Genomic DNA, 127,478 nt, shown 5'->3' on the forward strand with positions numbered 1-127,478 from the left:
GCTGTATGGAGCGGGATGGAGCCCATCTGCGTCTCACCTGGACTGCTGTGTGTTACTGGTGGGCTCCGGGAGGCTCGGCTGCGTCCCAGGCACTGTGCATGCTGTGGTTATTTGCCTACCGTAACACCAGGGCCACAGAGAGCGTCTGATGTTGTGGGCTGGCTGAGCCCCGTCAACCTGGCTTGTGGCACTGACCCAGCGCTCGCATTTGGACACTTCTCATCTTGGCCTAGAAACAGTATCTCAGAGAAAAATCAAAGCTTGTGTTTTTTTTCCCTGGGGCTGGAGCAGCCGCAGTGCTCACTGTGATGATGGGAGCGGGAGCCCTTGTGCGCTGCAGGCTGGGTGGGTGTGCTGTGGTGCATGCTGTGCCTCCAGCAGCTCGCAGAGCTGGCATCCGTCATGTAGGAGGGATAACATATAGGGTTAGCCTCCTCCTGTGGCCACAAGCGATGGGGAAGGACAGCAGCTGCATGTTTTAGCTCTCCCCTCTACCCAAGCAGCGCAAGGAGGAGAAGCAGCGCACTGTGGGGCATCTTGCATGGAGAAAGGGAATGGCTCAGCATGCTCTTCCAGGCACCCCAGGGACATGCAGAGTGTCTCTCTGCCAGATAATTGTGTTAGCTGAAGAGCAGGGTAAGGGGTTGGGGGACGGAGTGTGTCCTGTGCTACCATGTGCAGCAAAGGGCATCTTCTGCCAAGATTTTCCTCCTTTGCTCCTGCTGTCAACTGTGAAACCTGTGCCAAGGAGCCAAATCTGTAGCGGTGCGATGGTCAGCTTAGAGGTGCGATCCAATGGGGGAGATGCTGCTCTGCCAGGCCTCCTTGTTCCAGTGCTGCTCCGAAATCACCTGCAGAGGACCAGGGACCACTACTGCTGCCGGCGCTGCCTGCTCTTTCTGCCCTGGTCTGTGTGCTGGGCTGCCTGTGTGGCTGAGCTGGCTCCAGGTTCAGTGTGGCTGCTAAGGTGGGTTTTGTGGTGCATGGGAGGGTGGGAGCTCCCCTCTGCCGTGCTCTATAAAAGGGCTGTGCTGCCATGACTCTTATCTATAGCACAGTGAGGGAGCTGCCTGCACAAGGCAGAGCAGGGATGATCTCTGAATCTGATGGTTTTCTCCAGTCCTGCTTGGGAGTGTGGGACTGGCAGTGGTGGCTGAGGGATTCCCAGTGCACCCTGGGCTGGGCTCACCAGCAAGATCTCCCTGCCAGCGGATGTGTTCTGCCTTTGCCGGGATTTCCTGACTGTCTGCACCCTCCCCATGGGGGCTTGTCACCCTCATCACCCAAAGGCTGGGCTCTTCCCAAATTCACCTTCTTCCCTGCTCTTTGGGGATAGAATTTCACTGCAGCATGTGGAGGCTGACAGGGACGGTCCCAGTGGGACCCCAGGGTGTCTGGGTTTGGAGTGGGTGCTCCGCATCCGCCTGTGCCTGATTCTCTTGCAGCAGTCTCAGGGCAGTTGAGACCTTTCCTAGCGAAGCTGGTTGTGGCACCTGTGGCCCACGGTATTTGTACTGGAGAGTTCACCTGGCTGATGGGAGATTGCATTTTGCCCTATTTTGGTTGGTTGTTTGGTTTTTTGGGGGGGGGGGGGGCACAGGGGGTAGCTGTGTGTCCTGGGCTGCCAAACCCCATGTTTGTGGGTGCCGCAGCATCAGCCTGGGGTCTCACCAGCACCAGAGTTTGGCTGGACATCTCCATGCTGTGCATGCAGAACAGTCCACAGTGGTGGGCCCTGTTCTTGGCCAGTGCCTGTCACCCTTTGGGGGTGGTGGCTGTCCCCTGATACCCCCAGCACCACCCATGAGAACATCTCCCAGCCCTCCCCGGGGCGGCAGTACCAGGGAGTGTGTCTCTTTAATGAGGCTGGGCTTGGAACAGCTCTGCTGCTGGCACAGGGAGAGAGGGATGAAGCGAGGGCGGTGAAGGAGCCAGTGCCAGAGAGGGAGCCTGCAGCAGGGAGAGGCGGGGAAGGACCACTCATCCCCCCTGGGTACTGCAGCCATCTGAGCTGGAGGGGCAGGGAAACCCACCCCCAGGGCAGAGGGCTCTGTGGAGGGCAGGGGCCCAGTGGGTGCTGAGTTGAGCCTGCAGTCCCTTTGTCATCTTCCTTCACCTCCAGGTAAGAGCCGGGGCTGGAGGGAGTCTAGGACCACGGTGGCCCAGGACACTGTGAGTATCTTGCGATTCCTGGGTGCCCCAGGGTTGCACACCCACTTTTGGGGTAGCCCTGGATTGCAGGAAGGGCAAGAGGTGGGAGATGAGGCAGCAGGGCCACAAAAGTGCTGAAATCACCATCTGGCGTGGACCTGACAGGGTTGGCTTTAAAATGGGAACATGCCCCGTGGTATCAGCAACTGGTCGCTGGTGCATGGCACAAATGTCCCATGGCCAGAGGAGTAGCGGGACCCTTTTGCAGGGCTGCCCTGCCAGGATATGCCTATGTTGAGGGGGATCTGGGGGGCTGGGGCATTTTTTTAGGGTGTTCCCTGTGTTAGGGTACATTGAGGGCAAGTCAGTCCCGTTTCCTGGCCCGAGGCTGGGGTTTTGCAGGGGTTTTAGCAGCTCTGGGAAGGCAAGAGCAGCAGCACAGGTCCTGGATGTGGTGGTTCTGGATGCAGTGTGTGTGCCAGGGTGTGTGCATTCATGCATGCAGTCAGACCTTCACCCCATCCACTTTGCCTGTAGCCACTGGGGAAATCCCTTTCCCTTCCGCTCCTCTTCTTTGGGCTCTCTGTAAAGTGGCATGCCCTGTGGGCACTGGGCAGCAGCACCATAACCTTCTGCCTCTGTGGCCTCCTCCCTGCTCCAGGAGTAGGGATGGATCCTGCTCTCCTGCCCTTGTGCCCCATCCCAGCAGGGCAATGTGGGGGTGTCCTGCAAGGAGGGGAGGTGAGGGAAGCAGGAGGTAATGCAGGTGAGCAGGAGGGGCAGCAATGCCTTGCTCTGGGCACTGCCTCAGAGGCTTGGGCTCCTTTCCTTCCATCCTTCTCTTCTACTGGCTTCTGCCTCTGTCACCAGTGGAAATTTCTGCTGGCTCTGCCTGTGCTGGGGCTGGCCTCCCCCTTCCCTGGGACCATACCGCACCCCAGCACAGGTGGCTGTCGCTGCAGCAGCTGAAACTCTCACAACTTCGCAGGCAACTAAGGAGGGTCTGCTGGGCTCCAGTGCCTGGCTTGCGGCAGCTGCCTCATTGGACAAACTCAACCTGCCCATGGGCAAGAAGAAAAATGTTAACTTTTTCTGACCTAGAGGAGTTAGCTCCTCCTTGCCTTAGCCGAGGGCTTTCTGCTGCCAGCACAGCAAACCGCCTCCAGCCCCGCTCCTGCTGTGGCCCCTTCCATACCAGGGATGCTGCTGGTTAAACCTGCTCCTGTGGGCAGTAGGTGGGAAGGGAGAAAGAGAAGGGGGCTGTGAAGGCACTGGTGACCATGCTGGGAATGGGGAGGGGGCTGGGGACCTGTTGGTGACACCACAGTGGTACCTGGGGACAGTTTGCTGCCCCAGGGAAAGAGAAGAAAGAGGCCAGCGGCGAGGACCATCAGTCTGGTTTTATTCATTACCACGGGGCTTAGAGCAGCCAGCACAAAGCGTGGCAGGGCCAGATGGGCCCTGTTTATTCTGCGAGGGTAAATGTAAAGAGACGTGATAAAAAGCAGCCGGGACAGCTCCTCTGGTAAGTCCCTGGTAAACAAGCCAGTGGTGCTCTGGCCAATGGGCGGCATGGCAAATAGCAGGCGCGTTGCTGAGCATTAAGCTGGGTTCCCTGGGAACAAATGGAAGGGCTTTGGGGTGAAATCCATCTTTAATTGTTTGATGCGGGTGGGCTGGGGGAGTCCTGGTCCCCAGAGCTCGGCTGGGTGCTGTGGTCAGAGCAGGACCCAGCTGATGATATTCCCGGTGGTGGCACAGCTGGCATGGAGGAAAACTGGGCTGTGCATTGCCCCTGTACCACCTTGTGTGCTGGGGTAGCAATCTGGGGGGCTCAGCAGGGCATGCAGCATCCTGCACATAGGGTGAAGGACTGGAGATGGCAGGGGGTGGCTGGGTGGCCAAGACCTGCCAACATAACCCTGTGATGCCAAATGAGCAGATAAACAGCTCCGCTCCAGTGTAATGGACTTATTTTCCTGGGATGCAGCCACATTGCTGCACTTGAATCACTCCTGCGCTTCTCAGGGTCTCCCTACCTTGTGCCAGCCATGGGCTCAGTCTTGATGCTGCCTCTGAGGAAGTAGCACTGTGCCACTTTCAAGGATGCTCTGGGAGAGGCACTCTGTGACTGTGTGCTGAGGGCACCCCGAGCCTCCTGTTACTGACGCTTATATGATCTGTTCCTGGGACGAAGGCCACTGGAGTGGGGGGACCAGATGGTTCACCTGTACCTGGCCTTGTCCTTGCCCCAGGCACGTTGCATGCTGAAGCGCCAGCACATGGCCTGACATGGGGACCTTGCTGCCACTGGGTAGCAGGTGCTTGGTGCAGGCAGGGGGTACAGTGTGGAGGGGCAGGCCCATGCCTGGAGCAGGACCCATGCACACTATCCACAAAGAGGCAGGGTTAAGGCTGACCTGAATATTTTATGCAAACGTGCAATGGCATGGGGTAAGGCAATGTTAGAGAGATGCCTTGGCTCTGGGAAATTGTTTGGGATGCTGCTCCTGAGTGGTTTTCCCAAGAGGAAGAGAGGTGTGTAGTGGGTTGGTGCCCTGGCTGGAAGGCATCCCCAGCCACCTCTCTTCCCATGACCACTGCCGAAGGGTGGGATGCCGCACACATCCCTCTCTGGGCAGAGTGTCACACGCCCAGAGACAGAGAGCATTGTCCCCCAAGCCAGGCTCCTCTCTGCAGTGCCTTCCCCTCTGTGCTGCTCTTCAGTGCAGCACTGACCTTGTTGTTAATTATTAAACCCCCAGCAAACACTGCTCGCTGTTTTGTCCTAGTTACACTGTGGGCTTCTTGCCCTTCTTTCTTTCCTTTTTTTATTTTTTTCTGTAAACAAATTACCCTGGTAACCTCTGTGGGTGGATGGAGATGGGAGCAGCAGATGCTCCTCTCCCAGCCAGCGAGGGAGATGGTCTGGGGAGGCTCTGGAGCCACTGAGCTGCTGTGGAGTGGCCAAGAGATGGGCTGCGTGTGGCTGGATGTTATCCATTGTGTCTAGGAGTCACTGCTTATCTGCCAGGACTCAAGGCTTGCGGATAACTGCTGCTGCCCGCAAGAAGTCATCTTGCTGCCCAGCAGCCAGGTTTATTTACCCATGGGGTGGGCTTTTGTGACTTCAGACCTGGTTTTCAGGTGAGCTGGGGTCTGAGCAGAGACTTGGGTCCAGGTCCATGTGTTTTGTGGATGCTGCAGAGCAGCATCCCTGGGATGGGGAGGGCTGGGGGCCTAGCACACTCCTTGCGGGCTGGGCAGACAGAAGCAGCTTGTGTGCACGAAACTCTTCCCAGCAGACCCCATCCCTGAGCACCCAGCACCTGCCTCCCCTCTGCTCACAGCTGCTGCTGAGGGACCATGCCGGGCCTGTATGCCCTCTCCTCCTGGGAGGCTCTGCCCCTGAAGAGCTCCAGGGTGATGGCTTGTGCCAACGGGTACTCCTTGAGCATCACCGCTCACCTCATGTACACCAACCCCCACAAGGAGCCCGTGGAAGGTAAGGGGGAGCTATCAGGGCTGGCAGGGACCCTGGCTGCCTGCATGGTCCCCTAAAAACACCCATGCTGGAAAGCATCCTGTCTTCAGCCCACCTGTGTCCTGGCCCCCAAACCTTGCTCAGTTTGGTAAGCAAAGGCAGAGGTCAGCAGTGGTGGGGGCACCACCTGCGGGCAAGAGAACAGTGAGGCCAGGCAAAAACATTCCCAGTGCTGAGGAAGAGGGGGATTTCATCCTCCCTGCCCTCCTCTGAGCTAGCAATGCTCTGGGTCTTCCCTGCATGTTGTCCCGCTCTCGTGCATTTAAATCACCCTGCTCTTAGTGATGCTGCCATGGGCTGGCCAGCACTGCAGTAGTGTCCATGGTGGGATCTGCCTCGGGGCTCTCTCCTGCCCACAGGCATCTTCATCTACCCACTGGAGGAGTCAGAGGTGGTGGCTGGCTTTGAGGCAGTGGCGGGCAGCCGGCGGGTGACATTCCAGGTCCAGAACCGGCACCGGGCGCAGGACTGCTGCCTCCAGTGCGGCCCCAGCCCTGGCCAGCCGCGTCGCTGTGCCAGTGGTAAGTGCCATGGCATGGGTGATCCTGTTGGGTCCTCCTATCCGGGAGACTCAGAGCCCAGGGAGGGCTCCTCATCCTCACTGCTGCTTTTCCATGAGGACTGCTGCTGCTCCCTGTGCCAGGGCAGCCCCGTCCCCTTTCCCCTCCATCTACCTCTCCTGAGTCTTTACCCTTTGCATGGCCTCTGTTGTCCCCTTTGAGAGTAATTAGTGCAATTAACACCTCCTTTCCTCAACCTTTCTGACTCCCCTGCATCCCTCCCCTTCCCAGGCCATCTTGTCCTGGATGAAGATGCAGAGCACTCCACCTTCATCATCGTTACGGGCACACTGTGTCCAGCAGAGAGCTTGGCCATCAACCTGAGCACGGCACAGGAGCTGCCCACGGGGCCAGATGGGGCCCTGCGCCTCCTCCTCCCCCCCGTTCTCATGCCCCGCGTCCCTGCTGTCCCCGAGAGTGAGCCGGCAAGCTTGTGTGACGACAGGTTGGCCCTATGGTGATTTTCATGGCTTCCTCAGTCTCCACCATCCTGGGGGGGGATGCTGATGCTGGGTGACCAGGGAGGGGGGCAGGAGCCATCACTGCCTCTCCCCTTGCAGCCCCACCAGCTGTTTTGGGGGGCCAGGTGCCCGGAGCCAACCATCCCCGACAGTGCCTGCGGAGAGTATGGATGTCTTTCGGGGACAACCCTGCAACCCCTTCCCTTACGAGTTTGCCTTTGAGCTGCTGGTAAAGGGCCCCTGCTTGCTGGCAGGTAAGGGGCTAGCTTGGGTGGTGTTGGTTGGTTGGGTAAAACCTCCCAAAATATGGGTGACAACCCCCGGAATGGTGTACCCCTGGTCCCTCTGTGCTTTTAGGGGGGCACAAGCCCCCTTCCCAGGAAGCTTCTTGCACTCCCTACCCATGAAGAAGCCTTTCCCCATTCCACCCCTGGAGCTGGGGACTGGGACCCCCAAAGTCACCCCACATATGGCTTTGGGCAGCTCTGGGTCAGCAGCTTCCTTTTCTGGGGAGATGCGATGGATGGGGGAGAGGATGGGTGAGGAAGCGATGTGGGGTAGTGGGCACGCACTCCTGGCCACCGGCCCAGTTAATCCCATTAAAGCTGGCATGGAGCAGCCACCACTGTGGTGCTGATGCTGGCACAGGCACAGAGCCCAGCAGGTGGGGGGCACAAGGGGCTACCCCACCACCTCCTCCCCCCTGCAGGGCTGGAGAGCCCGTCCCATGCCCTGCGAGCCGATGCCGACCCCTGGGCCAGCTCTGCCACCACCACCTGCGTCACCCTGGCCGAGCCCCACCGCTACGACAGGGACCTGGAGATCATCCTCTACCCCTGCGGTGAGAGGGACAGTGTCCTTGGCGGGTTTGGGGAAGACCCAAAAAGCATCCAGAGCATTCCCAATTCCCCTGTGGCATGGGGCAGCTCTGAATACCACCTGTGTCCCCCAGAGCCCCACCACCCCCACCTGGTGATGGAGGATGGCACCATGACATACCCCGAGTACGAGGCCCACATCCGGAGCCGCCGGGATTACATGCGGATTGCCAGGAAGGATGGCAGTGGCGAGAGACAGGTGACAGGGCATGGCTGCCACCAGCCTGGCAGGGCAGAGGAAGTGGTGGGAGGGGAGCAAGGAAGACCCGGGGGGGGGTGCGAGAAAGCCCCCGTCCCACCTGGTTCGCAGGTGGTTTTTGTGCAGAAGCGTTTCCACAAAGACATCTTCCTGAACCCTGTGCTGATGCTGAACTTCTGCCCAGCGGCAGAGGGCAACCCTGGGGACCTGCAGAGTGTCACCCGTGAGATCCTCTTCCTCGTCGACTGCAGCAGCACCATGAGCAGCCCCGACCTTGACAAGGTCAAGGTGAGACATGGCCATGGGGCGCCACAGGGCCAGGGATGCTCCGCAGGTTACTGGTCCTTAGCAGTCATCTCCGGTCCCTGCTGTTGCCCCAGGAGGCTTTGGTGGTGGCCCTGAAGAGCCTCCCGTCAGGGACGCTGCTCAACATTGCCGGCTTTGGCACCGATGTCAAACCGCTCTTCCCGTCCAGCCGCCTCTGCAGCAACGTGAGTGTTGCCGGGCAAAGCACCCCACCAGCCCCTCTCCCTCCCCCCTACCAGCTCCCTGGTGTGGGGTCAGGGCTGGCGAGCTGGGGAACTACCACGAGGCCAGCTCTCTGTGCTGGCAGGAGACAGTGCGGCGTGCCTGCGAGCATCTCACTGGGCTGCAGGCAGATGCAGGCAGCATCAACCTGCTGGCAGCCCTGGGCTGGGCACTGGCGCAGCCCCTCCACCACGGCTACCCCCGCCAGCTCTTTCTCTTCACCAACGCGGTGGCAGGCAACGTGGGCAGGATCCTCCGGCTGGTGCGCAGGCAGGCCAGCACCGTCAGGTATGGCACCAGCACCACAGCAGGTTCATGGTGTTCTCCATGTCCCCCTGGGATGTTCCCACCAATTTCTCCTCCTTCTGCAGCCCCAAACCTTGCCCCCACCAGCCCCAAGGGTGTCCTTCACCCATCACATCCCCCAACACCACTGGCTTGGCTTCCCCCAGGGTGCCCCAACCTAGCGCGGAGCCAGGGCAGCATCTCTGGCTATCAAACACCCCTGCCCATCTCTGCTGCAGGGCTTGCCGTCAAGCTGCCCAGCCCCTGGCAACAGCCTGGCCATGGCTTTTCATTGCCTGCCTCTCTCCTGTAGGTGCTTCAGCTTTGGTATGGGCCCACGGGTGTGCCGGCGGCTGCTGAAGGGCATGGCCAAGGTCAGCCGGGGCTGTGCCGAGTTCCTAAGCCCAGCTGAGAGGCTGCAGCCCAAGGTAATGCCTGGGCAGGGATGGAGGGCATGGAGGCCACCATGGTGTCTGACACTGGCTCCTCTCCCCACTCCAGCTAATCAAGTCCCTGAAGAAGGCGATTGAGCCGGCCATCAGCGACATCACCATCGACTGGTACGTCCCTGACAGCATGGAGGCTTTGCTTTCACCCACCGAGCTCCCAGCCCTCTACCCCGGCGACCGCCTCGTCAGCTACTGCGTCCTCTACAGCATCGCCCGCTTCCGCGACAGGCACCCACCAGTATGACAAGCACCACCCTGGCATGGGGAGGCCAGCACATTCCCTGTGCTGCCAGCTTCTCCCTGTGCCAGGGGGCTGATGGCGGTGCTCTCTCTTCACCAGGGCAGGGAAGGGGCTCACCGGGGCTTCCGGGGCTCTGCCTTCCCCTCCCAGGAGGAGGTGCCCAGTCCCAGGGAGAGCTGCCAGCCGCCCCAGAGCACCCCAGGATCCGGGGACGCCTCCCTGGAGCTCTCCACCAGGGGCACGGAGGTGTCAGAGCAGAGTGAGTGGGGTTGGGGCCAGGGTGGGATTCAGGCATTGGAGCCATGGGCTGATGGGGTGTGCACTCATCGGGCAGGTGCAGATGCCATTTCGGGGGGAGACATCTGGAAGCGGATTTACCAGCCCTCCTACATCCAGGAGCAGTACATCCTGACACACTGCTCTGTCAGCACCGACCGCAGCCAGGGACTGCTCTCCCACAGCTCCACCAGCAGTGAGTCCACTGGCTCCCACGACGTGGCCCCTGAGGGCGGCTCTTCGGCCCCTGGCGCCGATGCAGTCTCCCAGCAGGGCCAGAAGAGCCTGTCCCTCTGTGAGTCTTCCACCAAATCTGCCCCGCTGCCCTCTGCCCCGGCTGGCACCAAGGTAAGTATGCCAACAGTGTGCAAGGGCTCACGCACATGGGGGCTGTTCCTAGCTTAGCTGAGGTCTGGCAGCCCCATTGTGCTTGGACATGTGGCTGCCAGACTGGAAACCAGAGCTTTGTAGCCTGGATTTTAAGGAAGGATCAGCTGTGGGTGCTGCAAAGAGGCTCCTCAGGTGGTTTTGTCCTACTGGAATGATCCAATTGGGGACCAAGAAGCTGGTCCCCCAGCTGCCTGGGCCAATAGTCAGCTGGGTGACTAACAAACCCACTAGCCATCTCAGATGCTTGTTGATGCTACAGAAAGTAAGTGAAGCTAGCTGGGCCAGCATCAAGGAACCAACCTGCCAAGCTGGAGAGGAGGGGCTGGGCTGGCTGACCTGCACAGCTCCTTCAGCCCTTTGCCAACCACGCCCAACGCTTCAAGCAATGGGCCACATCCCCATGGCTTCATACCTGGGTTAAAAACCCAGCCGGGTTACTGGGATGGGGAGAAGCAGCTCCCCTGGTGATGATGGCCCCAAGCTTGGGTGAGGCCAGCTGTCACCTACCTCTGGGACATGCTCCTTCCCCATGGCACTGGTTAGGCAATGGGCTCCTGCCGCACAACAGCACAGCTGGTGGCCTTTGCTGCTGAAATGTCAAGCGTAAGTGATTTCCCTGCAGTATAAACAATCCTCCTGGGGCTCCCTGCTGCATGGCCAAGAGGTGGCATGGGCACCACTACTCTGCCATAGCTTTTAGGTGAAGCATCTCAGTGTGGGGACATCACTCTGCCTGAGCGACTGAGCTAAACCCCTGTGCTGCACACACAAAAAATCCCTGCCAACTCCTCCTGCCACAGCATCAGCCTGAGTCAGCCTCCAGTGATGTTTGCAAACTCCTGTCTCGGAGCCATTGGTCCTTCCCACGTGTATGAGGAGCCTGGCGAGCATCACTTGCCACCCTGGGAGGCTGCTGGGTGCCAGCCTACAGAGCAGCAGGGCTGGGCGTCAGCCAGAAGCTCCAGCCAACAGCCGGCCGGGCCCGCATGTGCCCCATCACAGCTTGGCGCAGTCTGGGCTCTGGGCCAGTGCCTTTGCCAGGCCTGCCAACAGCCTCCCCCCTCCGCAGGTGACGGTGGCCCTGAGCACAGAGGAGCTGGTGCGGCAGAAGAAAGTGCTGGCACAAGCCGCCCTGGCTGGCCGCAGCTTTTCCTCGCCTCATGGGGAGCTGGACACCCACCGCCTGTGCCAGGCCCTGGAGAAGGTGTCACAGAAGAGGAATCGGTCCCTGGAGGGCCGGCTGGATGAGCTGGGATCCCGGGCACAGCAGCTGCAGCCCAGCATGGTGGAGTCAAGTGTGTACTGGCTCCAGGGGATGGGGGCGGTGGGGATGGAGCTGGGTGCCCCTGCCTTGCTGAGCCCACGTGTTGCTGTCATCCAGATAACCTCCTGTCGCCCACCCACCTGGACTGGGACATGTTGGTGGAGCCCTCCTACCTCTTCAGTGCCTCACCAACACCCGAGCTAGGGGAGCCCAGCACGGGTGATGCCAGCTTGCCCCTGCGCTGCCAGGTGGTGATCCATGCACTGCAAGCTGGCAAGCCAGTGTCCTGGGAAGTGACACTCTCACTGGAGTCACTGCTGCAGCCCCGGGAGGGGCCAGGCAGGGTGGAACCCCCGCGGCCAGTGGGCAAGGCTTGGGACAAGCCACTGCACTGTTTGGCAGCACATTCCGTCATCCGGGACAATGAGAATGCGGCACAGCGGGAAGCTGAGCTGGAGCAGGGTGGGTGACGGGGTGTGTGTCCCCGTCCATCCCCCCCCGCCCCATGCAGACCCAGCATCCCCCCATCTCTAACTGCCTTGCTCTGGGCAGGTTTCACCCGCCGGTTTCGCTTGAAAGCTGTGCAAACCAGCAAAGCCTGCAATGTGCCTTCTCTCTACACCTGCCCAGTGCCCATGGACAGTGCTATGCAGGCAGCCCTGCCCGCAGCCCCTGAGGTGTGGGGCACAGGTACAGCGGGAGGGGGGGCTGGTGTGCTGGGGAAGGGGCAGGAAGGGGGCAGAGGGCTGAGGTGGCACCGTCCCTTGCAGCTGGCTCGGCCAGCCAGCCACGAGCTGCTGCAGCAGGGAGCTGGCACCACAGGAGATCCTCAGCAGGTCTGGGCCAGCAGCGGGATGCTGAAGGGCAGGATGAGACCCCTATCACTGCAGGTACCGATCTGGGCCCTTATACTGGCTTATACTCCCCAGGCACCTGCCTGAGACCAGGGTCCGCTCAGCTCACAGCTGCAGGGGGCTGGTCCTGGCTGGAATGCTGCGGATGCTTGGGAAGAGGAATCGATCTCTGCCCCACACTGGGGGAGGATGCAGGGGCAGCATAGCAGCCCCTGGGAGCAGCTCTGGGCTGTGAGGGTCCTGGGAGCCCTGTGAGCCCTCAGGACTTTGCTCTTTTGCAGAACGAGATGAGACCCCCGGCTCTCCGGCCAGCATCTCCTCCCCTACCTATGGCTGGGAAAAGCAGAACTGCTTGAATGGTGCGTTCAGGGTGGAGGGGTCCAAGGGCAGGATGGTGGGGGACAGGGGGTGCCCCCAGCACCCTGTTGCTGGCAGCTGAGAGCTAGAGCATCTGCTGTGCCCACACCTGCCCTTGCTGCACAGGCAAGTGGGCTGAACTGCCCTCAGAGGTGCTGGGGCATGGGACCCCCCTCTGATTGCATCAAGGCCCCCCCACATGCAGCTCTCCCCACTCCTTGCAGGGCCTCCAACCAGCCCCTCCACCACTTCCATGGGCTCTCAGAAATCCACAGAGAACATCGCTGGCTCCAGGTGAGGAGCGCAGGCCTCAAAAATGACATGTTGCAGGGAGAAGAGGACAGTGTCACTTCTTTGGTGCTGCAGGTCTAAGGTCCCCTGCAAGCTCCTGCAGCATAACACGGACGGGGGGCTGGTGCTCTAGGCCTTTCCCTGCAGCAGGCTGGGGTCCAGCTGCCCTTCAGGAATTGCCCTCCTGTCCCCACCTCCCATTACTTTGTCTGTTTGCCCCACAGGTTTAGCCTGAGCAGGCGCCGGGGGCCCAGCCTGGCGCTGCGCCCACAGTGCCTCAGCCCAGAAGGCGAGCACTCCAGCAACCACGCCAGCCATGACTACCTCCCACTGGTAAGGACCATGTCCCCATCCCACCCAGGGCAGGGGGGCAAGGAGGCACCTCTGCTGCTGGGTGGCAGCTGAGCTGCCCAGGTGATGCCCTGCAGTGGCACCCAGCTGAGTATGCAAACCCAGTGGGTGCCTGCTTAGCCCTGCTGCATCCATGAATGGACCTGGGGGCCTTTCCTGGCTTTGAGGGAAAGTGGGGCATGGGACAGTCCCTATGCCCCAGACACTCCTGCAGCCCCCACATCTGAGTGCGGGGGGCCACAGTCGGTCTTCGCCCCTGCCTGGCTCCACCCAGTTGCCTGCCCGCTCATTGCAGGTGCAGCTGCAGCAAGCACGGGGCCCATTCCAGCTCACCGAGATCTTCTCCGAAGTGGTGCAGATCTCCCTGGACCGCCTGTGCCGGGCCTCCCCCTACGCCTCCCACCGAGCCAGCCTCAGCCTCACATCCCCGGGGGCCAGGAGCAGCCCTGAGGCCAGGCCCTGCCATGAGGAGGGCAAGGAGCCCCCCGCAGCCCCACAGCCCAGCTCACCCCTATCTCGCAGCACTTGCTCAGAGGTGCCCAGCACAGCCGTGTGGGCACAAGCAGACAGTGGGCACGGCTCAGAGTCCGACACTGGCCCCCACTCAGCCGCCCCCTCTGAGGCTGGTGTGAGCTGGCAGGATGCAGGGCCAGAGGACCTGGAGAGTGCCAGCTGGGCCACAGCGGTGGCCTTGGCCTGGCTGGAACATCGCTGCGCTGGCTTCTTCGAGGAGTGGGAGCTGGTGGCAGCCAAGGCGGACGCATGGCTGCAGGCACAGCAGCTGCCCGAGGGGGTAGATGTGGGCCGTCTCAAAGGGGCGGCCAGGCACTTGTTCCTGCTGCTGCGTCACTGGGATGAGAACATCAAGCTGAACATGCTGTGCTACAACCCCAACAATGTCTGACAGTCACCAGAGGGGCCAATAAAGATGCCTGGCTCTGCACTGCCTGTGGAGGTGTCTGTTATGGGCATGGAGTCATCAGCCCCGTTCAGGCCAGGGTGGGGCTTACCAGAACCCTGGGGGGGTCACCCCTTTCCCAGCCCTCTCCCGTGGGAGGGAGCAGACAGGGGAGAAGGAAGAGCCACGCTAGCAGGATCCCTGGGCTGTATCAAGGCAATTCAAACCTTGAGGCAAAGCAGTTTTGTAGATCCTCTGTCTTAACCTCACCCCAGAGGCTGCTCCCCTGCCCAAGGCAGCACTCTCCCAGGGCTGGGAAAGGAGCTCCCACAGCCCCAGTGGCTGCTTTGCCTCCCTGCAGGTGGGGCAGGCCGAGTCATGGCCATCCCACCACTGTCATGGCGTGAGGATGCTGCGGCCAGTAAAGGGCATACAAAGCCCCCTTTATTGGGGAAGTCCTGCCTATTGGGGGTCCTCATGCTGCCCCCTTTGTACAGTTCCAAGGCTTGCGGCCCTGCTGGGACGGCTGGGGGCAGCCTGTGAGCTGTGCGGGAAGAGAGCAGGCAGCAGGGGCAGTCCCAGAGGCCAATTTCCATCGTCCAGCCAGCCACACTCTCACTGGGCTTTCTTGGAGATGGCTGCAGGCCTCCTGCTTGATGTCAGGGGGTGCAGCGCTGACGGGGGGGCCGTGCCGTACCAGAGCTGGAGCAGGACGAGTCCATGGCAGATATGGAGAGAAAGGGAGCTGCAGACTGTGGAGGGGTAGGTGTTCCAGCAGAGCTCAATCACGCCCAGCAGTAGCACCCTGCAGGGGAGAAAGCTGGGGGTCAGCATGGGGACACACACACTGACCCACCTTGCTCTCAGACCCCCCCCAGCAGATGGGTTGTCCTGCTCCCTGGCAGCACGCACTTGGGCATGTGGGCAAGCTTGGCGGTAGGGGTGCACCAGAGTAAATAGGGCAGCGTGTGGAAATACCAGACGTAGAACTGGTAGTGCAGGGAGCGGCTGCAGCAGATGCCCAGGAAGTTGGAGGAGAAGAGGACAAAGATGATCTGTGCACTGGTGTTAAGGGGACAAACATGGGTGGCTGCAGGTGCGATCCTGCAGCAGCTCCCCAGCCATACAGCACAGCTCCTTCCCCTGAGACATGCTGGTCCTGACAGTGCAGCAGGTCTGGGAGCCTGCAAAAGCCAATCCCAAAGTCTGCCCTGCCCTGCCTTCTCACCCCGACCTTGCTGCCCACCCTGTCAAAGGATATTGTTGATGGTCAAGGGAGGGGAGGGGTGTTTCCTTTCAGCAGGATCCTTCAGCAGAGCCAGGATGCCCTCTTTGGACCTGAGGAGGAAGAACAAACATCGATCTCAGCTGCTGAAAGCCTCCCCCACCCTAACCTTCCCCTGTGAGCCACTATGCCTGGGCAGAGCACTCCCCAAAACAGTAGCTCCCCCCAACTCCTGCCTGTAAGCACACAACTGCAGCAATGTGGGGACAGGGAGGTTGCAGACCCATATCCTGCACCACAGGGGCTGATGGGGATCTGCTGACAGGGACCAGCACCCATGGGGAATCCCAGGTCTCACCTGTGCCACCGGTGCACTGCAAAGATCCCCAGGCCAGCCAGGTGAGCCAGGAGCAGCATGGCATGGAAAGCCCGATTCTGGAAAACTTCTTCTGGGAGGAAGCGCCAGTTCACCGTCCATTTGAACTGGAACTGACGGCCCAGGTCAAAGGAGCGGATCAAGTACCCCACGGGGTTCACCAACAGGAAGGGTAGCCCCAGAATCACCTGTCAGAGACACACCAGCACCCTCGCAGCAGCTCTAAGCCAGCGCTCCACCTCCCTTGCTGCCTCCCGAGATCTCTAGTGCCACATGGGGTGACAGGGACAGCCAGCCAATAATGGGAGCTCCGTGAATGAGGTTATTTATTGGCCTCCAGCTTGTGGGGCTGTGTGGGGCTAACTCAGATGCTGGTGCCATTGTATATGCACCCACAGGTCTCCATCCCCCAGGACAGCCAGGCAGGATGCTGCAATGCAGGCAGGGCAGCCCACTACACCCTGCCGATGGGGCTGACCAGCCTGCCCCTGTAGTGGATACGAGCAAGGACCCACCTGCAGCAGGGCACAGATGCAGAGCTTGGGGATACAGCCCATGAGACCGAACCGTTGGAGCAGGAGGAAGAGAAGTCCAGGAGCAAAGAGGAGGATGTTCATCTTCACAGACACAGCCAGGCTGAGCGCGAAGCCATGTTACCATTGCAGACCCCCACATGGGTGCCCAGGCAGCCGCTGGGCTGAGCACAGCCTCCTCCCTGGGGCCAGGCTCACTCACACACGCCCCACGCCATGGAGGGCAACCCCTGCCCTGCCCCCAGATCCTCACCTGAAGAGGAGGCAGCCCCAGGACCAGTGCTCCTCCAGGAACAGGTTGATGGCAAGGAAAAGGATGGCCATGGCGACGGGGTCATTAAAGAGCCGCAGGACAAAGATGGAGTGGATGCGGTAGGAGGCGCAACACATGAAGAAGAAAACATATGGGGGGACCTTGCAGGGGACAGAGAGACACAAGGGCAATCAGCAGCCCATCCTGGACCCCCACTGCTGCCAAGCCCCTACAAATCTCAGGCCCCAACCCTGGCCTCCTGCCCAGCCTGTTTCACCCTGGTGAAGACTCAGAAAAGCAGGAGAGGCCCCGAGGCGGCCAGCGAGGCTCCCTGGCTCCAGGCTACCTTATTGGTTCGGCAGTAGATGCGGAAGACGAGGAGGAGGTTGAGGAGGTAGAGGCCGGCGAAAAGGTACTGCGCCAGGCGGATGTCTGTGCCACGGCCTGTGGCGTAGTACAGGCCCAGGAAGATGTAGACAAAGCCGGCGGGGTAGCTGTGGAGAGACAGAGGTGAGAGGCCAGGCCCTGCTGCCCCTCTGGGACCCCCCAGGAGCCCCCCGGAGCTCGGCTATCCCTGTCACTCACACCAGCGGCCCGGTGTCGCCCTTCAGCTGGGTGTAGTCGAGGGTCCCGTTAGCAAACCCCTCCACCTCCTCCATGTAGGCCTTCCAGTCGATCTCGGTGTCTGCGGGGATGGCCGGGGGGGCGTCACTGCGGGGGGGTTCCCCCACCTCCAGAGCCGCCCCCCCTCCCCGCCGTCAGCCGAGGCTCCGGCTCCCCACGGCCCCACAGCCCACCCTGCCCCCCCGCCCTGCCGGGGGATGCTGTCACCCACACGGCCCGGGGACAGCCCTGTCACCCCGCCAGCTGGATCACACACCCCCACACACACCCCCCGCTGCTGCATGGAGAGCACCTACACCCCGGCGCTGCACACCCCGGCGGCGGGCTGTCACAGCCCGGTGGACACCCCCCCACCCCGGGCAGGGCCTTCCCACGCCGGGCCGGACCCCAGCACTCACAGGGGACCCTGCGGATAACCCAGAGGTTGACGCCGCCCTCGGCCAGGCAGAGGCAGGCGGCCACCAGCGGGGTGTAGCTCGGCTCCAGCAGCGCCGCCCGCCGCTCCCGCCAGGCCCGCCGCAGCGCCGCCGCCGCCGCCCCCCGCCCCGCCGCCATAGCCATCCCGCTCCGTTCCGCTCCCGTTCCGTGTTTCCGACCGGAACGTTTATAGAAGGTGCGACCGGCGAGACCGGAAGCCGCACGTGGGGGCGCGAGCAGCACGTGGCGCCCCGTGCTCCCCCCCGCCCCGCCCGGTATGGAGCGGCGGCGCGCCCCCGCGGCCAACCGCCGCTACCGGCAGCGCCGCTTCTGGGACGCGCTGTATCGGCAGGATGGCGCCGAGCCCCGGGAGTGGCTGGGGGGGCTCTCCCGCTTCCTCCCGCAGCTGGAGGCCGAGCTGCGCCCCGGTGACCGTATCCTTGTCCTCGGTACGTGCCCGGTGCTCCTGGTGGAGGGCGGGCGGGGCTTAGGGTCCCGCCGGTGGATGCGGTGGTGCCGACCGCGAGGGGGCGGTGCTTTACCGGGCCGGTACCGGGGGGACAGCACCCACCCGGCGGGTCGGCCCCACTGCCGGGGATGCGGGCGGCGGGGCCGGTACAACCGCCCGGTAATCCCACCTGCGGGCTGACCCACCGCCGGCCCGGCAGGTCCGCCCCCCCCTCCCCCGGCTGGGCGGGCGGGATTAGGCGGGTGTAATCACCGATCCTGTTAGCGGATCAGCCGCCGCCAGCTGCGCTTAATAGTTCTCAAATCAGCCCCCCCTCACGCCCCCGGGACCCCCCGGGAACGGCCGAGCCGCTACCCCGGGGAGCGGGGGGAGGGAAGGGCCTCCCCCGCGTTCTCCGCACCGGGGGGTCGTGTCCTGCTAGGGCTGGCCGGGCAGGGTGCTGCCCCCCCCGCCGACAGCTGTCCATTTGTCTGTCCGTCCCGGACGCTCCGTGCTGCCCTGATTTGCCACTGGCCCCGCCGCAGGCTCTTGGGGGGCACGGCCGGCTCCTGCCCCACAGCCCCGCCACGGGGGGGGGAGACGGGACACTGGGGTGCCCGTCCTGCTTCTTTGCCGCCACCAGCACCCTCAGGGCCGCTCCTGCACTCTGCCGCGGGGTGAGGGGATCCGATGTGCAGGGGCTGCTCGCCTCTGCCTGCTCCCGCGGTCCTGTAGGGCTCCCAGCACACCCACCTTACGGGAAGGGAGTAATTAAGAACTAGCCCAGCACTCCCTAATTAGTGGCAAGGCGATGACCTGCTTCCTCTCATCACACCCTTCCCTGGGCCCAAGGGAGCGGGGTTGGGGTGCAGACAGCCCCCCCGCGGGTACCCCGAGCCCCAGCTGAGCGGTGTCCCGCACAGGCTGCGGCAACAGTGCCCTGAGCCATGACCTGTATGAGCTGGGCTACACCGACGTCACCAGCATCGACTTCTCCCCCGCCTGCATCGCGGCCATGCGCACCCGCTACGCCCACTGCCCTGGCCTGCGCTGGGCCGTCATGGACATCCGCGCCCTTGCCTTCCCCGATGCCGCCTTTGACGTGGTGCTGGAGAAGGGCACCCTTGACGTCCTCATGGTGGAGGAGACTGACCCGTGGGATGTCTCGCCACAGGCGACTGCTGCAATGCACCGGGTGCTGGCGGAGGTACGGGGCACGGGGAGCTGGCTTTTGGGGGGGCAGAGGGTGGACCCCATCCCCATTTGGAGTGGGTGAGATGCAGAGTGTCCCCTTGTCACCCTGCTTCTCTGAGGATGCCCCAGCTGGTGCCTTTTCCCCCCAGGCCAGTGCCACCCTCCCTGCTACCCTGCGAAGGGGCACCCAGGGGGCTCCCAGCACCCTTGGGGGTGGGAGACCCTCCTTTTTCCACCCCATCGCCTCCCCAGGGAGGTGGATGGAGCAGGACACATCCCTAGGTCCTGCTGGGAGACTGGCTGAGCCCCCTCTTTATTTGCACTCTAAATCTGAAGGGGTGGCAGTAAAAATAGGCCCCATCCTGGCATGAGTGGCTGTAGGGGCACCTGAGGGTGCCCAGAGCGGACCTGGAGGGGACACAGTGAGGTGGCTCTGCCTGCCTAAGGCAAGGTGACGACCACAGGGCTGTGACAGGCCCTTGCCCCGCCACCCCTAGCTTCAATCCCATTAGCTGGGGTCCCCATCGCTGGTCTGGGGTTGCCATGGCAACCCCCATCAGCATTGGCAGGGCCCTGGCGTTGCCACAGGGACAGGGGATGCCTCTGGCCCAATTAATTGGCGGTGGAGGCAGGGACTGGATTGAACCTGCCCAGGCACTGAGGTGGTGCAGGTCCTGGCAGCCTCCCCTGCCCCCGGGGGAATAACTCCGAGGATAATTAATTGCTGTGCCCAGGGGAACCCTTGGGTGTGGGCACAGGGTGCTGGGAGGGTGCTTGTGGCTAATGCTCCCCCCCAATCCTTTCTTACCCCCCTGAGCCTGGGAGGGAGTGGGATGCCAGGCACTGTGGGCAGCAGGGCTCTCCTCACCACCCTGCCCTGCCAGCACTGCTGCCTGTCCTTGTCATTTGGCCAAATGGCAAGGATTTAGGTCTTTTTTTCCCCCCTTTTTTTTTTTCCCTTTTTAATCCCCCGCTCAATCCCTGCCCTCCCCCAGTATCGCTGAGCACAGGCCTCTGCCCATGGCCGGTCCCCAGGGAGATTTGTGGGGTGTTCCCACCCACTTGCTGCTTTGTCAGTCCCTCTGTGTGGGTCCGGCATTGGCTGGCACCCCCCTTCTCACCCCAAACCCCTTCTCACAGGGGAGGAAACAGGGTTTTCACAGCCTCTGTCCTGCTCTCCCCTTGGGGGGACGTAAGGACCCAAAAATCCACCCTGCCTGCCTGGGGATGAGCCGGGGGCGATGAGTCAGTGCCAGAGTGGGGAGCAGCCACCCTTGCCCCCCGCCCCTCCCCGTGCTGGCCGGCAAATGGGAAGGTTTCCTGTGCCCGTCTCTAAGCAACGGCCCTTAGTGCTCTATTAAGGAGGGATGGGATGTGGGTATGCAGGATGCCTCTCTCTCAGCGCCAGCAGGAGATCCCTGCCTGCCCCCAGCCCCAGGGACCTCCCCCATGCCCATCAACTGGGAAGCTGTGGGGTCTTTCCAGGACAGATGCATCCGGCACTTCACAGGAGGGATGATGAGCTGGGTGCTTGGGGCAGGGATGCAGGGACCTGCTTTCCTTTTTTCCTGGCCAAAACACTGAGGTTTGGTTCAAAAGCCCCCACCGCAGCAGGGTGGGACACACAGGCTGCCTGATCCCCCTCTCCACCCCTGGCCTTAACCAGCACTGAGCTGTGCAGCTTCCCAGAAGGATTAAACCAGAACCCAGGAAACTCCCCCTTGGACACCAGCCCTCTCCCCTGCCGCAGTGGCTCTCTGCCCTTGCTGGGGGTGGGGGATCTGGGGGTGTCCCTGCCTGGGGCAGGGTGCTAGTGGGGCGGGGGGGCCGGCTGGGGGCTGCCCATCTGCCCCAGGCGCTGCCTTTGCATGCTGAGCACGCCAGCGCTGGCCGTAAAAGCCTTTTGACATTGGATAAAGCCAGGCAAGAAAATTGATGTTCTTTTCCATCCTGTTAGCAGGGGCTTAGTTCCAGCAGGGAGAAAATGGTGATTAAAAGGGTCGAGTCCTTTCCCATCCAATGTCCCCCGCCCCCACCTGGGATGCTGGGTGTTGGCAGGGGGGTGGCACTTGGTACCCTGGGGAGGGGTCGGTGGGATGGGGGTCCCACACTGCTCTAGGGGGGCCCTGTGCCCAGGAGGGTGAAGCTTTTCCATGTTCTAGGCTTGGGTCTCTGTGCTGTCTGCTGTGGATGGGGTGTGGGGTTTTGGGGTGCAGGGAGAGGTGGTGCATGGGGACCCCCATTCCCCGTTGTACCCAGGCTGTGGGTGGTCTGGGGACATGTCAAAACTAGGGGGGAGCAAGGTAGGACAGGTGATTTGGGGGTCCAAGGGGAGAAGCTGGGGGGGATCTTTGGCAGATGGTGATGGGGGTCCCTGTGGATGGAGCCATCCCTGCTGGAAGGGTGAACCTCACTGTGTCCCCACCCTGTCCTGGGGCTTCTCCTGCTGCAGGTGAGCCGGGTGCTGCGCCCAGGGGGCTGCTTCATCTCCATCACCTTTGCTCAGCCCCACTTCCGCAAGCCCCACTACGCCCAGGAGGCCTTCGGCTGGTCCCTGCGCCATGCTGCCTGCGGGGACGCCGGTGCCTTCCACTATTTCCTCTACGTCATGCGCAAGGGGCAACCCCTGGACGCCCCTGACCTGGCCCTGGGGTGCCGGCTGCACCAGTCCCCCCCACCCCCCGATCCACCGCCACCCCCTGCCTCCCCGGACAACGAGGACTATCTCCTTGCCATCCAGCTGTGACTTGGGGGGGCTTCCCCAGCCTCCCCCCCCCAATAAAGCCTTAAGCTACTCCACCCTTGTGGGTGGGGGATGAGGAGCCAGTGCGTCCCCCCGCAAGCTGCCCAGTGATGTCAGTAATGGGAGAAAAGTGAGGGGGGCTTGGCTTCTTCCTGGTGGGGCAGTGGGGTGATCTGGGGAGCAGGAGATGCTGTGCACCCCACACCAGCCCTTCCCTTGCCCAGCTGGAGAGCAGCCAGGGCTCCAGGCTTTGCAGCTGGTGATGAAACCAAATCGGGTTTAATTCCACCCATCCATCTTGTGGGGAGTGGCTCCCTGTCCCCCTCCCCGCCTTCCCCGAGGCACAGGCAGCAGGCAGCTGGGCTGGGGGCAAGATGTGGGGTGCTAGCACTGGATGCAGGGGGTAGAGTGGGGGGGAGCCCACTGCCCCCATCCTGCCACAGGACCCCCAGACCAGCCTCCTTGTCCATGGGGGTGCACAAGGGCACCGTGTCCTTGTCACTCCCCCAGCCCCAGCCAGGCAGCGGGGGGTCCAGGCTGGGATGTTCCAGCACTGGGCACACATGCAGGCAGGGCAGCACGTCTACCCCGTCCCCCTCCAGCCCCACTCCTGGCTGTGGTGGCAAACCCAGTGTGACGCACACACCGGGCCTGTGGCTGCCCATGCCTGAGGCCAGCAGAATGGTGACACGCATGTGCCAGGGCTGGTGACAGGCATGCCACCATGTGCTGGCAGGGCTGGCTGCCTGTGGGTGCTGGTGTGTGGGTGCTAGCATGGCAGCTGCAGCAGGTACATGGATGCTACTGGGGGTGTCCCCAGGGGCAGTTCGGGCACCAAATCCTCCCGAGATGGGTGACACCAGGGTCACAGAGAGGACCCCTCCTCGGAGGGATGGCAGTAACATACTGAAGAGGCACAAGCTGCTGGGCTGCTATTTCTGGCAAAAGGCATAAGTGGGTCAGCTGGTGGCTCCCCCCCGCACCAGGAACCAGTGAAGGACTGTAGGGTCAGCCCCCCCCCACCCCGCCATGCCACCCCATCCCACAGGCACCCCGAAAACAAGCTGGCACCTGGAGGGACGGAAAGGAGCAGGCAGCTCCGGCCTCACCTCGGTACATGAATGTATTTTATTCATTGCATTTTGTTCACCAGTACAGTGAAAAATGGCATTTAAATTTACAATGGATCATTTGTAGAACATCATGACACAAGTATCTTTTTTTTTTCTTTTTTTTTTTGTGTTTTTTTTTCTTGGTTTTGTTTTTTGTTTGGTGTTTTTTCATTGTGTTTCTTTTTTTTTGCGTTGTTGTCTCCATAAATGCCACTCGTAGATTATTGAAAAAGATGATGAGTTTCTCATGCACATCAGACCCCCCCCGAGAAGCTTCTTAAAAAATAAAATTAAATTAAAGTACAAAATTAAAAACAACGACTCAGGCTGGCCTCTGCCCTCCCCGCTCCCCCCCCCGGCCCTGCGACCCTCGAGCGAGGGGCAGGGCTGGGACCTCCCGGCACACACAGCCACCCCAAAGGGCTCTGGCCCCAGTGCTGCTGGGAAGGGGACTGCGGTGGCCGACGGTGCTGCCAAACTCTCCGGCTGGTCCCGCTGCCAGCGGTGAGGGTCAGGCCAGGGGTCCCCCCTCCCCTTCCCTGCATCTTTGTCTTTCCTCACACTCCCTCCGTCTCTCTCGCCCCCCCCCCCCTTTATTTTTGCCCCTCGGTTTTTTCTTCTTTTTTTGTCTTTTTTTTTCTTATGGAAAAAAATATGAACCGTTTGTTTGTTTGTTTTCCTGATGCGGTTACTTCAACATCTCAACGTCAGCAGATCGTTTTTAACAAAGATTCGGATATAAAAATACAAATATGAGGAGTTTCTGTTTAAAAAGAAGCGTGCCGGAGTGGTGGGGCTGACCCTCGGCCCCAGGACCGGGCGCCCGGGCCACCAAGCTCATGCAAAAAACGATGGAGCAAAAAATGTCTCTGGACAGCAGCTCCCCCCCGCTCGAGGGGCCAGATCTGCCCCGGAATTCGGGGACCCCCCGCCAAGGAGGATGGGGGGGACACGCCGCAGAGCGGGGGACTGGACCCCCCCGGGGAGGGGGGTCTTTGCCCAGGGTGGGGGGGCTCGGCGGGCGTCCTCCTCCCCGGGGGAGGTGGAGGGGTAAAGTGCATGGCTCGGGGGGTGGGATGGTGGCCGCAGAGTCCCCCCCGGGCCGGGGGGAGGGCACGGGCATGGCCCCCCCTCCTCGTCGGCGGTCCAGCCAGCATGCAGGGCCGGGCGGGCTGGGAGCAGGGCACGGCCTGCGGGTCCTGGCGGCGGGTCCCGGCTTACACCCCCGGCGGCGACTTCTCCGTCATGCCCTTGAGCACCTCGTCTATCCGGTCATCCTCGATCACCACTGCGGGGACAGGCGGGGGGCGCGTGGGCGAGGGGACGCACGCCCAGCCTCTGCTCCCCACCCCCCGCCCCGGCTCTCACCCCGCTCACCGCCCCAGGGGGGCTCCAGCTGTGCCCCCCGGACGCTGGGTAGAAGGGGCGCAGGTGGGTGCGATGGAGACGGCGGGGGGGAATCGCCCCCCACCCCTTCCACCCGGCTTGGGTTGGGGCAGCATCCATCCCTCCCCCTCACCCCCGCAGCCAGCCGGCCGCGTCTGGATGGGTGGTTTGGGAAGGGGGGGGGCAGGAAAGACCAGGAAGGACCCCCCCTCCTCTCTGCGGCAGGCGCTGATGAGAGCAACAGGACTGGAATGGGTAATGACCCAGCGGGGGGGGGGGGCCGCCAGCTCGGCGGGGGTGGCAGCCAGACCCCCGTCAGCATCAACCGCTCTGCAGGACACACACACCCCCGCACCCCCGCCATCGGCATCAGTGTCGGGGGGAGCCGGAAAGCTCCCCCGTCAGCATCACCCGCCGGGCTGCACGGACCCCCCCCTCGTCAGCATCACCATGGGGGGCTGGACAGACCCCCGTCAGCATCACTCGCTGGACAGCCCCCCCATCACTATCGGGGTGCCACACAGACACCCCCCCCCCATCAACATCACCGGCTGGGCAGATCCCCACCACCACCATCACCCTCAGGGGTGGCGGACAGACACACACAGAGCCCCCCCCAACATCACTACTGGGGTGCTCAGCAGCCCTCCTATCACCACCCTGGGGGTAGATTGGCCAGACTTCCCCCCCACCCCGCATCATTAGCATCACTGGGGAGCAGTCAGACCCCCGCCCATCACCACTGAGGGGGAACCGGCCCCCCATCACCCCCGGGGTGGGTCTGCTAGACCCAGCCACCACCACCGCAAAGGGGGACAGGTGGAGGAGGCTTGTGCCACCTCGGGGTTGGGGTGTATTTGTGCTTGGGGGGGCTCTGTTCCCCCCGCCTTTTGCCCCTGCAGCTCAAAAAGGGGTGCTTGCCTATGGGGGTCCCCCAAGCAGGTGGGGTGGGGAGTGCAGGCGAGGAAGGGGCCATTCTCGGAGGTCCCCCAAGGCATCAGGGAGGATCAACGGTGACAGATCAGGGTGCAGGGGAGGGGGGACATTTATCTGGGTCCTGATGGAAGCCGGGGAGCAGCTGATAGGGGTCTCTGCGGCAAGCAGTAAAGCGGGGGGGGGGGGGGGGGGGCGGGCACACAGGTTCATGGAGTCCTGGGGGGACAGTAAATCTGGGAGAGGGGGTTTCGGGAAGGGGGGAGTTGTTGATCAGCACCGCCGGCGGCTGCTGATGGGGGTTTCTGCGGCAGGCAGAAACGTGGAGGGAGAAAGGTTTATGGGGATGGGGGGGCTGTTGCTGGGGGTTGTTTATATGGATGAGGAGGGGCAGCCCAAGGGGATGTGGGGACAATCCCAGGGGTGCTGAGGAGCAGTTCCGGGGGGGTCCCAGGGGCATTCGCGATGTGCCAGGGGGGCAGCCCCAGGGATGCTTGAGGATAGTCCCGGGGGCAGCCCCAGGGACGCTGCAGCGTTGTCCCGGGGGCAGCCCCGGGCTGGGGAAGGGGGGTACGGGGGGGGGGACACGGGACAGCGCTGCGGGGACAGCTGGGGACGGGGGGCCCTGCGGTTCCAGAGCGGCGCCGGGTGCCAGTCGCAGAGCTGGGGCTCCCAGGGATGCCGGGGGTCAGCGCCGGGGATGATGTGGGACAGAGCTGAAGGCTCTGGGGATGCCGAAGGCAGTGCTGGGGATACTGGGGGGCAAAGCCAGGAGTGCTGTGGGACAGTGCCAGGGGTGCCGGGGGACAGTGCTGGGGATGAAAGGCAGAGCCGGAGGTCCCAGGGATGCTGTGGGGCGATGCCGACGGTGGCGGGGGGCAGTGCCGGGGATGCAGGGGTGGAATCGAGGGTCCCGAGGGTGCTGTGGGGCGCCGCTGGGAATGCAGCAGGGCAGATCCCGGGGTCCCGGGGCAGAGCTGGGGATGGAAGGGCAGATCCGGGGGTCCCGGGGATGCCGTGGGGCAGAGCCGGGGGTACAAGAACAGATTCAGGGGTCCGGGGGATGCCGTGGGGCAGCGCCGGGGATGGAACAGCCAGTGCCGGCGATGCCGGGGATGCCGCAGGGCAGATGCGGGGGTCCCGGGGATGCCGTGGGGCAGCGCCGGGGATGCCGGGGGACTGAGACGGGGATGCCGGGGGACTGAGACGGGGTTCGGGGGGCAGAGGCGGGGGGTCGGGCGGTACCTCTCTTGGCGCGGCCGATCTGTCCCAGCTTGGGGGGCCGCTTGCCCTGGTTGCCCCCGAAGAAGGCGTTGGTGTCCTGCAGGCGGCAGCTGAAGGGCAGCTCCCCCGCCTCGGGCTCGGCGCCGTAGCGGCCCACCTTGTCCTCGCCGTAGGGCAGCACCTGCGACATGGCGGGGCCGAGCCGCGCCGCGCCGAGCCGGGAGCCGGTCTGCGGCGGCGGCGGCGGCGGCGGGGAGGAAACCCGGGCGGAAGGATGAAGTCATGCATCCGGGGGGAGCGGGGACCCCCCCGGCGGGGGGCGGCTCCGGAGCGCCGCGGCCTGGCACGGCCAGGACAGGGACGGGGGACCCCCGTGGCCAGTGCCCGGTGCCCGTCCAGTTGGGATGGGGGGACCCCCGCCCCAGCGCCTCTCTAGTACCCAGAGCAGGCTGGTTCCCCCGGCACAGCCTTGCCGGGGTTGTCGCCCCTAAACACGTGTTTAGGTTGTGCCCCTAAACACGGGGTGCCCCTGAGAAGTGGGGAGGCCTTGGCACTGGCAGGTATCCCCGTGTCAGGCAGCCGAGGACCACCGGGCACAGCCGGGCCCTCCCCCAGCATACCGAGGTGATGCCAAACAGACGCCCCCAACACCCCGCTCCACTCCCCCAGACAGCCCTGAGCATCGTCAGCCCAGTTCCCAGCCTCCTGCAGCTCAGCAGGCTCAAGACCCTCAGGCCAGCTCCCACCCCAGGTCTCCCCAGCCAGGCTGCTCCCAGCCCCCCACTTGTGCCCCTTGCTCAATGCCCGTCCAGGCACCCACTCCCACAGAGCCCCCAATGTTGGGGTCCTCCCTTGGAGTCACACCGGTCCTGCCCCAGCCCCTGCCAGTCTCCTCGGTCCCCCATATGTGGGTCCCTGCGCATGCATGTGCATGTGTATGTACATGTGTGCCCATTTGCATGTATTTGAGGGACTGCAGGGGGCATGCAAGTGTGATTCTGTAGGTGTCTGTGAGTGTGGCCACATAGGGGCCGTGCCCTAGTATGCCCCTTGCCCTGTGGTTTGGCCCTTCCCTGGGAGGGGTCTCTGCAACTAAGGGGAAGGGAAACCATCCCCTGTGGGGACCTGCCATGGGTCCATGAGGAGAGACCTATGAGAGGGGCCCCAGTGCCCCCCCCCGAACCCCATTTGTATCTCCTCTGCACATCCCTGACCCTGACCCACTCTGGCCCTTTTCTCCTGCATTTTCCACTGCCAGGGCAGTGATGACACTAATTGGCATCAGTGACCCTGAGGAGCCTCACCTGGGGCTCCCCATCCTGGCTGGGGGAGCTATTTAAGCTCAGGCTGGGGCTGCTGCTCCTTGTCTGAGCTGTGGGTACAGCCCTGGGCCCTGGACCAGGCTGGCCTCTGGACCTGTGGGGGGCTGGTGGTGATGATTATAACAGCAACAACTGGTTGCAGAGGACCACCCTGTCATGGGGCAGCCCTATTCCTGCTGCTCCCTCACATCCAGGCCCCGCTGCTTGTGTGGGCTTGCTGGGTTGCAGCAGAGCCAGAGCCCTCTAGCTCTACAGAGCAGTACTTGGCAGCCCTGTTCCAGCCCCATGAGAATCTCACTCAGTGTGTCTCAAGGGAGCAAGAGTAGAGTTTTACAGACAGCTCTGTGGTCCATCTCTCCATGCCAGCACCTCCATGGCCTGAGATCCTGTTGAAAGGTACTGCAGAAGAGCATCAGCTGGGCTGGTCTATGCAATAGGACAGGTACTTCTATTTTGGGAAGGCTTGGCCATGCCTTTCCTTTTGTGCTGGGCTCTGCAAAGCACCTGTCCCTGCTGCCCCCTCCCAGAGCAGAGAAGGGGAGGGATGGGGCAGCAGTGCCCACTCTCCACTGGCAAGGTGGTGTCATTTTTGCTGCCTTTGCTGGGGAACCAGCTTGAACTTTTTCATGTGACAGCTTCTGCTCCTGCAAAAAGCGCCTGGGAAAATAGGCAAGAGGCCCACGCTGAGATGTGGCCTGCTTTTCCCCTCACCGAGCCCACGTGCTGGTGCCCGTGGGCAGGGACAGGCAGGCCGTGGCACGCGCGGGTCTGGGGGTGAGTGAGAAGAGAAGCAGATGGGCTGTGTGGGATGTGAGCGGGGCTGGTGCTGCGTTCCAGGAGGGTTTCCAGTCCAGTGGGCTCCTGGGGAGAGGCTTGAGAGGGGTCACCCTGGGAATGGCCCTGCTTACCCCATACCTGCACCTGTATCTGTACAGTGCCTTGCACCCAGGGGTGGGGGGAGCTCTGTGGGGCTGGCTGTGGTTTGGGGGTGTGGAAAGGACCCTCCACCCAGGCAGGAGGAGGGCTGGGTTCATACTGGCACAGCTGGGCTGTAGGTGGTACAGGGGAGCACTGTGGCTTTGGGCACTGCATCTTCTTGGGATGTCTCTAGTCTCTGGCTCCCTGAGGGTGCTGCTTGTTGTGCACCCCTGGGAGGGGGGAGGGAGGTACCAGGGACCTGAATGTGGGTGGGTGGGCAGAGGGGTGCAGGAAGGACCGCACCCTCATCCCCTGCCAGTGCAGGTTGCATCCCCCTTGCTCCATGGTGAGCTGGACCGTGCACCCTCCTTCCCCTGTCTCTTCATCCCCCCTTCATTATCCACCTTTTAGCAGCCACATAATGTCCTTTCTCATGTCCTTTGTAGCCTTTTGTCCGTCACAAAGCTGGCTCCAGTGGGAAGAAGGGGTGGTGGGAGGTGGAAGCAGGCAGTTCTTCCTGCCCTGGCTCCTTAAACCTGGGATGCAGCCCCCAAGCTGCAACACTCTGCAGGTGATGCAATGGCTGGGGGCCAGCTGTGACCCCCCCTAGGTGGATATGGGGCAAGGCACACAGACAGGCTCCCAGATGCAGTGGTACTTGTGATGGAGGTCACGCTGCGCTGCCAGGCCTTGGGTGATGCTCTGGAAGCCCACCGGTGCCTGCTGTGACCCAGCCCCACAGCTGGGTGCTGTCCCTGAGTCCTGCACCCTTGGTGGGGATTCCAGTGCCAGCTCCAGGTCCTTTGATGGAGGTGAGGGGTTTCCTGGTGGTCACCGGTGCTTCAAGTGGTTTTACGGTGGAGAAAGGCCCTGTGTGTACACAAGCAGCTTGTGGTGGGCCATGTCCTGCCCAGGCTCTGCAAGGACCCCCGGGGAGCAGGAGTTGGACTGGATGGGAGCCTGATGGTCCCTGAGGCCTGGCAGGCGGCAGCTGGATAACAGGGTGTTTGGAGGAGGCAGGAGGCATCAGCCACCAGACCTAGGGCTTTTGCTGGTGCAGGTCTGGGAGCCTGTTGGTGCTGTCACACGGGGCTGGGAGCACCAGGGCTGGCCCCACAGGGCTGGGGGCTGCAGAGGCATGCCTGAAGGCTGCTCTGGTGCCTCCATCTGTGCTGCTTCCAGCCCTGCCAAGAAACATGAAATGGCACTTCTGCTCGGCAGCAGTGGCAGTCGTGGCCTGGGGGGCCTCACCAAGCACCAGCTCCCTGCTTCTGGCACCGCTGCTCTGAGCACCCGGCCCGGCATGGGGGACTGGCAAAAGTCACTGACAAGATGGGGATGTCCTCTCCCTTGGCTATTGTTGCCAGCTCTTTGTAGCCATGTGGATCCTGGGAGGCAGAGCCCAGGTGGGGATGCCACCATGTGTGCTGCCTGTGCCGTGGCTGGGCAGTTCCTCTGCATGGGCGTTTTGGGGGAGCAGAGACATACACCTGGGCTGGGGGCAGGGGGTGGGGATGACCTTGCGTGCCAATGGTTGTGGTAGCCCCTGTCACCATAGTGAGGGGATGTTGGGGAACAGGGGATGGGCATCCTGCTTGGCAGCTGTGCTGTGGTTGAGCCCATGGCAAGCATGGGACAGCGGTGTGTTGCTTGCCCTGTGCTGTCCCTGCAGCCAGCGATGTGGGAAGACAAGGCCAAAAAGCCCTCCCTGGAAGGAAAGCAACTTGTCTGTGGAGGAAGGGCTCAAGCCTTTGCAGGAGTGCCAGGGCCAGCCAGCAGGTAGTCACTAGCAAGATGAGTTTCCTTCTTCCAGCATGGCTTTAGGAAGAGGGTGCTTGTGAAGGGGCTCCAGTTGTACAACGGGGCAGGTGGAAGGGGGATGGCACTGTCCCCATCCCTCACACAAGCCACCCAGGGCACAGCTGTGGTCTCAGCGATGCCATGGCTGCATCTGAGCAGATAGAGCACCTCCAGCATGCTGCCTGGGGTGGGGGCTTCACAGACAGTTCCCTGCCCAGATGGGGGTGGGGAAGGAGCAGAAGGGTGGGGGAGCCAACCCTGTTGGGGGTATGAACAGCCCTGCTGGGGTGTGAGGCTCCATCCTTGTCAGTCACCACATCTCTGGTCACCGTGACAACAGACGGGGAGGCAGGTGGGAGCAGGCTGGCAGCCTTGGGGGGTGCAGGTGGGGACCATGTGTGTGGCTAGCACCCGTAAGGAACCTGTAGGGGTGGTGGGGGGGTGTCAGGGCAGCTGGCAGGACACCTGGGTCCCTCTTGGGCCTTGCATGGTGGGGAGGGAGGCTGGGCAGGGCCCAGCCTGGGCCCTGTGAGCTCCCCACTGTCCTACTCCAGACCAAAAATCCTGGGGTGGGACAGCAGGTTTGGGCAGGGGTGCAGGTGCTGCGGCACGGCTGGGCAGCCCCTGTGCAGGGCGGTTTGGCACAGCAAGGCTTTGGCCAGCGCTAAGCTGAGTGGTTGAGTCATGCTGCTGCCCAAGCGATGCCAGGCAGAGCTGCTCAGCAGGGTCTGAGTGTCCAGGCCACTGTGGGGCTGGTGGCCTCCTGCGGATGGCAGAGACCCAAGAGGGGGATATAGGGTAGGTCTGTGCCCCAGCATGGGGTGGCACCCTCTCCATGTTCCTCCAGTACAGGGGATGTGTTCCCTGCCCTGAGCTCCCTTAGCACCTGAGGGGACAGAGGGGAGTGGGTGGCTGCAGGCCCCTCCCTAGCTGTCCCCATTCCCAGCTGGCTGTGGGGCCCAGGGAACGAGGTGAGCAGTCTTAGGGAGCACGGGCACCCCCTGCCCTCCCCAGCCCACGCACCCACTCGTGCCAGCAGCTCTTGGCACATAGGGAGTGTGTTCCTGGCAGCCCGGCCCTCTCCCATCTGGTATTTATCTCCTTCCCGAAATCCCTCCTGCTGTGGGAGGGATGCCCAGCTCGGGGGGGGGGGGGGGACCCGGGCCCCACCGCTCACTCTGCATCGTGGCAGCCACTGTGCTGCTGTGGGGAAGAGGCCAGGCTGAAAGATGGGAGGGGACAGGAGTGGAAGCCCTCCCACCCCAAAAATGCATGTGGGTCCCAGGAAGCTTTGTTGGATGCTCTGGGCAATCATGGCTGGCTGTGGGCACTGGGGGAAGCACCACAGGGGAACTTTCACCCCAAGCAAGCAAGCTCCCAGCCCCACACTGGTAGCAATGGGGGTGCCACTGCCCTCTTCCCCCCCCCCCCCCCCCCCCAGTCCTGAGTGCCCCGAAGCTGCAGGAGCCAGGAGAGCCTGTGGGTTGCCTGGGCAACTGCAGCCAGGCAGTGATGGGGAGCAGTCCAGGGGAGCTATTGCCATGGAGACTGGAGAAGCACAATTGCCTTGGCAACAGTCCTGTCCGTCCCGTCCCCCGTCCCCCCCCCCCCCCCGCTTCAGGGCTGTATCCTGATGAGGTGCACACCGGCTAGGGGTCCCCTGCCCACCACCCACCAGTGAGTGTGCACTGGGCTGGCTCCCTGGGTGGGGAGGGAGGTGGCAGTGCCCACCTGAGCCCCCCAAGGGAGAGCCTCGGCTGCTGCTGCATAGCCCCGACTTTATGGCGCGAAGGAAGAGGCGAGGCCGACATCAGCTCCTTGGCTTTATCACTCCACACATCACCACTCCTGCATCCAGTCCTGGCCAGGAAGCAGGCAGGAAAGCTGGGTGCAGTGGGGGCCAGAGGCACGGGCAGGCTCTGGGGCACCCCAGGGCTGTCCTCCTGTTCAAGGAGGAGAGCAGAGACCCTGCAGAGAGGGACAGAGGGACACTGTTCCCCTCCCTGGGTGGCAGAGCAGCTAGCAAAGGGGCATACTTCATCACGGCCAGCCCCTGGGGTGCCTCTACCTGGTCTGGGCAGTGGCTGTAGTCACACTGATTGGGGGGGAGGACAATGGTAGCACCAAAGTGTGCCACTGTGGTGGCTCAGGGGTCTCTGTCACCCCACTGTGTCCTCTGTCCCACCAGCCCTGGTCTTGCCCCCACCATCTTCCCCATGGACAAAGCCATGTGCTGGAAAAGTCCCATGTGGCTTTGGAGGTGGGGTCAGGGCTGGGAAAGGAGCACAGGTCAAACAGCCAGCAGTCAGAGACGTGCCCTGGTGTGTGGCAGGGGGCTTGGCCCCTCAGCTCAGGCACTGAATACGTTTCCCCCAAGGCTTCATGTTGGGGCGGGGAGGGGGAGGTCCCTCTGGCAGACAAAGGGAGGATGAGGAGGCTATAATTTCCCCCCAAAACAGATGGGGAGGCACAGCAGGACCCTTCCCTCCCAACAGGAATCACTCAGCTGCACATGAGGGGGGTAGGCTCTGGGCTTGGCTTGGCTCATACTGCCCCTCCCTGGCACCCTGCCAGGTGCTTTCAGGCCTGGTAGAGGGGCACGACACGGTCAATGGGCCCCCGGCAGATGGGGCAGAGGCGGGCAGGCAAGGCCTGGAAGCAGCGGAAGCAGCAGCAGATGTGGCCACAGCCCAAGAGGACGCATTCACGGGGTTGTGTCAGGCAGATCACGCAGGAGTTCTCAGGCCCCCAGTCCCCAGCCTCCTCGCTGTCCAGCTCCTTGTCCTCACGCTGCTGCTTAAGGCGGGTGCGGCGGTAGGCACGGCACAGGGCGTGCAGGAGGACAGCCAGGCCTGCCGCAGCACACAGCATGGCTGCCCCCCTCCAGAGCCCGCTGGCTGACTCCAGCTCTGCCAGCACCGTCTGCCAGTCCCCCAGGCACAGGAAATAGTCTCCCCCCCTGGCTGGCGGTTGGAGGTGCAGGGAGCCATCGGGGTGCAGGGCCACCTCCCCAATGCCTGTCAGCCCGGCCCCCACCCGCAGCATCTCCTCTGTCTCCAGGATGCCCTTGGGCTTCTCCCCACTCAAGTACTGTCCCAGCAGGTCACGGAAGCTGTGGGCTGGCTGCTGGAACCGCTCGTACACTGTCTCCAGTGGCAGGCAGGCAGCTTGGAGTGGGCTCTCCACACTCACCTGCGTCACCACTTCGGTGTCGGGTGAGGCCAACAAGAAGGGAACTGTGTAAACCTGCTCTGAGAGCACCCGTTCGCTCTCGCTCCTGCAAGTGGAGAGTGCAGCGCTGGGATGTGGACAATGTGGAGGAGGAACTCTGAGCTCCTGGGGCTGAGCCAAGGGCATGGACTAGAAACTTTAACCGAGCCACTTTTGGCCTCTCAAGTGGCTGCAGAGGATGGGGGTCTGGACCCACCAGTGCAAGCCCACCCCTGCTTTTCCCTCCCATCACTCACCAGCTCCGGGCCAAGCTGTTCCAGATCAGCCGATGCTCCTTCAGAAGCAGTTTCTGGATAACACCCTGCAGCCCCTCATGGTAATGGCTGGTCAGCGCAGCCTTGGCTGGCAGCACTATGCCTAAGGACCAAGGGATGCATCACGGCTGAAGGAGGCAAGCTTGGCCCCTGTCCCCGGGGTAGGGCCACAAGGTCTCCTCACCTTCCAGGGCAACGTAAGGCAGGCACCTCCCATCAGCCGCAGACACCAGTGCTGGTAAATCATCGTCAACCTGGAGCTTTGGAGCCTCCTGAAAGGGCAAGGACTGAGCATGAACATGGCTAGCAGCAGATGGGCTGGCAGGCAGAGGGTGGGTCACACATGGCTTTGTGGGGATCTCTGGCAGGATGTGACCTGCTTGATCCTGGGCATCGTCACATCAGTAAAGGATGTGGCAGGCTGCAGTCATCAGCGAGGTGCACCCAAATCTGGCTTGGGCAGTGTAGGGCAGCAGGGAAGGGACAGTGGGCGGGACAGAGCACCTGAGAGACAGGGCTACCTGTATGCGTGCCATGGCTCTGGCTTTCTTCCTGTACAGGTAGTAGAAGAGGCCGGAAAAGGCGAGGCTGGAGCCCAGACACAGCAGCTCCCCAGGCGTGACGGGTGGTGCGTCCATGGTGCCAGGCTAGGGCAGCATGCCTGCAAGGTGAGCGCATGGGCTGGGGCCGGGTTGGCCCAGGAGCAGGGATATCCCCACGCCTGTGTCCCCACTGCTCCCGTCCCCAGGGTGCTGCTGCCCTAGGGCCGAGCCTACCCGTGGCCCCGGCTGGAGCTCCAGCACCCGCAGGTGCTCGGCAGCCCCGGCCCGACCCAGCACCCCCTGCCCAGCCCGGCTCCAGAGGCAGCCTGCGCCCGTCACCCACCCCGGGCCCTGCACCCAGGGTCCCCCCTAGGCTCGGCACCCCCAGTCCGGGCCCGGCACCCCCGATCTGGTCCGAACCCAGGCCCCCGGCTCGGACCCAGCCCCCGGGCCCGGCCCGGCCCCGCCGCCGCCGCTCACGCCGCCCCGGCCCCGCTGCCCCCCGTGCCCCCCGAGGCCGGAGGCGCCCAGGCCCGGACCCTGGCCCGGCCGCGTTGCCTGCTGGGAAGTGGAGTTCGGCCCCCGCGGCGCGGCGGCGGGGCGGCCGCAGCCCAGAACTACAACTCCCAGAGTCTCTAGCGTCCAACTACAGCTCCCGGCGGCCTTTGCGAGCCGGCCGCCGGCCCCGGCGGGGCCCCGGCGCAGAGGCGGGGGTCGGGGGGGACCCCAATGTGGGGCTGGCGGCGCGGTGCTGTGGGGCTGTCCCAGCGCGGCTCCTGCCCCTCCCGTCGGCCCAGCCTCATCCAGACCCGCCCTCCTGCACTTGGGTCACAACAACCCTATGCAACGCTACAGGCTTGGGGAGGAGTGGCTGGAAAGTGCCCGGCAGAGCAGGACGCGGGGTGCTGGCTGACAGCCGGCTGAACGTGAGCCAGCAGTGCGCCCGGGTGGGCAAGAGGGCCAACAGCATCCTGGCTTGTATCAGGAATAGTGTGGCCAGTGGATGCTGGTCTCAGTCCCTTCTCCCAAGTGACAAGCGATAGGCTGAGAGGAAATGGCCTCGAGTTGCACCAGGGGAGGTTTAGATTGGATATTAGGAAAAATTTCTTTACTGAAAGCATGGTCAGGCGTTGGAACAGGCTGCCCAGAAAGGTGGTGGAGGCACCATCCCTGGAGGTGTTCAGAAAACACGTAGAGGTGGCACTTCAGGACATGGTTTAGGAGGCATGGTGATGTTGGGTGGATGGTTGGACTTTTGATGATCCTGGAGGTCTTTTCCAACCTTAATGATTCTATGAGTCTATGATTCCGTGTCCCCCAGACACCCTGCTGGGTGCCAGTGGGCAGCACAGCCCCGCTATGCCTGTGGCTGAGGGGTGACCCCACCCCCCCGCCTCTGCCTGGATGCCAGGGCTGAGGCTCAGCCCTGCAGCTGCCATTCTCCTTCCCAGCACGTCTGCTCCCCTCCCTCCGTCCCCGCAAGACACCTCATGTCCTGCTCTCCTCCCTTAGTCCCTCAGGATGTCTCATCTCCTACATGTCCCCCAGTTTTTGAGTCACCCCCGCCACCGCTCCAGGTCCCACCTCTCCCCCTGCCCCGACACCGCAAAGGACCCAGAGCCGCTGGAGTAAGTGGAAACTGCTTTTAATCGTTGAATAAATTCAGTGACAGCCACCCATAGCTGAAGGCACCAGAGTCCCTGCTGCCGCCCACTGGTCCCAGCAGAGGTGGATGGGGAAGTCAAGCCGGATCGGGATCGGGAGAGGGAAGAGCGGAGCCGGGTGCCCCCCAGCCTCCATCTCTGGCAGGTCAGGGGGCAGGAGCAGGGGGGTGCTGAGCTCTAGTGGTCTCCCTGGGACCCCTTTGACCTGCATGCCTCGGGGGGGGCATGGCGCTGGGGGGGGCTGAGCTGTGCCCATCTCTAGCACATCAGGGTTAGGGGGCAGAGCTGCATTTTGGGGGTGCTACGGCTTCTCTGCCAGCCATGCCCGGTCCCAGGCTGTGGATGTGGTCTGGTGTGGGGCCGTGTGTGCTGGGGAAGGGTGTGCAGTGTGTGCACGGGGGGGACCGCGATGGAGGGTGACCTGGGGTGTGGCCCCACTCTCTGCCTGTGAGCCAGCTCTGGCAGCCAGCGAGGGCTGGGGGCAGGGGCACAGCAGAGCAAAGTCCCCTCTGTCCCCAGCACCCTCCCCATCCCTACCACACCTCACAGTGCTTGCCGGGGTTCATGGGTGAGCCCAGGGGGCAGCCAAAATGTTCAACAAAGTCCCGGGAGTTGCTGAGGGTGCCAATGACGCGGTACTTGTCAGGACTATGGGGGTCGGTCACCAGACCTTCGTGGGAGCTCTCGGGCGTCCGGACAGAACACCACACCTGCCGGAGTGGGAGCAGCCTCAGGGTTGGGAGGCAGAGCCCCCAGGGTGAGATAGGAGGCTGTGGAGTGGCTCTGAGGGGCCATGGAGGGATGGGGAACTCACCATCCCCATCCACCCTACCTGCGCAAAGCCCACAAAGAAGAGCTGGTGGTTGGTGAGCTCCAGGGCTGGCAGGCGCTTCTCCTCTCCATTCTTCTGCAGCCAGGACTTGTATGCCTGTGGGAGAGGCACCCTGAAGCCTTGGTGAGGGACAGACAGGCACGGGGGTCTGCATCCCCTCAGGACAGTGCACTCACATTGTAGGCTGCCTTGAGCCCACCATTGTCAGCAATGTTTTCGCCCAGTGTCTGCCGGCCGTTGACCTTCTCACGGTGGACAGTGTAGCGGCCATACTGCTCTGTCATGCATGCTGTCCGGTTCTTGAAGGCCTCCAGGGAGGAGTTTTGCCACCATGGCCGCAGGTTTCCCTCCTTGTCATACTCCCGTCCTGTGGGACCAAGCCGTGGGGCTGGTTGGGACCGGGGGATGCTGGACCCTTGTAAAGCCCCCATTGCAGGGGGTCCCGAAGCAGAGTGGGGTGTGGTGAGGACAGCCCCAGGGGACACCGGGGGACCTGGTGCCTTGGGCCCATGCCCAGGAAAAATAATGTCCCCCTGCCCCTGCTCTGGGCGTGCTCCAGCTGGGGCTCAGCCATGTGCTTGGGTCCCCAGCCATCCCCCAGTGCATCCCCAATTTCCCAAGCCAGATTTGTCACGCCAGATTCCCCCATTGACCCCATCTCAGCTCCAGGGCTGCGGTGAAGGCACAAAGCAGAGTGGATGCAAGAGGGACCCGTCCCGTGCCCCACAGGAAGGAGGATGGGGGGGGCTGGGGCTACAGACACTGTGTCCTCACCAAGCAGATGGAGCGAAAGCTGCACAGAGAAGCCGGGGGGAGGTATCAGCAGGTGCCACCTGGGGAGATAGGACCATAGAAGGGGGAGGTAGCCAGGGGGGCACAAGCACACATGATGCAATGGATGGCAAAGCGGGATCCCCGTTTGCCCACGGCACCCCCTCCCCACGCCGATGGCAGGGGGTGGGGGGGGTGGGGGGGCAGGAAGGTGACAGGGGTCAGGGCTGGCCCTGCCTGTGGGCTCTCACCTTGGTCATCGAACGCATGCGTCAACTCATGCCCCATCACCACACCGATGCCGCCAAAATTAAGGGCTCTGTGGGGCCGCAGGAGAGAGCCAGGTAAGTGCTGGGGGGTGATGCTGTCACAGCCTGCCCCCCCAGGCACCCCCTCTGCAGCCGGGGCACTCCATCTGTGTCCAGGGCACCCAGCTGGCAATGAGTCTTGCTGGGGACACTGGTGGCCCCATGGGGACTTTGCAGGCTGTCTTGGCTGCAGGATGTAAAGCCTTGAGGGACCCTCAAGTCCCCCACGGCTTTGCTTTGTGACTGTGGGGGCTCTGTGGACAGCTGGCCCTGATCCAGCCTGTGCCCCCACCCCCAGGAGATGCCCCCCATCCCCATGCCAGGCTCACTTGGGGTGGTTGTGAGCGTAGAAGGGAGCCTGCAGGATGCCAGCGGGGAAGACAATCCCGTTCTTGGTAGGCAGGTAGTAGGCATTGACGGTCTGCGGGGTCATGCTCCACCTGGGGCAGGAAGGTGGGACAGGGGACAGGCAGGGATGTGTCCCTTCTCCCCCGCCCCAGCCTGGCATCCTCCTGTGCCATCTCCCACCATAGGTCCCCTGTGCTGCCCTGCCCAGGGCTGGCACCGCCACCCCCCACCCCGGGACCAGGGGACCCTGTCCCACAGACAAGCCAGAGCCACCATGGGTGACCTACAATGCTGTCCCATCCCATGGGGTGAACCCCACAGTGAACCAGTGCCACATCCTCTGCCCCCCAGGGCCTTCCCCCTTACTGGTCACGGTTGGGGGGTTTCCGGAGCTGGTCAGCCATCACTTTGGCAGAGAAGTTGTAGAAGTTGAGCATATTCTGGAAGAAGGAGTCCTCTGAGACCTCGTACTGGTAAGGAAGAGGAGAGATGAGGAAGGGTCCACTGGGGGTTTTTCCTTCCCACCCTGTCTGGGATGCACTTGGTACTGGGGTGGCTCCACCTAATGCCCTGTCCCAAAAGGGTCCCCCAAATAGGGACATCGCCCTACCATGGGGCCCCCCAGGGCTTGGTGTGAGCAGGGACCAGACCCCCTCCCTGCAAACCAGGTGCCCCCATACCCCATCATAGACGTCATCCAGCTCCTTGTTGTCCAGGATGAAGTCAGGGAAGCCAATCATGTCATAGATGGCGTCCGCCTGCATGGGAGAGGCCCAGGCAGTGAGATGGGGTGAGAGTGCTTCCTGGAAGTGGGGGGACTACCACCCCCTGTCTTCCCTGGAGTCACCTTTTCCTTTGCAGCCTGCCTGGTCTTCTCATCCATCCAGTCCAGCTGGTCCAGGGACACCTCGAAGGCTGCCCGGATCTCACTGATCATCTCCTCAGCCTGGGGAGGTGAGGGGATGAAAAGCCCTGCCCCCCACAGTCCCTTGGGCAGGGACAGGGTGGGCAGGATGCAACCTCCCAGGGCTGGGGGTTGCATTTCTCTGCTCCCTGCATTCCAGCCCTGGGGCTTTGGGGGGAAGTGTGGGTGCTGTGGATGGTGACGGGGGGGATGGGGGCAGAAGTGTCCTCACGATGGCCTTGCTGTCCCGGTCAAAGGTGGCTTTGACGAAGAGGGAGCCCAGGGCAAAGCCCAATGTGTCATCCGTATTGGAGATGCAGGTTTGCCAGCGGGGCGTGCAGGACTGTGGGAGCAAGACAGGGGACTGTGAGACCCCCAGCCCCCTCCCCTGCTTCCCTCCCTGCCCCTGGCCTGGTTCTGTCCCCTCCCCGGGGGGAGGTGCTTAGCAGCCAAACACCCATCCCAAAAGATGGTCCCTGGGTGCTCTCTGCAGCATCCGGGGCTCAGCATTCCAAGGACATCCCAAGGGCAGAGCTGGTCCTGGCTGCTTCCAAGCTGGGGGCAGAGTGGGCTGGTCCTGGGGCCCCCCGTTACCTTCCTGGTGCCATAGAGTGTCTCCAGCAGCCTCTCCTGTGCTGTCTCAAAGCGCTGGTCCAGGCTGGAGGCTGTCTTCTGCACCAGGTTCCAGATCAGGTAGTTGTTCAGGACGCTGCAGTCAGAGAGATGCTGCAGCTCGGCATGGGCACGGTCCATGGCGGATGCCCCAGCCGCTGGCAAGCCCAAAATGTGCCCCCACCATGGGAGAAACCCCAAACGGGTCATGGTGGGGCTTCACGGGTGCCTCACCTCCTGTCGGTGCTGTTGATGAGGTCGGAGACCTGCTGGAGGTAGGTATCCCCATACACCACCACAGGCTCTGTGTCAGCCAGCTCCAGTGGGGCCAGGGCATAGGACAGGTAATCCAGCCAGTCGATGGCGGGGGCCAAGGCCTGAGGGACGCAGCACCTGGGTGCTTGGCACAGCTCTGCCCCATCCTGCCCGTCACGGGAGGATCCCCTAGGGCAGGGGCTGTGCTTCCTGGGAAGGTCCCAAGGTCCCTCAGCACCTCAAATCCCTTCTTTGCCTCAAACCCTTCCTGTGGCTCCCTGCTGCTCTCAATGCTGCAGGACAAGGAAGGGATCCCAGGACCCGCCCCCACAGGGTGGCAGCTCACCCCAAATCCTAATGACCGGGGGGATGAGCACCTCACTCCAGCACCCAGCACAAGTCCCACAACGGATGAGGCTGCCCAGGGTATCCTGGCTGGGGGGGTGGGCAGCAGCAGGCATGGACCCCTTGGTGTCCCACTAGACAACCCCACTTTGTGTTCGCAGAGGGTTTCCCCAAGTTGCTCTGGGCCATGCCCACCTGCAGCTCGGTGATGCTCATCTTATGGTAGATCTTCTCGTCATCCCGCCGCTCAGCCTGGGGCACGGTGATGTTGGCCAGCTGGGTTTCGAAGTCCAGCACCTGCTGCATCTGGAGGTGGGTGGGGTCCGGGGCACCCCCCAGCAGCGTGCCTAGCTCCACCATGTAGTCCAGATATGCTGCCAGGACCTGGTGGGACCCCAGATCCCAGCTCAGCCCTGGCTGCAGATCATTCCACCTCCCCAGGGTTCAGACCCGCCTGGGCACCATGCCTGGGCACTGAGCCACCTCGATGGGCAGGGTGCAGGTGGTGGGTACGTTGCTCTGGGTTTCCCAGGACTGCTGCCGGTAAGGTGCCCAGCGCCCAGCCTCACCCTCTCGTTGGCAGTCTTGTTCAGGTAGTAATCCCGGGATGGGAGGAAAAGCCCTGACTGGTCTACCTGGAAGGAGAGAGGGGTACCATGGGCAGCCCAGTGCCTGCTGGTGCCCCGCTGGTGCCTGACACCCCTCGGTGCCAAGGTGCCAACCTGGATGATGTTGCTGTTGGAGCTTTTGGAGTCCGCACCCACATACACTGTGAAGAAGGGGGTCGCCCGGTATGTGCCTGATACCATCTTGAGGACTTCCATGAAGCTGGTCTGATTCCAGGAACCAGTGATGTTCCACCCCCCGATCTGCTGGCAGACAGACCTGGCACCTCAAGGAGGGACAGGGTCCATCCTCAAGGGCTGCCCCCTCCCCAGTTACATGAAGAGCCAAATGGGAAGTGTGCTGGGTTGAGACCCGACAGCTCAGCTTACATATGGATGGCCACCCACCTTGTCGATAAGCTCCATGAGGGGCTGGGAGCCCAGCTCCTCTATTCTCTGCTCCTTGAGGCAGGACAGGTAATACCGCTGCGTCTTCCGCTCTGCCTCGCTGCTGGAGTTGAAGGTGGCATTCTCTGCAGGAGGCTGCAGGTCAGCCCCAGGGATGCCAGGGCTGTGCCTGCCTGCGACCAGAAGTCACCCCCTGCGTGGCTGTGACACCCCCCAGTGCCCACCTAGGAGGTGCTTCATGATGGCCTGGTTCTGGTCCCAGATGCTGTTGAAGGTGCTCCACTTGGAGCGCCCATTGGGCAGTGGGTTCCTCTTGATCCAGCCCCCACACGAGTACTGGTAGAAGTCCTGGCATGGGTCTGTCTCCATATCCAGGGCCTCCAGGATCTTGCTGGCCACCCGGACGCAGGCATCCGTCAAGCACATGCTGTGAGAGGGATCTGGCAGGGAAGGCATGCCTGGGGCTGTGCGTGTGTGCGGGGGGAAACCGAGGCACGGAGTGGGACCAAGCCCTGCCTGCACCTGGGGTGGGCAGAGCACCTGGAGCAGGAGCCTGCGGCTGACCTGTCCCTCCCCGGCCTGCCATGTCCCCCATGGGTTGGGGAATGCCACTGCCACCCCAGTGGGGCCGCAGGGCCCCTCCCTACCTCTGCGGTACTGGATGGCCAGGGTAACGACGGCGGCACCAAGCAGCAGGGCCAGGGAGACGGCGACAGCGCAGAGCACCAGCTCCAGCTGGCTGCACGAGGCCAGGCGGCTCAGCAGTGGCCCTGGCCCCTTCCGAAACCCCACCTGGGCAGGAGCAGGACCTCCCATCGCACCGTGGGGGGACTGAACCTCACCAGTCCCCCTTCCCTCCCCTACTGCACCCCGGTGCCTGGCTTGGTTGCATGACGAGGTGGGGATCAGGGCATCCCTCTGGGGGTACCCAGGGCATCATCCCCAGTGAACCGGCAGTGGGTGCTGGTGGCCCCCCCAAGCAGCAAGGAAGGGTAATGGCCCAGGCACACTCTGCTGCATTTTGGCTGCCTCTCAGCACATCCCTGGGGACAGCCAGGGCTGGCTTGACTGCTGGCCTTGCTCTTGCTGCCCACCCGGCTGCAGGCAATCTACAGCTGAGGGTGAGGAGGGGGGCGAGGGAGGATGGAGAGGGGAAGGATGGAGGGGCTAGGGCAGACCTCACCTCCACGCTGTCAGGAGAGGCGCTGCCATCCCCCACTGGCTCCGGAGCCTCGTCGTCCTGCAGCGTGGCACGCTTGTAGTCGGGCATCTGCCGAGGGAGGGAGTGGGCTGGGATGGGGGGCACGGGGATGGCTGCCCCTGCTCTTACGACGAGGGCTGGTTCCCTCTCAGTGGGTGCACAGTGGGGCCAGGGCAGCCCCTGACCCTCCCTGGTGTGCCTGGACCTCCCCCAGAGGCTGTCCACAGCCCTGGGTGGCCCTGGGGAACACGGGGAGAGCTGCTGGTGGGGGGCTTGGGGGCTCGTGCCGGAGCATCCCTCTGTGTCACCATGGCAGCCGTGGCATCAGCCCTGTCGACAGGTGCCACATCGCCACTGAGACGTGGTCCCCGTTGCCTGGCAACCATTGCCTAGTGCTGCTGCCTCGCCCCTCCTCCCCCGCCTGGAACTTTCCATGCAGATGTGCACTGGTCCAAAACATCTGGAAGCGCCTCCCGCCCCATCCTGGCCCTGGGGGTGCCCGGGGTGCAGGGCTGAGTCCGTGCAAGCAGAGCATGTGGGGGGAGAGGGGGCACTACAGGGGGTGTCAGCCAGCAGGGCAGGACCCCCTCACTCCCAGCCTTGTGGGGCAGCCCAGCAGGGGCTGCTTGCACTGACCCAGCCGTGAAGGCTGCCGAGGACTTGGCTAAGAGGGAGGTGGTGGAGCTGAGCCAGCAGCTTTGGAGGGGGGGATGAGCTGGAAGAAAAAGCTGAAGGCTTTGGTGGAAGAGAATCAGCAATGCTGCTGGTCGCGAGCCATCCTTAGGCTTCAGAGTTAATGCCCAGGTGGGTTGCGGCTCACCCTCCTATCTGTGCTGCAGCCCCGGGGCTGCCTGCAGGGCTGGTGTCAGGGCCAGGAAGGAGCTGGGAAGGGAAGGATAATGGGCAGGGGGTGAAGAAGAGCAAGTGTCCCGTGCTCAGCTCTGCCCACCGCCACATCACTGGGACAGGGAGGGGGCTTTGCCAAGGGCTGCCATGGCAGGAGGGCGCGAGGCTGGGATTGACAGTTGGCAGGAGCCCCCCGCCAGTGTGGATTCCCAGGAACTGCTGGTGTTAGGAGGGGTGGCTCAGCATCCTGCGGGAGCTTGGCCAGCCAGGCATCCCCACTGCCCCAGCTCCCCTGACATACTTCTCTCCCCTCCCAGGTGGTCCTCATCCTCCTGGGCACCAGACGGCAGCAGCACCCCCTCCCTGGCACCTCCTGGCACCCTTGAGGCTGGAGCAGGACCTGGTTCTGGGGCTCTTCCTGCCTGCTCCATGGGGCTGACACCCATGGGCACAGGGTCCCCTGCTCCCTCCAGGGGTGCTGCCTCAGGGGACACCCTACAAGCAGCATCACTACCCAGGTGGGCTTCACACGACAGTGGAGCAGGGTCTGTGGGGCTGTCTCCAAACTGCCCCAACTCCCTCTGCCCAATCCCAGGCAGGGGTTTGTGGGGTCCTTCCTCCCCCTTCTCCCCCCTTGGAGGGGGGACAGGGGCACTCCAGCCACACAGTGTCCCCAGCTCCGGACCCACGCAGCCCCCTGCATCCCCTAGACTATCGCCCCCCGGGCTCCCCCAGCCCCACATCCCTTCCTCCTGCAGAGTCCCGCAGCGCCCCAAGTCCTTCCAGCTCCTTGAGCCCTCTAGCTCCCGGGGTCTGCTCTGCCCCGGCTCCCTCCTGACCCCCGAGCCGGTGCCCCAAGTCCTCACTCCTCCTGCCCCACTTCCCGCCCGTTGCCCCCGCCCAGCCCCGCCACCAAGCCTGGCCCGGCCAGCGCCGCTGCCCCGGGCACTCACGGCGTGTCCGAGCTCCTGGAGGGCCACGTTCATCCTGGCCATCCCGGGCCGCCTGCCGCCTAGCTCCGCTCCCCGCCCGGGCCGCGCCGGGGCCCCGCCGCCGCCGCAGCGCCGCCTGCCTCCGCCGCCGCCATGGCCCGCACTGGGCGCCGCGCCGCCGCCGGGGCCGGTACCGGGACTGGGCAAGGGTGGAGCCGCGCCGGAGGGATGGAGCTGCGGGGGCCGGTACCGGCTGGGCGCGGCCCGCAGGCACAGGGTGGGGGCGGCTGGGGCCGGCGCCTCGGGGGGCGGCTGGAGCCGGGGCACCGGTGCCCAGCCCGGTCGCACCGCTCCGCTCCACCCGGCCCGGCCCCGCCGCCAAGGTGACCGCCGTGCGTGCAGGAGGAGCCCCGCACCGGCATCCCACCAGCACCCGGACGGCAGGCCGCACCCGCACCTGCACCCGCGCTGGTGACAGAGGCGCACCGACACCAGCACCCACACCGGCACGGGGAGCAGCTCCCGGGTTCACACCCGGGAGCTTGCAAAGGGCACCGGCACACTGGCACACGGACCAGCGCCGTGCTTCAGCACCTGGGGAGGCACACTGGCACTGCACGGCACAGGGTACCGGCACCGGCAGCGGGTACCGGCACCGGCAGCGGGGTGGTAACAGTGCGCGGCTGCAGTGTCACGCCCTGCTCAGGTACCTGGCATCCCAGTGCACCAGTGCACACCCAGGTGGATGCACACGACCACACTGACTGATACCCCGAGGTCACCTGCAGGCCCGAGCCACCACGCGGGGTGTGACACAGCCTCATGCACACAGGTGTGCGCAGCCACTGTCACTGCTGTGGCTGTGAGCGAGGGGAGGCCATGGTTGTACTCACGTCCTGCCTCGACACATCCCAGCCTTGTGTGATTGCCTGCCTGGGACAGGGTGTCACCGCAGGTCACCTGTTCGGTGCCCAGTGTGCTGCCAGGGGGGGCAAGCACCCAGGGAGGGTCCAACCTACCCTCTGGGGTGCAGGGCCTGCAGTGGCTGTGTGGGTGCCCGGGTGTGCACAGCAGCAGTGCCTCGAAAACCGTCGGCGGGGAGATGCCTGGCACTGTGCCTGCTGCCCGGGGGTTCCCCAGCGAGCACGGCCCAGGGTGCTGCCCAGGGCAGGGGGGACGGTACCCCCCGGGGTGGTGGAGCAAGGCAGTGCCACCCGCCTGAACGGCGGGGACGGGAGCACAGAGCAGCACATGCGTGCAGGAGGTACGTGGGTGAGCGCGGCTGAAGGTGCACGGGGGTACCCGCGGGTGTCCGTGGCGTGTCGGGGCCCCTCCGAGCTCGTCGGCCCCCGGCAACTGGTGGCGCCGGTGCCCCGTGGCAGGGCGGCGGAGCTCCGGGTCCCCGACTGCGTCCCCGGCAGCGCCGGAGCCCCGAGACGAGACGAGACGAGACGGGACGGGACGGGACGGGACGGGACAGACACCCCACCCCGCCCAGGTCCCGCCGCGACACGTGGGGCCGCCCCGCCCCTCGCCCCGCCCCCTCGCCCCGCTCCCGGCGCGCGGCGGTGCCGTCACGGCGGCGCCGAGTGGTGATTGGTGGCGGGCGCGTGCGGCGCGCCGGCGCAGAGCTGCGGGAGCACGGCGGAGCGGCCATGGAGGCGGGTGGCGGTGGCGGGCAGAGCCGGGTGCAGGGCGGCCCCGGGTCGGGCGGCGAGGAGAAGCCCCCAGCGCTCTGGGGCCGGGACCGCCGGGAGCCGCCCTCGGGGCCCGAGAAAGAGCAGGAGCTGGTGAGCGCTGCCGCGCCGCGGGCCGCAGCTGAGTCACGGCCCGGCCGGGCCCGCGTCACCGGCGGGGCGGGATGTCATCCTACGTCACGGGGCAGCCGGCATCCCTCTGGCGGCGGCTGTGGCGTCGCCGGGGCTCCACCCGGCGGGGGCGCGTGACGTTCCCGGCGCGAGGGTGCTCTCTCCGGAGCGGGGCTGTGACGTCACTGAGGCGAGGGGCTCCCTCCGGAGGGGGTGGTTGACGTCTTGGGGGTGTCCGCGTGACGCAGCCGAAGGCTCCCTGCCCTGGGGGGTATGTGCGCGTGGTTGGGTAGGGAGGGTTCTGGGGTCTGACGTCGCTGGAGAGGGGTGAGGCGAGCTCTGATGTAATCAAGGTGACCATGTGACAGTGGGGACTGTGGAGGGGTCCCATCCTGGCCCAGCATGGGGATGGCCTTGGCGCTGGTGGTCCCTACGGGCTGTGGGGGGCTGCCTTTGGGCAGAGGGGCTGCTGTTGCTGGGGGTGCCCCGCATGGGGCTGTGCTCGGCCGCGCCTCTCTTCGTGGAGGTGTTTCCGGGCAGCGCAGAGCAATGGGGGAGGTGCTTCTCACCCCTGGAGAAGGGGTGGTCTCTTCTGCGGTGTATCCCAGTAATGGGAGCAATGCCCCCCCCGGCAGCACTGGGGCAGGGCTGTATCTCTGTGTCTCAGTCCCCCTGTGGCTCAGGGTGACACCCCCACCCCAACACACCGGGTGTGTCTCTGCTGGGCACCCTTAACTCTGCTGTCTCCCGTGCGTTTTGGCAGTCTGAGGAGGACAAGCAGCTGCAGGAGGAGCTGGAGATGCTGGTGGAGCGCCTGGGGGTAAGCCTGTGCCTTGTGGAGCCAAGAGCCCTGGCCAGGGCTTGAGTCTGTGTGTCCCTTGCTTATCGTTGTTCCTTGTGCAGTGGAGATAGGGGGGTTTCACCTTGAGTGGGGCCCTTCCTTGTCCGCTGTGGTCTGTCCCCCAGCCTTGCTACCTGTCTGACATGTGCCCAAGGGACTTCTGCCTCCGTCTGCTCAGAGCCACGGCTTTGTTTAGGGAAGGCTGGCGGGATGGTGGCACAGGAACCAGCCCCCTGCTGCCTCACAGGCAGATTCCCTCTGCAGGAGAAAGATACATCCCTCTACCGCCCGGCCCTGGAGGAGCTGCGGAGGCAGATCCGCTCTTCCACCACCTCTATGACCTCCGTTCCCAAACCCCTCAAGTTTCTACGTCCGCATTACAGCAAACTGAAGGAGATCTATGAGAACATGGCTCCGGGAGAGAACAAGGTAAAGGCTCTTGGTCCCACCATCCTACATGGCTGGAGAGATTGTGCTGAGGCAGATGATCACAGAGCCCTCTGGACCCCGTGGTCTAATGTCAGCTTTTGTGACTTGTTCCAGCAGATTATAACATGCCAGGGCCATGCCTTTGCTGCCTCTGACAGCTCATGGGCGCAGGGAGGATGTTGTGTCCCTCCCTGCCCCTGCTTCCCTGTGCCTGGCCTGTGTCTGAGCCCCTGGCACTCTTTCCCCAGCGCTTTGCAGCAGACATAATTTCTGTCCTGGCCATGACCATGAGTGGGGAGCGTGAGTGCCTGAAGTACCGGCTGGTGGGCTCCCAGGAGGAGCTGGCGTCTTGGGGGCATGAGTATGTCAGGTAAGCTGGGGTGGGAGTAGGACTTGGAAAAGGACAAGAGCTCAGGGATTTCCCTGACTGCTTTGACTCTAGCCTGCATGGGAGGTGTCCCAGCTTGCTGGGCTTGTGCTCAGCTGCCCCTGTCATGTCTGCATGTGTGTCACCTCATCCTCTCTCCACAGTGATTCGGTAGCTGCAGAGATCTTGCTGCTGTGGCCTCTGTAATATCTGCTCTTAACCTAATTCCTCCTCTGGGCTTGTCCCCCATAAGCTCTTGCAGGAATGCAGAGCTCCCATAAACAATACACAGCCCTGGCTGGCTGGTAGCAGCTGCTCCCCATCCTTGGGGCTGGGTGAAGCTGTTTCCTGTGGTGGTGATGTCCCTTTGTCCCCACAGGCACCTAGCAGGGGAGGTGGCCAAGGAGTGGCAGGAGATTGATGAAGCTGACAAAGCTCAGAGGGACACGCTCCTCACCCTGGTCAAGGAGATCGTCCCCTACAACATGGCCCACAATGCAGAGCACGAGGCCTGTGACCTGCTCATGGAGATTGAGCAGATGGACATGCTGGAGAAGTACATTGATGACAACGCCTATTCCAAAGTGTGCCTCTACCTGACCAGGTGAGGGACCTCAGCAGCCTGAGGCACTGGAGGAGGCCTGGTCCCTGGTGGGCTGCAGTTGCCTGACCTGGTCATCGCCCTCATGCCTGTCTCCTTCTCAAAGCTGCGTAAGCTATGTCCCAGAGCCCGAGAACTCTGCTCTTCTGCGCTGTGCCCTGGGCATCTTCCGCAAGTTCAGCCGCTACCCTGAAGCCCTGCGCCTGGCTCTGATGCTCAATGACGTGGAGCTGGTGGAGGACATCTTCACGTCCTGCAAAGACGTGTAAGCGGAGGCTTGTTCCTCACCCTCTGGGGCCTTGTTGCATTGTGGTGGGGCGTGGTTCCCTGTCTGGGCCAGAGGTGTCTGGGGGTTTAGACTGAGACTCTTGTCCCTGAAATCAAGATGGGCAAGAGTGGGTCATCTCTGGGCTGTTCTTGTGTGCCCCTAGAGCAGGGCAGCCTGGCTCACTGTTTGGTGAGCACATGTTTGTGCTGGGCTGGCTGGGGTCTGTGCACTGTGAAACCTCTTCCCTCTGTGCAGGGTTGTCCAGAAGCAGATGGCCTTTATGCTGGGCCGCCATGGGGTCTTCCTGGAGCTGAACGAGGATGTGGAGGAGTACGAGGACCTGACCGAGATCATGTCCAATGTCCAGCTAAACAGCAACTTCCTGGCCTTGGCCAGAGAGGTGAGTGTCCTGGCTGGGAAAAGAGCCCTGGGCTGCCTCCAGTTGTGGCTGCCCTGGCTGCTGGGCTCTCTGGCAAGATGTGGGAAGAGATCCTTCATCCCTATGAGCCTGGCCAGGTACCTCCTGGAGAGCTTGGCCTCATAGCGCAGCTGCCCTCGGGTGTACTGGGAGGTAACCCCCTTCTCCCTTGTCTCTGCAGCTGGACATCATGGAGCCCAAAGTGCCGGATGATATTTACAAAACTCACCTGGAAAATAACCGTAAGGGCTCTTGTTGTGGCCTCTGTCATTCCTCCTGTGGGGAGCTCCTGGGGCTGCATGGCACTGCTGAGCCGGTGCAGTCAGCTGTGTATCCAGAGGCAGGCAGATGGCCTGCCTGTGGTCTCTACCTGGTGTGGAGCAGGCCCAGCTGCCTGCCATGGATTTGGGCTCCTCCTTCCTGCTGGTGGTGGGACAGGTCCTCATCCCCCTGTGGCGTGGGACAGCTGTGTGGTAGGGGGCTGGCAGAGCTTCTCTCACTGCCCGGCTCACCCTGATGTTGTTCCCCAGGGTTCGGGGGGAGTGGTTCCCAAGTGGACTCAGCCCGGATGAATTTGGCCTCCTCCTTTGTGAACGGCTTTGTGAATGCTGCATTTGGACAGGACAAGCTGCTGACAGATGATGGCAATAAATGGTTGTACAAGAACAAGGACCACGGTGAGGGAGCTGGCTGGGCAGGAGCTGAAGGTGCCCTTAGGCTTGGGGTTGCTACCCTGTCCCTTTTGGGGGCCCGCTGAAAAGGGGGGGCTGCAGGGCACAGCTGCTGCTGGGTGGCCCCATGCCTCTGGCCAGCACCTGCCTCAGGCAGGGCACATCAATTCAGGGCTGACGTGGGCTCTTCTCCCCTGGAACCGCAGGGATGCTGAGCGCTGCAGCCTCGCTGGGCACAATACTGCTGTGGGACGTGGACGGGGGGCTCACACAGATTGACAAGTACCTGTACTCCTCAGAGGATTACATCAAGGTCGGTGGCACTGATCCCAGCGCAGGCTCTGTGGCTGTGTGAGGCAGCCCTGCTGTGGGCTGGGTGTGCAGCTGGCATGGTGAATGGTTGACCTTGCCTTGGTCTGCTGTGGGGCTCAGCTCCTGCCCAGAGAGGAGTCAGATGCCCCATGTCCCAGGTTTCTGAGTGGCTCACAGCAAGGCAGGGAGCTCCTGGGTGTGCCTCAGGCACCTTTGGGGTCCCCTTGTCACAGAGCTACAAGCTTTGGACCGCTCAGCGGGGTCCAGAGTGGTGTTGCTCACTTGGTACTAACTTGCCCATCCTGGGGAGTGAGTGGGTGTAACGTGTGGGGTGACATTAGTCACTGGCTGGCAGGGAGCTTTGTGTGTCAGCGGCTGGTGTGTGACGGTGCTTCTGCCCTGCAGTCGGGAGCTCTCCTGGCCTGTGGCATCGTCAACTCAGGGGTGAGGAACGAGTGTGACCCTGCTCTGGCACTCCTGTCTGACTATGTCCTCCACAACAGCAACACCATGAGGATTGGAGCCATTTTTGGGTAAGGACATGGCCCCAGTCTCTCTGTGCTGTGCAGTGTGGTGCAGCTCCCCTCTGACACTCCCTTGGACTCTGTGCAGGCTGGGGCTGGCGTACGCAGGCTCCAACCGTGAGGATGTCCTGACTTTGCTGCTACCTGTGATGGGAGACTCCAAGTCCAGCATGGAGGTAGGGAGCAAGGCAGGGTTTGCCTGGGATTCCTGCTTCCCCACCCAGTCCCCAGCAGCTCCTGGGGGTACAGGCGTTGTCTTACAGCTGGTTTGGGTTCCAAGAGCAAGGCTACAAATCCCTGCTTGGTGCTGTGCTGTGACACAAAAAGACAGAAAATGCTATTTTCCCTGTTTGAGCAGCTCCTGTGATAGGATTGCAGCAGATGTGGGAGGGTAGGAAGCCATCAGGTCTCCCAGTAGCCCAAATTTTCACACCAAAGCAGGAACCAAGTGTACCCAGTGCTCTTTGAGGCTGGGCAGCTGTCAGACTGTGCAGGCCTGGCCGTGAGCTCTGGGCCAGGTTGCTCCGTGCTGTCCCTGTGTACAATGTGTCTCCTTTGCTCCTTCACCAGGTGGCTGGTGTGACGGCCCTGGCCTGTGGGATGATATCAGTAGGCTCCTGCAATGGTGATGTCACCTCAACCATCCTCCAGACCATCATGGAGAAATCTGAGACTGAGCTGAAGGACACGTATGCCCGGTGGTTGCCGCTTGGCCTGGGCTTGAACCACTTGGGTACGACTGGGCAGTGCCAGTGGTTCGTGGGTTGGGAGGTGGGGTGGGAGCATCCCTCCACTGCTGTCCTCTAACCACTGTGCCTCCTTGGTAGGGAAGGGAGAGGCGATTGAGGCCATCTTGGCAGCGCTGGAGGTGGTGTCAGAACCATTCCGCAGCTTCGCTAACACGCTGGTGGACATCTGCGCCTATGCAGGTGAGTTGGGCTGCGGGAGGTGGGGGAGGCAGGAGCGGGTACCAGGCCCTCCACCTGCTGATCCTGGCCCTTCACTCTCCTCCCCAGGCTCAGGGAATGTCCTGAAGGTGCAACAGCTCTTGCACATCTGCAGTGAGCACTTTGACTCCAAGGAGAAAGAGGAGGACAAGGACAAAAAGGAGAAGAAAGAGAAGGAGAAGAAAGAGAGCTCAGCTGACATGGGGGCTCACCAGGTGGGGAAATGTAGGCTGGAACCTATGTGTCTGGGGCAGGAAGCGGCTTTGGGGGCGTCCCTATGGCCCTTGTGGCATCAGAGCTGGAGCAAACGGGCCCCCAGCAGCATCCCCTGCTCTCCTCTCCCTGGGCTCAGCGTGGACACAAGGGGCTGTGAGAACTTGGGATTTGGGCTGGGTGCTGCCTGCGTCGTGCTCAGTGCCCATGTCCCTGCAGGGCGTGGCAGTGTTGGGAATCGCACTCATTGCTATGGGCGAGGAGATTGGTGCCGAGATGGCCCTGCGCACGTTTGGCCACCTGGTGAGTGAATGACCCTGGGGGGACAGCACAGAGCTGGGAAGGGACCTGGGAATAGACACTGGGTCTCGCCTCACATCTCTGAGACCTTGCTGTCCTTGGTAAGCTGGGTCTAACAGCCCCCACCCACCCCCAACTCCATGCAGCTGCGGTACGGGGAGCCCACCCTCCGCCGTGCTGTGCCCCTGGCCCTGGCACTTATCTCGGTCTCCAACCCCCGGCTCAACATCCTTGACACCCTCAGCAAGTTCTCCCATGATGCTGACCCTGAGGTCTCCTACAACTCCATCTTTGCCATGGGCATGGTGGGCAGTGGTAAGCCTGGGGGACAGCCCCGTTTGGGGCTCGCACCAGGGGAAGGTGGGAGACCCGAGCCACGTACCCTACTCTGCCTGCATCCTCTCTTCCCCAGGTACCAACAACGCCCGGCTGGCAGCGATGCTGCGGCAGCTTGCCCAGTACCACGCCAAGGACCCCAACAACCTCTTCATGGTGCGGTTAGCCCAGGTGCTGACCCTGCACTCGCTGCTTATGGCAGGGAAGGGGCAGGTTGGGGTCCCTGCCCTGGCTGTGGGAGGGGAGTGGTGACCTGGGGCTGCCACCCTCCGGCTGGGCAGGGCTGGGGGTCCCAGGTGTTACCCCACCACCCTCTCAAACGTGCTTTCTCTGCCACACCAGGGCCTAACCCACCTGGGGAAGGGGACACTCACCCTGTGCCCGTACCACAGCGATCGCCAGCTCATGAGCCAGGTGGCTGTGGCCGGGCTACTGACTGTCCTCGTGTCCTTCCTGGATGTGCGCAACAGTAAGTGCTGTGGGCTTGGCCACCACCTTGGCGCCCCTCTGCCCCCACGGGGTGGGCATCGTTCACCCTTGCTCCTATCTCCCCTCAGTTATCCTGGGTAAGTCCCACTACGTTCTCTACGGGCTCGTTGCCGCCATGCAGCCCCGCATGCTGGTCACCTTCGATGAGGAGCTGCGACCTTTGCCCGTGTCGGTTCGGGTGGGACAGGTATGGGGCAGCTGGAGCCGGGGATGGGGCACCAGCGTTCCTGCACGTCACCGAGATTCACCGTGCTCTTCTTTCGCAGGCTGTGGATGTGGTGGGCCAGGCGGGCAAGCCCAAAACCATCACTGGCTTCCAGACTCACACGACACCGGTGCTGCTGGCGCATGGCGAGCGGGCGGAGCTGGCCACAGAGGAGCATGTGCCCGTGACACCCATCCTCGAGGGATTCGTTATCCTACGCAAGAACCCCAACTACGACGTTTGAGCTGGCGGGAGGCTGGGGGTGGGTTGGGGGAGGGGGGAGCGGGGAGGAAACTAGTTTGTTTGTTTTTGTTACTGGGAGTCAAGGAAATAAACTGTGGAGAGTAGTGCTCTGTGCCCTCCTTGTGCTGGGGTGCGGGCTGGGCTCTGACCCCCTCAAGGGCACCTGCTTGCGGCCCCCAAGAAGCAGGGGCTGAATGCAGAGTTGTGGGGTGCTGTGCATGCCCCTGCCCCTCCCCATGCCGCACCCGTCCCTGTCCCTGCGGCATGCTAACTGCGGTGTGCCGGCAGCATGGAATGCCCCTCGCTGCTGTGCTGGCACCTGTTCCGGCCCAGTGGGGGCTCCCAGGCTTTGTGCCGCTCCAGAGCCAGAACTGGGGTTAGAAGTGGTCCTGGGGTGGGGAGAGTATTTTTAGGGAAGAGAGGAAACGCCCTGGCGCAGGGTGGCTGTGAGAGGTTGTGCCATGGGCTGTGCCTACCCGTAGGCTGCCGGTGGAGGGGAGTGCTGGTGAGTTGGGGGTGGGTGCAGGGTGCTGGGTCCCGGAAGGGGTGGGACGGGTGCAGGGTAGGGGTGAGGGGCCGTGTCCTGCCGGGTGCTGGGTGGGTCCTGGGCAGGTGCGGCTCTGGGGTGGGGCCGGGTGCTGGAGGGGAGTGGGTCCTGGGTGACTGCAGATGCCAGGTGGGGGGGGCTGTGTGAGTGGTGACGCAGGATGGATCCTGGGTGGGTGCCGATCCTGGATAGTTGCAGGTCCCGGGTGGGTGCAGGTTTCCGGTGGCTGGAGGTCCCGGTGGGTGCCGGGGCAGTGTCGCGCCGAGTGCTCCCGCACGGGGTGGAGGGGTGGGGGTCGGAGAGATGGGCGTGGCATGCCGGGGGCGTGGGCCAGCGCGAGAGGGGGCGTTTCCCGCCCCACCCCCTCACTCTGGGGCGAAGGGGAGGGCCCCGCCCCGCCACGTGACAGCGGCGGCAGGGGCGCAGCGCCGCGGCGTCACGTGCGATAGGCGGTGCCCCAGAGCGGCTTCAGGCGCGGCGTAGCAGGCGCCCCGCCCCTCCCCCGCGCGCCCCTCCCCCGCGGTGGCGCCCGGCCCCGCCCCTGCGCGCGGCGCGGCTCCGGAAATGGTCGTGCTGCGCTGCGCTGCGGCTGCGTCGGGCCGCGCGCGCTGAAGGAGACTGAAGGTAACGGGCGGGGGCGGGGCGGGCGCGCGCCGCGGGGGGGCGGGCGGGGGATGGGGGGGGGGAGAAGGAGGAGGGGGGCACCGGTACCGGGCCTCGCGTCGCCGCTCCGGGCCTCGCGCCGCCGGGCCCCGCCGCACCGCCGCCGCCACCGCCACCACGTGGGCGCCGCCCCGCCGCCGCCGGTCCCCTCTTCTCCCTGCCCCGTCCTACTCCGCTCCTGGCCCCGTCCGGCCCAGCTTCGGTGATCTAGCGCGGCGCCGTTCCGCGCCCACGTGCTGGCCGGTGCGCCCCGTCGCCGCCGCGCACGTGCTCCCGTCTCCGCTGCGCCCGCCTAGGCCCGCCGCCACACGTGGTGCGTGTTGCCCCGCCGCGCCCGCCCCTGCTGCCGGTGCCGGTGGGGCCGCGGGCCATGGCGGCCGCCGGCAGTGACACGTGTCCTTGGCAGAGGCCGCCGCCGCCGCGGGGGGGAGCGGGGCCGCCGGATGCGTGCCGGGCCCCGCGCCGCGCCCCGCCGGCCCGGCAGCCCCCCTTCCCGCCGCCGCCTCCCAAGATGGTGCCGGCGCCTCGGGCCTGCCCGCCGCCCCAGGACGGGGCTGGGAGCGCCAGCCGCCTGGGCCGCCGCCTACGGCCTGGGGACGAGGCTGGGCCAGGGCCTGGCGGGGACCGCTGCTCCGGGGCTGGCGCCGCGGCCTGGCCCGGCCCCGCCGCTGGGACACCCCCTCTCTCTCCCCCCCTGTCTCGGGATCCCACACCCGGGCGCCCGGCGAGCCACCCCCTGCCGCCCCGGAGCCCTTCTTTCTGAGCGGGGCTCGGCCGCCCCCCGCGCCCAGGGCCCGGCCTCTCCGGGTGTGGGGGAGGCCGCGGCGGTTCCCCTTCCTCGGGCCCCGGTCCGGGGCCTGCCTCGCCCCGGGCGGCGGGGGGCCCGGGCTGACCCTCTCTCTCTCCCCCTTCCTCCTCTCTCCCAGTCAGTCGGATGAACGGTCTCTGCAGGCCCGCTCAGCCGGCCCAGGTTTTTCCCGCGGGGGGGTGAGTATCCCGCTCGCTCCCGGTTGTACCGGTGGTGGGGGGCCGGGGCTGTCCCTGGGCGACCCCTCCCCGCTGTGACACCCCACCTTCCTCTTTTTTGGGGTGACTGGTACCGAGCCTGAGCTACAATGGCCTAGGCTGCTGCGTCCCAGGGCTGGGCAGGGCCGGTGTGCCTGTACCAGGCTCCCTGTTCCCCGGCAATTTCGGGGCCGGCGGCCCAGCCTCCGTCACCTCCTGAAATCCCGGCAGGACCCATGTCCGTTGGGGCTGTGTCTGGGGGGACCCTGCGATGGACTGCCCCCTTCCACAGTGTCGGGGTTACAGCCTTGGTGGGGGGTGTGTGTCAGGGCACCCGGTGGCCCGGGGGTGCCGGTGCGGCCTGGTGTTGGCGGGACGTGCCTGGCAGCGCCCGGCAGCGGGGCTGGGTGCCGGCAGGGCTGGCAGTGCTGACGCGGCCGGGCGTCAGGTTACAGGAGGCACCGCAGCTGCTCCCGTGTGCCTCAGCCGGCAGTGCGCTCGCCAGGTGCCGTGGGGTGCAGGGGGACCCCCGGCAGGGTGCGGGGTGGGGGGCACTGCCTCTCCTTCCTGCCCCAGTGGCCTTTGCACTGGGGCGGGGAGAGTGGCACCGGCTGTGCCAAGTCCCTCCCTGGACACCCGGGAGGGTGCCCTGGTGGTGGCAGGGGTCTGCGGGGTCCCCTGGGCAGGGCAGCAGGTGGGAGCGTTGGTACAGGGGGATGCGGGAGCTGCTCCCTGCCCTCCCCGGTAGGCGTTTGTGGCGTACACCGGGGACCTAGCACCACTGGCAGGAACAGGTTTGGCCGGCCAGGGGAAGCGCTTAGTAGGTCAGCCAGGGTGGAGCCCGGCATGGCTGACGCTGGGGTGCCGCTGGCCCACCCAGCCCCCCGGAGTTGGTGGTGGCCTGGGTACTGGCGGCTGGTAATGAGCACTGGTGCCTGCTTGTGTGGGCTGCCTGGCCGGGCTTGGCAGGGTCACCTCGGGGTGGGGTGGGGGTCAGTCCTGCTGGTGGGCGTAGCTGAGTTTGGGGCATGATGGGGGGCTTTGCTGTCCAGGGCACAGGGATCTGCCTGGGCTGGGCAGTCTGGTGGTGCTCACTCTCTCCCCCCACTCCAGTGGGGTGGGAGTGGGTGGCTGGGGGTCTACACCCTGGCACGATGCTGTCTGTGGGGCATGGCCCCTGTCAGGTTTTATTCTGAGGGGCTGGAGATGCCCCATTTTCAGGCTTGACATGGATGGGAGACAGATGCCTGGGGTGCTGCCCGCCTCTGGTTTACGCCTGCTGTCCCTGTCCCCGCAGATAGCGAGGGGATCCTTATGCACAACCCCATGAAATGAACAAAGCTCCACAGCCCACAGGAGGAGCCCCGACAGCCCCGCACCCTGCCCCTTCTCCTGGACTGCCGCAGGTAACTGGCCCCTTCGGGATGGGGGTGACCCAGCTTTGCCTCCCCAGTTTTGCCTCCCCAGTTTGTGCGGGGGGCGGCAGTGCCATCTCCTTCCCTCCCTGCCTCCCTCCAGCCAACGTTCCCACCTGGTCAGACGGCACCTGTGGTTTTTAACCCGGCACCGACCTCACAAATGAATACGCCTTCTCAGCCGCGCCAGGTAAGGGCTTTGCCCAGGGTTGGAGGGGGCGATGGAGGGGATCCGGTAGCTTTCTGCCTCCTGGCTGAGTAGCCCCCCAACGGCGGTGCCCCTCGGGGCTGGTGTGCACCTGCGAGGGGGAGTGTGCCCGCAATCCAGACCACAGCTGCTGCCTGGTGACCTTCTGGCTCTGGGGTTGGGGGACAGAAGCCTCCAGCTGGGGATGCCACCAAGTGACTCCTCTTCTTTCCTTCCTCCCCTGCCCCAAACCTCCCTCTCCTCCTCTCTCAGTTTCCAGCAGGGCCTCGGGCTATTCACCAGCAGGTACTAACCCGCTTCCCCTACCCTGCATGCTGAGCACCTTCCCCCGACACTGCACAGAAACACCCACCAGGGAGCATGTGGGAACCCCAAAGCTGAGGGATGGCCTGGGGAAAGTAGGGGACACATGCTCGACTCAAGGTGGGGTTTCCCTGCAGTGTCTCCTCAGTTTCCTCCTTGCATGAAGCCTGCAGTATGTGGCTGTGCCTGTGCTAACCCTGGCCCAGGCTGCTTATTTCTGCCGGTGCCCTTCCTCATCCTCCTCTTCCTCTTCCTCACCACTTTGCAAGGGTCTCCCAAGGCCCTGCGGTGCTGTGCAGGGCTCTGGACCTCCATCAGCCCTCTTGTGTGGAGGAGCTGCTGGGGACAGGTCTGGTGATGTCCTTGGCTGTGCCAGCTGGGAGCCCCTCAAAACCTTCCCTGCCCCTTTGGGGGTCCCTACATGGGACCCTAGTGGATTTGGCATGTGGGCACCAGGCAAAGGGCTCCCCAGCCTCCTGTCTCCTCCTCTGCCAGCCACCCCACATCTGAGCCCTGTCCCAATTCGGGTAACTCCTGTCTCTCTTTCCCCTTTTCCCTCTGTATGCGTGCGCTTGCTAACAGGGAGGATTCAGGTCTCTTCAGGTAATGCTTTCTCCTTGTCCTGGGGTGTGTGTGGACCCTTCCTTGCCCACTTGCTGCTGGGCTTGAGCTGCTGCTCCCGGGGGTGCTCCTGCCTGGCATACAAGCCAGGTTGGGATGAATAATGTGAGCCGGAGGGGGGAGGTGGGGAATAGCCAGCTCTGTGCTCCCTGGCTGTCTGGCTCTTGCACAGCTCAGCACAGCAGGACTACAGGTCCCAGCATTCAACGCGAGCGCCGGGAACCGGTGCGAAGCACGCTGGGACCTGCCACTGCTGAGCTGCGTGCGGCTGTGGCCGGCTCCGGGTGCTGGCGCTGCCGGCCCCTGTCGGGCTGGGAGGGGGCCGTGCTGGGCATGAGCTGGGTTGGGTGGACCCAGGCGGTCCCGCAGGTGCGTGGGGACAGGAGGGTGCTGGGGTGGGGGGCAGCTTGGGGGGGGAGGGGTCGGCTGCATCCCAGAGGGGAGGTGTCTCCCCCCTGCATGCGTTGGTGCCGGGTGGGCATGCTGGTGCTCCACCTGATGCCGTACCCCCTCTCTCCCCAAGCATTTCTACCAGAACAGGGCACAGCCTCCTGCCAGCGCGTCCCGTGTGCAGAGTAACACGACGGCCCGGCCTGGCCCTCCTGCTCATGTGTATCCGGCTGCTTCCCAGGTGATGATGATACCCTCCCAGATATCCTACACACCTTCCCAAGGAGCCTATTACATTCCCGGACAGGTGAGGGCTGTGTCCTGGGCTCTGTGGGAGGGGGCTGGGGTGGGCACTGGTGGGGGAGGTTGCCTGGGGTTGGAGCCCAGGTCTATTTTGGGAGGGTGGAAGGGGTCCCCTGGGCTCTCTGAGCACCCACTGATTTGAGCAGGGTGTTGACTGGCTCTGTAGAGAGTGCTTCCTGGGCAGCCCCCCGAGGCATCTGATGCCTACTTTGCCTGCCTCCTACCTGCCCTGGCACCTAGCTGGTTCAAAGGCAGGTTTGGGGGTACTTCAGTGCTTTGGAGATATGTCAGTGCTTTGGGGGAGTATGTCCGTGCCCCACAGGGGAGGTCACTGACATGTCGTCTTCTCCCCCATTGCAGGGTCGCTCCACGTACGTCGTCCCAACCCAACAGTACCCGGTCCAGCCTGGTGCCCCTAGTTTTTACCCTGGAGCCAGCCCCACAGAATTCGGGACTTACGGTACAGATGGGGGGGTTGCTCTGCTCCGTGGTGCTCTTCCAACCCCAGCACCACCCCCTGGTTTTGCTTGTTGGCCCCTGGCCTCCCTGCAGCCCCCTGTGCTCAGGAGTCAAGGACAGACCCCTCTGCCTTTGCCAGCTCGCTGGGGCTGTTTCTTTGGCTCCATTATAGGCTGTTTTGGGGGGCAAGTGGTGTTCCCCATCTCCCAGCAGCACTGAGGGCTGTGTATCGTGTCCCACTGGTCCATCCACCCCCGCCCTTTTCCAAATCAGGGCTGTTTAATGTTTAACTCTCTCAGCGGAGGGCTGGGACAGACTTTATCCCCTGCTCCCCCTTGCTCACTGTCAAGGTGGTGAGCAATTTTGCTCTTGTTGACGCCGCCTCAGTTCCCTGCTCCCCAAGGAGCTGAGCCTGGGGTGCCAGGGCTGTTCCATGCCTGCCCCCTCCCGGCACTGGAGAGCAGTGGTGTGAGCAGCCCCCCCCTTCTTCCCCCCTGCTCGCATGTGGCCACCCGGGCTGTGACTATATTTAGGCTTGGTCGGTCCTGGGAGGCCTGGCAGACACAGAAATGTGAGCTGAGGCCTCCAGCCCGGCCCCGGCACGGCAGCAAAGCATAACCGGGGCAGAGATGGGCTTCTCCTGAGCCAGGTACGTGCCTGTCCTCCCTCCCTCTTGTCCTGGGTCCCAGCCGGCTCTTCAGAGGAGGGAGGAGGCCCTCAGCAGTGGCTGGCTTCCATGCTTGGGCCAGGGCATGGCAGCTTCTTCGTGCCCAGTAGTGGGACATCCCTGGGTGTCTCTGTGGGGTCCTGGGACAGGTTTGCCCCCCGCCTCTGCTTTGGGGCTGTGGCTGTTCCCAGGGGAGCTGGCAGCGGCATGCCCCTTGCCCACAAGACTGGGTGGGTGGCCTGGCATGACGTGCTCCTCAACTGGGGAAATGGACCGGCCCTCCTGGTCCCCCGGGCTGGGCAGCTTGGGGTCTGTCTCCCTCCTTCTCTCCCTCCCTTCCCCTGTGCCTGGCCCATCCCCCTGTCCAATGCCCATGAGTTCCTCCTAGGCAGAGGAAGGGGTCCCTGGCTCAGGGACAGGGCAGGCACCAGAGCAGTTTGGGCAAGTTCCAGGCTCAGCATAGCTGGGAAGGTGCTGGAGCTGGAGGGGGCCAGGGCCCAGCTGTCTATGTCCCCCCACATGCCCACATCCCTGTGGCACCACTCTGGGAGTGATGCTTATGGATGCCCTGGGAGGAGCGGAGTGCCTCTTGGGGTCTGTGCCAGCCCTGGATGGGGTCCAGCTCTGCGTCTGGCCCCCGGCACAGCTCCCTCCTCTGGGCTGGCCTTGCTGGGGGCGCAGGCTGTGTGGGGAGCCTGAGCCCCTTGTCCTGGGTGTGAATGGAGGGTGCGGATGGGGCTGCCAGGTGCCGCCCTTGGGCTGGTGCTGGCTCCAGGGAGATAAGGGTGCCGGCAGGAAGGCGACCGTCCACAGAGCCAGGACGCCTGTAACCGGCATGGCTGAGCGTCCTGGCAGGGCTGTTGGTGGCGTGGAGCCGGTGGGCAAGGTGGGCGCCCGCGGGGCCTGGCTGGGCGTAGGGGTGGCGCCGGGACGCTCTGCTTCACGGGGAAGGAATTTGGTCAGGCCTGTCAGGCGGGTTGGGATGAACCAGGCCGGATGCAATGGGGGTTCGCTGCAGAGTGGCACAGGCTCCCCAGGCTCCTGACAGACCCCTGTGTTTCAGAGATCGGGGGTTCCCCAGGACGGGCTTGGAGGATCTGGGCTGGGCAGTCTGACACTCTCTCCTCTCCTCCAGCGGGTGCTTACTACCCGGCACAGGGGGTGCAGCAGTTCCCGGCAGGGGTCCCCACCGCCCAGGTCATTGTGAGCCAGCAGCCACCGATCCCCCCAAAACGAGAGCGCAAGACGGTAAGGAGCCATCAGCCTCTAGGCATGGGGGGGGCATGCATGCAGGAGGTGCCAAGCCCAGCTGTCTGTGGTCTGCAGGATGGGATGTGGTGCAGCATGCTGGGGAAGGGGGGCAGTGCGGGGCCGTGGCCCCCACCCCCGCAGGCTGGGGGGCTCAGTGAGGGGACCAGGGTCTGTGGCCGGTGCGGCGACCTTGGCTGTCCCAGCGGGCAGTGTTGTGCTGAGTCATGGCTCCTGGGGGGGGGGTGGGGGTGGGGGTGCCGCGGCTGCCAACTGCTGTCTGCTCCGGGAGATGCCGGTGCTCAGAGGCCTCACATGGGGCCTATTTATAGTGGGGAGCCGGGCGGCTGCCGGCATGGCCCTGTGCTGGGGGTCAGGGGGTGCTGCCAGCCCAGAGAGGGGGGATGTTGGCATTGGCAGAGGGGCCTCCATACTTCTCGGGCTCTGTTCTTGCTGCCCTGGGAGCAGGTCATGTTTGGGGGTGGGGAGAACAAGGCTCCTGGCTGCACTGTGCCCCCCATTGGAGTCCCAGACCCATGTGTGCCCGCAACTCTCTGCCCACCAGGGTGTCCTGCAGCTCCTGCTGCACCCATGGCTGGCACAGAGCCAGTGAGGCTGCAGGCATATGGGCTGTGCCTGGGGTGGCACGGAGCTTGCTGCGACTTTTGCGTGCCAAGGCCAGTCCCCTGTGCTGTCCCCGAGGCAGGGTGGGTCCTCATAGCCCCTGTGTCGGCTTAGTGATGCCTTGGGATCCCCTGACCCCTGGAGATGGGCACTGGACTGGGGACATGGCACTGGTTCCGTCTGCCTGGCACAATGGCTTGCAAGGCTTGCCCTGCCACACGCTGTCCCTGCCTGATGGGCATTGGGACAGGTGGGTGTCTGTGGGGTGCTGTGCCCTATGGGGAGGTGAGGTGGCACTTGCCAGTCCCCAAGCTGCATGTGGCCAGGTCAGGCACAGCGCTGAATGAGCCTCCTGCTTCTCTGCTCAGAGAAGGGGGTGTCAGGCCTAAGGAAAGGGGGTGGCCTGTGTGGGTGTCTTCCACCCTGCTGACAGCTTTCCCCTCTCTGCCCTGACTTGTGGACAGATCCGGATACGAGACCCCAACCAAGGTGGGAAAGATATCACTGAAGAAATAATGTCCGGAGCAAGGACCTCATCCACCCCCACCCCTCCGCAGGTAAGGGGACTCCCCAGCTGGGGCAGTGGGATGTGCATGGGTCCCTGCTGAACTCCCTCTTTGCCCTCCCAGGCTGGAAGCGGTTTGGAGCCCCAGGCCAATGGAGAGACCCCTCATGTAGCAGTTATTGTCCGGCCAGGTAAGTGACAGTGCTGAGGGTGGGTGTGCAAGCCAGCATGGCTGCTACCAGGCTCCCTGTTGTTGGCACTGCAGGGTGCGAGATGCCAGCCCTGCCGTTCCTTGGTTCAGCTGCAGCTTGTGGGGTCAAACACAGTCTCTACATATCTGGGGACTGGTATTCCCTTGTTGGGTTTGGGAAAGTTTATGGGGGCTGTCTGCTCACCCCAGCTGTCCCCTGGGCACTGGAAGACCACCCCTCCTTGTCCCTGTCACCCGTATATGATGTGGGTTGGCACATCTGTCCCTACTGCTCTTGCAGATAGAGGGATCTGGGGGGGGGTGTGGGGTCAGCCAGGGATCAGAGAGCCCCACATTAATGCCACCTATCTTGCAGATGACCGCCCAAAGCCTGCGCTGGTGGTGAGCAAGCCCGTCTCCCTGGAGCCCAGCAAATCAGCGTCCCCATCGCCTCCCCCTCCCCTCATCCCCGAGGTGGAGCCTGTGGTGCTCTCGGCGGTGACACTGGTGCCAATGGAGCCCCCTGTGGACGTGGACACTAAAGTGGAGCTGGGCGAGGCGCCGCCCGACCTGCACAAGACGTTTAGCGCCATCACTACAGTGCCAGGGGCTGTAGATCTGCCCCTTGTGCCCGCGCCCAACATGGACACGGTGGCCACGGAGGAGGAGGAGGAGGAGGTTGCTGTTCCCCTCCCAGAACCCGCCCCACAGGCACCTGTGCCCCCTGAGGTGCTGCCGGTGCCCGTTGTACCCTCGATACCAGCCATGCCCCCAGTGCCGGCTGCAGCATCACCCCTGCCCGTCGTACCACAGGCCCCTGAAGCACCCGCCAAACCCGCCTCCCCCAGCCCCCCGCCTCCCCAGGAAGAGCCCTGCCCTGAGCCTGCTGCTGAGCCTGCCGCTGAGGCCAATGGGGTCTTAGAGGAGGTGCCTGAGCCGGTCCCCGAGGCGCCTGTGTGCCAGCTGGTGCCAGTGCCGGTGCCTGTGCCCGTGCCCACCCTGGATTCCCCCATTGCCCAGCCTGAAGAGCTGCCCCTGCCTAATGGGGTGGAGGGCACTGGTAAAGTGGAGCTGAGTGAGGAACAGCCCGAGTCAGATGTCAGCCCCATCTCAGAGCCCGAGGAGCCGGCTCAGCCTGGCACCCCTGCCTCCCCCCCGGCAGAAGAGGAAGAGGAGGAGAGCGAAGGCCCCAGTGAGGCCCAGGAACGGAGCTTGAGCCCGGCCCCTGCCCCTTCGCAGACCTCGGAGGCGACCGCGCAAGGTTGGGGATGCTGGGCTGGGGCGAGCGGAATCGCAGGGTGGGTGTTGGGTGACGTGGCAGGGGGGTCACCTGGGTGCAGTGCTAGGCATGGGGTACGGGAAGGGTATCAGGGAGGGGGACAGGGCTAGGTGACCCAGGATGCGTGGGTATGGGGTGCTGGGGGGGGGCCTAAGATGCCTGTGAATGGTGAGGTGGGAGGAGATGTCTGCAGAGTACATTAGTATGCAGGAGTATGGGGTGGGTATAGAGGGATGAATGTGTGGTTGCCCTGGGTTATGGGGTGCCATGAGAGGAGTGTGTTTTATGTGATGCTTCATGTGGGGATGTAGGGAGGGTCTATTGGGGTTGTATCTGAGGGCTGTTTGGGGCAGCAGGGGAGATGCGGGGCTGTAGCTATGTGCGCACCCTGTGTAGGGGTAGGCAAGTACATAGGGGTGCCTGGGGAAAGTGGGGTGTCCTGGGGATGTGCTGGGGTGAAGACATGTCTGTCTTTCTTTTTTAAGAACCCTGCACAGGAGCGTGGGGGTTCCATAGGGGTACTGGGGAAGGGTGGGGGAGATGGGTACGCAGGATGTGTCATATGGAGCACCCTGTGCAGGGATACAGCAGGGCTACTGGGGGGTGGCCTGGGGGCAGATGTGCTTCAGGGGAGCACCTCTATATGGGGTGCCAGGAAGGTGAGCATATATGGGGCAGAGGTGTGTGTGGGGGTGTCCCTGTAAGGGATGCCCTGCAGAGGGGTGTCTGCAGGGATCCCCTGAGGAAGATGGGGAGCGCTCTGCTAGGGAAGAGCTACGGATGGGGTGCTCTGGAGAGGCACAGGGTAAATCAGGGTACAGCAGCTGGATGGGGAGAGGTGTGAGGTGTGTCTATACAAGGTGTATTCTGGCCTTCACGCTTAGGGAGTGGGGTGCCTTGGCTGGCTGTGTGTAGTATCTGCAGGGCTGCAGATGCCCAGGTGAGTGCATGGTGTGTTTGGGGATAGGGACTGTGCTGGGGTGGCTGGACCAGGTTGCTGTGGCTCCCTGCAGCCCCACCTCAAGTTCACCTGGTGTTACTGGGGCCTTGCTGTTGACCCCAGAGCTGGTGTCAGGGTATGCAGGGGACTGGGAGGGTTCCTGTACCTCAGTTCCCTGCCTCTCCTCCCAGTCGCCATGTCGGTGCCAAAGAAAAAGCGAAGGATGAAGGAGCTGAACAAGAAGGAGGCAGTAGGAGATTTGCTGGATGCCTTTAAAGAGGTGAGTGTCCTGGGGTTGTCTGGGGGTCACGCTGTGTCCTATCTCCTCCTGTGATGAGCTCTGCTTTGTGCCATCGTGTCTGGGCCACTGATGCGCTGTGATGGTAATGAGGATCTGAGAGGGGGCAGATGCCTGGGTGCGGGGGTGGAGGGGGCAGGACCAGGCTCCGGAGGTGACTGCTGTCCCTGTCCCTCCCGATGCAGTCTCAGATCAGTGACAGTGCCTCGGAGGCAGAGAACAAGCCCCCTGCATCTGCCCCTCCCCGTGAAGCGGAGGATGCAGCCCCTGCCCATCCACAGGAAGAGTCGGAGGAGACATGGGAGGAAAAAGAGGACAAGCTGGCCCCAGAGAAGGGCAAGGCTGCCGACCAGAAGTACCGCTACAAAGAAGGTGAGCTGTGCCTTGGCCCAGGCTTCTGCTGGGAGCCACCATCTCTGGACCCAGTGGTGGGGAGGGTCGGGGTGGCATGGTCCAGCTGTTCTAAACCTCATACTCGCCTCCAATCTTGTCCCCAAGTCTGGCATGGGGTGGGGGACAGAGGCCCTAGCACAAGGGTCCTGGTAGGAGGCCGGGAGATGGTGGCATCAAGCTTTCTGTCTAAGCAAGCAGCATCGTGCTCATGGCATACCAGGCTGGGGCAGCTCTGTAGTTGTCTACATCCCACCTTGCTGGTCCCAGCGTGGGCCCGGACCTGCTGCAGCTCGGAGTGGAGGATACAGGACAGGTCACATCAGGATCTCCCTCTTGCCCCCCACTGCAGAGCAATGGAAGCCACTGAACCCTGAGGAGAAGAAGCGATATGACCGGGAGTTCCTGCTGGGCTTCCAGTTCATCTTTGCCAGCATGCAGAAACCTGAGGGGCTTCCCCAGATCACAGATGTGGTGCTGGACAAGGTTGGTGCGGCCCTGGAAGTTGGGGGAGTGTGGGTGGTGGCCACGTGGGGGTCTGGCTTCTCTTTGTGCCTTGTCAAGGCAGGGCAGGGATTTACCGTTTGTGCTCTGGGTTCTGTTGCAGCATCTGCAGCAAGCCTTGAGCCTGGGGTTGGCGTGGGTGGGCACCTGTGGGGCCACCTTTCCAGTTCCTTGTCCCGGCGCTGAGGCTGGGGGATGGATCCATCCCACTCCTCTGCCCCCGGGCATCCTCAGCCCTGTGTACCTTCGCAGGCCAACAAGACCCCGCTGCGGGCACTTGACCCCATCCGCCTCAGCGGCATGAACTGCAGCCCTGACTTCACCCCCTCTTTCGCCAACCTCGGCCGGCCTGTCATGGGCAACCGGGGCCTGGTGAGTATCTCCTTGCTTCACCCGTGCTGTCCCTCTCTGCCTCTCCATGATGATCAAGCCTTCGAGCCGCTGTGTCTGGGCCACTGATGTCTGTGATGGAGCTGAGGATCTGAGTAGGCCATGGGGACAGCCCAGGAGCTGGCCTGGCTGGTACCAGAGCAAAGAGCTGAGTTTCTTTTCCCCATGCCAGCCCTCAGGGTTGGGTCCCCGCCGCTCCCAGCAGAGCCAGAGGAAGGAGCCCCGTAAAATCATTGCCACTGTGTCCCTCAATGAGGATGTCAAGCTGAACAAGGCTGAGAAGGCCTGGAAACCCAGCAGCAAGCGTGCTTCTGAGGAGGAGGATCCTGAGAACATCAAGACGCAGGTAGGAGCTGGGGCAGGTGGGCAGTGGGAGGGAAGTGTGTTGCGCCCAGCTCTCGCTGACCCTGGTGTCCTTGCAGGAACTGCTCCGCCGTGTCCGCAGCATCCTCAACAAACTGACACCCCAGATGTTCCAGCAGCTGATGAAGCAGGTGATGGAGTTGTCCATCGACACGGAGGAGCGGCTCAAGGGTGTCATTGACCTCGTCTTCGAGAAGGCCATCTCGGAGCCAAACTTCTCTGTTGCCTATGCTAATATGTGCCGTTGCCTTATGGGGGTGAGCAGGAGCTGGGGGTCTCCCGCTAAGCTGGCAGGGGTTTGTTTGTGAGCCTCAGCTGAGCTCGGCAGGATGCAGGCCCTTCCATGTGGGGTGGGGAAACTGGGGAATGTGGATGGAGGACCAAGTCCAGAGTCTTAGCAGGGCATCACGAGGGTGTGGGGTGGCTTTTCCCTGGTTTGAGCAGTGCCTGGGCCTTAGCTGGGCAGCTTTTGGGGGAGACACGACTCATGTTCCTTGCTTGGGTTGCACCTCCCCCTGCAGCTCAAAGTGCCCACAACAGACAAGCCCACGGTGACTGTGAACTTCCGCAAGCTGCTGCTCAACCGCTGCCAGAAGGAGTTTGAGAAGGACAAGGATGATGATGAGATCTTCGAGAAGCGGCAGAAGGAGATGGATGATGCCAGTGCTGTGAGTTGGGGTGGGAGGCTATGGCTGAGGGCTGGTGTGGGCATCCTTGGGGCAGCTCTGGGCTCTGAGCTGTACTGCTGTGCCCTCCCTGCAGCCTGAGGAGAAGGCACGCATGAAGGATGAGCTGGAGGAGGCGCGGGACAAGGCCCGCCGACGATCCCTGGGGAACATCAAGTTTATTGGAGAGCTCTTCAAACTGAAGATGTTGACAGAGGCCATCATGCATGACTGCGTGGTGAAGCTGCTCAAAAACCATGATGAGGAGTCTCTTGAGTGTCTTTGCCGCCTGCTTACCACCATTGGCAAGGACTTGGACTTCGAGAAGGCCAAGGTACCCCTTTCCCTGCCCTGCCTTGTCTTGCCCTGCCCTTGCCTTTGTGAGAGATGGGACCGTGACTCTGTCCCTCTATAGCCCAGGATGGACCAGTACTTCAATCAGATGGAGAAGATCATCAAAGAGAAGAAGACATCATCCCGAATCCGTTTCATGCTGCAGGATGTGATTGACCTCAGACGGGTAAGGCGCGTGGCCTGCTATTGCCCAGGGACTGTCCTCTCTCCTCTGCTTGGTTCCATGGAGCTGCTGGCCTGTGTCCTCTGAGTGCAGCAGTCCATGTGTCCCTGGGAGGGGAGAGGTGGGTGTGTAAGCTGTGGCCAGCCCCAGAGACACCATGCTATCCCCCAACCCTTGGTTAGCATGGTAGTGGTAGTGGGCACACATCAACCGGCAGCTGTTTAATGCAGGGGGCTCCAGAATCTGAGCCCTTTTGTGCCGAAAGCTGCCACAGCACACAGGGAGCTGTGATGGCTGAGGCTGGAGACCAGCCTGAGGCTTTGAGGGTGGAATGGCTAGGAAGGCCAAATGTCTCTGCCTCTGTCCTCTAGCCAGCTCAGTGCCATCTTCCCTCCTTCCCTGCCCTCTGCAGAATAGCTGGGTGCCGCGGCGAGGAGACCAGGGCCCCAAAACCATTGACCAGATCCACAAGGAAGCAGAGATGGAGGAGCATCGGGAACACATCAAAGTGCAGCAGCTTATGTCGAAGGACAAGAGGAGAGGACCCCCTGGGCCACCTTCCAGCAGTGAGTGTCTGGCCTTGGGAGCACCTGAGGCTGCCAGGGGTGGGTTGCTTCTGCTGGGCACCGCTTGAGACTGGGCTATGCCTTATGTCCATCCCCCTTGTGCTCAGGTGGGCGTGGGAGCCTGGTTGCAGATGATGGCTGGAACACAGTGCCCATCAGCAAGGGCAACCGGCCCATTGACACTAGCCGGCTAACGAAGATCACCAAGGTAAGGCTGGGGATGCAGTGTGTGCAGTTGAGCCAGCTGCCCTGGCTCGGATCCTGCCTTGGTGTGCGGTTCTGAGGTGACTCCGTCTCTCCACCTGCAGCCTGGATCCATCGACTCCAACAACCAGCTGTTTGCACCAGGCGGGCGGCTGAGCTGGGGCAAAGGCAGCAGTGGAGGGTCTGGCACAAAGCCTGCAGATTCAGGTAGGCAGTGTGGGGCTGGCTGGGTGTTGCTGGAGTGTGTGTGGATCCTTCCCCCGGCAACTCCTGTACTGGGGAGGTGACAAACTCTGAGGCTCCCCTCTTTTCACGCCCAGCATCTGATTCAGGGCGACCAGCCACGAGCACCTTGAACCGCTTCTCAGCGCTCCAGCAGTCAACCCCTGCTGAGAGCCTGGAGTCCCGCCGAGTGGTGCAGAGGTAAGGGGCCAGCCCTGCCTTGGCCTGTGGGTGTGTTGGTCTGCAGCCCAGGGAGGAACCCCCGAACTGGGCAGTGGTCAGTCAATATGTAGGTAAACGTGTGGCTTCTGTGTTGGAATAAATCTCTGTGGCAGGATGGAGCCTTGGAGGGCCTTGGAGTTGGTGGTTAGTCCTTCCAACAAAGTTGGCGGACTCTACCCTGGGCTTCCTCCCTGCTGTTCTGTGTTTGGGGACCACATGTGGTTGCTGGGTCTGGTCTATGGGTCCTGGGACCCGATGGACATTGGGCTGGACGGAGTCCTGTGGAGGAGGCTGAAGCATGAGCTCTCCAAGGAGAGTTGGAGTTGGGTTTGTTCAGAAGAGGAGAACAAAAGGGGGATCTCACCACAGTCTGCAGTAGGGGGAAGGTGTGGGCAGGATGGGGCCAGGCTCTGCTCAGCCATGCCAAGGGACAGAGTGAAAGCTAAAGGGCATGAATTGGAACAGGGGAGAAATGGAAAAATGTTTCCTCTGAGGATGGTCAAATGCTAGAAGAGGCCCTGGATAGTGCTGGTATTGGAGTGGGACAGCCTTGCCTCGCAGAGCTCTGCAGTCTGGGGTCAGGGAGGGTGGTGATGGGCTCTTCACACTGTGTCTGTCCTCCTCCTACCCAGGAGCAGCTCCAGCCGTGACAGGTCAGAGAAGGCTGCGGACAGAGACCGGGAATCACGTTCGGAGAAGGGCAGCGACCGCCTGGAGCGTCCTGACCGGGGGGAGAGGACAGACAGGAACAGGTCTGCCCTCACCAAGAGGAGCTTCAGCAAAGAGACAGAAGACAGGAGCCGAGAACGGGAGAAGCAGAGTGGCCCCGAGGCCGTGCGCAAGGCTGCTAGCATGACGGAAGAACGGGATAGGAGCCGAGAGACCAGTGAGCTGGGGAGGAGAAGTGTCCTGGAGGTCTGGCTGCAGCCTGGGGCTCTGCCTGTCCCAGGCAGTGCCTGATCCTTGCTCTCTCTTTGCAGTTAAGCAAGAGCCAGCACCTCCTGGAGCATCGCCCAAGCCTGCGCTGTCAGAAGAGGAGCTGGAGAAGAAATCCAAGGCGATCATAGAAGAATACCTGCACATCAATGACATGAAGGTGGGAGGCGGGGTCAGCCAGGCACAGCACCATATGGCCCCTGTAACACGCCATCGCTTCCCTGGGTGGTAGTGCTGTTGGGTAGGGTGCAGCTGATGCCTGGATGAGGAAGGGGGAAGCCGGGGCTGGCCTTGGGGCAGTACTGACCCACCTTTTCCCTGCAGGAGGCTCTGCAGTGCGTGCAGGAGCTGGGCAGCCCCTCCTCGCTCTACATCTTTGTGCAGAATGGCATCGAGTCCACGCTGGAGAGGAGCACCATCTCCCGCGAGCACATGGGGGTCTTGCTGTGCCAGCTGGTGAAGGCGGGCACGCTCTCCAAGGAGCAGTACTACAAGGGGTGAGGGGCCAGGGCAGCTTGGCCCTGAGCTGGTATTTGCCCAGCTTTGAATTCGGCCCTGCCTTGAGCAGGGCTCATCACTAAGACCTCCTGAGGTCCCTCCCAGCCAAGGACATGGGGACTGCTGGATCCCAATGGCCACCCTCTACCCTGCAGGCTGCGGGAGATCCTGGAGATTGCAGAAGACATGGAGATCGACATCCCACACATCTGGCTGTACCTGGCTGAGCTCATCACCCCCATCCTGCAAGAGGAAGGCATCTCCATGGAGGAACTATTCAGGTGAGGGCCATGCCCCTCCATGGGGGTACCACGGGGTCCTAGGGGAGCTCCTGGGGTCAGGGAGCTCAACCAGGTCTCTTGTGCCCTGCAGGGAGATAACAAAGCCCCTGGTGCCCATTGGGAAGGCCACCACGCTGTTGGTCGAGGTGTTGGGCTTGTTGTGTAAGGGCATGGTAAGTGCATAAGGCTTGCGTAGCTGCCAACTGCTGCCTTGGGGACTGGCAGCCTGCTCGGGGGATCAGGTTGGCATGCGGGGATTGAACCCCTCTGGCACTAGAGAGAGTGGCAGGGGGCATCCCCTGTCATGTCTGGATCATGCGGGTGGCATGGCCCAGCTACAGTATCCCCCTCCCTGGAGACAGAGGCCATGGGGTGCTGATGCTGGCTGTCTGTCCTGCAGAGCCAGAAGACTGTAGGCAAGCTGTGGCGGGATGGGGGCCTGAGCTGGAAGGAATTCCTGCCTGAGGACCAGGATGTCAACAAATTTGTGACAGAGCAGGTGCGAGCTTAGCAGTGGTGAGGGGCAGAGATGGGCCATGGGGGCCCTTGGGGGTTCCTCTGCTGGGAGTGTGGTGTTCCCTTGTGCTGCCTTTAACAGCTTGTCTCTGCCCGCTCCCCCAGAAATTGGAGTATACGATGGGGGACAGCTCGGACACACTGAGCCACAAGGAGCTGACCTCAGAGGAGCTGTGCAAGCAAATGGACAAACTGCTGAAGGAGAACCCGAACAACCAAAGAATACATGACTGGATTGAGGTGAGGGTGTGGGTACAGTGCCTGTGGGACCAGGGGCTCCCTCCCGGCTCCCTCCCCACCTCACAGCCCCTCTACCCTCCCTCCTCCAGGCCAACCTGAGCGAGCAGCAGGTCTCGTCCAACACGTTTATCAGGGCCCTGATGACATCTGTGTGCCACTCGGCCATCATCTGTGAGTACCACGTGTGTGTGTGGGGGGGTCCTCCTATCCACACCACGCCCTTCTCATGTTCCGTCTCCCGCAGTTGAGACTCCCTACCGTGTGGATGCTCTGGTCATCCACAACCAAGCCAAGCTGCTTCAGAAGTACCTGCGGGACGAGCAGAAGGAGCTCCAGGCACTCTATGCTCTGCAAGCCTTGGTGGTGAAGTTGGAGCAGCCTCCCAGTGAGTCTTGCAGGACGGGTGGGCTGAGGAGGTGGGGGGGTGGGCATGTCCCCACCCCAGCAGGGTGGCTGGTGGCTGGGGAATGGCAAGGGCCCCCCTTTCTCCCCCCCAGACCTGCTGCGGATGTTCTTTGATGCCCTCTACGATGAGGATGTCATCAAGGAGGAGGCTTTCTACAAGTGGGAGTCCAGCAAGGACCTGGCCGAGCAGCAGGGCAAAGGGGTGGCTCTCAAATCAGTGACGGCCTTTTTCACCTGGCTTCGGGAAGCTGAGGATGAGTCGGACAACAACTGAGCTACCGTGAGGAGGAGGAGGGGGAAGGAGGGAGAGGGAGCGGGGCATCTCGGGGAGCAACTCCATCCCCTTCCACCCCTGGCCCCCCCTGGACTTGCTGATGCTGGGGCCAAGGGACGTGCTGTGCCCCCCACAGCCCCCCTTTCTCTTTTTAGTTCTCCTCTCCCTCCTCCCCCTGTCCTGGTTCTGTTTGCAAGGCCTGTACTAGTTTGTCACAACGATAATAAATGGATGCTGATGGAGGTGGCTGTCATGGTGGGTCCCCTTGGGGCCCCTCCTGTTCCCCCTCCCAATGCAGGCACACCAGGTCTCTGGGAGTGGGGCAGCACACCCCCGGACTCATGTCATGGGGAGGGGGGATGGGATGGGGGATATATCTCTCCCCTCCTCTCCCCTCTCCTCTTTCTCCTCCCCACTTCTTGCTGAAATATAGAGAGATTATATATATATAAACTTATTAATTTGGTTTGGGGACAGGAGCGTGATTATCCCCCCCCCCCCCCCCTTCCTACATCACTGCCTGGACAACACCCCCCTGCCCCCATGGTTTTTTATTTTAAGTATACATCATTCCCCCCACCTCCTCCTCTGACACCTGGGGAGGGTGCCGGGGAGGAGGGGGGGTAACCCCTTTTCTCTGGGCCAGGCCTAGTCCCCTCCTCCCCCTGCAGATTCCCTATCCTTCTCTCAAACGTTTAAGGCCACAATTGGGCAAGCGACGGGGCGGCCCCCCCATCCGCGTCCCCTGTATTTATAGAGCGCCGGATGTGATGAGCCGCACGTGTAATTATTAAAACAAGGATTCAATTACTGGTCACGTGAATTTGTAAATAATTTTTTTCTTTTTTTTTCTTTATGGAGTATTTAATTGAAGATTTAAAGGCATCTTTTCACCTTAAAACTGGAAATAAAAGAACATTGCTAAATAATGCCCCGTGTGCCGCTGTTGCCGCCCCCTGTTCCATGTCCCTTGTGCCTGGGCTGGCATGGGGGTGCCATCCTAGAGTCCAGGCAGGGGCTAGCCTCCCCTGGTACCCCTCGGGCCTGGGTGGCAAAGGGGTCAGATGTGCCTGGAGCCAGGCCTTCTGGGACTCCCCTCACCTGCTCTGCCTGGCACAGGGCCTCCTATGGAGAAGTTTACCCCTGCCAGCACCTTGGCTGCAGAGCAGCACCTCAGTCTTCCCAAGTGTTCTTTTTCCTGTGGGCACAGAAGTGGCAAGGATCTGTGTGCTTGGGCTCGGGCTCTGCCTTGGGGCAGGAGACCAGAGAGATGAGCTACTTCAGGGCCAGCCTTGTGTCTTGCAGGTGGGGTGGAGATGGGGCAAGCCTAGGCTGTCCCCAGCCCTGCCGGGGATGTCCCTGCTGGGGAGGGAAGTGAGGGTGGGCTGGTCTCCCTTGGGGCCAGGCTTGTCTCTCATGTTTTAGGCTGTCTCTTGCTGAGTCACTGTGGCCAGGGCCCAGAGGGTACAGAATAATGAACCGGAGGCTGTTCCCCAGATTAGAGGCTGATCTGTCTGAGCTGCACTCCTGGCAGCACTAATGCTGGGAAGTGGTTGGCAGGGATAGGCCAGCTGGGCCTGCTGTGGGGCACTGCCCAGGAGCTGCCCCTGCCTGGGTGTGTGAGTGATGAGGGAGGCCCTTGGGCTGCTTCAGTACCTTGCTTGCCAAGGGGGAGGGTGGCACCCTTGGAGCATCCTGTGCCCATCTGTGCTGGGGAAAAGGTACTGCAGCATTAATTGACATCAGTAGGTTTCAGAATTAACAGGGGTCTTTGGCTGCAGGTTAACACCTGAGCCTGGCATCGATGATGGCCTGGATCTCCTGCAGGGGTTGCCCCTGTGGTGCCATCAGAAGTGATCTTCTAAAGCCTGCGCCCACCTGCCCCAAACCCATCTGCAGTGAGGTGGGACCCCCAGCCCCCTGTCATGGGCTGTGTGCTCCCTTGGGACAGGGTGGGGGCCAGCAGGGCCAGAGTCCCCCTTCTGTGGGCAGGCCTGGGTCTGTGGGGGGCCGTGTTGCTGAAGGGTCCTGGTCCCTGACCTTTGATGCCCCCCAGCTCCTGCCGGCTCGGGGCTCCCCCGAGGGCCGGGGGAGGCTCTGGGGGTGGCAGCGCCCCGGGGCCGGGTGGGGCGGCGCTGTCCGCGGTGCTGGCACGGCGCTCTCCGCGGTGCCCGGCCTTCCTCTCCTCCTCAGCCCCCTCCTCTTCCTTCGTCCATCCTCCTCCTCCACCCGCCCCCCCCTCCTCTTCCTCCATCCCCCTCTTCCTCTTCCTTCAGCCCCCCTCTTCCTTCATCCTCCCCGGCTGCCTTCACCCCCCTTCTCCTCTCTGTCCGCATCTCCTCTTCCTCCTAGCCTCCCTCTCCCCCATCCTCCCCTTCTCCCTCATCCTTCATCCCCCTCTGCCTCCTCTTCCCCAGCCTTCCTCCCGCCCTTCCTCCTCCTCCTCTCCCTCCTCCCTCCGTGTCCCCATCCTCCTCCTCTTCCTCCCCATCTCCCTCCCACCTACCGCCTCCCCCTCTCCCTCCTCTTCCTCCCCCAGCAGTGACGTCTCTGGACGTGCTGCTCCCCGGCCCGGCGCAGGCACCGCTCGGGGCTCCCGCACCGCGGCCCGGCGCGGCCGCAGCCTCCGGCAAGGCGCGGGCGCTGCCTGGGGCCGCCCATGCGGCCGGGGAGCGATGCGGGCGGCGCGGAGCCGGCGGTAGTGCCCGCACCGGGGCCCCCCCGGGAGCATGGGCTGCATCGGCTCCAAAACCACCATCGGTGGGTGAGCGGCACCGGGCTGGGAGCGGGGTATGGGGAGCCGTGGGGGGTATAGAGGGGCTTGGGGATGTGGGGCGCGGGGGAGCGGCTGGGGGACAGGGGTGATGAGATGAGGGTGTTGGAGGCTGGGAGGTACGGGAAGGTGGGGATCTAGGGGACAGGGTGGGGGTGTATAGGGCGGTTTATGGGGACTGGGAGGCTATGGGGGCTGGGAGATATAGGGAGGTATGGCAGTGTGGAGGGGGGCACAGGGAAATGGGGTGCTTAAGGGTGAGGAGGGGCATACAGGAAGCTTGAGGGCTCTGGAGTACTTGGGTACATATGGGGGGATGGGGGCCATGGAGGGACAGGAGGTTTGGGGCCTGGGGATGCTGATCTGGGGCAGCTGGGTGGCCCAGGGGGTGCAAGGACATATTGGGGGTGAGGGTCTGTAGGGATTGGGGGGATTGGAGGGACTGGAGTGCAGGTCTGGGGGAGGTGGTGGAGGGTGTGGGGGGTGGCAGGCACTGGGAAGCGGGTGTGGGATTGGGGTGCTGGTCAGAGGCCTGGGAGGGTGTGGGAGTGCTTTGGGAGGATAGAGGTGTTTGGCAGGGTATGGGGGCTGGCAGGGGTGCGTTGCAGTGTGTTGGGTGCCACAGGGTGCTGTGAGGGTGCCACAGATATCCTGGGGGTGCTGCAGAAGGGTTGGGGGTGATAGGGGCTGTAGCTGTGATCCGAGGGTTTTCTGGGGGCTGGGGCTGGTGGGACCTATGATGGTGCTGGGGATGCTGCAGACATGCTGGGGGAGCTCTCACCGGAGCTCACCTCGGTGCAGAGGGAGTGAGGCTCCTCGGGACATCCTGCCCTGGTCCCCTGGGGGTTGGCTGGGCCACAGTGACAGGGGACCCTCCCTGGCCCCGGTGCTTGTGAGTCAGTGCCTGAGGGGGCAGGGACCCATCTGTTTGGGGTGCTGGTGCTAGGAGGTCAGGCTGTTGGAGTGCAGGACAGGTGCAGGTGCTTTTATCTCCCCCACCCTGTTTTGTTCCTTTCACTCCTGCCCCAGAGATGGGGAACAGGTGAGGGGGGGTTGAAGATGGTGGAGGAGCACCAGTCCCCCGCAGCATGGCCCAGCGCCGCCTCCATCCATGCCCCTAGTCCACCACAGCCTGGCCCAGCTGCCCCCACCCCTTCTGAAACAGCTGCCAAGCCAGGACGGGTGCCTGGTCCCCAGTGCCAGGCAGGGGCTATGCGTTACCGCTGACACAGGCAGAAGAGTTGCCCGGGCGTGAGTCACCCATGCTGCAGCACCCAGCTGCTCCGGAGCATCCCTGCAATGAGTTGTGTCTGGTCTCAGACCAGGCAAGAAGCTGCTACCCTGGCATGGGGGGTTGAGGGGACTGCCAGGGGGACAGAGGTGCTGATGTCTCCCCGGCTCTTCCCCCCAGTGGCTGTGGACACGACGCTGTGCGTTGAGTGGAAGGAGGTGAAAGCGCTGTCGCCGCTGAGTGCCACCCGCCCACTGCCCCGCCTGGCACGCCAGGCCTCCTTTGACAGCCAGGACTTCCTCCAGGTACCACCAAGCCCTGGCCAGGGTGCCCATGTGCTGGTACCCCACAGTGGGTCACCCGGCCTGGCCGTGGCCTGCGACACGATGGGCTCTGCTGCCTGCCACCCCGCTGCCCACCTGGCCTTGCCAGCTCGCAGCCGGCTCCGGGGCTGCTCTGACGTCAGCTGCAAGCCAGGCTGTATCCTGGGAGAAATCAGTCCACGGTGCCTCGTTGCCATGGCAATGCAATTTGTTGCGCGCCTCCAAATCCCACATCGCTTCCCCCTTGGCAATGGGCTCCGGGCCTGGCGTGGCCGGGGCGGACAACAGGGACATGTGGCTGTGTGCCCCAGCATGATGGGTGCTGCCAGGGAGCAGGGACTGGGGAGCCCAGCCACAGTGGCCTTGCACACGTGTGTGTGTGCGTGTGCATGAGCTGGAGAGGACACTCAGTGGCACCAACTAGTACAAGGCATGCACACGCATGTGTGTGTACCCATGTGCAGATGCGTGTGTGTGTGCAGTGAGTGCACGTATGTGTGCAGTACATGCACACATGGAGTGTGCACAGTGAGCATGTCTGTGCGTGCAGTAAGTGCATGTGTGCACATGGTGAGGATGGCCCTGGCTGCAGTGAGTGGATATGTGAATGTGCATGTGCATGCAGTAAGTGTGCATGTGTTTATGGTCAGTGCATGTGCATGAGTGCGTGTGCATGTGTGTCCATGTGGTTATGTGAGCATGCATGTGCCGGCCTGTGTGCACTGAGCATGTCTGTGTGTGCACGTACGTGTGCACCTATATAAGAGTGCAGGTGTGAGCGTGCATGCAGTAGCAGTGTAAGGGTGTACTACAACCCGGGGGTGTGCACAGAGGCACAGGTGTGCCTGTATCCACTGATCTGTGTGTAGTGGCTGTGATCATCCCTCTGCACACATGTGCGTGTGTTCCTGTAACACATGCATGTGCACACATACCTCACGCCTGCCATATGGCACCTCCTGGCGTGGGCACTGAGTGGGCTGAGCCCCCTCTGAGGGCACAGGGGTCCCAGAGGGAGAGCAGTGGCAGGCAGCAGGCTGGGTGGCCATGACCCCCCTGCCCACTCTGGCAGGTCAATGTGGAGGACACTGTCGAGATGCTGCCCAAATCACGGCGTGCGCTGACCATCCAGGAGATCGCTGCCCTGGCCCGCTCCTCGCTGCACGGTAACAGCTTGTCTGACCTGGGGCATCTGGGGAAGTGGGGGTCTCCTGCGGGTGAGGGGGCTGGGCATCTTGGGAAGCACATTGGGGTCAGCCCTCTAGGGTCTGGGGGGCTCGAGGTATCCCTGGGCTCCCTGGTGACATGCAAAAGAAGGGCATGGGGGTGCCAAGTCCTAAGGGCTGGAGGTGGGGGTGCTGGGTCCCAGGGTCATGGGCTCTGTGGAGGGGACTTGGGGTGCCCGGGGGGGTGCTGATGCAGGGGCACATCTTGCAGGCATCTCACAGGTGGTGAAGGAGCATGTGACAAAGCCGACGGCCATGGCGCAGGGCCGTGTCGCCCACCTCATCGAGTGGAAGGGCTGGTGCAAACCAGTGGAGCCGCGCACCGCCCTGGAGAGCGCCTTCAGCTCCTACTGCCACTTGAGCGAGGGCGAGCAGGAGGCACGCTTCGCTGCTGGTAGGCACCACATGGGGCACGGCCGGCAGGCACACTCTCCCAACCACGGCCGAGGGCAGGGGTGGTGGGGCGGGTTGTCCCCATCCATCCATTCCTCCCTCCCTCCTTTGGTGCCATGGCACCATGGGCAGAGGCACCGGGACAGGGGGATTTTGGGGGTGCTTCTCGGTGCATGCATGACCCATGCCTGTCCCATGCCAGGCGTGGCAGAGCAGTTTGCCATCGCTGAGGCCAAGCTGCGAGCCTGGTCCTCGGTGGACGGGGATGACTCCAACGATGAGTCCTACGACGAGGACTTCATGCCCTCCACAGAGAGCTCCCAGCCCACCGGTAAGCGCCATGGGGAGCAGGCATCTGCCAGATGAGCAAGGTGTCCCACTGCCGGTGTCGGTGTCCCACTGGTGGTGCCAAGGGTTGAAGGAGCAGGGTGCCTGATGCTTGGGTGCCCCAGCCTGGCCAACCCCGTATGGGGCAGTGCCCCTGAGGGGATGGGGAAGCCCTGCAACCCAGTGCCAGAGCGTATTTTGCATTTCCTTTGGTGGTCACCAGTGCCAGGCATGCAGCAGTTTGTGGGCAAAGTGGGCACAGTACCTGGCACAGGGCTGCTCCCATCCCACTGCTCCTGTCCTGCAGGGCAAAGGACGGTGGGTGGCTGGCAGGTCCTGGTGCCATCCGCCCCAGACTGACCCCAGGCATCCTGGTTCCCTGCAGAGATGTCCGGCACGGTGCCTGCCAGTGTGCTGCTGCGAGACCTGCTGCAAGGTCACCTGTGCCAGCTGGGCGTGCGGCATGGCTCCTGCGAGCCCGAGAGCGACTCCTCGCACACCCTATCCCCTGAGACCCTCTGCTCCAGCCTCTGCAGCCTGGAGATGGTGTCCCCCTCTGAACTCACTGCCAAACTGCTGGGCTCCCTGGGGGGTGAGGACCTGCTGCTGCCCAAGCTGCCCCCCCCGGCCAGCCAAAGTGCCTTGAGGGGCCTGGCACGGCTCCGGTGCCAGGACTCCCTCTACTCTGTGTCCTACGCCGAAGCCTGCCTCTCACCCACGGAGGACGAGGTGGTGCTGAGCAAGGACTTCCCGCTCCGCCGGAAAGTCTCTGATGTCGCCTCCTCTGGGGTGGCATCGCTGGAGGAGGAGGAGGCTGAAGAGCCCTGATGCCCCCCTGGGGTGCCCTGCCTCTCCTGGCGGGGGTCCAGCCCCCCAGCTGCTGCCCCCCAGCCGGACCCTGTGCTGGGCGAGGGACAGGCCCTGTTGCCACTCCCCCTCGCTAGCCGGGCGCAGGGGAGGTTTGGGGGGCTGTCACAGCGCCCCCCCGGCCAGTGTGCCCCCACTGTGCCCCGGCCCCGCTTGGCCACATTGTTGCCCCCCCTGGATTTTTGCATGAGAACGGGGAAAGGCTTGGGGAGGTCCAACCCCTGCCCTGATGCCCACATGTGCCCCCCAAAACTGATGAGACTGAATCAGTGGGGCTGGTTGTTCGCATGTTCCCCCCCAAACCACCCTGGGGTCCCCTTTCAGGCGTGGCCCACCCCTGGCATGGCTAAACCTCTCTGAGTATCCTATGGTGCCCCTGCCCTGTGCCTGGCACCCTCGGCTCAGGGCCATAGTGGGGATTTGGGGAGCAGGGGGCTTTTCTCCTCTCTCCCTGGCTGGCTTTTATCAGACTGAGTTTTATACTGTGAACTGCTGCCTCGGGGTATGGGGCCAGCGGTGGGGTGCCGGGGGGTGCTGCGGATGTGCCGTGGTGCTGGGGCTTTCTATACTTTTGTATGTGTGTGGGGCCGGCATGGGGAGACTGTGGGGCCAGGTGGGCATGGGCACCAGGCTGGGGACTTTGGGCCACCAGCAACAGCACAGCCCTGCAGTAGGGGGTTCAGCCCAGCTAGGGCACCCCAAATCTGCTGTGGGGCAATATGGGGTGGAGAGAGCAGGGAGGAGGCAGGTCCCGGGACCGACATCCCCGTCCCCAAGTCATTCACCCCTAGCAGGGAACCAAGTGCCTACACAAAGGGCGACCAGCTCCCCCGTCCTGGCCGGGGGTGGCATCCCAGCTTGGGGGCCCCCCAGGGCTGTGCCGGGAGTCCAGGCACGCCGTTTGGGGGAGGAATGCCAGTTTTTGCCAATGCTTGTGCCCCCCCCTCCCCCTTCCTGCATGACAAGTGTTCTCGTGGGCCTGCCCGTCTGCTGCATGCTACTCCTTGCCCAGCCCGGCCACGGCCCCCCCCAGTCCCGCACCCCGTGGTGCCCTGAGCACCCACTACACCCCTGCTCCCGTGCACCCCCTCAGCACCCCCCCATCAACCTCTGCCGGGCACAGCACCTGTTGCCCCTCCTTGCCGTGGGGCGTCCAGCGTGGGGCTGGCTCCCCTCTCCCAGCATGGCCAACTTGGAGGGGGTAGTGCAGGATCCAGCAGGCCTGACATCACACTGATGGGTTCCCTGCCGTCCACCACCCACCCCCTTTCCAGCAGATGCTCCCCACAGCACTGGTAGGGGCTGGGCAGTATGGGGTGCCTGCAGGTGGGTGGAGGGCTTTGCTCTGCGTGTGTGTGTCTGTGTGTATGTGCGTGCACACACCTGGGAGTGTATGTGCATGTGCACGTGTGTGCATACCCGCAGGAGCTGCCTGAGTCCCCCACCCTGCTGCGGCAGTACCCGTGGGGTGCCCACATCCCAGCACCCCCTCCTTCATCCTGCCAGGTCTCGAATAAAGTCCATCGTGCGAGCGCTACGCCAGGCACCTCTTCTTGTGGATGGGGGGCACCTCCTCCCCGGGGCCGGGGGCGGCAGGCCAGTGGTGGCAGAGGCACGTGTGCCCCCCTTCCTCCCGCCGCATCCCTGCAGAGTGATGGTGAGGCCTCGGCCCTTATCTCGCATTCCTGGGGCCGGGGTGCCTAATTATGGGCATCTGGCAGTGTCGGTGGTGGTGGCAGGCAGGCGGCCGGCCCCCTCCCCGAGGCCGGGGACTTGAGGGGCACAGGCAGCAGGCGCCATGGCCTCGCTTGGCTCGGCCTCTGCGTACCGTGCTGAGCGCATGGGTCCCTACGGCCAGGGGCATGGCGAGCCCCGCTTCGAGGGCGACCGGCAGCATGGCCCTTTCGGGGTGCGGGCACATGAGGCCTTTGGGTACCCAGGTACTGGGGACGGGGGGGTCGGGGGCCCTGCTACCTGAGGGAGGGCCCCACAAGGGTTATCCAGCTTCCTGGTGCCTGGGCACAGTGTGGGACCCATCCAGCACAGACTGGGGGGGCTGGGGGGAGCCCTGACTGCCCCCCAGGTGCCCCATGGCTTTTTGGACTGTCCTCCAACCCTCTCTCCCCTTTCCCTTTCCGTCCCGCCCCCCCGCCCCAATTCCCTGGTATCCCCAGTGTCCCTGCTGTCCTCCAGCCCACCATGCCCCCAGGTCCCCCTTACCCAGAACCTTCTGAGCCTCCCACTGCCCTCAGACCCCTGTATGTGCCTTCCCACCCCTTCCTGGCTGTCCTTATGTCCTCAGCCCCCCTCTACACCCAACCCCTCGGTGTCTCCTGTTACCCCCCCCCCCCAACATTTCTGTGCACCCCCAGAGTCCCCCCAACCCACTCCCCCTAGAATTTCCCGGCTGTCCCCCATGTCCCCAGGCTCCTGTGCCATCCCCCTACTGTCCCCAGGTGCCCCCAGAGCCCCCAGTTCCTCCTGCTACTCCCAGACCCCCACCCCAGACCACCCAGTACTCCCCATAGCCCTGGGGCCCCCACTTCCCCCTGCAATCCCCCAGCAACCCCAATGTCCTCAGACTTCCAGTGTCACCTGCTACCCCCCAGTCCCCCTCCCAGGGTCCTCAGTCTCTTCTGCAGCTCCCCAGTGCCCCAGCCCCTGGACACTGTGTTCCCATGCCCAGCAGTACCCCAATGCCCGCAGGGTCCCCGGGCGCCATGTGCCCCTGCAGCCTGGGCACCTGGGTGCGTGCCCAGGGTGACATCTACCAGGTGGTGGCCGACGTCAGCCAGTTTGAGCCCCCTGACATTGTGGTGACCACCTCCAACTGCCACGTCACCATCCAGGCTGAGAAGGTAAGGCACCCCGGGGGGCACCACCCCCCTGCCATGGAGCAACAGGGATTCTGCCCCACGGCACCCTCTCCTGCAGGGGGGCAACTGTTGGCACTGGGGTGACTGGTAGCTGTCCCTTGGTGATAGGAACAACAAGTAGCTCCTATTCCACTGCATCTTTCCTGCACTGGGATAACTGGGAACAGCCCCTGCTGGCACTGGAGTAACTGGGAGTTGTCCTCACTGAGAATGGGGCAACTGGGAACTCCTGTCCCATTGCATTCTCTGATGGTGGGGGTCAATTGGGAACAGTCCCCGCTGGCACTGGGGTAGCTGGAAATTACCCCACCTCCAGGACTGAGACAACTAAGAGCTGCTGTCTGCTGGCAATGGGGTAACTGGGAATTGCCCCTGAGGTACTGGGTAAGTGGGAACTGCCTTGTTGAGCTCCCTGCTGGAGCTGGGGTGACTGGGAGCTGCCCCATCACTAGCACTGGGGTAACTTGGACTGTGCCATGTGCTGCTGTGCCATGCTGTGCCCCACCATGCCAGTGCTGCCTCCCCACAGGTGGCCGAAGATGGCACCATCTGTGACACCTTCACCCACAAGTGCCAGCTACCTGAGGACACGGACCCACTGTCGGTGAGCTGTGCCCTCACTGAGGCCGGCACGCTGGTCATCACCGCCCGCCGCCGTGCCGGCGTCTGCCCCAGCGAGGCCCCGCAGCCTCTGTACCGTAGTGAGGCCGTGCTGTGACCCAGCACCGGGTAAAGACAGGCTTCTTGCCCCAAGTGATGCCAATCCCGGTGCCGTGGCAAGGCTCAGCCGGTGCCCGCTGGCAGTACTCCCTCCCACCTCCAGTCCCTCGGCACTCTGGCTCTGTTTATAAAGTGCTTTTATTAAATTAATATAAAAATCTCTGTATTTACATGGAGTTGGGGTACACAGTGGAGAGGTGGCAGGACCCCCCCCCTTCCCAGCTATGAGGTGCTGGGGAGGGGGGCAGTGCCCACCTGTGTCCCCATGGGCACCCTGACCTGATGCCCCTCTGCCCGATGTGCCACCCTGAGCAGGGACATTGGGGTGCCTGGGGTGGGGGGTGAGGGCGGTGGCTGTGCCAGGGGCACCTAGGATGGGGGGCAGAGGTAGCGAAGTAGGAGCTGGCAGGGAGGTGGGGGGGCATGGGCAGGCTGGGGGCCACGTGGCCAGCCCCTGGCATGGTGGGAGGACAGTGGCACTGGATTGAGGGTTCCCACCCCTACGCCAAGCCCAGCACAGGCAGGCACGGGGTGGGCATCCCCCAGCACCCACTGGGAGCCCCTGCAACACCTGGGGACACGGGGTGGGACCCCATATCACTGGCCCTTGGGGGTGTCGTTGTCATTGTTGTCCCCGGGACTGGCCTCGCGGGGCATGGGGTGGTGCTGGTGGCGGTCCCAGAGCTGGCGCAGGGCGGTGGTGTCGGGCTCACCGGCACTGGTGGTGCTGTCGCGGAAGCTGGCGAGCGGCGGGCGCACCTTCACCCCCTTGGCTGTCAGTGAGCCCTCGATGGCCTTGCGCAGCTGCGGGCACCCCAAACCCATCAGCAGGCAGCTCTGGGTGCCCCCCACACTGCGTCTCCACCCCACCACATCCCCACTCACCTCCTTGAGGGACACCATGCCCACCAGGCGCCCAATGCTGGTGACGTACGCGTGGTCCAGCCCCAACAGCGAGAAGATGGTGTGGGTCTGCAGGAAGAGAGGGCTGAGTTGGGGGTCTGAGGCGGTAAGGGGGGTGTGTCTGAGGGGATGCGGCGTACCTTGTGCAGTGAGGTGTGCTCCACTAGCTGGAAGGGCGCAGGGTCGATCTTGGCGCTGCTGAAGTCCACCAGCTGGTCCAGCTGCTGCTCCTCCCAGTCCAGGATCTAGAGGGGGAAAAACTCATTGTGGGGCAGGGCGAAGGGGCCCTCTCTGCACCCAGCACTGTGGGAGCATTGCCCCCTCCCCCTGCCATGCCTTGGCACCCCATTGGGATCTCCGGGGTACCCGTGGGCAGGAGGGTCCTGCCTGCCCCTGCCCACCCCCTCACCTCTGCTGGGGTCATCTTGTCACCTAGATCCATCTCCTCCTGCAAAAGAGGCATGCATGAGCAGCCTGGCGGGGCAGAAGGCAGCAGGCTGCAGGCAGCATGCAGGCAAGGCACAGGCAGAGAGCGAGCAGGGTATAGGCAGGGCAGCATGGCAGCAGCGAGTGGGTAGGGTGCAGGCCCACTAACGTGCTTGGGTGAGAGGACACAGGTCACACCATGGTTGGCCAAGGTGGGACAAGCCAGGTTTGTGATTGGTGGAGAGAATGCAGGCGGTGCCATGATTGGCTGAGCAAAGTGGGGCAAACCCCATGGCTGTGAGACTCTGGGTCATGCTATGATTCGCCAGAAAGGTTTGGGATTGAGAGGACGCACACCGTGATTGGCTGAGCAGAATCGGGACAATCCAAGATTGGCTGCACAGACACAGGCCAAACTTGATTGGCCAAGCAGAATCTTGTCAGGCCCTGATTGGTTCAGAGAATCTATGCTGGGCTTCGACTGGCTGAGAAGAGCTGTGCCCAGCCTGTGATTGGCTGCAGCTTACCGTGATGGAAATGCGGACGTGTTTGGCCTTGCGATAGGCCATGCCCTGTGCCTGGCACCACGTGGGGAGAGACAGTGGCGTTAGGGCATGGCGTGGTGGTGCCATGGGCAGGGATGGGCAGGGACAGGCAGGGATGGGCAGGGACAGGCAGGGATGGGCGGGGACAGGCAGGGATGGGCAGGGACAGGCAGGGATGGGTGGGGAAGGAAAGGGATGAGCAAGGAAGGGAAGGGATGGGCAGGGATGCGAAGGGATGGGCAGGGATGCGAAGGGATGGGCAAGGTTGAGCTGGAATGGAAAGGGATGGGACAACAAGCAGGGGTGGGCATGACAGGGCAGGGACGAGAAGGGCGGGAAGGCAATGGGCAGGAAGGGATGGGCAGGAGCAGGAAGGGATGGAAAGTGATGGGCAGGGACAGGCAGGACTGGGAAGGAGTGTGAAAGGATGGAAAGGGATGGGAGTGATGGGAAGGGATGGCAGTGGGTAAAAAGGGCCAGGCAGGGATGGGCTGGGCCAGGTGCTCACCTCAGTGGGCTCTGCAGCAGTGTTGGCACAGAAGAGGTTCTTGAGGGCAATGCCGCTGTGGTCGGCGGTGCCGGCTGCAGGTGGGGAGGAGTGTCAGTGGGGGAGTGCAGGCAGGGGCCAGGGGGGCCGGGTACATACTCACCTGGGAGGGTCTCAGCCAAGCTGCTGGGCACCCGCTTCAGCGCTGGCTTCAGGGGCTTGCGGGAGGCAGTGCGGGTTGGGGGGCCCGAGGAGGCCTCCGTGCTGATCTGTGGGGGGGTGGGGTGGTTGGAGCATGGCTGTGGGGGGCACCCTGGCCGGGCATCCCCCAAGGTGGCTGCCCCCCTCACCTGGAAGCAGATGCTGGCTTCAGAGAGCCGGTGCCGCAGGGCCTGGAGCCGGCGCTGGGGGCTGAGCTGGTGGCAGAGCAGGGCCCCCACCTGTGCCCGCTCGATGGAGCCCAGCAGGATCATGGACTCTGCCGGTGGCAGTGAGTGGCTGTGTTGGCTCCCTTTGCCATCACCCCTCCCCATCCCAGCATGCCCCATTGCCAGGATGGGTGCCTGTGCAGACCCCTGCCTGCATCTCACCAGCTGACTCCACCAGTGGCAGGCTCTTCATCTTGGTACTCTGCAGGACGTCCTGCAGGTCCCGGTACTTGCAGTTGAGGGTGACGTAGCGGATGTCCCGCACCATGATGTCCTCCACCCGGACATTGTATTTCCTGCCCAGATGGGCAACAGTGGCCTCAGGGTGATGCCACTCCCTCCTCTTGTGCCCGGTGAGGGGCTTGGGGACAGGGCAGGGGACACACACTCACTCATGGTGGCCCCAGCCCAGCTCAGGGAGGTAGGGCAGCTTCTTGATGCGGATGATGCTGTCGTAGAGGGAGGGCTGGAGGCTCTGAGCCACAGCGTTGGCCAGGATGACGGCAATCATGACAGGCAGGATGTGCGAGATCTGTCCCGTCAGCTCAAAGACGATGACGGCCGTGGACACCGTGTGGGTGACAGCGCCTGACAGCGCAGCCGCTCCTACACCCATCCCCAGGAGACATGGGGGCTGCTGCCAGGTACTGCCTACTGGGCTGGGTCACCAACTCAGGGCATCTGTCATACCCTGAGCCTTTGGAACCTCCTGGGGACACCCCTGGTGATGGGATCACCCCCAGTCCTTTGGTACACCACCTCAGCCCTGGGGACCCACTGGCTCCTTTGGAGCATCTCCAAGTGATGCCCACCATAGTGTCCCCATGCCATCCCGGTGCTTACCCACCACGGCGTAGCCCCCTGGCACGATGCGGTAGGTGTTGCTGTTGGTGTGGATGCCGTCGGGGAACCAGGCTGCCATGCTCTCCCCCACCAGGCGCCCGAAGGCTGCCCCTGCCCGCAGAAAGGGGCTGGGAGTGGGTGCAGGGGCTCTCCTGGCACCTGACCCAGTCTTGCACCCTCTCCTCTGTCCCAGCACTGCTGGGGAAGGGGACATCTGGGTGTGCCAGCGTGGGCTGGCTGGTGGCTCCCTCCTCCCACCATGCCCACACAGGGTACAGGCTCTCACCGATGACGAATACAGGCATGAAGGCTCCGCAAGGCACTGGGATGGTGGTGGCCAGGGCTGACATCCAGAACTGCACAGGGGACACAGGCACCCATTAGTTGCCCCCCCCCAGCCCATCCCTGCCTCCTGCCCCTGCTGTGCCCTACAGCTGGCTGCCATGCAGCAGCACGTGGGCACCGCACTGTGTCAAGGGGCAGCCCCGATCCTCTGCGGGGCACCCTGTGAGCACCTCCTGCTGGCACCTTGGTTGCTCCCAGCCAAGATCTCTGTGACAGCACGTCAGCAGCACCCAGCCAACACCCTGGCGGCCTCTGAGAGCAGCCACCCAGTGCCACCTTGCTGGCAACCATCCAGCACCTCCCTGATAGCACCCAGGACTCCCTCCCTAGAGCCTCCTGGTGGGCCCTCAGCTGGCAGGGGCAGGAGGCACCCACCTTCATGAGGATGAAGATGATGAGGGTGATGAAGACATTGGAGCGGGGGTGGTACCAGGCCTCCAGGATGCCCAGGTACTCGAACTCATTGCTGAGCGTCTGCTTGGCCCATGTCTGGTTGTCAAACAGTGTCACCAGGGTGTCCTTCTGGGTGAGCTGGTGAGGGGCAAGGGTCAGCCGGGGCTGGCGGTAGCCCCAGGGTGGGGACTGCTGTGCCATCCCACGGCAGGTACCTGGCCGGCCATGAACTGTCCGAAGCCGGGTGGGAATGTCAGCGTGGAGATGAGCAGCGTCACCAGGGCAGGGAAGAGCAGGCGCCTGGCAGGGTGGCATGGGGTGGGAGTGATGCTGATGCAGCCCTGGCTCCACCGCCCTAGTGCCACAGACCACTGAGCACCTACTTCTTCATGAGGAAGCGGTTGATGGCCTTCTGGCGGCGCATGAACTGCACGATCTTGCGGTTGAGGTAGACAAAGAGCGCGCCCCCGAAGCCACTGGCGATCCTGCGGAGAAGTGTGGGGGGGTGAGCACCCATGTGTCCTGCTGCCACCACTGCCACTGCCACCCTGGGGCCTTGGCACAGGCGCCATGGCGGTCGTGCTCACCCAATGACAGCAAAGGCAGGCAGCTCCTGCAGGTCGAAGGGGAAGTCGAGGCGGAAGCGGGTCTTGAACAGCGCTGTGATCGTCTCTGCGGGGGGGCAGTGGGGGTCAGCAGGGACGGGTAGGGGGGGAGCCCCATGCCCCCCACCCTGCTGGAGGTACCTTCATCCTTGTTCCAGACAGCAAGGACACGGAAGATGAAGGCACTGAAGGCGGCAGCAAAGAAGCCACGCCAATAGTTGCGGACGGCGAAGAAGGTGGAGGTGACTTCGATGCTGAAGAGGACGCCTGGCGCCAGGGGAAAGCGCACAAGGGAGGTGGCGAAACCCAGGCAGGCTCCTGGTGCCTGACATGCTTCCTGCCCTGAGCCCATGCTCATGCACGGCCTGTGTGGGTATGGCCAGCCCCACAGACACACTACAGGGCAGTTTAAGGGCTTCCCTGGCAAAGCGTGCGGCTGGTGCCCTGCTAGCGGCACCGGGCACGGCAGAGCAGGAGTTGGTGTGAGCAAGAGCATAGTGCGGGGACATGAGCAGAGACATGGCAGGTGAGGGTGCACGCAGACAAACAGAAAAATGGATGGGGCAGTGCAGCAGGCAGAGGGCAAGGAAAGAGTTAGACACATCACCAACCTACGGGCAGGGCTCAGCGGGGCCGGAGTGGGGAGCTCCCTGGAGCACAGGGCGGCAGGGGAGAGGACGAAAGCAGATGTTACACCTCCAGGAGGATGGTGCCTGCTCCTCCCTTCCTCCTCCCTGCCGATCAGCACTGCCCTCTCCCATGCCAGCCATCCTGGGAGTCCTGCTTGCCTCGCTGGGCAGACCCCCGTGCCAGTGCAGGATGTGTGTGGGAGTTCGGGGGTCCCGGGGTGACCCTACCTCCGATGGGGGCGGCGAAGCAGCAGCCAACACCGACGGCACAGGCAGCCGCCAGCATTTCGATGTTCCTCGCCTCGTTCTGCGGGCGAGCCGGGGGTGAGTGGGCACTGCCTCCCCCTGCCCCAGGCATTGCCAACCCTGCTTGGGGGCACAGGCAGAGCCACCCCTGGGGCCACTCACCTCATAGATGCCCCCGAAGAGGGAGAGAAAGCGGCTGAGCAGGGCTGCACACATGCTGGCGATGTGGACGAAGGGACCCTGTGGGGACAGTGAGGTGGCTGATAAGAGTAGCCCCCCCCACCCGGCCCCCTGCCCACTCTGCCCTGGGCACTCTCCTCACCTCCTTGCCCAGGGGCATGCCACTACCCAGGGCGCACGTCAGCCCGATCACCTTGGCCACGAAGGTCTTGAGGGTGAGGTACTCCTTCAGCACGACACCCCGCAGGATGGTTTTCATCTCAGGGATCCCCGAGCCTGGCACCATAAGGACAGCCCTGACCCATGGTCGTAGGGGATGACGACACTGGGGACCCCTGCCACATAGTTCTGGGGGGATCCCTGACACTTTGTCATCCCCCATTGCCAAAGGGAGGTCCCAGAGACACCTCTCCCCACAGTACAGTCCGCAGGAACAGCCCCATGGCTATGTAGGGAGACCCCAGCCCATAGTCCTGTGGGGACCCCAGTGCTGTAGGCCCCAGGAGACCCTCTGAAGATCATCCCATAGATCTTGGAAGACCCTTGGGGCTGCCAACCCCATAGCCCAGGAGGACACCTATGCAGCTCCCAACCCACAGCCCAAGGGAGGGGACACCCCGTTACGGTGTAGGCAGTCCCCCCAGTGCCCTACCCACGGCCTGGGGGGCGAGGATCTGGGTGAAGCCAGCTGAGAAGGTGATGAGCACAGTGGGGTAGGTGACCCAGGCCAGGTACTGCAGCAGCACGTTGGTGTCCAGGCCCCCGTACATCCACTTCTGGGCTGCGGGCACAGTCGGTGAGGCAGTCATGGCTGGCAAGGGGCATGGCTCGGCCACCCCTTGCCCCTCTCAGGGAGCCCACAGGTGCCCGCTCACCTTGGAGGCAGGTGGCGATGGCAAAGTCCATGGCCCAGCTGACCAGCGCCATGACCAGCCCCAGGAGGATGAGGAAGACCCAGTCCTCGCCCACCTTGGAGATGAGGAACCGCTGGCACTGCAAGGCGCAGACTGCAGGGACAAGGCCAGGCTCAGGACAAAGTGCCCTGGGGATGAGCACCCTGGGGCAGCGCGGCCAGGCTGGCAGGGACTCAAATGTTCACAACCGGTGGTACCATCTGGTGCAGGAGCACCACCGTGCCCAGCCATCATAGCCCCGCTGCTCTGGTGTGGAACGGGAACAGGGGGCTCTGGCTGTGCACAGTCACACATGGTGCTGCCAGGCATGCACCTCCCACCAGCACAGCCCGCCTGGCATGGCCCCAGTCAGACGGGCTGGGGGCCCCCAGTCCCTGCCGTGTGCCCAGCTATTTTGGGCGATTGTGTCCCTGCTTCCTGGTGGGCAGGTGGCATTGTCCTCGGCGCCGGTGTCCCATGACAGCTGGAGAAACCCTAACTGCGGCCGGCGTGGTACGGTGGGCAGCCATGCCCAGACCGCGTACTGCCATGGGGCCATGCACACTGGTGCCCCCCCGTGTCCCCACCCCGGTGGCCCTTACTGCGGCAGCGGGCACAGCGGCCCTGGGTGTACTCCAGCAGCTCAGAGGGGCGGCGTGGCCTGGGGGTGGCCTCCCCTTGCTCCTGCTGCAGCCGTAGCCGGGCCGCCTCGTCCTTGGCAAAGGTGCCCAGGTCCTGCGTGTAGCGCCCATACATCTGGGGGAGAAGGAGTGGGCGAGGGCATCAGCGGCGGCTGGCACCCTACCTCCTGCACCTAAGTGGGGAAACTGAGGCAGGGGAGTGGTAGGCACGCTGGCATGGCCTCCCAGCACTGGGGGTTGCCAGGCAAGGGGCCAGGCAGCCGTGGCATCCGCAGGGGAAGGGGCAGCAGTGCCTCTGAGGGTGTCCGGCTGCCAGCCGGGGCGTGGGAAGGGGCTGGGCAGATAAGGCACTGGGTTCAATGGCGATTGTTTTGCTGATGTGCCCAGTGCAGGCAGCCCAGCAAGACTAGTACAAGTCCCCAGCCCTCCCTAGGTGTCCTGGGCATGGTGCTGTGGTTGTGGAGGGTGGGGAAGGGCCTCTGGTGATGGGAGCACAGTAAGCCTGGCCTGGAAACTCTCCGAGGGCTAGTATGGGGGTTGTGCGGGTGCTCTGTGGGCACCTCCCCTTGTCATCACTAAAAGTAGGGCTGGGTTTCCCCCCAGGAGGCAGGCTTGGCAGGCCACACGTGACAGGAGCTGGCTGGTCTCAGCTGGCAGCAGGGAGCCAGGTGGGCAAGGAGGGGGCAGGGCAGGGCAGTGCATACCCCATAGTCCCAGGGGAGAGGGGCTCGCAGCATCGGGCACAGGGCAGTCCCTGGGCTGTGAGGAGGAGATTTGGGGAGCAAGGGGGTGCAAGGGGCTCTGTGCCCTTGTAGGGGGCACCCCCTCCACCTTGGGTGCTTCCTGCCTGGCCATGGCATGTGGCCTGGCCCTGGCAGGGGGGTGGCCCTGGCAGTGCCCCCTGTGCCAGCCCAGAGCTTTTTGTGCCCATCCTCCCCACTGAGCCAGGGGCATTTGTCCCGCGCTGGTGGGCACTGCCAAGGACTCGGTTGCTTGGTTTCTGCCTTGCTCCCCCTGGCATGACCTGAATGCCAAGTGCCAGAGGTTGGCCCAACACAAAGGGAGGCTTCAGGGCCGTGGGGGCCCCTGCCAGGCTCCCACATTGGGGCGACGTGAGCCCCATGCCGATAGTGTGCCCACCCGCCGTGCTGTGTTGGCACAGCATGTGGCCGCCCAGCCGGGGTGCAGCCACCCTTCTCCCTGGCACAGTCTGTGCTGGCTCCTGGCAGAGGGGCAAAGCCACGGGTGGGCACCGCACTTGGCACGTGGGCAGCCCGGTCCCAGCTGCCGGCAGCGGTGCCTGCCCCGGACGCCTGGGTCCCATTCACACCCCCTGGCCTGCTGGCACGTGTCAGCTCCCCGTGGGGACGGAGTGAAGTTGCATTTCTCACAGGGCATCGCTCCTGCCCAGGTCTCTTTGGCAGGGTGGAGAAAGCAGTCAGAGTGGCGCCAGGTGTATTCTCTGCTGTCTAATACCCTGGTTGTGCTCAGCAGTGGGAGGGAGGGTGGGGAGGCAGGTGGGGAGCAGGGGCACATTCATTTCCATTGCTGACCCCTTTCTGGTACAGATTTCCCTCCACACTCCTGCTCAGCACAGGCTCAGAGGCCCTCCGCCCTACAGAAATGTGCCGTGGGGAAGGCATGAGCAGGGTGGAGGTGCTGGTGTGGCCACTTTGGGGGCCAGATTCAGCATTGGCTGCCAGAGGAAGACCCTGGCCCTGCACGGGGCCCAGTGTTCAAAGGCCCCCTTCGGGTGAAGCTTGTTTCCTCTGGAAGATGAAATGAGCTGGCTCCCCAAGGAGTGCTGTCTCCCTGCCAAGCGCCTGCCTCCTCTGAACCCATTGCTGCCCCACGGCCAGCCGTGGCTGGGACCAGGGCACCCCCAGGCTGAGTGCCCCCCAAATTGCCTCCATGTCCACCTCCTGGGGCTGTGCCTGAGGCTGGCATGCTGCCCCCAGGTCCTGGGGCACCTGGAGGGATGCCCAGCCCCAGGTGTCCAGCCTGGTGGGGTGGTGGGATTTTGCTCCCCCTGTTTGCAAACAACCCCCTTGGAAAAACAGGGATGCAAGTGAAGGGGCCGTGCCACCCCACTGTCCCTGTGCCACCCTGCTGCCCCATGACACAGCCCCATAGGCAGGGCATAGGACCCCAGGGGTGCCCTGTGCGGGGCAGCCCCAGCCACCATGCTTGCAGCCCTGGCACTGTGGTGCAGGGCTGTGGTGAAGGCCAGCGGTGGGCTCTGTCCTTCCTCCTCCTCCTTCTCCCGCTTGGGTTATTTTTCCACAAAGGCCTTTTGAAACACAAACAGCCCTGGGACTCCGGCCTCCGCCGTGAAGCAGCTGAACAATCACTGTGCCGGGCGGGCAGGGAGCAGGCACGGGGGGGCCTGATGGGGGGCACCCGGGGACACGGGCACAGGCCAAGGCCGCTATGTCAGTCCCAGGCTCCTGCGCTGCGGTCACCGGCCATGCTGCAGCCCACCACGCCATGCCAGCCCATGGTGCCCGCTGTACCCAGGCGATGCTGTGCCTGGGGTGGGTGCTGGCATCTGGTGCTGCCATGTCCCAGTGCCACCCTGTGCCATAGCACCGAGCTTGCCTGGCAGCTGTGCCCACCTCCACACAGCCGATGCCAGGCAACCTTACCCCCAAAACTGTGATCCTGGGGGGGGATATTTAGGGCGGGGGGGCCAGGGATCTCCCGGGTTGGCAGCAGGCAGGCGAAGTCCATGGGGGTGTGTGTCACGCTGCCTGTCTTAGCCAGGCTCTAATCGCCCTGAGCAGCTCCGCAATGAACAAGGGCAGTTTGTCAAGCTTAATCCCCCCGTCCTGGGGACCCTTTGCTCCCCACCACGGCAGCCTGGCATGCAGGGGGCACCGGGACTGGCATGCACCCCACCACTCCAGCATGGCCAGGGGTTCTCACGGGCAACCAACCAGCACAGGGTCCCCAGGGAGGGACACTGTTGCCTGGGGAGACCTTTAGGGCTGGGGCAGTGCCAGCCCCCCGTGGCACCATGGCCATGACACCCCAGGGCTGGTGAAATCTGTGGGAGTAAGGACATCAAGTGGGATGGGGCTTTTTGTGCACAGCCCTGCAGCCTGGCTGTGGTGCCCCTGCTGTATGCATGGACAGCAAGAGCTGTCCCCGGGGTTGTCCCCAGGGTGGTCTAGCTTGGACCAGCCTGTGCCAGATTCTGGTTGAATCATGACCCTCCTGGCAGGTGCCAGCAGGAGGTGGTGGTGGCTCAGATGCACTGGAGGCAGCTGGGCACCCCTTCAGCCCAGCATGGGCCCAGGTGGCTCCTGACAGTTAGGTGTGAGTCTGTTGGACAGAAGCCCACATGCAGCCTCACCCATGAGCCCCAGGCAGCTTCATGAGCCTCACTGCAGCCTGGAGGCCATGGGGATGGGCACCCTGGGGTGCCCAGGGCATGGGTGCTACCCCGCCCAGAGGAAAGGAGGGCAAAGTCTGCTGGCACTGTGCAAGGCTGCCCTGATGCTAGCCCAGCATGCCTCTCCCATCCTGTGCTGCCTGCAGGCTCCTCTGCCCCACAGTGCCCAGCTGGGCTGGCTTCTCTGCCCACCCACCACAGACACAGCACTGAGGGGACAGTCTGGTGCTGGGCGGGTGGGAAGAGGCACCCCCACGGCTCGTATTGGACAGTGCCATACACCCCTGCTAGTGCCCCCAGCTGCTCCCTGGCTCAGCCCTGCTAGGGAGGCACCATGGGGCCGATAAGATTGTGGAGATGCTGGCATGGCCTGCTGGTGCACCGCAGCCACCTGACAGCAACGGGAAAGGGGTGGTTTGGGATGGGCACTAAGGGGGACCCCCAGACAAGGGCTTTGGGTGCTTGGAAAGACTATATGGAGGGTGCCCAGTGCAGTAGTGCCCTGATGCTGCCCCGTGCCCATGTGCCAGGTGGGCAAGCCTCAGCAGGGCTGGCTCTGCTTGCAGCAACTGGCTCAGGCTCTCAGCAAATTCAGGCAGCCATGGACATGGGTACCCTCTAGCAGCTCAGCCACCCCTTCCCTGCCCACCTCCCTGGCCCTGCCTGCCTGAATGCCTTTGCCAGGACAAAGTACACATTTGCTGAGCCACCCCAGGCAGCCACCATCCCAAACAAAGGCCAGGGAGAAGCACCTTTGCCCAGGACGTCCAAGGGCTGTGGGCAATGGAGGGGCTGTGGGCACGGCAGGAGGGAGGATACCCCCAGGACAGCCAGGCATCTGTGTGCCAGCGGGGAGGCCTTGGAGGGGAAGGAGTCATAAACATGGGGCTAAGGTTGCAGGCAGGGGAGATACACTATCTTGGGGGCAGAGGGCTGGGGATGCATAGCATGGGGGGGAAGGGTGACTGGGAGGTGCCTCTGGGAGCCCACACAGGGTGGGCATCACCCCCGCAGTGATGCGGGAGTTTGGGGGAGGGAGGGATGATGTGTGTGCAAGTCCTGCCCTGGGGGTGGGGGCTCAGTTGGGTTCCTCCACCGCCAGGGGGGCTGCGGGGTGGCACCCCTGGTGCCCTGCCCAGCCACAGCCCGAAGACGGCCCCACCAAAGCGGGCACCACAGAGCTCATGGGCACTGCCACTATAAGCGGGGCAGCACCCACAAGCCGCCCATCTCCCCCTGGCATGCCGCCGCGCCCCGTGCCCCCCCAGTACCCCCCGGTGCCGGCCGCACTCACCAGCGTCTGCTCATACTGCAGCGCCCGCTGCGCCTCGCTCTCCGAGGCCATGGTGCCGCCGCTGCCGCCGCTCCTGGCCGCGCCGGTGCCCCTGGTGCCGGTGCCCGCGGCGGCGGCGGCTCCTCCCGGACCGTGCGGGGCGGGCCCGGGGCACTGCCCGGGGGAGGGACCGGCCGCGCTCCGCCTCCGCCGGCAGCGGCCGGCACCGGCAGCCAGCGCCGGGCAGGGGCTGCTCCGCGGCGGGGTCCCTTCCACCCGCGGTCTCTGCCCGCAGGCTTCCCAGCAGAGGACGGCAGCCGTGGGCAGCCGGTGGGTGCAGGTGGCGGGGGGGTGACCGCGGGTACAGCTCTCGGAGGAACACGTTGCTCCCTTTCTCTTCCCACGGGCACAAGGGGCTGGCACTGCCACTGATCCCTGCTTGCCCGTGGTTTCTCCCCAGTGGGATGTGGGCAGCTGCGCAGGGCTGTGCTGGGGACACCGCGGGCACTGGCCTTCAGGCTCATGGCCATGCCTGGCAGGGGGTCAGAATTGGGGGGGGCGGAATGCCTGAGGTATTGCCATTGAAGGCACAGGGGGACCTGTGGATGCCCAGAGGTGGCATGGCCCCATGGCACAGTGAGGGCTCACCAGAAGTACTCCAAAGCTGGCAGGGAGCTCGTCCTTACCGTGGTGCCGCTCAGTGTTCCAGGACTGCCAGACCCAGGGAAGGAAGATGGTCTCTACTCTTCTCTGCCAAACCCGCTGGGCAGCAGCTCAGCTCTCTCCAGAGGGGCACACGGGCAGAGCTTGGCACCAGCAATCCTTGGGCAAGACGCTCCAGCATGGCAGGCTCGCTGTCAGGACCTCCGTCTCACTGCTGCCGCCGCCGCCAAGGGCTCAGGGGCAGCTGGCAGGGCCAAGCTCGCCCTCCTCCCCAGGGCACTGCATGGCACCTTTGTGGCAAGAACTGGGTGCAGGGAAGGGCAGAGCCGTGGCACTGCTGGGCTGGTGCTGCAGGACCAGGAACGGGCTAGTTCTCACTGCCTGGGTCCACCCTCTGGTTTGACGTTGGCACTCCGAAGATGATGGCCGGGCTGGGGGTTGGGATATGGCCTACGCCAGCCTGGGAGGGTTCATTGCTGGATGCAAAATGGTTTGAGGCAGGGAGGTGATAAAAAGGGCTGCCTGCTCATTGTGGCCCCGGGCACGGAGCTCCCTCCTTGCTTGTCAGCTCCTGGCACTGCCCCACGGCAGCCAGGATGCTCATCCGGAGGGGGAGCCCTGTGCTAGGACACACGCTCTGCCTGCTGCCACCAGTGTGCCCAGCTGCGGGCCACCAGCACACCACAAGGCCACCACGGGTGCTGCCGCCCTGCTGGCACAGGCACTTGCATGGCCATGGGCATGGACAGAGCAGGACATCCAGCTCAGCACCTAGGGCTCTGTGCCAGTCCAATATGCCCCACTGCCATTGTCCTATTGCCCTATCACTACCCCAGTCTAGCCCAGTGTCACCCCTGGTGCTATCCCAGTGTAGGCCCACTATGGAGCTGGTGTTGTGCCAGTATGCCTCAGTGCTGCCCCAGTAGATCCCAGTATTATTTTCTTACAGCTCTAGCACTGTTCCAGCATAGCCCAGTATAGCTCTGGTGCTGCCCCAGTCATTGCAGTGTACCCCAGTGCAGCACAGTGATGTCCCCAGAGGTGCCCCAGTCCCTCACATTGGGGACTGAAGGGAGGTGGCAGCTCTGGGGCTCCCCATGGCTCCATGAGGCCTTAGTCCAGTGCAGCTGTACTGGGTTGACTGTGGGAGCACTGCCCCAGAGCATGTGCCATGGTCTGCCCTGGCACCGGTACAGGTGGCTGTGTGGCAGACCCAGCCCTCAGCACACACTGCTGTGGGTGTTGCGGGCAGGCGCCGTTGTGGGCGTCAGCTGGCTTGGGGCCCTGAGCTGGGCTCTTTGTGCCACCACAGAGGTGTGGCGGACAGAGCCTTGCTGTCCCTGTGCCAGTGGACACTGGCGCCAGGCGCTGAGTCTGCAGCCCCCACCATGGGCACAGGCAGGGCTGTCATCACAGCCCCTGCTGTGGGCAGGGGACCCTGCCCTGGTCCTGTCCAGTACCACCCTCCCAGCACCACCCCACAGCTCCCGGGTATGCCCCCAGCCGGGCACTGGCTCCCAGGCCCTGTGCCCCACAAATACCACCCCCAGCATACACACACCCAAACCCAGCAAGGCCAGGGCCTGCAAATTGCAGTAGAGCCCAGTGCGGGATGCAGGGGCATGGCCCTGCACCTGCTGCTGCTGCTAGGAAGCGGGAGGGGGGAGCTGGGTGGGCAATATCTCTGGTTTTAATAAATACATCAGGACCCCATCCACTGGCACCATAAATTACATGACGAGCCCAGCTGAGCTGGGGCAGGCGCAGTGAGACGGGGACTGGAGGGATTTTACACTATGTACAAGGCGGGCATGATGCTTGCTGTGCCTGCTGGCCAGGGGGGCTCGGAAGGGGTGGGTAGTGGGTGCCTCAGCTCTGCCGGCCTGGCCGCTGCCCACTGGCACGAGCGGGCAGGGTAGCCCCAGCATCATGGCCATGCCAAGACTGGGTGCCTGGCCACGTCCACCCCGTTGTGCTCTTCTGTGTCCCCCGCCCTGTGCAGGGGTGATGGGGACACCCCACGGCCACCCAGCCTTGCTGTGCGCTTGCCCTGCTCTGGGCAGTGGTCACTGCTCAGCGGCTCCACACCTCTGCCCTGGCATCATGGACCTTCTCCCGGGCATCTGGGGGAGCATCCGAGGCTGTGGGGAGGAGAAAGCAGGGCTGAGAGACAGGAATAGTGGGTGCCAGCAGGGCGCTTGGGTTGGTCCCAACACTGGCTTGGCACCCCAGGGGGCCAGGGAGGCGCATGGGCCACAGCGGGGTGTTTGGGGGAGCAGTGCAGACGTGCAAGCATATGCACTCACCACGGCACTTGGTGCAGCAGTGGTTGTCCTTCCTGCTGGGGCTGGTGCAGGCAGCCGGTGGGCACTCCTGGCGCTGGCAGTGTGTCTCCCCTGACTGTGAGGCAGAAAGAGGGGTTGAGCGTGAGGGCTGGGAGGCTGGTGGCTTCTCAGGGCATAGTGGGTCCCCAGGGTGCCACCCCGGGCTGCTCTCCCACCTGTCCCCAAAGCACTGGGAACTGGCACAGAGGTACCTCTCCTTTCGCTGGTGCTGCCCGAGGCCTGGCACACTCACCACACACCAGCACAGGATACACTTCATTTCTCCGAAGGGGGGCACAGAGGGGTGCCAACTCTCGTTGTTGAGGTACCAGCGGCGCCCAAAACGACATGCCCGTGGCCCATCTGCCTGCATGGTGTCGGCCAGCTCAGGGACGCTCTTCTCTGGGGCTGCAGGAAAGGACACTGGGAGGGGGCAGGTGTGCACGCAGCAGGGGCACCCTGTGGCATCGCCAGCAGAGGCATGGGGAGGTGCTGAGGCCGTGACAGGGTTGCAGAGAGAGCTGAGGGCAGAGGGTGCAGGTACCTGGGCACTGCTTGCAGCAGTCGGAGGGGCTAGCACGCACAGGGTTGGCACAGGTGAGCCGCGGGCACTGCACCTTCTCGCAGTGCACTTCACCAGTGGTGCCCTGCGGGGAGCACTGGGGGCTTATGGAGTGTGCGGGGCAATTGGTACAAAGCACGCACACCCTTCCCTGGTTTGAGCCCCTGCTACAGGGCCCGGCAGTTCAGGGCAGCCACCACGGGTGCCAGGGCAATGTTCCTGCTGAACCAGAGTGGGGGTCTGGGGTGGGACTAAGACCCACACTCACCTTGCAGGTGCAAATAGCACATTTGATGAGGCCAAAGGGGGGCACAACAGGGTGCCAGCGGGTGCCAGAGCCTCGCCATGTCTTGTCCCCATCAAAGTAGCAGCCTGGGAGAGGAGGAGGAGGTGGGCACAGCCCCCACGGGGGGACTGGGGCTGCCAGGGGCAGAGCTGCCCCCTCAGCCTGTGCCCACTGAGACTCACCCTCGCTACTGTCCCGTGCCCGCTCCAGCTTCAGCTCCTCCTGCCCCGTCTTGTTATCTGCAAGGAAGAGGGAAGCCATGATGGGGTACAGAGGCTCAGAGAGGGACCCTCCATCCCACCTTGTACCCATGGGGAGCCCCTCTGCTGGCCCAGTCCCCCACCCGGGACCCCTCCAGCCCCCAGGTACCTTCGCAGATGGGGCAGCACAGCTCCTCAGGGTGCACCTGGCGTGTACAGTTGAGGGGCTGGCACAAGATGGGGTCACAGATCACTGTGCGCTTCTGGGGGCAGCAGGTACAGGGTTTGTTAGAGGGAGGCACTGCTGACAGGTGCTGCCCCCCAGCTTCCACCTCCCTGCCCGTACCTGGCAGCTGCAGATGGAGCACTTCTTGTCATAGTCGGGTGCCCAGCGGGTGCCATGTGCCCGGTGCTGCCCCTCAAAGAAGCAGGAATTGGGGTCCTTCTTCAGCTGCTCCAGGTCCCTGGACTTGGCACCCTCGGAGAGCTCGGCCTCCCCTGGGGACAGGCGGGTCCCTCCTGCATGGCACCGGTTGGGGATGTGCACCTGGATGGGGTCACAAAGCAGGAGGGTTGGCACTGCCAGGGGACCCTCCTCCATATGCCAATGCCTGACTGCCTTCCATGTCATGGAAGAAGCACCCATGACTGTACTACACACCATGTCAGGCTGCTGGGACTGTGCTATGGTGTGCCCCCATCCTGTCCCCTTCCTCCCCCACTCTGGGCAGCGTCACCTGGCTGGAGACCCTGGGCAGTGGTGGGGAGGTGCAGGGGTGTCCTGACCAGGTGGGGACTTACCCGTCCCCGCATCTCCCCATGGGGGTGGGCTTTGGTGCTGACTTGCAGGAAAGCAGTGCCCTGGGCCAGGTGCTGCAGCAGGTCGGTGTCCAGGTCCTTCACCACACCCTGAGCCTATCGGGACGAGAGAGGCACCAGTAGGGGACAGATGGACATGAGGGCTGGCCCAGCCCCCACTGTGGGGTGCCCTGACGGGGTGCCCACCTCACCTCGGTGCTGTAGAAACCCTTGAGCAGGCGCTTGTGCTGGTGGGGACGGGCACCCATCTCGCCCAGCTCAGCCACCCCATGGAGGTGGGCACTTACAGTGCCATCAGCTGGACGGCCCAGCCCCGCCACCGAGATCTCGTAGTGCAGGTGGCAGTGCTCATCCAGTGAGAGCCAGGCGTGCCCCCCGGCACCGCTGCCCACCGGGGGAGACACCAGCTGCCCTGCCAGTGCCACAGGCATTTCTGCATACAGACAGGAGCCATGGGAGGTAGTGGGTGGGGGGCTGTCCCACTGCCCCTGCCACCACCCCTCGTGTCCCCCAGGTACCTGTGTAGCGGGCGAGCAGCCCGCTGTAGGGCAGGGAGATGACCTGGCCCCGCAGCTCGCCCTCCGCCCAGTCCTTGGTGGCCACATTGAGGAAGAGCTCATTCTGCAGCAGCATGTGGGCATCGCGGGCGCTGGGGCTCTGCCAGCTGCCCCGAGCCTGCCAACGCAGGAGACCATGCAGGTTGGGACAGGGACTCACCCAAAGTCTCTGTGCCATCCCTTCTCCAGTGCCACCCAGCACTCACCAGCCCATCCTTGTAGCTGGGTGTCATGTCAAACAGGATGTTCCTCTTGCTCTTCCGCCGGGGTTTGGTCTCCAGCGTGATGCCCACCACCTCGCTGGCAGTGCCCACCACCTGCACCTGCAGGAAGGTTGCCAAGGGGCAGTGCTGGGGGGGGAAGACACCCCTGGGGCCCTCAGGAGGGAGATGGGTACCCTCCACTTACCTGGTACTCCAGAGTGCCATTCTCATGAAGCGCCAGCTTGGCCGAGCCCACAGCCCCCGTCTTGGTCGGCAGCAAGGCATCTGCTCCACACAGCACGCTTTGGATGGCTTCAGCCCAGGGAGAGAGGCACGGAGCGGGCTGTGAGGTTGCCGTGGGGGGCACAGCCACACCCCCTGCACCCCGGGGCGCCTGCCCCGTGCTCACTGTCACAGCTGCGGCGGGTGGTGATGGTGCCCGCCAGCTGGCGTGCGTGCCGGCCCTCTGTTTCGGCCACGATGCGGAGCTGCCCCTGCACCAGCCACTGCAGCTCGTGGGCAGACAGGTCACTCAACACCTCTGCGAAGTCAGGGTCCTGCCGGGGGGGCGTCACGGTGCCACAGCTCAGCTCTGGCATGGCAGGCACCGCAGTTGCCGGGGCACGTGGGGGACAGACGGCTTTACCTCCACGGTGATGTTGGCACGGACCTCCCGCAGTGTCTGACCCTGGTGCAGGATGCGGACCCGCAGCGGAACCCAGAGGGATTCTGGCCATGTCAGAGGGGGTTGGACCCACTGGACTGGGTGCCTGCAACCACTGTCCCTGTGCCCCCCAAACTCACCCCTCTGTGTCCACTGCCCCCAAACCCCTGCACCCAATCCCCCACTTTCTTGCCAGCTGCCTGTCCTGCACACCTGGACCCCTGCACACATTATGATCCCCACTGTTCGCCCCATATTTCCTAAATCCTTGCACAAACCACATCCCAAACCCATCCTTCTGCACACCAATGCCCACACTCCAGCACACCCTGGCCCCATACTCCTCCATAAGTACACCCCTCCATGCATACCCCAAATCATGCAACTTCACCCCCACCCCACCATGCACAGCCCCTATACCCACCCTGAGCCCTACAGCCAGACCATGTGCCCACCCTGACCCCACAGATGCTGACCCATGCAGCTCAAGCCATGTACATGCCATGCACTGCCCCCAGCCCTACACAGCCCCATTGGGCAGTGCCAGGACCTGCGGGGTGCCTGTGCCTGCCCTCACCCCCAGCGCCTGGCTCCAGCAGCCCCCGGGCCATGAGGATGAAGTGCAGGTTGTTCTCAGTGTCGCTCAGTGTCAGCATGGCCATGCCCCCAGCACCCAGGTGCGTGGGGTCCAACGAGGTCAGGATGGCACCAAATGTCTCTGTGTGGAGAGAGGCATGAGGAGCATCCCAGTGGGCACCCACTGGCTGGGCATGCGGGAGCCAGACTAACCTGCAAAGAGTGCCCGGTGCTTGAGGATGTGGCCGTGGACCTCTCCAGAGGGCTGTGCACGGGTGATGAGGGACACACGAAGCTGCTCCCCACGCAACAGCTGGACGTTGGCCTTGGACACGGTCCTCCACATCCCGCAGAGCTGCAGGTGAGGGCAGCGCTGTGCAGGGGCCGGGGGGCACCACACACCCAGGCAGGGAGAGGAAGGGGCGCTGTGCGCCCCTGCCCTCCCATCCCCTCTCACCATGCCATCTTCAGGGGCAGCGCTCTTCTGCACGGGGTGTTCGAACAACACGTTGCCCTCAGGGTCACTGAAACGCACCCGGCTTGGCCGTCCCAGCCTGTGGGCACACGGGGTGAGCAAAAACCCCCTGCCCAGCCCTGGCACAACCCTCACTCAGTGCTGGGCACAGGGGTGCATCAGGGAGGGCACATGGGGGTCAGCCAGTTATTTGAGGTGGGCAAGAGAAGGATGATGTCCCCCTGGAGTGCCAAGCACCACGCTCTGCCCTCCCATGCCCAGGCTGGCCCAATGCTACCATCCCACCAGATGCCAGCTCAGCACAGGTCCCCTGGGCTTCCCTGCCCCTGGAGTGGTGCCAAACTGGCACTGAGCAGGGGGTCATCGCCACTGGGAAAGGTGGCAGGGCAGGACCTGCTGGGAGCCGAGCGCTCAGGCCCAGCTGTAATTTAGGAGCATTTTCAGCTCAGTTTGGCTCCCCCAGTCGGAGCTGGAAATTAGTCACCACTTTACTATGCAAAGGGGCCTGGAAGCAAGGAAGAGCAGAAGAAACTGGAGCAGGAAGGAGGGAGGGAGAGGAGAGACTCTGCTGCCGGCAGGCATCCAGGGAGCACACAGTGAGGATGGGGGACCCTGGTGGCATTGGCTCGGCGGTGCCCACTGGCAGAGCCTGCGGGGCAGCACGGCACCTCTGCCCGGCATCCTCAGCAGAGCCCTGGAGCCGATCCCTTTTGTTCCTGCTCCAGACCTGGAGGCAAAGGGGTGAGGCTGGGCTGGTGCCACGGGTGTGCCGAAATCCAGGCTGCTCGGCCGGGCTAGACCCCCAGCACATTGCCCCCCTCCCCAAATCCCTCGCCCTGCCAATGCAAGGCTGTGACACTGTGGGGGGACGTCAGAAGGGAAACCGAGGCACAAGCACCATTGCACCCCCTCCTTTTCCAGGGGGTGCCCACTCTGCCAGCCTGAGCAGAGGGCAGGACTCACTGCTCATAGCTGATGGAGAAAAGCAGATAGGAGCGCAGCAGGGTGAAGTGTGCCTTTGCCACTGCACTGGATGTGGGGTGCCATGGCTCCGGACTGCTTGTCAGCAATGCCACGAACTCTGAGGAGAAGATGCCTATGATGGTGGGGAGCACAGGGGGTGCCCCATACCACTGCTGCTTGCCCAGGCAGGCGGCTCACCTGTGCGGGCATCATCGCGGGCCAGCCCCTCAGAGCTGAGATAGGAGCGATCGTTGTAGGGCTTGTCCAGGTCATCCTCCTTGTCCTGGAAGTACTCAAAGGTGTCGAAGGGGGGCACGGGACTCTTCTCCAGGGGGCCTGGCAAGGCTGGTATGGGGTGGGCACAGTGGGAGACCGTTGCACCAGGCTGCTTGTGCCCAAGACCTCAGGGTGGGGGGCAATAATAAATCCCCTCTCCGGAGGTAGACTGAGATGTGCCCTGCAAATCACTGTTGCTTTGCGCTGGGGTGCAGGGGGCACGCTGGGTGCAGGGTGTTTAGCCCTGCACATCCTCTCTGCATCCCTCCCAGGGTGGTTCGGGGATGGCTGTGCCCACCATGGCTTCCCCCTGCCCAGCGCCTCTGAGACACTGGCAAGCCCCAGAACAAAGCAAGCATGCTTTTTTGGGGGTGTGTACGCAGTGCTTCCTTGCCCATGCCCACGGGCAATCCTGCGGGTGCAGGGGTCTCCCTGCAGGGAGGTACCCGCTGGCCTCACCTTTGGGGCAGGTGTGACAGCAGTGCCCGGGCAGCAGCGTGGCCTGGGGACAGGCGGGCACAGGACAGTCCTGCTTCATGTTCTTGCAGTTCACTTTCCCCACTGGCTTCCCCCGGCGGTTCCTCTGCTGCAGGGTGGGGGGAGAAGAGCCCGGGAGAGCAGTGCCAAGGTGTGCCAAGTCATGCCAAGGTGTGCTCCCCCCTGACACAGCCTGGATCCTCCCATCCCATACCCTCTGGAGCCCCCGCGGGCAGCCTTTTGCAGCCCCCAGCTGCCTGTAAAGCAGCCAAGCCTGGGCCCCCTCCCCACGGCCCCCAGCCCCCTGCCCAGCTGTGCGCGGCCCCACCAGCCCGGATCTCGGGGGGCTGCTTGGAAGGAAGGAGGGGGCCGGGAGCTATTCCCCGAGGAGGAGGAGGAGGAATGAAGCCTGATCCTTTAAACCCTCCTTCTACTCCCCACTGCCGCGGTGGGGACACACACACACATCCAGGTGTCCGGCTGGCTGGAGGGATCCCCTCTCCCCTTTTCTATAGCGGGGCGGGGGGGGGGAAGGATATGTATCGAATGAAGGGGTCGATCTACCCTCCTGCCAGCCCCCTCCCCAGCGGGGCCGGATCCTGGGGGACCTCCCGGGGGAAGGGGGGTGCCGGAGCGGGAGGGGCCCGAGGGCACTCACCGGCTCGCAATGGCAGATAACGCAGCGCATGACCCCGAAGGGCTCCCCCAGGTCCGGGTGCCACGTCTCGTCCAGGGCATAGAAGTGCCCCCCGAAGGCGCAGCCTGCGGAGACCACCCACGCGCCAACCGCCGGCCCCGGTCACCTCCGGGCCGCGGGCACCCCCCTGCCGTAGCCCCGGACAGCGGCCGTCGCCGCCCCGCCGCCCGCTGGGCACGGCGACCAGTCCGCTGCTGCTCCCGGTGCCGGTCCCAGCCAGCTGCGGGGCCCGGAGCGGCATACGGGGGTGCAAGAGAAGGAGGAAAGGGGGGGTGTGTGTGCAAGCATGCGGTGCACGGACGGGGAGCGGGTGGCAGGGAAGGGGGTGCCCGACGCGGGATGCACGAAGTTGGGGGTGGGGGGGGTGGGGTGTGCAGCAACGGCTTGCATAGGACGGAGGGGTGCCCGGAGCGGCGGGGTGCGGGGAAGGAAGGCGGGGGTGGGGGGTGTGCTCCTACCTGCCGCCCCCCCGGGGGGCAGCGGGTCCGTGTCGGGCCGGATGGGCAGGGCGAGCTTGGGGCGGGCGGCGCGGCCGGGCAGGAGCAGGAGCAGGGCGAGCAGCAGCAGCAGGGCGGCGCGCATGGTGCCGGCCGGCCGGGGCAGGCAGGCGGCCGGGGGCGGGGTGGGGGGGCCGGGCGCTGCCTGTCGCTGCCGCCGCCTCTGCCCGGCTGCCGGCTCCGGCTCCGCTTTATAGGCGGCGGCATGGGCAAGCGGGAGCTGCGAGCCCTGTGCAAACAAAGGCCCCGCTAATGAGGCGCAGGCAGCGGCCGGCCGGGGGGGGGGGACGCGCCCCCGCCGCGCTTCGACACCCCCCCTACCCCCCGGGTCCCGGCCCCGCCGCCCCCGCCGGGCATGGGCCGTCCTGTGGCACCCCGGGGCACGCAGCTACCCCTCCTGGCATGGGGTAACCCTGGACTCGGGGTGTTCTGGGGACCACCCCATCCATTGCCACCCCACCCCCCTCCGGGCATGGGGCACCCCCCCGGTGTAGAGTATTCCCACTCACATGCCAGCCGCAGGGCATTGGGTACTGGAGAGATGCCTTCATCTGCATACCCTCCCTTAGGGCACGGGGCACCTCCAGGGGCTGGGCATCTTGGGGAACACCCACCCCCCCCAATCCACACAACACCCACTGGGACACAGGACACTGTGGAGACACCGCCACCATCATCCACACCCCTTCCACAGAGCTTGGGGTGTTCCTGAGCACTGGACAACCTGGGTATGGCCCCATCCACATGCCCTCCCAGGACAGGAACCCCCCCTGTGAGACCCCATCCACATAAGCACCCTAGGGATTAAGGCATTTGAAGGGCACCCCCATTCAAATGCCCCCCTCCTCAATCCATATACTGTACCCTGGCATGGGGCATCTCCTGGGCATGGGGCATCCTGGGGGCGCCCCATCCACACAGCCCACCTTCAGGCATGAGCCCACCAAGGCTCATTGGGCCACCCCAAGCATGGGGCATCCTGAGGACTCCTCCATCCACTTAGCCCCCTCCCAGGCCGCTTGGCACCCCAAGACATAGGGCACTGCAGGGCACCATCCATCCACACAGTCCCCTGTGGCACATGGACCCCTGCGGGCCATGGACCCCCTGCAGACCTCCTCCCTGCAGCCAGCCCCTCCCCGGGACATACAGATCCTATATCCACTCAGCACCCCTGAGCATGGGCCCCCAAGGCATGCCCCCCCCAATCCACATTGCACTCTGCAAAGTCCCATACACCCCACAGCTTGTGCCCTCATCCTCAGACTCCTCTGGCAGCTGCCCACCCGGGGCAAAGGAAGGCTCCAGAGTGGGACCCCAGGCTCCTGCCCACCAGTGACAGTGGCTGCAGGGGGACAGGAGCCCAGATGTCTGGGTTCCCTTGCCCCGGGAGGGGAAGGAGCAGCTGTGGAGGAGTCTGAGAGAGCAGCACCCAGCACTGGTCCCACTCTTCACCCACATGTGCCCTGGCTGGTGAGGGTGGTGGTGGTGGGAAGTGAGCAGACACCATCGAAAAGCCTGGGGAGACCATCTTCCAGCTGCGGAAACTGAGGCACGCACTGCGGGGCAGGGTGGGGTGGTTGGGAGGAGGGCCAGCGTGTGCCACCTGTGTCCCAGCCTTGCCACCCCTGCTGAGCGTGGCAGGGAGGGGTGGCAGGTGGTGGGTGCGTGGCAGGCGGGCGCCCGGGGAGTGGAAGGCGGGTGGGGAGAGGAGGAGGGGGAAGTGCGGGGCTGCCAAAATCAACTCCGGGCGGTACAAACACCAGGCCAGCTGTGCGGTGTAGCTAGGGAAACACGGCACAGCTGGAGCACAACAGGCCCCTGCCTCCCCAGAAGGCTCCTCCTGGGCCTCCCCGTGGCCTGGCGAGTGGCTGGGGCGGCTGCAGCCCACCACCCCGTGCCCCTGGTGCCAGCCTGTGTAGGGTTGCCTATCCCCAGCTCGCCCGTGGCGGCACCATGCCATTCCCTGCCCCGGTTTGGCACATGTCCCCGTGCAGTGGGCACCTCTTCTGGGGAGACGAGTGGGGCGTGGGGGCTTGGCCATGCCGGGGACCTGCCCTGTGGCAGGAGCTGGTGCTGTCGCGAGGCAGCAAGGAGCAGCTGGGCTTCCCCCGGTGGGATGGCCCACTGGCTTCGCCAGGGCTGGGACACAGCCAGAGGCCTGGGCATCCCCCGGGCATGGTTGTGCCCAATGCCTTGCTGCTTGCAAACACTTTCTGGAAGTGGAGACCATGCCCGGCAGCATGGCACACCCCGGCCCTGTGCCCTCCCTGCTGCCCCTGGTGGTGCTACTGACCTGTCCCCTCTCCTCTCTCCCGGCGTCCCCGCTGGCTGGGGATCCAGCAGCACAACAGGCAGGGGAGGGCTGGGGTCTGCGTGGCCGTGCCAGCGTCACCGCACGGTGCCCGCTGTGGCACAGCAGCGGCCCTGGGGGACGGCAGGACTTGAGCAGGGCCGAGCAGGGAGGAGGCGGGCGATGGCTCCCGGCCGCCCTGCCGGTGCCAGGAATCCAGCGCTGGCTCCGCGCACCCAGAGCTCGTCACAGTCTCCTGGCTCAGCTGCAGGATGCAGGGAAGCAGCGGGGGAAGCTCTCTCCCCTTTCCTGGGGAAAGGAAGGAGAGACGGGCAGCCCTCCTGGCCACGGCCCTCTGCATGGGGGAAACTGAGGCATGGGGGGGCAGCATGAGGGAGAGGGGGGCTGCAACGGTGTCCTGGCACTGCCAGGCTGGGGATGGGGTGGTACACTGGCATGGGACATGGCAGAGCAGGAGGGTGTTGGGCACCTCTGCCCAGGGAGGTGGCATCACCACTGCACTGCAGTGGGGCCACATGGGTAGGGAGGAAATGGATGCCCCAGCCATGCCTGGGCATCCCTCATCCACAGCCCTGGCTGCCCCTGGAAATGCCAATGGGGGCCACCAGGTGAGGGGCAGAGGATGGCTTGCCAGAGCCTTGGGGGTCCCTGTGCTGTTGGGGAGGGGGTGGCGTTGGCCAGGGTCAGCACTGGGAAAGGGTCCTGGTCCCGCCAGCTGCTTCCCAGTGTCCGCACATGTGTGCTGGTAGCACCCTGCACAAAGGCAGCTCTGAGGAGCTCCAGAGCTGGGCCTGGCGCCGGCAGAGCCCCAACGGGGCCGTCAGCTGTGGGCAGCTGGAGCCACACAGGGATGGAGCCAGCTGGCTGCAGGCAGCCCTGGCCACCCCTCCTGGCACCAGCACCGCTCTGGCACCTCTACCTGGAGCGGGTGCCGAGTTTGCTCCCAGGTGGGAAGCAGTGGCCCCATGGGCCCCATCCTAGCACAGCATGTGTGGGACGCCCTGACGGCGCCCTCCATAACAGCCCGCAGCGCCACCAGGTCTTCGTGGGCACGTGCCCTGCCTAGTGGTGAGGGTCCCACAGAGGGTCCCAGTGGGCTGCGGTGCCGGGACTGTGCAGTGCCTGGCATGGGGGCGTCGCGGCGGGCCCTCGCCAACACTGCTGCCCCACGCAGCTCCCTATTGTCTGGCTTCATTAGCTGCTGCCTGCTCGCGGCTTTGAACATGAGCTGGGCTCAGGGCGGCAGGAAGGAGCCTCTGCTCCCCGGGGATGGGGTCGAGGCAAAACCGCACACCCCAGCCCCGCCTTCCCACAGCCTCCCGGGCACCCCGACACCCCCTCCTCGTCCCTGTGCCAGGCATGAGCCTGGAGCCAGAAAGGCTCAGGGGGCAGCCCCCTCTCCAAAAAGAGCCCCCCTCGACCAACCCTCACCAGCGTGGGGTGCGGAGAGCTGTCGGCCTCCCCAAAGCTTTGTGCTAAGCGTGGCTTGCCCTGTGACTAATCCCCCCGGCCTTGCACACACGCGGCGGGGCGGGGGGGGAGCACTGTCGTAATGGGTGGAAATATCTCATAATTCACGTTGGACATGGGGATTACAGCCGTTCCGGCAATATTTGCACAACTGGTAGGCGGCTTGCAGGGCTGGGCCGCCCCAGACGAAGGCCAGGGGGGTCTGGGGTTGGGGGGGGCGGTTTGGGGGCAGCAGGTATGGGGAGGGGGATGCAGCCTGGTGGGGTGATGCGGGCCGGGCGGGGGGGGAAGTGGCTGTTTTCTGTCTGCGAACACATGGGGTTTATTACAGAGGGTGTGTTGCCGGCATGGCAGGGATGGCTGAGGCTCTCGCCTTCGTCCCAGTCTGCTGCAGAGGGCATGGCTTGGGGAGCTGGATGTAGATGCCAAAGCAGCCTCAACAGCCAGGACAGGCAGATCCTGGCCATGCCCCAGAGAACTGTGCCTGCTCCCAGTGCTCCGTCAGCTCCATAGAGCTCCCTGCTTATAGGAGCATCCAAAGGTGCTGGTGTCCCCCTGGCCCCAAATGTCCACTCTCCAAAGGCCGTGCAGGGCGAACTTTGTGGGAGGAAGCCAGGGGGCATGCAGGGCATGGGGGGCCATGTTTGGCATGGGGATTAGCAAGCTCCCTGAGTGATGGTGGTCTCCCCCCTCCCCACCGGACATGCAGGCAAATATTTGTGCCCAGACTTCGCAGGACGGCGAGAAGGAATTTCATTCTTGCGCCCACCTGCGGCTTGGCTGCCTGGCATTAACCCCTTCGCTGCCCCAAGGGATGGAGGGAGAGGGGTGAGATGCCCTCCCGGCACCCCCCGTGCCCCCCATCGGGGTCGGGAGCTTGGCTGAGGAGCATATCGGGGAAAGGGGACACAGCAGGATCTCCCTGGATGCCAGCGGGGCCACTGGCCAAGGTGCTCTGCCGCAAGGCAGTGGCTGGAGGGTTTGCCCATAGGCATCCTCTGGGTAGCACCAGGGGCTTCGTGCCAGGGTGCTGGGCAGTGTGGGGCCTGCTGGGCATTGGGAAAGGTGGGGGAAACCCTGCCAGCCTTCACCCCTCAGCTGTGGCACCCCAGCCAAGGTGCCCTTTTGCCCAGCAGCGCTGTGGTGCCTTGCCATGACAGGCTGCCAGGGAACAGTACAGGGTGAGGAGGCCATGAGGACCGGGATTTGTCCATGGATGTTTATTGGCAATTTGCAAATGTAAAAAAAAGGGCCTGGAGGGGGCAGGGGCACCCAGGTCCCGGGGGCTGCCTGTGTCTGGGGAGGGGGCCAGCCTGGGTAAAGGGTCCCCCACTGCCTGGCACCCCCAGAGCCCTGCTGTGCTCCTTTCCCTGGCCCCAGGGCCAGCTGGGCCATGAGCAAACGGGGCTGTTTGCTCACACCAGGATTAGTCGCTCTCTTTGTTCCTTTGACTTTCTCCTCCTTTTATGCCAGACCCTTTTATGGGGGCTTCAAAGGGGGCTGGGCTCCCCCTCCCTATCCCTGGAAGCCCACGTTTGCTTCCTATGCCCCCCTGCCTTGTGCTGACATGCTGGGGGTGACCACTGGGCACATCTGGGTGGCCGGCAGGGACAGCAGCTGTGCCACCTGCCTGTGGTCAACCCCTGGCCCCCCCGATGCCTGGCACCTCCGGCTGCCCTCAGCACCTTGGCGAAGTGGGTGCGAACGGCTGCCCCCCCGCAGCGGGATTCCAACACTTTGCACCCTGTAAGGAGAGGTGGGAAACTTGGCACTGGGATCCAGCCAGCTGCGCAGCTCCGTGGCCCCCACCTGGTTTCCTGCCCCCTACCAGAGCCCTGCCTGCCTCGGCCACAGTCCCCGTGCCCCTCTGGGGTCCCTGAGCCCCACTTGCTGCCCCACTCCCCCTCCTTCCAGGGCACATGGCATCCCTGGATTTGGACTGGGGGAAATGCTATGGGCCAGCAATAGGGGATACCCTCTGCACATTCCCCTCTGCCCCTCTGGCATGGGTAGCAAATGCTGACATTGCCCTTTCCAGCAGAATAATACCATGCTGCCCACGGGCACAGGCTCCTGCTGTCTGCCAGCTTCTGGCACGGCTGAAAAGGAGTATTTTGGAGTGAAGCGAATATTTCAGGCAGCTTGGGGTGCTCTGGTGCCCACTGGGGTCCAGCAGGCAGCTTCCCAAGTACCAGCCACCCTCAAGTTTCTCCTGATGGTTTCATTTGTCTACTTATGAGGGCAAGCAGGGAGCGCAGGGCACTGCAGTTCTCCAGCCCAGCATTGTGAAGTGTTTTGCACCCAGGGAGAGAGGGGCACCTGGGCACAGCAGGGGCTGGCATGGGGCCAGCAGCGGGAGCAGGTCCAGCGCTGGCAGAGGGGCTGAGGGTGCTGGCAGGGCGCATTTGCAACTTGTCACGTCCGCAGAGACGGGGCATGGCCATGCAGGGGAAGCCCAGCAGTATTTGACCCCTGTGCTCACGGCTCCTGCTGCCACCAGCTGTGCCACGGGTGAATTGGGCTGCCAGCCTTGTCCCTGGAGCCACAGCACCCACAGGACCCTCCGTCTGGGCACCCTGCAACCCGCAAGGTGGGCTGCTGGGAGCCAAGCAGGGTGCAGGGCAGGCAGAGCAGGGCTGAGGTGTTTACTCTGCCTGTTGTCACCCAGCCAGGCGCTGCCGGGAACCGCCAGCCACAGGGACAGGGGTGGGAGCGTGTGAGAGCAGGGGTGTGAGAAGGAAACACGCAGGCTACAGGGAGACCAGGGGCAAGAGGATGTGGGCTGGGGGGGGGTCCCCCCACCCAAAGGGAAGTGTGTGTGGGGGCTGCCTGGCCTGGGGGATTATCTGAGCGGGGATCCCAACGCATACCATGGGAAGTGTGCATGTGCACATGTAGGTCCAAGGGTGCAGGTGGGGGAGTGTGTACACACGTGCAATATGGACACACATGTGCATGTATACATGGGTATGGGTGGGTGCACAACTACCCCCCACCCCAGCAGGCCAGAGTGCCCCAGGGAGGCTGGGTCATGATGATGCCAGGGCCTGGGCAGACCCCCTAGTGCTTCTCCCATCCAGGGAAGGGGTGTCCATGGATGCTTCACCTGCCCCCCCAACCAATACTGCTGGTGAAACAGCCCTGGGGACCACACACCAGCTGGGCCCCCTTGCTCCATCACCGTCCCTAGCTCAGAGGGTTCCCATGCACTGCAGCCAGCCCTGCCAGGGATCTCCAGCTCCCTGAGTCACCTCTGGGTGATAGATGCAGGGGTCAGAGCCCACCTCTGGGCTATGGTTAGTGGGGTTGAGGTCCACCTCCTAGTGAAGATCACCAAGGATGGGGTCCACCTCTGGGCAAGGGTCACCAGGGTTGCAGACCACCTCTGGGAGAGGACAACTGTGCTTGGGTTCCACCTTTGGGAGAAGATGACCAGGGTAGGAGCTCACCTCTGGGTTAGGGTTTCTGGTAGTCTTCATGCCTGGCTGCCCCAGCTGGGAGCAGGACCCCATCAGGGCTGATGGTCCCGGGGCCACCCAGCAGCGTCACCAATGCCATCTCTTCTGCAGGTACCAGTGCCACCTTCAGCCCCTGGACAGGCACAGCCAAGGTGCTGACCACTGAGGTCCTGTCAGCCGAGTGCTCAGACCAGGGGGCAGGTGAGCAACCCCGGAGGGTGCCTGGGGACGCCCTTCCCGCTCCCCGAGCCAAGGGAGGAAGCGGCCGGAGGCAGGAAGCCGTCCCCCGGGCCCGGGGCCCCTGCTGCGATTTTGCTCGAAGGTCAGCGGCGACACAACAGGAAATCGCACTGCCTCGGCTGGGCGGCCAGGCCGGAGCCGGAGAGCCGTGCCGCTCCAGGAGCACTCCTGGCCCCCGGCCCTCCGTCCTTGCTGGGCGGCTCGTGGGGAGCCCGCGCTACTGCTGCCCTCCATGGAAGGGGGACGGGAGCCGGGGAGCAGCCACTGGCCCCAGGGTGGAAGATGCAGGGCCGAAGCCCCCAGCTGAGCATGGAGCTGAACAGTGAGTCCGTGGCTAAAAGGGGGGACGGGAGCGAGTAGGAAGAGGCATTGCATTGGCAGCAAGCACCGTGCCCATACAGCCAGTGTCCCCATACGGGCACCCTGAGAACTGAGCCCCACAGGTGGGCAGCAAACCCCAAGGGCAGCTATGGCTTGGTTGGACCTGGCCGCTACCGGTGCTTGGCAAGGGCAGCCAAAGCATCTCTCCATGCCCATCCTGGGGAAACAGAATGCACCGAGGGCTTCTGGGGACAGGTGTAGTGCCAAGGCAGGCAGTGAGGCAGGTGGATGCACAAAGGGCCTTTGGAGAGAAGATGCATGTTGCCAGAAAGGGCAGTCACTAGGTATAGCAGCCGCATGGCTGAGAGGCGTCCAGGGCAGCAGCGTGGCAGCAGCGTGCCAGCAGCGCTGGGGAAGGCAGTGCCAGCAGGCAAGCCCTTGGCCAGAGCAGCAGTGATGAGCAGACGTACACGGCAGGATACTGCAGGCAGGGATTCCCCGAAGCGCACGTGACACCGGGAGCTGCTCCTGGCACAGACTGGGAGGGCTGGCGCCAGTCTGCGCAGGGAGCATGGCTCTGCTCCCCACCTACAGCCCAACCTGGAGCAGAGTCAAAATACCTGGCACACACCACCAGTAAGGAAACCCCAGCTCTCCCCAGCGAGCACTGGGCACCTGCGCTGACTGACTGGAGGGCAGCACCAGGCACCCCTCAGCACCCCTAGATCTCCCCCTGCACACCCACCACAGGGCCATCAAGGCCACCACTGAACTGGGGCGAGGGACTCCAGCTGCCCAGGGCAGGCGGCAAGGTGCCCAAGGCAATCCTCTCTCCCCCAGGACTGCTCCTCATCACATCCTTCCTCCTGCATGTGGAAGAAGGCCATGCCAGCCCAACACGGCTGGTCTGCGACAACAGGCTCATCCAGAAGTACATCGGGGAGGCCAAGGACATGGAGAAGAGAGCGGTGAGGATACAGTCTCCCCCCAGAACCCAAGGCCAGGGACAGGCACAGCTGCTGGTATCTGACCTCAGCATCTCCTCTCCCGCCTAGGGCCAGTGCCAGGAACTGCGCACCCTCAGCTGCCCCATGGTGCTGCCTGTGGTGGGTGTCAACCTCCAGCAGTGGAAATCCAAATCGGTGAGAGGGGCTGGGAGGATGGTGCTGGCACTGGGGTGCCCACAGGGGTGGAGAAAGAGCCCCCAGGTTGGCACAGGCACCAGAAATGCTGAACAAGGTGCCTGTGGACATAGCTGGTGGCACAGGTGGGTGGAAGACCCCATCCAGACCTAGGGTGGGCAAAGGAATAAGTCGGGCCCAAGGGCCAGCCTGCTCACTGCCTGCTCCCCCAGAACGAGACCAAGCGGCGGGAGATCCTCTGTGACCTGATGCTGCTGGTGCGCGCTGCGGCAGGGGCCCAGGGCCAGGTGACCCAAGAGTGTGTGGCCAGGCAGCTGAGCCAGCTTTACCAACACGCCAACTCCTTCCTCCTGCTCCTCCAGACGTTCAGCTGGGAGGTGAGACCTCCCCATGAGCCAGGCCATCCTGGTGCAGGTGCCGGCTGCGCTGGACTGGGTACAACAGCTTTGTCATCCCCCTGTCCCACTCTTGCCCCTCAGGCAGGGCCCTGGGAGCCAGGCTGCTCCCCACATTCCACGGAGCAGACCCACGTCACTGCCATCTTCCTCACCTACCGGCAGCTGGTGCAGGGCAAGCTGCGTTTCTTCTTCCACAACCTGGCCAAGGACTTATGCAAGCAGGGCTAGGGGGGTGGCAGAGACCTCCAGTGTGGGGCCCAGTAAGGCTGTGCACAGGGCTCATCCCCATTCCCAGGTCAGAGCAATCCTGCTGGACACTGAGCTGTACTCTGGGTGCCCAGGAAGGTGCCTGCAGGGAAAGGGTTGGCTCCTGCTCCTCAGGCCTTCGGCAACCATGTGGCCCACAGAGGCAGACAGCAGCAACACCCGTGCGCCAGTCGGTGCCCTGCTCCCACCCAGGCAGACCCCTCCACTGTGAATGCTTTACAATTAAAGAGCTATTTTTCTAGAGCCTTGTGTCCTCCTTTCCCCCCTGCTATGGCCCTGGCAGGGGGACCACAGACCCCCAGGGGATCAGTAAGAGGCAGCCCCCCAGGGAGGTGCTTGGAGTCTCTCCTCAGTGCCCAGCTCCCTCCCGCGGCAGCTGCCAGCTCTGCAGGGCAAAGGGGCTCCATAGGGCACCCGGTCCCACTTAGAGACAGGAGCTACCTCTCCTTGTCCCATGCACCCACCTGTCTCTCCCTTGCCCCAGCATACACCGTGCCCAGAGGGGCTGCAGAGAAGAGCCCAAGGCAGGTTTGGGCTGTCCATCCTTTGGGAAAGTGGTACAGGCCCCCTTGCATCCTGCACAGGCATACCCCCTCCCCGCCAGCTTCATCTCTCAGCCAGCAGAGCCAGATATAAAAAACACATCCCAGTTTAATGATGAACAAGCCCGGCCTGCCTCAGGCCAGCTCCTTAGGAAGCAGTCCGCAGCCCTGAGGCAGACAGGTGGCTGTCCCAGTCCCACTGCCCCCAGCCAGAGCCAGGGCTGAGCCTGCTTTTGGAGCAGAGGACTGTGGAGCACCCAGCAGTCTCCACTCAGCTGCCAGGCACCTCTCTCCATGCAGGAGGGGGCTGTGGACCCCAGCAGGAGTCAGAATAGGCTGGGATGAGGAGGGGGGCTGCCCCCTCCTCCCCTTTTCTGGACGGGCCAAGGAGCATGGAAGCTGGGGCAGGATTTGGGGTCAAAGGGCTCCTGTCTGCTCGCCAGCAGAATGTCTCTGGGGCAGCCCACAGAAGCAGGAGGTCTCCTAGAAGGCCAGCTTCTTCATCAGCAGGTAAACTCGAGAGTCCACTTCAAACCCATGCAGGTTGTTTGCGTCTCCCTGCAGCCGCATAAGCAGCCCCCCATAGGACACGTAGGCAGAGCTGGGGCATGAGGAAGGGAGTGGTGAGAGCAGAGAATTGCATGGGAGACCCAGGCTGGGGTCCTGGTGCCTCCCCCATCCCACCCTGGGGCACCATGTTCGTTCCCCTCCTGCTGACAGGCACTCACAGGCGCGTGGCTGCCTCTGTGGAGGTCTCATCCCCTTCGATCCTGTACACCTTGCCGTACATCACGTACTCGAACTGGTCTGCCCTGCGATGGGATGGTGGGAGCTCAGAGAAGAGTCAAACCCGGGTGTTCCCCCAGCTGAGCGTCCTTTAGGAGAAGGTACCTCACAGCTCCTCAGCACTTCACCTTTCCCTCACCCACCCCCAAATCAAGTGGGTCCCGGCTGGACCCCCGTACCTGGACGGTCTGTCGTCTGTGGGGTTATACTCGCCATCATCCAGGGTGCCATCTTCGTACAAGGTGCTGGCGATGACCAGGCGGAATTTGTCCCCTGAGAGCAGAGGAGTGGTGAGAAAGTGGTGGGTGTAGCTAGGGCAGCAGTGACTACAGCAGATCCTGGGGTGGTGGCCAGGAGCTGCCCCGGGAAGGTTAGCACAAAGCCCCATCCGTACATTCAATCCTCCAACAGAACTGTGGGGAAGGAGGAAAAGATCACACTGGATCCTCCATCTCCCCATTCCTCACAGACATTGGTCACCGCCACAGAGGAGACCAGTACCACCAGGACACTGTTGCTGGTGTTTTCATGGGACACAGCAACATATTCACAGGGAGAGTCCCAGAAAGCTTGTCTGGGCCCTGGGCAGGTACGTGAGACACTACAGCACCAGCACCTGCTCCAGCCCTTCTGTGCTTTGTTGAGGGGAGGACTCTCTTTTTCACCTGTTTAGTACATTTAGCCACAAAAGCTTATTTCAGAAGGTCTCCCTCAAAGCTTGGCTACCACCAGCTGAGGCAGTTTCACTAGGCAGCAACTGTGGGGAATAGGCCGGAGATGAGCACACAAGTCACAGTGAAAAGAGCCACAATCCAGATCAGCCCCAGCACAGTTAGAGTGCCCAGCACCTCCTGCAACCTGGGTGCTGCATGGGGACCCAAGGAAATCTGACACAGCTCATTCCTTGTTCACAGAAAGCTCAGCCTCCCTGCTCCGAGCACCACCGCATGCCTCTAACCTCACCTCATCCCAGCCTGTTCTGAACTAGCAGCCTAATAAGCTTACCAAGGTCTACGGGGTAGATCTGGATGTTCACGTCCAGGATAAGGTCCATCTTGAAGGACTCACTCTCACAGTGTAGGCGGGAAACTGGGGAGAGCGGCAGAATCAGGAAGGAGAGCAGAGAAGACCCCCCCCGGGGCCGGGTGGAAGCGGGGTCCCAGTGCCGGGCCGTTCGTGTTCCCACCCTGGAACGGCACCCAAGCTGTTCTGGGGCGCCGGAGACTGGGGGACGGCGGCCCCCGCCGGCGGGAAGGGTAAGGGGACCCGGGGAGCGGGGGTGGGGGGCGGGGCAGCTGAGGGTCCGGCACCCCGCCGGAGGGCAGCGCCCGCAGCCCCGGCCCAGAGCGGGGAGCGGGCAGGAGGCGGCGCGGGGTCCCGCTCACCACGGTCGAACTTCTTGCCCTCAGGGTCGATGTCCTTCACGTCGAAGATGTCCTCGAAGAGGATCCCGGCCATGGCGGCTGCCCCGCGTCCCCGCTCCCGCCCGGCGCACGCCGATGACGCGCCCTCACTTCCGCCACGCCCTGCTACGCAGGCGTCCTTTCCGCCGCAGGACGGAAGTAGCCTCGGGAGGGGCCGGGGAAATTCCCCGCGCCTGCGCACTGCTGCTGGCCGCCGGCGGGTGTCCGTGCAGTCCTAGTGCCCGCCGGTGCTGTCGTGGGGTGCAGCCCGGACCGTCCTGCGGGCGGGAGACGCCGTGCCGCGCTGTGCGGCGCTGTGCATCGGGGCCGCCGCAGACTCCCGGCTGGGTCAATGGGCTGGCACCCCCGGAGCCGGGGCTGGCGGGGACACTGCTACTGCGGGGGGCGGGGGGGGGGGGGGCGCGCAGGCAATGCAATGGGGTGCGCAGCAGTTGCGGTGTGCTGCAGTGGGGTGCGCTGCAGAAGGAGGTGCGTTGAAATGGGGGGGCTGCCAGGGCCCTCGGCGTGGCCGCATCGCCGTGGGCTGGCACACGAGGGTTCCGCAGAGCCTGTGGCCGCGGGGGGGGCTCATGCGTTTGGGCCCCTCCGGGGGTGCCTGTGCGGCAGGGGGTGCCGGCCAGCCCGGCCGGGTGTCGGCAGGGGGAGCTGCGAGGCCGCGGATGGCACCGCGCGTAGCCGCGCACGCCACGGCGTCGTCCACCGTTACGGGCGGGGCCCGGCCCGGAGCGCCCCCCACCCGCAGCGAGCGGAACTCTGCGTGGGGAGGTCCCAACTGCCCCGCAAAGGGCCTCACGTCCCCTGGCCCCCGCCCCCCTCGAGGTGTGGACAGAAGGGCTTCACCCGGGCCCCCGGCTGCAGCTGGGCATCTGTGTCATGAGCTGCGTGGACTCAGCCAGGGATGGGGCTGGGGCCCTTCAGCCCCCGCCGGCTCCTTCCCCTTCCCACGCCAGCCACGTAGGGGAGGGGCAGGCGATGGCTGTCACCCGTGGCCTGCCGATGAACCATGAGGGGGGAGGGGGGGTCTGGCAGAGCTGGTGGCCACTCACACATTGGGGCGCCATGGGGTGCTCACACGCCTGGCAGCTGGTTGGGGGCTGCCGGTGTGGGGTCAAGAGTTCAGCCCTGGCCACCTTGGTCCCCAAATGCCACTGCCAGCCTGCCTGAACTGATTTTTCCCTGGCTCTGGTGAGACATGGCAGTGGGGACCCTGCGCCCTGTTTGGGCAGGGGGTGCCCACTGGACATGGCACTGAGGGGGTTGGCACAGAAGTGGGTGGCTGGGACTCATCCCCTGGTGTTGCGGGGACTGGGGAAGGCAGGTGGCATGGCGTCATGTGTGTGACCCATGCCAGCAGCTCACTGGGGGTGGCAAGGCCATGAGTGGGGACATCTATGGGATGCAGGTCCCCGTGTGCGGCCCCAGTGCCTGCAGTGAGGTGGCCATGTGGGGTCAATGCCCATGCTGTCCCCAGGAGCTGGTCATCTCCAGGACATGGCTCGCAGTGGTACCCCGAGCTAAGGTGCCCCCAGCATCCGTGCTGGGATGCTTGCCACAAGATATGTGTGGTACCCAGACCCACCCAGGTGTGACCCCTCTACCCTGTGTCCCCTGCTGTGGCAAAGTGCTAGCGCATCGCCGCAGCACAGGCAGTGAGATGGGACAGCGTGGTGACACACAGCAGGGACGCTGGTGTGGCGTGACAGGGGAGCTGGCAAGAGGGGGCTGGTGGCCCATTGGGGGGGTGGGCACGGGTGGTTCACAGCGAGGTCACCCTGTGGCGGTGGCACTCAGTGGGGACAGCCTTAATGTGGTGGGATGTAACCTCAGCTCCTTCTAATCATTGTCTGGGTAGGTGACCTCCCCCACCCAGCCCTGCACCCCCTCCCTGCTCTGCCCACCCAGGGAAGCACAACCCTGCCTGCCTAAATGTGGGGCCATATGTGGGGCCGTGCCCAGGCCCCACCACCTGGTGCAAGGTGTGGGGTGTGAACCTCCCCATGAGGTCCCTGCACCCTCCCAGCATGCTGCACCCCAGGGTGCCCCTGCCTGCTGTGGGGGGTGTGGGGCTGGGCTGTGGGGGGCCTGTGCACCCCTGTGTGGGGGGCTATGGGGGGCACCCAGGACTGTGCACATTGCCAGGGGGTGGCAGCAACACGCCAAGCATGGCAGAGCACCTCCAGAGTGTGTGCTGGAAGGGGACCCTGAAACCCCAGCCAGGCTTACCAGGCTGACAAGTTGCTCCCTCCAGCATTCCCAGGGTACAGCTCTGGAGGGATGTGACCCACCAGGCTGCGGCCAGCTGTGGGGCCCAGGGCTGTTTTTTGGGTGCCAGTTCCCACTCAGGGGTACACACTGGGAGCCTGGTGCGATTCAGGCTGGGGGGCCCTCGCATGGCTGTACCCTCTGCTTGGGCTCTCAGGGCCACTGCAGGATGACACAAAGGCTTCACCCTGGCCCTACCCCACCTGGCTGGCCCTGCCTGCCCCTGCTGAGACCTGGCATGCTTGGTGCAGGCCAGCAGGCAGCCAGGGCTGTGCTCACCAGCCGGCAAGGCAGCCCCCCATGGACGCCGCTGCCTGCGGCTCCTGCCAGCCAGCAGCACCGTCTGTCTCCCTGCCCTTGTGGGACCAGGGCACAGCTGAGGCCCGACCCTGGGCACAGGTGGACACAGCCCCGCGTGGGGATCAAAGGCACGCAGCCACCTGTGGGACCAGCTGGTGGAGGGCAGAAGGGGCAGGTTTCCAGGTGCCCCCCAGATGCCACGGGGCCAGGGTGGCAGCAGGAGCCTGGCACGGCCCCGAGCCCCCAGGGGCTGACTGTGGGGCATGGCCACAGTGCCAAGCCCCCTCCTCAGCCCCACGCTCAGGCAGCCCATGGGGCAGGATCAGCCAGGGGATGGCTGGCCCTGGCGTAAATCCGGCTGGGATTGGCAGAGGATGGGGCACCCTGCTTCTCCCTGCACCACCTCCCCATCTGCCCTGACTCTGCCTGTGTGTCCACTGCTTCACTGACCCCGTGCCATGCTGTGCCATGCCATGCCATGTTGTGCCGTGCAGCGCCATGCCAGACTGTGCCACAGGAGCGTGGGTGGCCATGTGCCCAGCTAATTCCAGCCCTGTGCTGCCAGGGGGTGAGCAGATGGTCCTGGCGTGGGTGCTGGCGGGTGCTCGGGGCGGGTCGGCACTGCCTTTGGTGCCGTTACCTCCGGAGTGCCTGTTTGCCAGCCAGGTGCCTGGCGTCACCTTATCTGGAATTAAATAAACCCTCCCCAGATCCGGCGCCAGGTGCTGCCCCTGTGCCCATGGGACCTGTCCTCCCCTACCCCGTGGCTCCCCCATGCCCACTGCCCCCCTCCCCTGGGCTGCAGGGGGCACCCAGGCCATGAGTGCCTGGGAGTGAAGAGCCCCCCAAAAGCTAACTGCAGGATGCCCTTGCTCTGGTTGTGCCGTAACCCCTGGGGTCTCTGTGCATTGGGGTGGCCGGGGCAGGCGTGCCTGTGGTGGTGGGGAGCACATAGTTGGTGCCCCCGTCTCTGCCTCTGCTTTGGGGCACCTCCAAAACATACAAGTGCAAAATGGGATCCACTGGGACATTCCCCTGTCCTGCTGTGGCTGGGGAGGTACCCATGCTCCCAGCATGGCGAATCCTGGCAGCCCCGGTGCCCGTGGTGCCAGGTTCCCTGGAGCGGGGTGCAATTCCCCCCCCTCATTAGCTGCTCGGCTGTTATCTCCAGCCGATAAATTATACAACACAAGAGCGCCTTTGAAACACGGCCAGGCCTCCATCCGGCAGGGTGGCCTTTGGGGGCCCAACATAAGCCCTGGGCTGTCTCTGGCTGTCTTTGCCAGGGATGGGGAGGGAAGACGTGATTTCAGGCACTGCCCGGGCAAGGGGGTGCTGGGGACAGGCGCCTAGGCTGGATATGGACCTGAGGGCAGAAGAAGAGGAGCAGTGGGGCTGGGAAACCTGCCTGCACTCCATGCCCATACCCCCTGCTTGCAATGCTGCCTGTACTGCCATGCATCCCTGCCTGCTTTCCTACACATACCCCTTGCCTGCACCCATGCCTCTACCTGCCACCCTGGCTGCACCCCCTTGCTGACACCTCTGCCAGCACCCCTGCCTGCTGCTGGGTTCAGGGTGCAGGGTGGCAGCAGTGCCTGGGCTGCCAGCGGGTGTTTCAGAGGCGGCGGCAGCCCCTGTTATCTGCCGGCACAAAGGAGCCGAAATGCCGCTGCCGTTATGGGAGCAAACAAGGGCAGGGTGAGGCCAGGAGGGAAGACAGCTGCTGGCACCTGCGTGCACGTGCCCCGGTGGCATCGCTGTGGGTGGTGGGGCAAGGGGCATTGTGGCACCGTCCCCATGTCCAGGGATGGGGGTCTCCCCCATGCACCCCCAATGCTGGGGAGCTGAGGCTGCATGGTGCTGCTCAGGGCAGTGCTGCCCACCAGTGTGTGTTGCACACACATGGGCACACGTGTACTCTCCTGCCGGCTCCGGGCTCAGTGGCCTCATGGTGCCCATCCCTGCACCCTGCTGGGCTGGTCCCCACCTGGGCTGGGGGTCGGGCAGGAAGAGAGGAAGCCGAAATTAAGCTGTTAATAGCCCATCTGTCACCAGGCCACCAATTACCAGGCTGGGAATGAGGAGATGATGGAGAGTGGCATGGCTGGGGGAGGGGAGCAGGATGCCAGGATCCTCAGCATGGGGGTGGCTGGGGGGTGTCACCATGTCTCGACAGCTTCCCCATCACCACTGGCCCCCCGGGGACCACCAGCCACACCCTGCAGGGTGTGGGACAGAGGGGATGCCTGGCCACAGCCATGCCAGAAGCCCTGGAGGCCTCTGGGAAGGGATTAGCCCCTTACCCCCCCACACCCACTGAGGCCCTGGGTGAAAAAAATGAGCTTCTGGGGAAATAAACCCCAACCTGTGGCACAGGGGGTGTCACCAGTGTCACGAGAAGGGACATGTGACTGCAGGGAGTGGAGACAATGGCTCCCAGTAGGTACCCCAGGGGTGCTCCCAGACCCTCTAGATGCTCCCAGCCCTGGGAGAGGGTACAGCAAGGAAGGGGCTTATAGCACACCCGCCCACCCTTGCCCTGCTCAAGACTGCAGTGGTGCATGGCAGAGGCCCCTGTCCCCATCCCCAGCCAGGATGGACCAGGTCAGCCAAATGCCAGCTGATGCTGACGTCAGTTTTTCTGCAACACCTCTCAGGAGCAGGGCCAGGTGCCGGGCAGAGTGACAGGCCATCTCCCCCAGCTGTCATCAGGCCCACCTGGCCCTGTGGTGGCCCTTAGTGGCACCCGGCCCTGGGAGGGACGTGGGGACTGCTGGGGCTGGGAGCCTGCAGGAGCAGGTCCTTGCTCCTCTGCAGTGGTGAGGGGCTCCGTGCTGGGCAGTGGCAGTGTCTGGCAGCCATACCCTGGCCAGACCCACTGAGCCGAACCCGGCTAAACTGGAGGGTGGGCTGGGATTAGAGCTGGGGGATTTTGCTGGTCTCCGAATTAACTTAACGGCTTTGGAAGATAAACAGATTAGGGAGCTGCAGGGATCAGGGCAAGGATCAGCTAAATTGGAAGCAGAGGCGGGCGGCAGCATCCTGCCTAAACCCTTCTTCCCCCTGCCCAAACTGCCATCCCAGCAGCACTCCAGCCTGTCTCCACCCTGCCAGCCCAGGGCCTCCATGAGGTCCTCACAGTCCCCTCCTGTGACCAAGCTGGTGGTGGGCTGTCTGGGGAAGGATCTTCCCTCCAGCCTGGGTCTTGGCTGCGTGTCAGCAGCCTCCGGGCGTTGCTGCCTTCCCCTTCCCTTTCCCTGCCCGCCCCTTTCCCGCTCTTCATGCCCCCTCTCCCTGCCTTCCCCAGTGCCCCACATCCCCACCCACATGCTGGCTGTGTCCCATTGCACCTCTCCTCAAGTGCCACAAAGCCATTGCTGAAATAAATGGTCCCAAAATAAGCTTCCTCCTGGGGCCCCATAAATCTCAGCAAAGCACTGAGCCAGGAGGACAGTTCTGCAGTCCCCTTTGCTGGCAGGGTGCTGTGCCCAGTCCCCGCATCCCCCCCCCTCCCCCAACACCACGGCAGTGTTTGGGGTTACATTGCTACCCTGATAGCATCAGGTCCTGGGGGCAGCCCCCCTCGCTGAAGATCGGATCACCAGTAATGAACAACATCTGGGCATGGGGGCTGGGGACAGAGGGGATGGAGGGGACAGAGGGGATGGAGAGGACAGAGGGGACGGAGGGGACGGAGGGGATGGAGGGAACAGTCTGGTCCCCCTCCAGCAGCCAAGTGCATCTCTGGGGATGCCAGGCAGTGCCAGACCAGTTAAAGCATTGGGAGTTTCACTGCCCGTTTTGGGGTGACACCCCCATGGCTGGACACCCAGCACCATTCGTGATTCAAGCCTGGCAGGTCTCAGCCAGGTTTTGGTGGTACAGTGAGGAGAGGGTACTGGGCTGGGGTGGTCTAGGGGTCCCTGAGGAGGAGGGGGCTGTGGTGAGGAAGGCTGGGTGTGGGGGACAGCCTCCTGCTGCCGCAGGCCCCCCACCCCCACCCCCAGCACCCCGGCCCTCTTCCACCGCTGCTTCCTGTGCAGGCGGCCCGGGGAGGCGATGAAAGCAACCCCAGCAGATGTTTCTGGCTTGTTTTCATCTCATTAACCATTTCCTCTTTTATTATGGGATAAATTATTAATTGTTCAGTGCAAGGAAGAAAGGAAAGAGAAATCCTGATGGAGATCCTGCAGGCTCCGGGGAGGGTGGCAGGCAGGGGCCGGCACAGCCTGGGGCAAGGGAAGGGCAGGGGGTACATGGGGTCCCTGGGGTGGAGGCAGACTATTGTGGTGCCACCAACACCCAGGTTCCCTCTCCCCAGAAAGGGGGGGTGATATGGGGTCCAGGAGGCTTTCAGGGATGAGGCCAGGGCTGCCCAGCACCTGGACTCCATCAGCAGCCAGTGGAAGTAATCTGGGCAGACAGGGCCAGCCGTGGGACCCAGACCGCCAGGCACCCATCTGCAAGCCCCCCACTCAGAGACCCCCCAGCCCCTTCTCCCTGCTCCCTCTGGTTCCCGTGGGCTGACAATGACTCGCTCCACATCCTGGCTGAGGGACGGGGCTCAGCCCCAGCCCTGCCACCCCCCTTGCAGCTCCCTGGTCCCTGCCCCCCTGAAATATTCATGGCCTGCAATGACGAGTTAATTTAATTGCCCTGATGAGGAGCTAAATAATTTACGATCTTTGCGAGCAGGTCGGGAGACATCATTAGCGGCTGATCTCGGAGCAGGAAGGGGAAGCGGACAAGCCCCCACCCCACTGCTTGGGGACACCAGGTGGGCAACAGGGACCTGAAAGCATTCCCATCCTCATGTCCCTGTGGCCAGGTGGCCTGTGGTGACAGCCAGGTCACCAAGCCCCCTGCTCATCCTATGACATCTAGCACTGTGGGGTGGGAAGGTACTGTGGCTCTCCCGGTCTGGGGGTCTTGGCGGACTCTGAGGCACAGCCTCCTTCTGTCCCCATCATCACTGCTTTGGTCTGCGGCCAGCGGCAATGGCTGGGATGAAATACGGCTGGGAGGCAGGGCCAGCACACTCTGGATTCCTGAGATAATGAGGACAGGCGTGGGACAGGGACATTTATTTACATTTTTTCCTTGAAATTTTGGCCTCTCTGGTGAGACCCCATCCGGCTGCCACAAAGATAAGAGGGGCTGGCAAGGGGTCTGTTGGGGGTCAGGATGTATTTCAGGGGGCATATTTCCCCCAAGCTGTGATGCTCACTCTTATGCTTGCCCCAGTCCACGCATCCCACGAGAGCAGGGGCCACGGCTGAGCAGGAAGGGGGCACTTGGGGCTGGCTCCTTCCCCATCAAAATCCACATTTCTTCCTCTCCACTTGTGTGATGGTGACATGGGGGGCCTGATCCACCCTCTCCCTTCACGCCCATGTATCGGGGGAAGCCATCTCTCCTGACGGCTTGACCTCCCCACTTGGTGGAAAAAGTAAAGCTCAGGGTAACGCTGTTGTGATGGCCAGACCAGGAAATTTCAGGCCAGAGGCCGCGGCCAAGGCTGCGGCTGCAGCCAGCTGCCCGATAACGCCTGGATTTCCTCCTGGCTCTGCCTGGCATCCGGCTGGTGGGGAGGGCTGGGGTGTGGGGCCTGCCCAGGCGCGGCACCCTGTCCCCCGGCAGGAACAGCCCTGGCTGCCCCACAGTCCTGGGGGGCACAGCTGAGCCCTGTGGGGGTCTAGCGCTTGGGCAGTGCTGGGGGTCCTAGGCTGTGCCCATCTTGCAGCACCAGGAACATCACTGTCGCAGGGAACGATGGGGGAGAGGAGCTGCTATGACCCACAGGTGCCTCCTGCACCTGAAGCCCCGGGGGTCCTGTCCCCTCTGCCACCCCCCCGTGCAGGGCTGACCCCCACGGGGTCACCGGGAGGAGGCTCCCTGGGAGGTCCAGCCTGGCTGGGGCAGGGGGGCAGAGCTGGGACCTGCCGCGGCCACCCCAGATGCTAGAGCCATCTGGGTGGGTGCACAGGGGCATCCCTGCACCCCACACAGGTGTGCAGCCACACACACACATTTGCACATGCAGACACTCGCATATATACACCCCTACAGGCACCCCTACTGATGTCCCACACAGACTCAGGAACACACTCCTCCACGTGCTCAAATACCCACAGACAGGCTCACATGCATGTACATACCTCTACGTTTGGACACGTGCACGTACGCATACGTGCACACACCTATACATGTACACAAACCCATGCGGATGTACACATCAGCAGATGTGTAATTGTGCACACATATGCACTCATGCACTTGCATGCATACATACAGCCCCTGTGAGTGCACGCATAAATCCACAGGCATGCACATATGCGTACATGCTGCACACTCGCCTGCATGAGTGCACATCCATGCACACACACGTGGCCCCCTGTACACCCCCCCACCCCTGTAAGTGCACACACACAAATGCACACGAACTCACACACAAACATGCACACGCACGTATATAGACACTGACGCCCGCTCCTGCCTGTACATGTGTGCTCCCTGCCTGGGGTGCTGGCGGGTGCTCCCCACACAGCCGCTGCCCCCCCGGCTGCTTTCTTGAGTTTAAGAGCAAGGAGGAATTTTAAATGCATTGACCCCTGACCCAGCCCTGCCTGCGAGGGGAAGCCAGACCCTGGGCTGCCCCCAGCCGGATGGGGCTGGGGGGGCTGCAAAGGATGGTGAGCCCTTGAAGCCCACAGTGGGCAAGGGGGAGCATCCTCCCTCACTCCCCATTTTCCTGCACCCCACGTGCCTGCTGCCTCAAGGAGCACTGACAAGGATCACCCCAAAACCTTGCTGCATGCAGCACCCACAGCTTGGGGATGCTGCAGCTGGGTGCCCCACAGTGGGGGGGTGGGTCTGTGAGGGCAGGATGCCCCTGCTATGCCCTCTGCAAGGGGTCCCAGAGACCCTACCCCGCTCCTGGCATCCCCACCTCCTGCGTGGAGGGGCTGCTGT

General features: G+C 63.7%; 14 protein-coding genes and 2 non-coding genes across 39 annotated transcripts; 9 read left to right on the top strand and 7 right to left on the bottom strand.

Moving 5' to 3' along the window:
• Window positions 1-1,622: 1,622 nt before the first annotated feature.
• Window positions 1,623-14,033, top strand: VWA5B2 (von Willebrand factor A domain containing 5B2). Of its 2 annotated transcripts, none has more exons than XM_075099145.1 (22): window positions 1,623-2,122; window positions 5,502-5,656; window positions 6,055-6,216; window positions 6,487-6,712; window positions 6,816-6,970; window positions 7,426-7,557; window positions 7,669-7,793; window positions 7,905-8,081; window positions 8,174-8,284; window positions 8,407-8,609; window positions 8,920-9,034; window positions 9,108-9,293; window positions 9,396-9,555; window positions 9,631-9,920; window positions 11,032-11,257; window positions 11,344-11,688; window positions 11,779-11,916; window positions 11,997-12,116; window positions 12,362-12,439; window positions 12,662-12,731; window positions 12,953-13,061; window positions 13,375-14,033. In XM_075099145.1, the coding sequence occupies exons 2-22, from the start codon at window positions 5,518-5,520 to the stop codon at window positions 13,981-13,983; spliced, it is 3,876 nt and encodes a 1,291-aa protein (XP_074955246.1). In that variant the 5' UTR covers window positions 1,623-2,122; window positions 5,502-5,517; the 3' UTR covers window positions 13,984-14,033. The 2 variants fall into 2 exon arrangements, with proteins under 2 accessions (XP_074955246.1, XP_074955247.1); XM_075099146.1 differs by having other exon boundaries at window positions 6,487-6,700.
• A 361-nt stretch (window positions 14,034-14,394) lies between these two features.
• On the bottom strand, window positions 14,395-18,217 carry ALG3 (ALG3 alpha-1,3- mannosyltransferase). Of its 2 annotated transcripts, none has more exons than XM_075099149.1 (9): window positions 18,044-18,217; window positions 16,950-17,049; window positions 16,711-16,858; window positions 16,365-16,525; window positions 16,094-16,214; window positions 15,561-15,766; window positions 15,238-15,315; window positions 14,890-15,033; window positions 14,395-14,782 (listed from the first exon to the last, which is right to left on the bottom strand). In XM_075099149.1, the coding sequence occupies exons 2-9, from the start codon at window positions 17,021-17,023 to the stop codon at window positions 14,593-14,595; spliced, it is 1,122 nt and encodes a 373-aa protein (XP_074955250.1). In that variant the 5' UTR covers window positions 17,024-17,049; window positions 18,044-18,217; the 3' UTR covers window positions 14,395-14,592. The 2 variants fall into 2 exon arrangements, with proteins under 2 accessions (XP_074955250.1, XP_074955249.1); XM_075099148.1 differs by lacking the exon at window positions 18,044-18,217 and adding an exon at window positions 17,387-17,751.
• EEF1AKMT4 (EEF1A lysine methyltransferase 4) lies at window positions 17,546-22,994 on the top strand. Its single transcript, XM_075099150.1, has 3 exons — window positions 17,546-17,854; window positions 18,777-19,060; window positions 21,500-22,994. Exons 1-3 carry the CDS (start codon window positions 17,683-17,685, stop codon window positions 21,791-21,793), a joined length of 750 nt encoding a protein of 249 aa, XP_074955251.1. The 5' UTR covers window positions 17,546-17,682; the 3' UTR covers window positions 21,794-22,994.
• Window positions 22,901-26,727, bottom strand: CAMK2N2 (calcium/calmodulin dependent protein kinase II inhibitor 2). The gene is made up of 2 exons (XM_075099151.1): window positions 26,467-26,727; window positions 22,901-24,190 (listed from the first exon to the last, which is right to left on the bottom strand). The coding sequence occupies exons 1-2, from the start codon at window positions 26,633-26,635 to the stop codon at window positions 24,120-24,122; spliced, it is 240 nt and encodes a 79-aa protein (XP_074955252.1). The 5' UTR covers window positions 26,636-26,727; the 3' UTR covers window positions 22,901-24,119.
• Window positions 26,728-32,295: 5,568 nt separating this feature from the next.
• On the bottom strand, window positions 32,296-35,278 carry LOC142059889 (mitochondrial ubiquitin ligase activator of nfkb 1-A-like). Of its 7 annotated transcripts, none has more exons than XM_075099161.1 (5): window positions 35,052-35,278; window positions 34,492-34,631; window positions 34,155-34,242; window positions 33,953-34,073; window positions 32,296-33,762 (listed from the first exon to the last, which is right to left on the bottom strand). In XM_075099161.1, the coding sequence occupies exons 2-5, from the start codon at window positions 34,606-34,608 to the stop codon at window positions 33,066-33,068; spliced, it is 1,023 nt and encodes a 340-aa protein (XP_074955262.1). In that variant the 5' UTR covers window positions 34,609-34,631; window positions 35,052-35,278; the 3' UTR covers window positions 32,296-33,065. The 7 variants fall into 7 exon arrangements, with proteins under 7 accessions (XP_074955262.1, XP_074955260.1, XP_074955259.1 ...); XM_075099159.1 differs by having other exon boundaries at window positions 32,296-33,783; window positions 35,052-35,070; XM_075099158.1 differs by having other exon boundaries at window positions 32,296-33,783; window positions 34,993-35,057.
• An 863-nt stretch (window positions 35,279-36,141) lies between these two features.
• ECE2 (endothelin converting enzyme 2) lies at window positions 36,142-44,641 on the bottom strand. Of its 2 annotated transcripts, XM_075099153.1 has the most exons (19): window positions 44,565-44,641; window positions 42,748-42,834; window positions 42,212-42,356; window positions 41,789-42,004; window positions 41,565-41,689; window positions 41,274-41,420; window positions 41,121-41,186; window positions 40,747-40,935; window positions 40,186-40,328; window positions 39,934-40,048; window positions 39,572-39,682; window positions 39,283-39,381; window positions 39,116-39,193; window positions 38,802-38,905; window positions 38,417-38,527; window positions 38,031-38,098; window positions 37,185-37,375; window positions 37,009-37,104; window positions 36,142-36,886 (listed from the first exon to the last, which is right to left on the bottom strand). In XM_075099153.1, exons 1-19 carry the CDS (start codon window positions 44,604-44,606, stop codon window positions 36,710-36,712), a joined length of 2,310 nt encoding a protein of 769 aa, XP_074955254.1. In that variant the 5' UTR covers window positions 44,607-44,641; the 3' UTR covers window positions 36,142-36,709. The 2 variants fall into 2 exon arrangements, with proteins under 2 accessions (XP_074955254.1, XP_074955255.1); XM_075099154.1 differs by lacking the exon at window positions 44,565-44,641 and having other exon boundaries at window positions 41,565-41,667; window positions 42,748-42,922.
• A 1,502-nt stretch (window positions 44,642-46,143) lies between these two features.
• Window positions 46,144-53,619, top strand: PSMD2 (proteasome 26S subunit ubiquitin receptor, non-ATPase 2). Its single transcript, XM_075099152.1, has 21 exons — window positions 46,144-46,333; window positions 47,115-47,171; window positions 47,457-47,621; window positions 47,870-47,991; window positions 48,368-48,592; window positions 48,696-48,854; window positions 49,113-49,257; window positions 49,457-49,517; window positions 49,806-49,952; window positions 50,153-50,259; window positions 50,664-50,791; window positions 50,871-50,958; window positions 51,353-51,515; window positions 51,610-51,711; window positions 51,799-51,944; window positions 52,162-52,245; window positions 52,389-52,557; window positions 52,655-52,749; window positions 52,921-53,047; window positions 53,136-53,254; window positions 53,334-53,619. Exons 1-21 carry the CDS (start codon window positions 46,199-46,201, stop codon window positions 53,514-53,516), a joined length of 2,727 nt encoding a protein of 908 aa, XP_074955253.1. The 5' UTR covers window positions 46,144-46,198; the 3' UTR covers window positions 53,517-53,619.
• Window positions 53,620-54,580: 961 nt separating this feature from the next.
• Window positions 54,581-73,302, top strand: EIF4G1 (eukaryotic translation initiation factor 4 gamma 1). Of its 9 annotated transcripts, none has more exons than XM_075099168.1 (33): window positions 54,582-54,686; window positions 55,652-55,712; window positions 57,028-57,136; window positions 57,249-57,335; window positions 58,801-58,974; window positions 59,331-59,430; window positions 61,232-61,344; window positions 62,433-62,525; window positions 62,598-62,664; window positions 63,040-63,924; window positions 65,074-65,162; window positions 65,366-65,552; window positions 65,923-66,056; window positions 66,309-66,446; window positions 66,637-66,810; window positions 66,887-67,084; window positions 67,349-67,495; window positions 67,590-67,826; window positions 67,908-68,012; window positions 68,422-68,575; window positions 68,683-68,783; window positions 68,884-68,986; window positions 69,100-69,202; window positions 69,856-70,109; window positions 70,204-70,319; window positions 70,484-70,656; window positions 70,813-70,938; window positions 71,030-71,111; window positions 71,339-71,437; window positions 71,560-71,694; window positions 71,784-71,865; window positions 71,939-72,079; window positions 72,192-73,302. In XM_075099168.1, the coding sequence occupies exons 3-33, from the start codon at window positions 57,062-57,064 to the stop codon at window positions 72,371-72,373; spliced, it is 4,854 nt and encodes a 1,617-aa protein (XP_074955269.1). In that variant the 5' UTR covers window positions 54,582-54,686; window positions 55,652-55,712; window positions 57,028-57,061; the 3' UTR covers window positions 72,374-73,302. The 9 variants fall into 9 exon arrangements, with proteins under 9 accessions (XP_074955271.1, XP_074955269.1, XP_074955270.1 ...); XM_075099169.1 differs by lacking the exon at window positions 54,582-54,686 and adding an exon at window positions 54,786-55,038; XM_075099170.1 differs by lacking the exon at window positions 55,652-55,712 and having other exon boundaries at window positions 54,581-54,686.
• LOC142060621 (small nucleolar RNA SNORD66) lies at window positions 65,208-65,286 on the top strand. Its single transcript, XR_012661840.1, has one exon. It is a non-coding gene; the product is annotated as a small nucleolar RNA SNORD66 (small nucleolar RNA).
• On the top strand, window positions 66,489-66,563 carry LOC142060622 (small nucleolar RNA SNORD66). Its single transcript, XR_012661841.1, has one exon. It is a non-coding gene; the product is annotated as a small nucleolar RNA SNORD66 (small nucleolar RNA).
• Window positions 73,303-74,645: 1,343 nt separating the features above from the next.
• Window positions 74,646-81,047, top strand: FAM131A (family with sequence similarity 131 member A). Its single transcript, XM_075099178.1, is given in 7 exon segments — window positions 74,646-75,088; window positions 75,090-75,133; window positions 76,558-76,682; window positions 77,773-77,866; window positions 78,138-78,320; window positions 78,522-78,650; window positions 79,032-81,047. Coding segments are annotated over 7 exon segments (1,074 nt in total). The 5' UTR covers window positions 74,646-75,032; the 3' UTR covers window positions 79,475-81,047.
• Window positions 81,048-81,208: 161 nt separating this feature from the next.
• LOC142059893 (heat shock protein beta-7-like) lies at window positions 81,209-83,260 on the top strand. The gene is made up of 3 exons (XM_075099179.1): window positions 81,209-81,453; window positions 82,220-82,371; window positions 82,919-83,260. The coding sequence occupies exons 1-3, from the start codon at window positions 81,312-81,314 to the stop codon at window positions 83,105-83,107; spliced, it is 483 nt and encodes a 160-aa protein (XP_074955280.1). The 5' UTR covers window positions 81,209-81,311; the 3' UTR covers window positions 83,108-83,260.
• On the bottom strand, window positions 83,230-95,511 carry CLCN2 (chloride voltage-gated channel 2). Of its 4 annotated transcripts, XM_075099177.1 has the most exons (24): window positions 95,362-95,427; window positions 90,635-90,788; window positions 90,015-90,146; window positions 89,792-89,920; window positions 89,282-89,415; window positions 89,122-89,199; window positions 88,942-89,020; window positions 88,226-88,351; window positions 88,067-88,151; window positions 87,863-87,964; window positions 87,695-87,779; window positions 87,462-87,617; window positions 87,028-87,097; window positions 86,742-86,852; window positions 86,291-86,504; window positions 86,061-86,194; window positions 85,821-85,948; window positions 85,634-85,739; window positions 85,492-85,565; window positions 84,966-85,016; window positions 84,422-84,460; window positions 84,153-84,257; window positions 83,995-84,081; window positions 83,230-83,913 (listed from the first exon to the last, which is right to left on the bottom strand). In XM_075099177.1, the coding sequence occupies exons 1-24, from the start codon at window positions 95,410-95,412 to the stop codon at window positions 83,707-83,709; spliced, it is 2,637 nt and encodes an 878-aa protein (XP_074955278.1). In that variant the 5' UTR covers window positions 95,413-95,427; the 3' UTR covers window positions 83,230-83,706. The 4 variants fall into 4 exon arrangements, with proteins under 4 accessions (XP_074955278.1, XP_074955274.1, XP_074955275.1 ...); XM_075099173.1 differs by having other exon boundaries at window positions 85,634-85,948; window positions 95,362-95,510; XM_075099174.1 differs by lacking the exon at window positions 84,966-85,016 and having other exon boundaries at window positions 85,634-85,948; window positions 95,362-95,511.
• A 2,159-nt stretch (window positions 95,512-97,670) lies between these two features.
• CHRD (chordin) lies at window positions 97,671-113,076 on the bottom strand. 2 transcript variants are annotated; one of them, XM_075099181.1, is made up of 25 exons: window positions 112,813-113,076; window positions 107,876-108,181; window positions 105,541-105,808; window positions 105,044-105,147; window positions 104,368-104,491; window positions 103,831-103,977; window positions 103,633-103,750; window positions 102,652-102,748; window positions 102,408-102,549; window positions 102,196-102,336; window positions 101,601-101,683; window positions 101,364-101,511; window positions 101,160-101,266; window positions 100,958-101,074; window positions 100,713-100,869; window positions 100,386-100,627; window positions 100,177-100,290; window positions 99,722-99,922; window positions 99,545-99,638; window positions 99,358-99,414; window positions 99,158-99,261; window positions 98,872-98,974; window positions 98,581-98,735; window positions 98,310-98,403; window positions 97,671-98,144 (listed from the first exon to the last, which is right to left on the bottom strand). In XM_075099181.1, exons 3-25 carry the CDS (start codon window positions 105,662-105,664, stop codon window positions 98,077-98,079), a joined length of 2,841 nt encoding a protein of 946 aa, XP_074955282.1. In that variant the 5' UTR covers window positions 105,665-105,808; window positions 107,876-108,181; window positions 112,813-113,076; the 3' UTR covers window positions 97,671-98,076. The 2 variants fall into 2 exon arrangements, with proteins under 2 accessions (XP_074955282.1, XP_074955281.1); XM_075099180.1 differs by having other exon boundaries at window positions 104,368-104,494.
• Window positions 113,077-113,138: 62 nt separating this feature from the next.
• On the top strand, window positions 113,139-115,430 carry THPO (thrombopoietin). 2 transcript variants are annotated; one of them, XM_075099183.1, is made up of 5 exons: window positions 113,139-113,383; window positions 114,223-114,350; window positions 114,438-114,524; window positions 114,737-114,901; window positions 115,004-115,430. In XM_075099183.1, exons 1-5 carry the CDS (start codon window positions 113,344-113,346, stop codon window positions 115,148-115,150), a joined length of 567 nt encoding a protein of 188 aa, XP_074955284.1. In that variant the 5' UTR covers window positions 113,139-113,343; the 3' UTR covers window positions 115,151-115,430. The 2 variants fall into 2 exon arrangements, with proteins under 2 accessions (XP_074955284.1, XP_074955283.1); XM_075099182.1 differs by having other exon boundaries at window positions 113,140-113,383; window positions 114,737-115,430.
• A 392-nt stretch (window positions 115,431-115,822) lies between these two features.
• On the bottom strand, window positions 115,823-118,492 carry POLR2H (RNA polymerase II, I and III subunit H). 2 transcript variants are annotated; one of them, XM_075099184.1, is made up of 5 exons: window positions 117,903-118,492; window positions 117,523-117,606; window positions 116,697-116,790; window positions 116,460-116,543; window positions 115,823-116,332 (listed from the first exon to the last, which is right to left on the bottom strand). In XM_075099184.1, the coding sequence occupies exons 1-5, from the start codon at window positions 117,973-117,975 to the stop codon at window positions 116,215-116,217; spliced, it is 453 nt and encodes a 150-aa protein (XP_074955285.1). In that variant the 5' UTR covers window positions 117,976-118,492; the 3' UTR covers window positions 115,823-116,214. The 2 variants fall into 2 exon arrangements, with proteins under 2 accessions (XP_074955285.1, XP_074955287.1); XM_075099186.1 differs by lacking the exons at window positions 116,460-116,543; window positions 116,697-116,790 and having other exon boundaries at window positions 117,903-118,051.
• Between the last annotated feature and the right edge of the window lie 8,986 nt (window positions 118,493-127,478).

Source organism: Phalacrocorax aristotelis, chromosome 7 (genome assembly GCF_949628215.1).
Source record: "Phalacrocorax aristotelis chromosome 7, bGulAri2.1, whole genome shotgun sequence".
Classification (NCBI taxonomy): domain Eukaryota; kingdom Metazoa; phylum Chordata; class Aves; order Suliformes; family Phalacrocoracidae; genus Phalacrocorax; species Phalacrocorax aristotelis.

What these genes read in the sequence shown, in the direction of transcription:
- VWA5B2 (XM_075099145.1), top strand. Translation starts at nt 5,518, where the DNA reads ATGCCGGGCCTGTATGCCCTCTCCTCCTGGGAGGCTCTGCCCCTGAAG. An exon ending in AAAGCAGAACTGCTTGAATG is followed by an intron (nt 12,440 to 12,661) that starts GTGCGTTCAGGG and finishes CACTCCTTGCAG; the next exon opens with GGCCTCCAACCAGCCCCTCC. An exon ending in GAGAACATCGCTGGCTCCAG is followed by an intron (nt 12,732 to 12,952) that starts GTGAGGAGCGCA and finishes TTTGCCCCACAG; the next exon opens with GTTTAGCCTGAGCAGGCGCC.
- ALG3 (XM_075099148.1), bottom strand. Translation starts at nt 17,549, where the DNA reads ATGGCTATGGCGGCGGGGCGGGGGGCGGCGGCGGCGGCGCTGCGGCGG. An exon ending in GGTTATCCGCAGGGTCCCCT is followed by an intron (nt 17,050 to 17,386) that starts GTGAGTGCTGGG and finishes CCATCCCCGCAG; the next exon opens with ACACCGAGATCGACTGGAAG. An exon ending in CCTCCCTTGACCATCAACAA is followed by an intron (nt 15,034 to 15,237) that starts TATCCTTTGACA and finishes CACCAGTGCACA; the next exon opens with GATCATCTTTGTCCTCTTCT.
- EEF1AKMT4 (XM_075099150.1), top strand. Translation starts at nt 17,683, where the DNA reads ATGGAGCGGCGGCGCGCCCCCGCGGCCAACCGCCGCTACCGGCAGCGC. An exon ending in TGACCGTATCCTTGTCCTCG is followed by an intron (nt 17,855 to 18,776) that starts GTACGTGCCCGG and finishes TGTCCCGCACAG; the next exon opens with GCTGCGGCAACAGTGCCCTG. An exon ending in TGCACCGGGTGCTGGCGGAG is followed by an intron (nt 19,061 to 21,499) that starts GTACGGGGCACG and finishes CTCCTGCTGCAG; the next exon opens with GTGAGCCGGGTGCTGCGCCC.
- CAMK2N2 (XM_075099151.1), bottom strand. Translation starts at nt 26,635, where the DNA reads ATGTCGCAGGTGCTGCCCTACGGCGAGGACAAGGTGGGCCGCTACGGC. An exon ending in GATCGGCCGCGCCAAGAGAG is followed by an intron (nt 24,191 to 26,466) that starts GTACCGCCCGAC and finishes CTGTCCCCGCAG; the next exon opens with TGGTGATCGAGGATGACCGG.
- LOC142059889 (XM_075099159.1), bottom strand. Translation starts at nt 34,608, where the DNA reads ATGGACGCACCACCCGTCACGCCTGGGGAGCTGCTGTGTCTGGGCTCC. An exon ending in GCCTTACGTTGCCCTGGAAG is followed by an intron (nt 34,074 to 34,154) that starts GTGAGGAGACCT and finishes CTTGGTCCTTAG; the next exon opens with GCATAGTGCTGCCAGCCAAG. An exon ending in AACAGCTTGGCCCGGAGCTG is followed by an intron (nt 33,784 to 33,952) that starts GTGAGTGATGGG and finishes TCCACATCCCAG; the next exon opens with CGCTGCACTCTCCACTTGCA.
- ECE2 (XM_075099153.1), bottom strand. Translation starts at nt 44,606, where the DNA reads ATGGCCAGGATGAACGTGGCCCTCCAGGAGCTCGGACACGCC. An exon ending in TCCAGGAGCTCGGACACGCC is followed by an intron (nt 42,835 to 44,564) that starts GTGAGTGCCCGG and finishes CTCCCTCGGCAG; the next exon opens with ATGCCCGACTACAAGCGTGC. An exon ending in GGCCATCCAGTACCGCAGAG is followed by an intron (nt 42,005 to 42,211) that starts GTAGGGAGGGGC and finishes CTTCCCTGCCAG; the next exon opens with ATCCCTCTCACAGCATGTGC.
- PSMD2 (XM_075099152.1), top strand. Translation starts at nt 46,199, where the DNA reads ATGGAGGCGGGTGGCGGTGGCGGGCAGAGCCGGGTGCAGGGCGGCCCC. An exon ending in TTCACGTCCTGCAAAGACGT is followed by an intron (nt 48,855 to 49,112) that starts GTAAGCGGAGGC and finishes CCCTCTGTGCAG; the next exon opens with GGTTGTCCAGAAGCAGATGG. An exon ending in CATGGGCATGGTGGGCAGTG is followed by an intron (nt 52,558 to 52,654) that starts GTAAGCCTGGGG and finishes TCTCTTCCCCAG; the next exon opens with GTACCAACAACGCCCGGCTG.
- EIF4G1 (XM_075099170.1), top strand. Translation starts at nt 57,062, where the DNA reads ATGAACAAAGCTCCACAGCCCACAGGAGGAGCCCCGACAGCCCCGCAC. An exon ending in AGATGGATGATGCCAGTGCT is followed by an intron (nt 67,496 to 67,589) that starts GTGAGTTGGGGT and finishes CCCTCCCTGCAG; the next exon opens with CCTGAGGAGAAGGCACGCAT. An exon ending in ACAAATTTGTGACAGAGCAG is followed by an intron (nt 71,438 to 71,559) that starts GTGCGAGCTTAG and finishes CCGCTCCCCCAG; the next exon opens with AAATTGGAGTATACGATGGG.
- LOC142059893 (XM_075099179.1), top strand. Translation starts at nt 81,312, where the DNA reads ATGGCCTCGCTTGGCTCGGCCTCTGCGTACCGTGCTGAGCGCATGGGT. An exon ending in TGAGGCCTTTGGGTACCCAG is followed by an intron (nt 81,454 to 82,219) that starts GTACTGGGGACG and finishes CAATGCCCGCAG; the next exon opens with GGTCCCCGGGCGCCATGTGC. An exon ending in TCACCATCCAGGCTGAGAAG is followed by an intron (nt 82,372 to 82,918) that starts GTAAGGCACCCC and finishes GCCTCCCCACAG; the next exon opens with GTGGCCGAAGATGGCACCAT.
- CLCN2 (XM_075099173.1), bottom strand. Translation starts at nt 95,412, where the DNA reads ATGGCCTCGGAGAGCGAGGCGCAGCGGGCGCTGCAGTATGAGCAGACG. An exon ending in CCGCTGTGCCCGCTGCCGCA is followed by an intron (nt 90,147 to 90,634) that starts GTAAGGGCCACC and finishes TTGTCCCTGCAG; the next exon opens with TCTGCGCCTTGCAGTGCCAG. An exon ending in CTTCGCCGCCCCCATCGGAG is followed by an intron (nt 88,352 to 88,941) that starts GTAGGGTCACCC and finishes CCCTGGCGCCAG; the next exon opens with GCGTCCTCTTCAGCATCGAA.
- CHRD (XM_075099180.1), bottom strand. Translation starts at nt 105,664, where the DNA reads ATGCGCGCCGCCCTGCTGCTGCTGCTCGCCCTGCTCCTGCTCCTGCCC. An exon ending in GCCCCCCGGGGGGGCGGCAG is followed by an intron (nt 105,148 to 105,540) that starts GTAGGAGCACAC and finishes TGGTCTCCGCAG; the next exon opens with GCTGCGCCTTCGGGGGGCAC. An exon ending in GTATCCTGTGCTGGTGTGTG is followed by an intron (nt 98,404 to 98,580) that starts GTGAGTGTGCCA and finishes TCTGCCTCACAG; the next exon opens with TCAGGGGAGACACACTGCCA.
- THPO (XM_075099182.1), top strand. Translation starts at nt 113,344, where the DNA reads ATGCAGGGCCGAAGCCCCCAGCTGAGCATGGAGCTGAACA. An exon ending in GCTGAGCATGGAGCTGAACA is followed by an intron (nt 113,384 to 114,222) that starts GTGAGTCCGTGG and finishes TCTCTCCCCCAG; the next exon opens with GACTGCTCCTCATCACATCC. An exon ending in AGGACATGGAGAAGAGAGCG is followed by an intron (nt 114,351 to 114,437) that starts GTGAGGATACAG and finishes TCTCCCGCCTAG; the next exon opens with GGCCAGTGCCAGGAACTGCG.
- POLR2H (XM_075099184.1), bottom strand. Translation starts at nt 117,975, where the DNA reads ATGGCCGGGATCCTCTTCGAGGACATCTTCGACGTGAAGGACATCGAC. An exon ending in ACAGACGACAGACCGTCCAG is followed by an intron (nt 116,544 to 116,696) that starts GTACGGGGGTCC and finishes ATCCCATCGCAG; the next exon opens with GGCAGACCAGTTCGAGTACG. An exon ending in ACAGAGGCAGCCACGCGCCT is followed by an intron (nt 116,333 to 116,459) that starts GTGAGTGCCTGT and finishes CTCATGCCCCAG; the next exon opens with CTCTGCCTACGTGTCCTATG.